The 142,392-nt window shown below is 45.5% G+C and overlaps 4 protein-coding genes and 1 long non-coding RNA gene across 13 annotated transcripts in view; 3 read left to right on the top strand and 2 right to left on the bottom strand.

The window, feature by feature from the left end:
• The window catches only part of Slc35d4 (solute carrier family 35 member D4), a 132,367-nt gene extending 129,231 nt beyond the window's left edge, over window positions 1-3,136 (bottom strand). For 2 of the 6 annotated variants that reach the window (XR_007234701.3, XM_087896255.1), the window contains exon 1: window positions 2,973-3,134. Coding sequence is in view for 5 of the 6 variants with exons in the window: in XM_087896255.1 (XP_087752381.1) it covers window positions 2,973-3,044 (72 nt within the window). In the remaining variant the exon portion in view is untranslated. Of the gene's footprint in view, window positions 1-2,972 lie in introns of all 6 variants that reach the window. The other 4 variants (XM_048447968.3, XM_085676315.2, XM_085676314.2 and 1 more) reach the window with 3 other exon arrangements.
• A 13,730-nt stretch (window positions 3,137-16,866) lies between these two features.
• Window positions 16,867-42,753, top strand: Riok3 (RIO kinase 3). 2 transcript variants are annotated; one of them, XM_048447965.3, is made up of 13 exons: window positions 16,867-17,081; window positions 24,191-24,306; window positions 25,209-25,354; window positions 25,441-25,548; window positions 25,753-25,862; window positions 28,495-28,638; window positions 31,775-31,902; window positions 35,486-35,683; window positions 36,217-36,376; window positions 39,018-39,098; window positions 39,191-39,280; window positions 40,025-40,132; window positions 41,257-42,753. In XM_048447965.3, exons 1-13 carry the CDS (start codon window positions 17,019-17,021, stop codon window positions 41,362-41,364), a joined length of 1,560 nt encoding a protein of 519 aa, XP_048303922.2. In that variant the 5' UTR covers window positions 16,867-17,018; the 3' UTR covers window positions 41,365-42,753. The 2 variants fall into 2 exon arrangements, with proteins under 2 accessions (XP_048303922.2, XP_048303921.2); XM_048447964.3 differs by having other exon boundaries at window positions 25,206-25,354.
• A 13,003-nt stretch (window positions 42,754-55,756) lies between these two features.
• On the top strand, window positions 55,757-83,621 carry Rmc1 (regulator of MON1-CCZ1). Of its 2 annotated transcripts, none has more exons than XM_048447963.3 (20): window positions 55,757-55,938; window positions 56,338-56,414; window positions 58,494-58,578; window positions 61,087-61,143; window positions 63,092-63,178; window positions 71,176-71,322; window positions 71,564-71,667; window positions 73,688-73,777; window positions 73,885-73,990; window positions 74,918-75,029; window positions 77,952-77,996; window positions 78,183-78,236; window positions 79,109-79,237; window positions 79,865-79,971; window positions 81,694-81,813; window positions 82,033-82,110; window positions 82,370-82,474; window positions 82,571-82,639; window positions 82,773-82,944; window positions 83,466-83,621. In XM_048447963.3, exons 1-20 carry the CDS (start codon window positions 55,837-55,839, stop codon window positions 83,543-83,545), a joined length of 1,926 nt encoding a protein of 641 aa, XP_048303920.2. In that variant the 5' UTR covers window positions 55,757-55,836; the 3' UTR covers window positions 83,546-83,621. The 2 variants fall into 2 exon arrangements, with proteins under 2 accessions (XP_048303920.2, XP_048303919.2); XM_048447962.3 differs by having other exon boundaries at window positions 82,719-82,944.
• Npc1 (NPC intracellular cholesterol transporter 1) lies at window positions 83,325-128,534 on the bottom strand. 2 transcript variants are annotated; one of them, XM_087896253.1, is made up of 25 exons: window positions 128,380-128,534; window positions 117,068-117,190; window positions 116,018-116,124; window positions 112,282-112,457; window positions 108,828-108,995; window positions 108,010-108,259; window positions 105,816-105,889; window positions 105,053-105,423; window positions 103,975-104,201; window positions 100,627-100,727; window positions 98,093-98,195; window positions 95,688-95,877; window positions 95,175-95,357; window positions 94,554-94,668; window positions 93,304-93,431; window positions 93,084-93,224; window positions 92,458-92,547; window positions 91,683-91,873; window positions 91,134-91,249; window positions 90,510-90,639; window positions 88,208-88,408; window positions 87,191-87,422; window positions 86,126-86,239; window positions 84,879-85,041; window positions 83,325-84,074 (listed from the first exon to the last, which is right to left on the bottom strand). In XM_087896253.1, the coding sequence occupies exons 1-25, from the start codon at window positions 128,434-128,436 to the stop codon at window positions 83,992-83,994; spliced, it is 3,834 nt and encodes a 1,277-aa protein (XP_087752379.1). In that variant the 5' UTR covers window positions 128,437-128,534; the 3' UTR covers window positions 83,325-83,991. The 2 variants fall into 2 exon arrangements, with proteins under 2 accessions (XP_087752379.1, XP_087752380.1); XM_087896254.1 differs by having other exon boundaries at window positions 105,816-105,886.
• Window positions 128,535-128,674: 140 nt separating this feature from the next.
• On the top strand, window positions 128,675-131,114 carry LOC125409152 (uncharacterized). Its single transcript, XR_007234699.3, has 4 exons — window positions 128,675-128,782; window positions 129,185-129,327; window positions 129,618-129,789; window positions 130,188-131,114. It is a non-coding gene; the product is annotated as an uncharacterized LOC125409152 (long non-coding RNA).
• Window positions 131,115-142,392: the final 11,278 nt, after the last annotated feature.

The raw sequence follows: 142,392 nt of genomic DNA, 5'->3' as shown, positions 1-142,392 counted from the left end.
GAACTTGCCATGTAACCCACCCTGGCCTAGAACTTGCTATGTAACCCAGGATCCCAGTAATCCTTTGGCCCTGGCTTGCTAAGTACTGGAATTACAGGTATACCCTGATTCAATTTGTATTTATATTAATACTTTCTTTTTTAATTCTTTGTTGTGTATAATTTATTGATATAATATACATATGTGTACATGTTCATATGTGTGATTGTGGCTTAGCACATGTGTGGAGGTCAGAGGACAACCCTAGATGTTATTCTGCCTTCCACCTTGCTTGAGATAGGTCTTTTGCTATTCACCATTGCATATGCCAGGCTAACTGGCCCATGAGCTGCTTCCTATCTTGCTATAGGAGTGTAGACACACATCGTCACATCAGGCTTCCCTTGTGCCTGCCTCCTATCTTGTTTCAGGGGTATAGACACACACTATTACTATTACTAGGTGGGCTCTAGGGATCTGAACTCAGGTCCTCACACTAGAAAGGCAAGCACTTTTACCTGAGCATCTCTCCAGTCTTTTTATAAGTCTTTTAATTGGATTTATAGACCTTTATAATGAAAGGATTGTATTTTTGTCTTTGGAGATATCTTTTTCTACTATAAACACTTTAAGTTTATTTATTTATGGTCTAAAGCCATCAAATACTTTAAGAAAGGACTCTGTTAATTCTCCACACTATCTGAAAAAAAAATGCAGCCAAGCCAGGTGCAATGGCACACACCTTCAAGCCCAGTGCTCGGGAGGCAGGTGCAGGAGAAGCTCTGTGAAATCAAGGCCAGCCTGATCTACAAAGCTAGCTCCAGGCCAGTTGAAGACACAGTAAGACCCTGTCTCAAAAGAAAGGAGAGAAGGAGAGGAAAGTAGGGAAGGAGAGCGGGGAGGGGAGAAAGAGGGAGGGATTAAGCAGTAAGAATCAACGGTATTGAGGAAGGTCATAGAAGTACCTTCCCTGGCCTACCCTCCCTGATTAAGTTCCTCCGTGTTTCAGTTACAGATCATTTCCCGCGCTGCGTTCACTTGCACCGTTCAGTGTGCCCCACCCTACCATTCCCTGATGCTTCTATTCTGAAGTAGAGAAAGGATGAGGTGAGGCCTGGGCATGGCCTGAACACCCACAACAACTTTAATTACGATACCAGTATTTACTCAACGTGTTGTGTGCTTAGCTTTAGTTCACAAACTAAGGGAGATCTAAGACGCTGACGCTCCGGTGGAGTGTAGGTCAGTGGCTGAGCATATAGCTAACATGTGAAGCCCTGGATTCTGTCCTTAGTACTACAAAATAAAACAAAGTACTGAACCTCTCATCTCTTTTTTTTTTTTTTTAAGAGGCAAAAGCAGTGGATCTCTGAGTTTGAAGTCAGCCTGGTCTACACAATGAGGTCCAAGACAGCCGGGGCTACACAGACAAACCTTCTCTTGAAAAACAAGAAAGGAAGGAGGGAAGGAGGGAGGGAGGGAGAAAGGAAGGAAGCAAGGAAGGAAGGAAGGAAGAAAGGAAGGAAGGAAAAGGAAAGAAAGAAGTCTATTGGTTGGTAAAAGGCTCAGAGGTTAATAATGCTTACAGATCTTGAAAAAGACCCCTCTTAGATTCCCAGCATCCACATTGGTTGGCTCACAACTACCTTTAACTCCTTCTCTAAGAGTGCCAATGCCTCTGACCTCCTCAGGCATCTATCCTCACACACACACACACACACACACACACACAGAGAGAGAGAGAGAGAGAGAGAGAGAGAGAGAGAGAGAGAGAGAGATGCAATTAAAAATAAAATAAATATTTTTAAAAAGAAGTCTCTGACAAATTGAACGTTAGCTCTAAAATGTCTCTGAGCTAGGTAATCCCCACACTCAGGAGGCAGAAGGAAGATTCCAACCCAGCCTTGATTACACAGCAAGGCCCTGTCTTGGGGGGAAAGGGGTAGGGCTGGTGAGATGGTACTAACCACCAAACCTAATGACCTAAGTACACTCTGAACTGATTTCTGCAAGATGCCCTCTGACCTCTACCGGTGTCCCATGGTAGGTACAACCAACACATACAAACATTGAATAGACAAAGGCTGGAGAGATGGCTTGGCAGTTAAGAACACTGGCTACTCTTCCAGAGGACCTAAACACATAACGGCTCTCACAACCATCTGTAACTCCAGTTCCAGAGAACCATATGCAGTCTCGGCTCTGCACACTACAACACACAGACATACATGCAAGCGAAACAGCCATATGCATAAAATAAAAATAAATCTTTTTTAAAAATTAAAATAATAATAATAAATAATAATAGCTGGGCGTGGCGGTTCCACTACAAATCCCACAGAATTTGGGAGGTAGAGGCAGGAGCATCCACTAAACTTAAGGCAACTTCCCACTCTTATCAAAATAGGAGTTTCTGCCTCTCAAGATTTTAAACCCTTGGATATAGCGGAAATACTTGAAAAGGAGATAAAGACTAGATGAGTCAATCAGTGAGGTAAGGGCTGATAAATTAATCTTTTACACTGCTTCTGGAACTTTGGGTCCTGGGGCAGAAGGCTCTTGGGGGCGGGGCAGAATGTTTCTGATACCGTCAATTCTTCTTTCCCTGAGGGAAGAGCAGCAACTGCTTGCTTTCTGTTTGTTTACGTATATTTGTATTTATTAACTTGAGACAGAGGTTCAAGTAACCCAAGCTGGCCTCAAACTCGCAAGGTAGCTGAGGATGACCTTGAAACCCGCATCCTCCTGCCTCCACCTTCCAAGAGTTGAGAGTGTAGGTGAGTTTTGGGGATGGAGCCCGAGGCTTTGCGCACGCACGACCACATCCTCCTTTTGAAGACAATCCTCCAAGTCGGAAACGAAGTTCCGGGGAAGTGGACTCAGAGTCGGTTTCCTCGCGGTCCCCATCCGGACCAGACAGCCCGGAGCAGCTTCTGTGACGTGGACCGCACGGCTCGCAGCCCACGCGCAGTCGCGGCCGCCCGCACGCTCACCTTGTTCGTGAGGTGAGAAGCCAGGTAGCAGGTGCAAAAGGTGAAGCCGAGCAGGGAGCGCCTCCCGTTCATCTGTCAACTCGCTCGGCTCCCCGGGAGAGGCTGCGCCCACCGGCCGGACCCCACCCAGCCACCTCGGTCTCCGCCGCCCCGCCACGAGGCTCCGCTCCGCCAATCAGCGAGCAGCTCGCCCGGGCGCCGCCTCCTTAAAGGGACCGCTTCTGCTAGGACGCCTCAGCCTCGCCTCCGGCCTGGGGTCCTCCGGTAGGCGAGACCTCTCTAGCTGCCAGTGGTAGAAAATGGTGGAAAAGAAAGTAAGCACGTTACCGAAGACGTCACAGCATTCCTTTATGGTTTGAAGAAAAAATAGCCATAGCTATTACTGAATGACTGGATGAAAATGCTCTGGGCTTTACCGAATTTTTCCGATATTCTACGTTGCTTTCGTTTAATTTTAGCAAAAACACAAACAAATTAGCCACGGTTGAGGTTAATTTTAAAGTGTCTAGAGAGATGGTTCAATGGTTAGGAGTGGATACTGCTCTTGAAGAGGACTGCAGTTCGGTTCCCAGCATCCACCTCAGAGGATCCTGCTGGACTCAACAAGTGCCCAAGAACAAAAGTACATTCTGAAGTACAATATAAACATAACCAAAAATAAAGTAAATCCAGAAATACTCTTAAAAGAAGCTTGAAAACGAAACTTGTCTGTAGATAGTGCCAGAGACCTGTAATCCCAGCAGGTGGGGTAAGGACGCAAGCAAATTCAAAGGTCATCTGGACTGCAAAGGGGATTCAAAGCCAATTGGGGCTATGTGGCTTTGTGCCACAGACAGGAAGGGAGATCGTCTTTTTCAAAGCAGAATTTTAAACATAGCCGGGGTCACCAGAGCAGGAAATTAACGCTGGTGTGGGCGAACAGTAGGAAATGAACACGGAAGACGTTGGTGATTTGCGAGACTAATAAGAGGTGCGGGTGGGCCAGAAAGATGGTTCAGCAAGTGAAGGTGCCTGCTGCCAAGACAGACTACTTCAATTCCAGAAAAAATCAGAAGAAAAGAACGGATATGAAAGAGTGGAGGGGCATCACCGGAGTCCAGGGGAGTGTGAAAATAGGGGTGAATATTATTAAAATGCATTGCATGCATATGAAAATTTCAAAAAAATAAATTAAAATAGACTTTAAGCTTTGTGGGGTTTTTTGTATTTTTGGGAGGGTTGTTTTTTTATTTTCGAGACAGGGTTTCTCTGTACTTTTGTTCATATTGTGTTAGGTTTAATCTCTGTGATGGCTAGTGTTAACTTGATAGTAACTGAAGTAGGAAGAGCCACCTCAAGTGGAAGCCACTTTCTCAGTGGGGCCCTAACTATACTGGTGGAGAAAGGGAGCTGAGGGGGAGTGTCCATTCATTGCTCTCTGTTTCTGTCTGTGCTGATTGGCAGCTGCTCACTCTCCTGTTGCCTTGCCTTCTCCCCCAGGATGGGCTATACCCCTGACCATGAGCCAGAATGAAACTTCCTCCTGTCAGTTGCTTCTGTCATGGAGTCTTTTTATGCTCTCAGGAAAGAAGAGACTCAGACATTAGTTTGGCAATTTCCCTAAAATTACAAGAGAGTTCAAATATGTGATTATTAATATTTTGTTACTTGTTTTTACTTTAAAGTTCATACGTTCAATACCAGAATGTGGACCTGGCTGGTGACCAAACGCAAAACTGCTGGCTAAATATTTATCAACAAATGTTGTGAAAGATTATTGTTGGGTTGAAGAGATGGCTCAGCAGTTAAGAGCACTGACTGCTCCTTCAGAGGTCCTGAGTTCAATTCTCAGCAACCACATGGTGGCTCACAGCCATCTATAGTGGGAGTGGGATCTGATGCCCTTTTCTGGCAATAAAATTGTATATGAATATAGAGCACTCATACATAAAATAAATAAATCTGTTTGTGGGGTTTTTGTTGTTGTTTTGTTTTTGTTTTTTAGTTTTTTGAGACAGGCTTTCTCTGTGAAACAGTTCTGGATGTTCCGAAACTCACTTTATAGACGACGCTGGCCTCAAACTCACATAGGTCTGCCTGCCTCTGCCTCCCAAGTACTGAAATTAAAGGCGTGAGCCACCATCACCTGGAAAATAAATAAATCTTAAAAAAAATTATTGTTGTTCCTAAACACATCCAGAAATTCCAATCAAGGGAAAACAGAAGAAACCCAGAGTATATGACAGTTAAAAAAGTTTCCACCACAGGACGTGGTGGCAAACGCCTTTATTCCCAGCACTTGGGAGGCAGAGGAAGGCAGATCTCTGAGTTTAAGGCCAGCCTGGTCTACGGAACAAGTTTCAGGACAGTCAGAGGTACACAGAGAAACCCTGTCTTGAAAAACCAACAAGAAAAGGAAATGAATGTTTCTATCCTAAGTCACAGAACATGTAACTCATATTAGCTTAAATGACAGCAATATGTTGGTTCAATTAGAGAGTACAAAGTCCTTGTTCTCACAGATAAGCACCGGGGATGTTAAACATGCAGAGCTGTCTCTAAAAAGGAAGAGATGTATAAACTGTTTCCTGCCCAGAAGGCTGGTGTCTTACTTAGGGTTTCTATTGCCGTGAAGAAACACCAAGACCCCGGGAACTCTTATAAAGAAAATGTCTAATTGGGAGGCTGGCTTACAGCTTCAGAGGTTCAGTCTGTAATCATCATGGCAGGGAGCCTGGCATCGAACAGGCACATGTGGTGCTGGAGTAGTAGCTCAGGGTCCTACATCTTGCAAGCAATCAGAAGTTGACTGGGCAGTAGGCAGTATCCTGAGCATAGTAAACCTCAAAGCCCTCCCAACAATGACACACCTCCTCTAACAAGGTCATACTCACTTCAACAAAGCCACTAATAGTGTCACTCCCTATGAGATTAGGAGGGTCAATTATTATCAAACTACCTCAGTTGGAATAGACTTGGTTAATAGCCTAGTGACCTCTCCATTATCTTATGGCCAGGCTACACCTGACCCCCCACAGACGTTTACAAACAGGACCAGAGGTAGTTAATAGCCTAGTGACCTTTGTGCTATCTATCTGTGTGGTAGAAACCACACCAGGTTCTCTCCCAGACCCTCAAGACGACACATGTAGTCTACACAGCCTGACTATATGGAAGAGGTGACGTGTACTTTGAAAGGAGTTTCAATGTAATTATGCCTTAAGCTTTATTGTGCATGCAGGATTGTGTTATACCAGGAAACTTTTTTCCAAACTGTACTTAAATATGTCTAAAATAAAGTGTCCAGTATAAGACTTTAGAAGTCTGAGCCAGCACAAGCTATTGAGTTGAGCTGAACTGGAGTTCCTTCTGGCCTTACATGAATCATTGCCCTGTGGTCCTGGTGTTTGCAGAGACCCAGAGGTTCAATGCATGAACAACTGAAAAATCCACTAGCAAAGAAAGGAAGGAAGGAAGGAAGGAAGGAAGGAAGGAAGGAAGGAAGGAAGGAAGGAAGAAAGAAAGAAAGAAAGAAAGAAAGAAAGAAAGAAAGAAAGAAAGAAAGGAGAAAGAAGGCAGGGAGGCAGGGAGGCAGGGAGGCAGGGAGGCAGGGAAGGAGGAAGAAGGAAAGCCTAGAGTCGCACAAGCTTCAAGTACAGTCTGCTCCAGATATTCAACAATGATGTCACTGGTGACTAGAATGATCACAGACTCACACTTCATTTAAATACTTAGATGTTTGGGATAATGTTTTAGTACTCTGTGTGAAGATGTGTCTGCTCTTCCTCACCTGCCTAAGGCATCTTCTGATTAGTTTTATAAAGAACTGAATAGCCCATAGCTAGGTAGAAGAGACTAGTCAGGGCTTCCAGGGAGAGATAGAAAGCCTGGGAAAGAATCTGAGGCTCAGGAGATTCGCCAACCAGACACAGAGGAAGTAGGACATGTGGTACTGAAGAGAGCTAACGAATCACATGGCAAAATGTAGCTTAATATAAATAGGTTAATTTAAGTGTTAAGAGCTAGCTGGGAACAAGCCTAAGCTAAGGCCAGGCTTTTATAAGTAATAAAAAGTCTCCATAAGAAACCCCTGCAATGCTTTGGATTTGGTTTGGCGCCATCATTATCAACAGTGACCATTCGTCCTCCTACAGGTGATAAGCTCTACAGTAGCCAACTACGTTCGTTAGCTTTTCCATCTTGGCAACAAACCTCTGGGAAGATTGATTTGGGCGCAGTTTCGCCTGACTGAGGGTGTAACAACAGAGCAGGTCTGGGAAACGGTGCCCATGCCCGGGAGTCTGCCCTTCTTCCCTCTTTCTTTCCAGCCCTAATCCTGTGAGTAATGCTGCCTGCTCCTCCTCCTCTCGGCTGATCTTTCCTAGAAATACTTCACAGAATATTTGGGGAATGCTTTCCTTACCCTGCTGACAGTTAAGGTTGCCCTCACATGGACCAGCAAAGGTGGCTCAGCAGGTCTTGTAAAGACATTTCTTCAAAAACCTGGCAACTTAAGTCCAATCCCTGAAACTCATGTAAAGGTGGAAGGAGAGTCCCCTCCCCTTAAACCCTCTCCCAAGGTCCCCATGCTCCCAATTTACTCAGGAGATCTTGTCTTTTTCTTTCTTTCTTTTTTTATTTTTCAGGTATTTTTGTTTTGTTTTGTGTGGGGGTTTTTTTGTTGTTGTTTTGTTGTTGTTGATGTTGTTTTTTGTTTTTTGTTTTTTTCGAGACAAGGTTTCTCTGTCTCTTTGTTGCCTGTCCTGGAACTAGCTCTTGTAGACCAGGCTGGCCTGGAACTCACAAAGATCCACCTGCTTCTGTCTCCCAAGTGCGGGGATTAAAGGCGTGCGTCACCACCGCCCAGCTAGATCTTGTCCTTTTCCACTTTCCATGTAGATTAGATCTATGTATGTCTCTCTTAGGGTCCTCATTGTTGCCTAGGTTCTCTGGGATTGTGATCTGTGGTCTGTTTTTCTTTGCTTTATGTTTAAAAACCACTTATGAGTGAGTACATGTGATAATTGTCATTCTGTATGTCTTTTTTTTTTTTGCTGTGTAGTACTCCTTTGTGTAAATATACCACATTTTCCTTAGCCGTTCTTTGGTCAAAGGGCACTTAGGTTGTTTCCAGGTTCTAGCTATGGCAAACAATGCTGCTATGAACAGAGTTGATCACATGTCCTTGTAGCACGATTGAGCATCCTTTGGGTATATACCCAAAAGTGGTATTACTGGGTCTTGAGGAAGGTTGTTTCCTGATTTTCTGAGAAATTGCCATACTGACATCCAAAGGGGCTGTAACAGCTTGCATTCCCATCAGCAATGCAGGAGTGTTCCCCTTACCCCACATCCTCTCCAGCATAAGTTGTCATCAGTGTTTTTGAACTTGGCCATTCTTACAGGTGTAACATGGAACCTCAGAGTTGTTTTGATTTGCATTTCTCTGATGACTAAGGATGCTGAACATATCCTTAGGTATCGTCCAGCCATTTTAGATTCTTCTGTTGAGAGTTCTCTGTTTGGGTCTGTACTCCATTTTTTTATTGGATTGTGTGTTCTTTTGATGACCAATTTCTTGAGTTCTTTGTATATTTTGGAGATCAGACCTCTGTCTGATGTGGGGTTAGTGAAGATCTTTCCCATTCTGTAGGCTGTCGTTTTGCCTTGTTGACCATGTTCTTTGCTTTACAGAAGCTTTTTCAGTTTTAGGAGGTCCCATTTATTAATTGTTTCTCTCAGTGTCTGTACTGCTGGGGTTATATTTGGGAAGTGGTTCCCTGTGCCAATGCATTCAAATGTACTTCCCACTTTCTCTTCTATAAGGTTCAGTGTGGCTGGCTTTATGTTGAGGTCTTTTAATCCATTTGGGTTTGAGTTTTATGTGTGGTGATAGATATGGGTCTGTTTTCATTTTTCTACATGTTGTTATCCAGTTATGCCAGCACCACTCGTTTAATATGCTTTCTCTTTTCCATTTGATATTTTTTTGCTTCTTTATCAAAGATCAGGTGTTCGAAGATGTGTGGATTAATATCCAAGTCTTCTATTCGGTTCCATTGGTCCTCCTGTATGTTCTTATGCCAATACTAGGCTGTTTTCAGTACTGTAGCTCTGTAGTAGAGTTTGAAGTCAGGGATTGTGATGCCTCCAGACCTCCTCTCTATCTTAAGCTGAAACAAAATGGCAGCGGTTGCCCCTAACAAAGATGATGCCAAGGTCACGAGGTACAAAGCACAGAGGAATCATAGGGATTTTCAACAGATAGAAATAACAAGAGACATAAAGGATGCATAGAACATACATTTAAACAGAATCATATCTGTGTGATCACACCATTCACACATTATTTTATACAGGAAAATTCCTCCATGGCGGGTACAGGCAAGTTCCAAAGAAAATCACACATAGTCTACATTAGATTATAAACTGATTGGCCCATTAGGTCAGGCTACTTATTAGCTCTTATGACATATGTTACCCCATTATCCTTATCTACATTAGCCATAAGGCTTGGTACCTTTTTCAGCTGTCAGCTCACATGTTGCTTCTTCAGTGATCTGGGAAGGAATGGCGGAGGGAGCTTCCTGCTTCCCAGAATACTCCCAGTCTATTTGCTCCACCTCTACTTCCTGTCTGGCTTTCCCACCTACACTTCCTGCTTGGCCAATCAGCATTTATTTAAAATATGATTGACAGAATACAGACAATTCTCACGTACCAAGATAAGACAGGTAGACAGGCCTGGTCATTGTGGGAGGCAGCCAGAGAAGGGAAAAGAAGACAGGTATGAGTTGGCATGGCTGGATAGAAACTTTTCCATCTGCTTGTTTGCTGGCAGAAATTAACCTCCCGTGTTGGGGGTCTACCATTAGGCAGCCATTGTAGGTTGTACATAGGCCATTTTCCATAGCTGGGGAAGGGATGAGAGACAAGATTCAACAGCAAATTTATTTTAGGCATCCCTAAAATAATGTGAGGATCAAGCAGATTGATTCAAACCAGGCTGAGCCCCGTCGGCACAGGGATTGGGGTCCAGGATCACTCTGAGTGGCCCAAAGGACAATAGTCCAAGACTAAGGACAACAGTCAATACAAGAAACTAGATCCCAGTCCTTGGCTGTGGGGAATTACCAGAGATGAATTTCAGCAAAAGCTGACTTGGAGGAGGGGACAGAGATGGAGTGAGTGGACAGGAAGTTGGAAAGTGGTCTGGGTCCAGGATCCCCATGGGCAGGAGGAGACATGGAGAGAGCCTGGTCAAGTCACACACCAATGTTATAATTTATGATGCAGTGCAGGTGACTCTGGAAGGTCCCACTCTGGGTAGGAGAGGCTGCAGAGAGTGGGAAACCAACAGATATGCCATGCAGAGAGAGCCTGGATATAAAATTAGTGGGGATTGGGAGAACATAAAGGTAAGGGAGTTATGGAGAGGAGAGAGAGAGCAAGAAAGAGAGACAGAAAGACACAGTGAGAGAGAGACAGAGAGAAAGAGGAAAGAAGAAGGGGAAGGAAAAGGCAGAGGCTGCCTCTTCAGAAGAAGAAAGGACGGAAAGAGAGATAGAAGAGAGGAGGTAGGAGATCAGCTTGCCTTTGGCAGGAAGTGGGAGACTGGGAGCAGGCAGAGCTTGTTTCTTAAAGGGACAGTGTACCCAGGTGACAGGGCAGGCTGGCATAATTATAATAATAACAGTAGTTATGTGGACCAGGGCAGCTTAGCCACACATATGGGGCTCAGATCACACAGTTGCCATGACAGGCTTCATTAAAATCCAGTCAACAAAGTAGACTTGAGTTTTAATTCACTGGCAGGCAGCACATAGTTCCAGAAAAAGCCACAAGCTGACACTATCCTGGGTCAGGCCAGCCTCTAAGGGCAAACACCTGACATTCCAAACACCCCAACTGTTAGATAAGATTTGATAAGAACACTAGATGTCCTTGAGCCCAGCACACACCTATCCCCCTTTTGCCAAGACACCCCTAGACAAATGGTTCTGAACCCTAAAAATTCCCTCACCCCCAGCTTCTACTATGATAAAACCCTACCCTTCCCATCTGTGCATTTGTACAGTTGGACACAGGGGGTCGAAGCATGAGCTTGAAATAGGGGTTTTGCTTTTGCATAAGAAGGGCCCAGACCCTCCCCCAGCACCCTTCCTCCTCCCCCAGCTTTGGCTGCCAATGGTAGGCCTCAGGAAAGACCCAGCAAGATGTAGGTATAATGGTCTGTCCTGTCCCTTTAGAAGACAAGCCACGTCCACTCCCTCTCCCGTCCACTGCCGAGGTGGGCGGATCTTCCTTCTTTTTCCATCTCCCAAAGAGGTAGCTTCCGCAGTGGCTCCTCTCCCCTAGTCCCCCCACTTTGCTTCTCTCTCTCTCTGCTCTTCTTCCTTCTCCCCTTCCCCTCTTCCCTTTCCCCTCCATAACCCACTAAATAAATACTTTCTCTGCATGGCGTGCCTATCCATCTTGCTCTCTCACCCACCAGGCAACTCCCTGCCTGGGACCTGGCTCCCTTCATGGCCTTCCGTTGTCTGGAGACCTGCTGCCCAGTGCTGCCACTTGGGGACCTGCAGCATTTTACTTAAACTCAGAAGGCTCTCCTGCCCCTTCTCTTGGGGTCAGGATCCAGAACTGGGTATTTTTTCCACAACAACCATGTGTCCCATCTGCCTGAACACCGACCTCTACACACACCAGCAGCTTTAGTGGTGAGTCTTTCCCTTTCAGCCTCCAATCACAGCCTTCACGGCTACGGTTGAGCCCTTTGTTGCTTTCCATAGCTAAAAAACGCAACCAGATGTCCCGGGGTCAGTCCTCCCGCACTAGCACTGCACAGGCTGTGTGGTGCATTTGACTAGGGACCCAATGTCACTGGGATTTTTCTTTCTCCTTTCTTTTTCTTTTCTTTTGGACTACTCATAAGTGGACCCACCGTAAGAGACTGCTAGGAGTCTCCGAGTGGCCTGGACCAGAGCCAGTCAGGCTTTAACACCCCGCCTTTTACAGGCCCTGTGGTGTTCGCTGCCATTTTACACCTCGCCTGTAAAGAGAGGATGCTCTTCTATAGGCCCTGTGGGATTTTTTTTTCTTGTGTGTTTTCATGTCTTCAGCTATGGTATAAACCCTCAAACTACACTCTGCCAGTGTTCCACCGTCTCTGCTTTTCCCTGCCACAGCTGCCGACCAGATTGGTCGGATCCACGAGGCAGCTGTTTTCAATTCCAGCCTTTGCTCCCTACTGTGACTTGTGGCGTGGCAACTCAGTGACAGGACAGATCACACCTCTAGGTCTCTTGTTATTTTGTTTAAAACCCCCACAGCTCAAAAATTGTGGCTTTTCTATACACGAGATCACTGCCATTTTGACTGAGGGCAGGTGACTTCACCACCATATAAACTGAGAGCCAGGTCAGGTGACCAAGTTCTACCATCTTTACTGAGGTATTCCCTGCCTGGTTCCCTGGTGTTAACTCTGTTACATGGATGACCGTACTGCCATCTTAACTGAGATCAGTTGACTTCACCGCCATCTTAACTGAAAGCCAGCCTGGTCAGGTGACCAAGTCCTATCATCTTTACTGAGGTATTCCCTGCCTGGTTTCCCACATGTTGACTCTGTTACCTGTATGTTTTATGCAGTGGCATGCCTTTGGTAGGGCCCACCAAGAGCATCCACTTCGCTCAATTCCTGCTCACTCTATGTCTGCACGCACACTTGTAACTTAAATGCACCTATGTTTACTGTTAAATGTTATAATTGTCTATTCATTGCATCTCATTTCAGACTACAAAAACAATGTCTTATGTTTAAAATTGGTATGTACTTTTAAGACTCTTACAAAAAATACTATATATATATATATATATATAATCCAATCCTTATTTAAAATATATTAAGCTACTATTGTCAGCTCTGACGTTAACCTTCTATTGCAAGCAGTTTTTTCTTCTTTTACAAGTATGAATCTTACCTGTTAAGTTGAGAGCTGATATAGTCAAGCTTGGATCCAGCTTTCCAGACAAATTCTACAGTATAGTTATAACTCATCTATTCCTGGTAAACAGCTCTCAACTGCTCAGAGATCTGGGGAATATGGCATTTAAATATTTACTTATTTAAAAAAATTCATAGCAAAAAGAGACAAGTTGGCTCCTAGCAGCAGCACTCTATTTCCTTCAAAAAAGAGAAAAGACAAATGGGTACAAACAATGTCCATCCCCAATTCGCTTCAGCTGTCAAGTACTGACCACTGGGAAAAACTGCCTTTCATCTGCACTGACGATCTCCAGAAGTGGACAGAATCACTGGAATCGACAGCCTAACTGTCAAGGTAGGCCTGTCTTCCTACAGATTTTTTTAGCCCACAAGATCTTCTGGAGCCTGGCAGGCCTTGCGCTAAACAGCAAAAGGCAGTAAGGCTCTCAGTGACCATGGAGGACCCTGAGGAGTAGCTCTAGGTGCCAACCAAGTAAGTTCTCTGTCTTTTTTTTATCAATAACTCAAGTAAAATTTCATCCTTCTCAAAGATCTCTGATACAATTTGACAGCTGAGAGGTTTTGTCAGTTAAAAGGACAACCTCACCAAACAAATTTCAGCAAAATACAGTTATTCGGGTATGTACCTGCAAGTTATAAAGGTGTGAGGACAAATATAAGTTATCAAAATTCTCTCTCATACTTTCATAGTCTTAAAGATACTTTTTATTATGCAAAAATATCTGTCACAGTCATTCTGATATAAATATGCTGCTGTTTAAAACTTATGTTTTCACAAACCCGAAAAAAGTTCTTGTGAGTTCCAGGAAGCCGAATTTAAGGATCCACCTTAAACAGGTCATATATAACCTTCTCAATTCCCTAGTCCTAAAGCTTTTTTCTCCCTAAACTTAACTTTGTCCTCTGTTCTGCCAATACCTTAAACAGGTGTAAGAGACACCAGACAGTCCCATATCACAAACACTGGACAGGAGCAAAGAGACCAGCTATGCCAGTATGTGACCAGCACCCAGCTTTCTCAGGTCCCCCCCGCCCAAGATGATGCCCACAAATAAGCAGGAAACAGTCTTGGGAATCCGCCACCCCCAATTCCTTTAACCTATTGTGCCTAACCTCCCACCTTTTTAATACAAAAAAGAGATGGGAATGTAATGGTCTGTCCTGTCCCTTTAAGAGACAAGCCACACCCACTCCCTCCCTGTCCACCTCCAAGGCAGGCAGATCTTGCTCCACTTCCAGGCTGCAAGTCTCTTTCCATCTCTCTCCCAAGGAGGTAGCTCCTACAGTGGCTCCTCTCCCCTACCCCCACCCTTTGGTTCTCTTTCTCTCTCTACCTGTCTCTCTCTGCTCTTCTCCCTTCTCCCCTTCCCTTTCCCCTCCATAACCCACTAAATAAAGACCCACTTTCTCTGCCTGGGATCCGGCTGCCTTCGTGGCCTGCTGTGGTCTCAGGACCAGCCACCCTGTGCCACTCAGGGACCTGCAGCGTTTTACTTAAGCCCCTCACTCAGCAAAATGTGCTGAGCCCCCAATCTTGTCCTAATTACTGGGAAGAAACTGCCAGGCATCCTCCATGTAGTAAAGATGCAATCAGAAGTTAGCTGGGGGGCTCTAGATGCACTTTCCTGATAATGGTGGATGGAAGTAACTGCCCCCATCATGGCCTCCAGGTATAGCTGCAGCTGACCAATCAGTTCAAGACAGGTTTCCCCAGCCTGGAGATGCGCCAATCCTGAGGCTGTTACTATGCAGTTAGCAGACCCACAGATGCCTCCTTTGCTCTACTCCCAATATATATATGACCTGCCCCAGTGCAACTTGGGGTACCTACTATTCCACCTGGATGGACGGTGGAGGACCCAAGCTTGCTGTAGCCCACTCCAACAGAAAATCAGCAGGGAGTACATAGAATGGGTCCAAAGCCAAAGAAACATTAGACTGAGAGAAACTGAGGCAGAAAACACAGGACAGATTTGGGGGGCTGCCAACTTACCCTGGCCAGGCTTGAGTTTATTTCAGAGTTTGCTTATATACAAAAGCAGAACAAAGCACAGCACAGTCAGTGTCTGACCACAGGACCATTCCTGTCCCTGAGTGAGCAGCCTCCTATCCAACAAGTGCTTGCTGCTCAGAAGCAGCCTCACTTTCTCTCTTGATGTTCCTGAGGTTTGGCGTCAGCAGTGTTTTTTCTACTAGATAGAGTGTTCTTTTCTCATGGGCAAAATTCTCTTTCCCATGGGGTAATCAGAACTTTCTCACAGCCTCAAGGATTCAGGCAGAGCAGGCAGCTTGAACTCAATGACTTTTTGAAGTCATAATTGACTGCAGATGGAAACTGAGTCACTTGTGGGCCACCACATAAGTTAACTCGTAATTAAAAATGACTCTTTGCTTTTGCATCAGATTGGTCTCTTGGTGGTTTTGGGGATCCAGACTCTGGGCACAACACACACAGATTTGGACTCCTTGGTGGTCTTTGGGAGACTCTGAGATCTGGGCATAATAGCAGTGTTCTTCACTATAGCTCGAGCCATCCTTACTGCTGGCCCTTGGCCATCCACTCACTGAGATCGTTAAGCTCCCTGACCACACCACCTACTAGCCTCACGGGTACAACCTGAATGTTTTCTGAAGACTGTGACTACTGCACATGCTTCCATGCCACTCCAAGAACTATCATCCTGCTGAGTGATTTCAAGATCCACCTGGGTCCCCTACTCAATACCCTGACTCTGTACCCTGGTCTTGTAAGCATCCCAGCTCAACCTTACTTCCACTTCTCCATGGTTTCCTTTCATTTGAGAACACACTGCATTTGCTTCTCTCTAAAAGCTTCAGCGGCCCACTACCAACATCAGCACCCAAAACAAAACCCAAGTCTTGGAAATAAGAGGAATATATAGGCTGGAATATGCAAAACCGCCTGAAAGAAATGTGCCCACTCTCCTGAGACTTGAAATTACACAGATGGCTTAACATATTGAGAAAACATGTCAAGGCAAGTCTAGCAGACCTCGCTAACCCACTGACAGGCTAGCCTTACTCACTGCCATCTACCCACCACACAGCTGTCAGAAATATTTGGTAACCAAGCTGCAAGCAGTACACTCACTTTTAATGTCGTTTTACTGTTTGCTATTTATTTTGTTATAGCTAGTTTTGTGCTCTATTTTATCTTGGCACTTGTGATTTGAACCTGAACAACACCCCAAAGTTCATGAGTTGAAAGTCTAGGTGACCAGCTGGAGGGGCCTTATAATCTCCAAACTGAGTTACTCTATTTCTATGTGCCTGTTTGATTTTCAGTAAAATTGAGGGAAGGATAGACTCTTTTCCTCGAGGTCAGGTTGGGATTAAAACACTGCCCAGTGCTTGGACGTAGTGCCAAATAACGCTTATGCTCATTTTATGAATTTCTCGACAAAATTGAGAACCACAAATTTTATTATGCCGTCTTATTTTGCTCAGTGTTATTCCACATATTTAGCAGTTTTTCTCCCTCCACACCTGCCCCTAAATCTGCAACATCCGCAATCCCTAAGAATTCCTTTTCCCTCTTTAAACCTGCTAGTTCCGACCCCCCGAATCCGTTCCAGTTTCGAATTATCCCGGGAAATAAATGATGAGCAGAGACAGCCTGGCCCGAGCGTTGGGTGGCCACGCTGCCTGGATTACATAGATTCGGTCACTGGGAGGAGGAAGGGACCGGCAGGCGGTGCCCGCACGCGGAGTACCAGCTCCGGGGAAGCCACACCTAGCGCCGCGGTGCCAGGATCGAGTCAACACGAACACTTGCCAGCCGACCTTTGAACCCCGACGAGCCCGAGGTGCAGAGACCGGAAGTAATGCCTTCCTGGGCGAGCGACCAATAAGAAGTGAGAGCCCCAGCGAGGAGGGCGGAAAAGAAGCGGTCCAGTTCCGGAGGCGGCCACCGCCGCCGCCATCTGTCACCTCACCTCCGGCACCGGCCACGGGTTGCTTGTGCCCCGCCCGTCTCCTCGGCGGAGCCCGCTCCTCGTCCTGTCACCTCTCGGTTCCGTTCTCGTCCCCGTCTTCCAGGAATGGATCTGGTCGGAGTGTCTTCACCTGAGCCCGGGCCCGCGGCAGCCTGGGGACCCAGTAAGGTGAGCGGTGGTTGCGGCACCCGCGGGATGCTGGTCTCCGAAGGCAAGCCGTGGGGACCGCCCCGGGTGGTCGGGACTCTGGCTGGGTCTGTGCTTGCCGTCTCCGTTTGTCGCCTGCCGTGAGCAGACCGCCCCGCACCTAGCGCGTCAGCCCTACCCGGAGAAAGCTGGCAGAAAATTGCTTTAGGAAGGTGTTGCCTTCAGACGGCTACGGTTATCCCAGTTCAATAATTTCTTGTTTCTAAAATGGTAAAGATAAAAACGTAGGCGCGCCTTCCCGTTCCACCTACAGAAGGCAGTAATACCGTAAAATGATTATGAATTTCCATGATCTGCCGTAGGTTTGGCTTCCCCGTACCGCTCGAATGTCAAACTTACATTCTTTTCTGTTCACGTCTGATTTTGATCATTAGTTGGGATGATCGTGAGTGTGTCCTTGCTTAGAATGGAAAGACCGCAGTCAATAGCTGAGCAGTAGGCTTCATTTCAGGTTTGTATGCCTCAGCTGTAAGGTCCTGAAGGGGGTCCAGCGTTTTAAACCCCGAGAGAGTAATTAACTCACATAGTAATCTTATTGGAACATACTTTTTACGGAAAAGGAATAATTAATTATTAAGAGGGTTTTTTTTATTTGTTTTTGTTTTTGCTTTTTTTGTGTGTGTGTGACAGGGTTTCTCTGTGTAGCCCTGACTGTCCTGGGACTTGCTCTGTAGACCAGGCTGGCCTTCAACTCACAGAGATTCGCCTGAGTGCTGGGATTGAAGGCAGGCACACGTCACCACCGCCAGGCTCAACTGTTAAGTTTTTAAAAAGTTGATTTTATAAGTGTATAACCCTGTAGGAAGAGTCGAATATTCTATTGGCAAATGTGCTTACATCTTGATGTCATTTTCCCTATTTGTGTGTGAGACTCTGATCTTGTTGATGAGGTCAAGATTAACAGACATAAAAAGACAAAATTAGACAGAGACCACAAAAATACAGGCCAGATTCTTTCAATTTCTCCAGTTAAACACCCACCGAGATTGTAGGAAAAGGTCAATGAAAACATTGTACCCTGAGAAATGTTTCACTTCCTAAATAAATAATACTGGATAAATGATACCCATCACCTTCTTAGCTAAGTGTATATCATCAGAACTATAAAATCCCATTTTCATCATTTCTCAAAAATTATGTTCCTGGAATTTATTGGTAGTTTGTTGGGTATCTCATCACTTAACCCTTTCCTTTTCTAGTCAATGGAGAACTGGAGTGAGAAGTGAGTGCCTAAGGAGGAAGAGACTTGAGAATATTATTGTTTTACCTGTTTGCTTGTTTGGCTGTCCGGAAACTTGCTCTGTAGACCAGGTTGGGCTCCGCCTACCTCTACCTCCCAAATTCTGAAATTAAAGACATAGACCACTGCCACCCAGCTTTGTTTTACATTTTAAAAAATCACAACTGTTAGGTACTTTTTTGTTTTTGTTTTTTTGAGATGGTTTCTCTGTGTAACTTTGGAGTCTGTCCTGTAACTTACTTTGTAAATCAGGCTGGTCTCAAACTCACAGAGATCCTACCTGCCTCTGCCTCCCAAGTGCTGGCATTAAAGGCGTGCACCACCACCACCCGGAGGTAACTCATTCTTATATTTATTTGTCATATATTTTTGTGTTAAAATATATGGGGATACTTCATCCCACAGATGCATAGTTATAGCAAATATAGTTGAAGATGCGCAGTAGAACACAGTAAGGAGAAATAAAATGGAGTTAGCCTTTAAATTTAATAATGATGCACATTTTTATCCTAAATTTGCTACCTTAGAAAATTTTGAAAGGCTTGAATGTGCAAGCACACATTCAATCAGCCCTCAGGATGATGTCATCAGTTCTGATGTAGACCCTGGAAAACTCTATTATAGTTGAGAGAATGAGATTGTAAAAAAACAAAGCCTATCTTAGTAATGTTGAGAAAATTTTGACCTCACAGTTCTTCCGATAGGGTCCCGGTGACCTGCTCTCCCAGGTACCAGTAACAGAATACCACACTGCTATTACAGACAAAAAGTTGTAGGCCTAGCCCAACAGGCGGGTAGTGTGTCAAATGAGAGGCAGAAGTGAGGAAGTAGCTAGCTCTGACAGGAAGTTGCAGAAGTGAGTCCGTGGAACTTCCATGACCACCAGAGAGTCTGAGAAACTCAAAACCAAGAGGAGCATAGGAGACATGGCAAATCTAATGTGGTATCCTGGCTGTTAGTCGCGGTAGGAAACGCTTTGGGGTACTAAGGGGTAGTAATAACAAGTCTAGACTTTATGTGTCAGCGACATATTGCCAGGCATTGTAGTGTGTGCCTGCTCTACCAAGGCTGAGAGCAAGAAATCAGGAGTTCAAAGACAGCCCAGGGTACCTAAAAACAAATTAAATGTCAATATTGGTTTACTAGCTGTGCTTGATGGTACACACCTGTAATCTCGGCACTGTGGAAACTGAGGCAGGAGGAATAAGGGCAGGTGAGACAGGAAGTTTCAAGACAATCATTGGCTGTATACTCTGTCTTCAAAAAAAGTTATATTAGAGGGAGGAGGAGAGGGAGTGGGGGGAGTGGGAGGGTGTTGGGAGGAGGGGCTGAAATGGAAACTTTTATAATTTAATAAAAGAAAAAAAAGTTATATTAATTGTGATGAATGTGACCCACAGGGAGAACCCAGATCACTTGACCCAGACATTTGACTCAAACATGTGTCCTGAATTATGTGGTTAGAAAAGAAGGGTCTTCCTGTGGGTTATGATATTCTTGAAGTCGAGGGCTAAATTCTATAAAGTGGGCTGAGCAACTCGTGGGAGTCACATCATTAGAGCTGAGAGGAAAGGAGGTTGTCCCCTCGGTCTGCAGAGACTGGTGGTGTGCTGTGGTCAAGAACCCTGAAGAGCAGACCTCAGTGGTGGATCTTGACCAGATTCGAGGATGGGTAAAGTCTCAGCGGGAAGGGGCTGTCAGATACATTGTTAGTTAGGTTTATGTGGTTGGAGCCAAAATACCCAAGAGAACTAACTAATTCTCCATCTATCTATCTATTTATGTATTTGGATTTTTGAGGCAGGATTTCTCTGTGAAGCTTTAGAGCCTGTCCTGAAACTCGCTTTGTAGCCCAGATTGGCCTCAAACTGCCTCTGCCTCTCAAGCACTGAAATTAAAGGTGTGTGCCACCACTGCCCAGCTCAAGAGAACAAGTTAAAAGGTGAAAGATTTTTGACTCACGGTTTCAGAGCATTGAAACTGTGGTTACGTGGCTGTGTCATGACTTGGCATGTCATGGAAGTCAGTGCTGTTGTTCCTGTGGTGGCCAAGTGACCCGGAAAGAGAACAGAAAGAACCCTTATGGTCTAATTGTCTCTGGAAGAATCCTCACAGACACCCGAAGGAGAAAATCTAGGCATTTTTTAATCTGATTATATTGACAGTCACAGTTGACCTCAGATGTACCCGGAAATGATTGTGTACCGTTTATCAGATGAATTCAGTGTTATGAGTAAATGTACTGATGAACAGAACTGTACAAATGGCTGACTGCTTTAGGTTTACTGCTACTTTAAACATTTTTTAAAGTTTATTATTGTATGTAGATGTGATGTGTGTGTGTTTGGGGTGGAGTGCATGTATCATGATTTGCATGCGGGGATCAAAAGACAACTTTGTGGAGTTGGTTCTCTCCTTCCAACTTTGCATGGGTTCTGGGGATTGAACTCAGGTTGTCATACTTTCTCTGCCCACTACATCTCACTGGCCCACTACCTCTTAACTACTCAGTAAAGAGTTTGATGTACTGTAGACTCGTCAGAAATTGACAGCAGGCTCTTCGCTATATACCCCTGGTGCCACTTCATAGGAAAAGCCTCCAGTTCATTTTCCAAGCCCTTGTCAGTGGGATGAGCCATTTTCCCTTTCCCAAAGCTGTCCCTCCCAGAGCCAGGAGAATTTTGTGAAGACTTTTACTAGTTTCTTTTAAATATTTAATTTGATACCCGAAGTTGTGACTTAGCAAACCCGAGGAAGTTGCCTCAGTATGACTTCAGAGCCGGAAGTTTATCTGGAGAGGGTGAGGCTCCAAAGAACAAGGTCATTGTGAGTGGGCAGTTCTGGTGCTTTCGTATCTGTGCTCTGTGTTTTGGAGAGTAGAGAAATCAAAGTAACAGAATTGCTGTCTGACATTGTTGCCTCTTCTGAGAAGGTTGTCAGCTAATATTTATATTAATGTCTTTTAGAATCTGGTGGCCGGTGACAGTAGACTCCGAGCCTCAGACATAGGCAGACAAGATGGAGGAAGGGACTTGAGATCAATTTGAGATGCTGAAAGGCACAAGACCCCTGCAGCTCTGGCCTACATTGGTTATCTTTTCATTGTTTCCTGTGGCCTGTCACAAGTTCTGTGCTCTGCCCCTCCAGGGCTCTGCTTCTCTCCTGGCTGCTGGTAAACTGTGGTGGGGATTCTGCAACAGGGAGGTTTCCTTTGCTCAGTTTCTGGGCCTTTCAAATGTAGATGGTATCTCTGGGGTAATCTCTGAGAGCCGAGCCTAGTTGGTCTACATAGATTGGGGCAGTCAAAGTTACAAAATAGAGACCCAGAGACCCAAAGGAAAGAAAATGAAGACATGATGCCTCAAGGAGGTATGGTTGAAGAGAAGGGTTTATTATAGAAATGAGGGAAAGTACAGCCAGAGCGTCTGGAGGGTCCATCTGAACTGGGCTGGGAGAGGAAATAGGTGGGAGGGGAAGAGAAAGGGCCAAGAGATGGAGAAGGCAAGCAGACCAAGAGAGCCCATGGCCAAAATGACAGTTTTATAGGAATCAGAAGCTGGGGCTGAAGAGGTTTAGGGAAGGGGCAAGTGCTGGAAGGAGCCATGGGTACTAAGTGAGACTTGTTCAGGGTGGCATGATTTAAATATGTTATCATATGATATTCTTAGTTATATGATATTCTTAGCTAAGTTACATATAGGGGGTATTGAAATGTTATCTGTTGGATGAGGAATGTCGTTCATGCTAAAGTAATTGCCTGGAATGGTGAGACCTTAAATTCAGTATCCCCACTCCAAAAGAAAAGGGGCAGGAAGTGGCCACTACTCCTGTTAGTCATTGTCCCGTAGTGAGGAGAATCACGACTGGGAGAGTGCAGTCATCTGCTCTTGGAGCCTGGACTGTGGAACTGTCAGACTAAGAATTTAACATGCATTGCTGTTTTGCCTGCATGTATGTCTGTATGAAGGTGTTGAATTCACTGGTACTAGAGTTACAGACAGTTATGAATTTGCCAGAATGTGAGTGATAGGATATGAACCTGGGTCCTCTGGAAGAGTAGCTAGGGCTCTTAACCCCTGAGCCATCTCTCCTGACGCCAGGCAAAGCATTTCTAGGTTAAAGAGCAGAGGACCAATGGAAGCCATGTTCTGCACATTACAGAGAGCTTCAGTCAACCTTCAGGAAGTCTCTGTTCTTTCCTGGTGGTCCTTCCATAAGGAGGGACCAGCTAGCTCTACAGTGGCTGGTGTCAGTGTGTGCAAGGGGCCATGTGCACTTCTCTGTCTCAGGCTGAGTGCAGACCAAACTTGCTCTGGTTCCCTCGGGCATGAAATAGTTGTCATTTGGGCTGGAGAGATGGCTCAGAGGTTAAGAGCACTGACTGCTCTTCCAGAGATCCCGAGTTCAATTCCCAGCAACCACGTGATGGCTCACAACCATCTATAATGAGATCTGGTTCCCTGTTCTGGCATGCAGGCATACATGGAGGCAGAATGTTATATACATAATAATAAATCTCTTTTCAAAAAATCAAAAGAAAAAAAGAAGAAGAAAAAGAAAAAAAATTGTCATTGTTGATCACCCCCAGCCTCCACCCGGGCAGCCTACCCAAGTCAGTTCTGACCTGAACGTGGGTGTTTCTTGCTCAGTTGTCTCAGAGATGGCAGGATATTTGCTGCCTCACAGTGGTTAGATAGTTCTGTGGCTGATAATCCTGAAGTTGACATTTAAGGGATGAATTCACTTTCTTTATACCAAGAAAGATAGTGAAAGCAACACAAAGTTTAACTAAGGAAATGTAACTAGTAGAATCTGTATTTTTGTAAAGACATGGTATGGTAGGAAATGGAACCGAGACAAGGAGTAGATGATGTTTTAGGAAAATAGGAAATAAATCTAGAATCTGTGTTTTAAGAAAGCAGTGAAAGTGGTGTCTTTGAGGGAGAATCCCAAGGAATATTACTCTTTTGTGATCATACTTTGGCAAGCCTGAATCCCAGACCCTGAAGTTAAGAGGAAATATAGTTTTTGTGGCATGTTCTTGGTTTGTTTTAGCGTACTTGAACATCTTAAGGAGGACTGACCCTTTTTAAAATGAGACATGTCCTTATGCTTAGATTGGAATTAGGCATAACTTCTGAGTGGGATTTGAATTGTATTAGTTGATAAGATTAATTATTTTTTTCTTTCTGAGGTAGCCTTGCTTTGTAGCTCCAACCCCACAGCAGTCCCTTTCCTCAGCACTGGGGTTACAGGAGTGCACTGTATGGCTGGTGATGTAGTCTATCTCCATATGAAAATCTACTAGGGAAGCTAAATCATAAGCAGAAAGGTGTTTGAGAAGAACTGCCTGAGCTGAGAACTCCTTGCCTGTTGGGCAATGCAGTGTAATAACCTGGTACTTTCTAACCTTGAGAGCATGCATGCCTTCCAAACAGGCTGGGTGCGTCTGTTTAAGTTTACCATTACCCTCCATGGGATTTGCGTTAGGGGCTGACCATATTGCTCAGTGAGTAAAGGTACCTGCTGCCACCCTGACAGTTTGATTTCAGTCCAGTTCCTGGGACTGACATGGTAGAAGGAGAGAATCAGCTTCCACAAGTTGTCCTTTGACCTCACTTGCATTGTGGTGCTTAGATATGTAAGAGTAAATAAGTGAAAATGTAACTTAAAAAAAAACAGATTTGTGCTGAGAGATGCTTTCTTTTAAGGTGATTTTTGTATCTAATTACTTGTTTGGGTCATTTTAATTAGTTTAATTCTCAAAAGATAACCTCATTTTCGAGTTTTTAAATCATTGTGATGAAGTTTTATCTCTCTTGTTAAATAGTGCCCATGGGCCACCCCTCAAAACACAGTGTCCTGTCCGCTGACCGAGGTGATGAGTGAAGAGCTGGCCAAAGAGCTGCAGCTGGAAGAAGAGGCGGCTGCTTTCCCCGAAGCTGTGTACGTGACACTCGGCGCTTGCTTAACAAAGCTTTAGCCTTTAGCTTCTGACTGGGCACTACCCTTACAAATGAGTAAGAATGCACCCAGAAAGCAGCGCAGAAGAACCTCTACTGAATTTCATTCCGGTCCTCAGTACCCATTGAATAGCCCCTAAAACTTTGGACACTCAAAAAGTACTCAGAAAATGTCAGATCTTAGAGCATTTCAGATCAGGAATACTTAACTGAGTCTATCATTCCAAAATCTGAAAAATTCAAAATCATAAGTACTTTTCATCCCAAGCAATTCAGATGAAGAGATTCTGAGTCTGCATTATCTTAGACAAACCACTCTTTCTTTTTTTTTTCTTTAAATTTTAATGATTTGTTTATTGTGAATACGGTGCTCTGTCTGCATGTATGCCTGAATGCCAGAAGAGGGCACCAGATCTCATTCTACACCATGTGGTTGCTGGGAATTGAACTCAGGACCTCTGGAAGAGCAGTCAGTACTCTTAACCTCTGAGCCATCTCTCAGGCCCCCAAACCACTCTTTCTTTAGGTTTTGTTCTGTTACTGCAACAGTTGAGCTACTGAGGTATAGTTTTCTAGTGTTGTTTGTCTCTTCATTAGTTTTTTCTCTACTTTGATGAGGCCACAGATGAAAAGCATTCTGGGTCTCAGTGTGGATTTCCCACAGACCCTTAGGTTTCTCTCCGGTTTCTCTCACCTAGCTGGAGCTCCCTCAGAGTTGCCGTGAGTCTGAAGCTAGCCAAGTGAGCAGGAGACGGGAAATGGTCTGGTAGATTCTCACCCCTTCTTCAGTGCGATGTTAGCATTGCAAAGACACTCTGTACTCTCACAGTCAGTAGCTGTTTGCACAGCACACCGGGTGAGCTTATGCTTCCTTATTTTCAGTAGTGTTGCCGAAGGACCATTCATTTCTGGAGAAAACATTGACACTTCCAGCGACCTAATGCTGGCTCAGATGCTGCAGATGGAATTTGACAGAGAATATGACGCTCAGCTTAGGCGTGAAGAAAAAAAGTTCAATGGTGACAGCAAAGGTACCTTATTGTGACGTTTCCATTGGGTGGTAGGAGATGCTCATACACACTCCCAAATAAACAGTCAACTATTTTTACCTTTTAAGTTTCCATTTCATTTGAAAACTATCGAAAAGTGCATCCTTTTGAAGACAGTGACAGCTCTGAAGACGAGGTTGACTGGCAGGATACTCGTGATGATCCCTACAGACCAGGTGCTTTTTGTTTCTGGGGTACAGTTGGGGAGGGTAGAGAAGATTTAGTGTCCCGATGAACTTGTTAGATACATGTTTAGATTTGAATTTCATTTGATAATTCACTTTATTAGATTCAAGTGTCTCTCCAGTGCTGAATGTAAAACTTTACTCTTTGCTGTTTTTATATTTTGGGCTTTTCTTTTTTTATATTTTTGCCTTTAGCAAAGCCAATTCCTACTCCAAAAAAGGGTTTTATTGGAAAAGGAAAAGACATCACCACTAAGCATGATGAAGTAGTATGTGGGAGAAAGAACACAGCAAGAATGGAAAATGTAAGTTATAGAAAGTATTATCTCTCAATCAAGAGTTTAAATATATTTTAAAAACAGCATTCTAGTCCAGGTCTGGTGGAGCACACCTTTAATCCCAGCACTTGGGAGACAGAGATGGTGGTCTATATAGTGAGTTGCAGGCCAGCCAGAGATACTTTGTGAGACCCTGTCTTAAAATACAAAAGCAAACAAACCAACAGCATTCTGCATAGAGTACAGCAAATTTCTCAGTTTATTTTATTTGTTTTATATGGGCCTCACGCCATAGTCGGGCTGGCCTCAAACTCATGATCCTCTTGCCACCTCTGTGCTGGGCATCACATCAGATTGCAGAGATGCTTCAGAGGCTAGAATAACTCTGAAAAACTCCGTCACTGAAAGTACAGAGACTATGAGGATAGTTTCAAAACCTAATTGATTTGCAGGATTCTAAAATTTAGAAGTAAAGCTGAGCACAGTGGCATATGCTGTAATCTAGCCTCAGGAAGATAAGGGACTTAAGGTCAGCCTTGGCTACATAGTGATGACAAGGCTAGCCTGGGCTACATTAGTCCCTGTCTTTAAAAAGAGAATGAATGAATGAATTCTTAGTCCTTAGTACATTATTTTTTACAAAATTGTATTTTGTAAATGCTTTTCATCTGTGGTCTAATCAAAGTAGAGAAAAAACTAATGAAGAGACAGTACTAGAATGCAGAGCACAGCAGTGGTGAGGGGACAAGAACTAGAGGAAGACACATATATACTTTGTAGACTTTTTGACTTTGGTACTGGTGCTCAGCTGCAGTGCTTGTGCCTGCTGAGCAAGCCACTGAACTCCACTCCCACCCAGCACCATGCTTTTGGAACTGCCTTTCTAAAGTTAAAAATAATATTTTTTATTTAAAAAAAATGTGTTTCTCAGGGGCTGGGGAGCTGGCACAGTGGTTAAGAGCACTTGATCTTCCAGAGGACCCAAGTTTGATTCCTAGCACCCACATTAGGTGGCTCACAACCACCTATAAACTTCAGCTCCAGGAGATCTGATGCCTCTGACCTCTGTGGACATTCACATGTGCATACGTAACTACTCATAATTAAGAATAAATCTTAAAAGTAAAAAGCTTGAAGGATGGAGAGAGAGAGAGCTCAGCAGTTAAGAGTACTCCTGCAAGGGACTGGATTTATTTTCCAGGACCCACATGGTGGCTCACAACCATCCTTAACTCTAGTTCTAGATGATCTGATGGGCTTTTTTGGCTTCCATGGGCCCCAGGCATGCACGTAGTGCACGTATAAATATGCAGGCAAAACAAGCATACACATACAGTTTTTTAAGTTGTATTTCTGTTTTATTTGTGTCTGTAGTGTGGTATGTGTATATGAGTGAGGGAGAGGGAGGAGGTTTGGGTGCCGTGGAAGCCAGAAGAGGGTGCTAGCTCTAGAGCTGGAGTTACAGATTGTTTTGAAGCTGTTGACATGGGTGCTGACAACTGACTCAGGTCCTCTGGAAGAACAAGGGTTCTTAACTGGGGAGCCGCTTCTCCAGTCCCAAGTAAGTAAATAAATCTTTTTAAAAAGCATTCTCTTGGGCTGGAGAGATGGCTCAGAGGTTAAGAGCATTGCCTACTCTTCCAAAGGTCCTGAGTTCAGTTCCCAGCAACCACATGGTGGCTCACAACCATCTGTAATAGGGTCTGGTGCCCTCTTCTGGCCTGCAGGCATACACACAGACAGAATATTGTATATATAATAAATAAATAAATATTAAAAAAAAAAACAAAAAGCATTCTCTTTCATAAATGCTGTGGTCAGTAAGAAATACGCAGATCTTAGTGTACACGTTTATTAAGGAAATACCTTATTCAGTATGGTTGTGTTGTATCTTGTCTGGAATGTTCTGCGGCCCTGTGGAACAGTGTTCTGTTCAGCAGGACTTTGTGATGACAGAAGGTTGCCTGTCTCTGTCTTTGCTTGTAAGCACTTGGTGCAACTAAGGAATTGAATTTTAATTAACTCAAATTTAAATATCCATTGGGTTGGCTAGCAGCTACCTAAGTGTATTGTGCAGCTCTATAATTATCATTGAGGCGATTGGTATAGTTTGGTGTAGTGACTTAGTCTTCAAAAATAATTATGGAACTATATTTCTTGGCAAGGTCAGTGTAGGCTTTATAATATAACATTGTTCTTTGGCATAAAAACAAGGTACATTTCATGTTGGGGCTGGAGAAATGGCTCAGCGGTTAAGAGCATTGACTGCTCTTCCAGAGGACCTGGGTTCAATTCCCAGTACCCACATGGCAGCTCACAGCTGTCTGAAAATCCAGTTCCAGGGGACCTGACACCTTCATACCAATGCACATAAAATAAAAAAGATAAGTAAATCATTAAAAAAAAAACAAGGTACAAAGCAAATGCTGAGAGTCGTTCACTTTAGCTGTGGTAAGGTGTTTTCTCTGCATAGAGCATGCCTTCCTTTGGTGTTGCTCCTCTTTGTGTCAGGGAGCTATGTCCCCTGTGGTGCCCGTGCTCCTGTTTCTGCATGAAGTCATGTGCTGAGCAGGAAATCTACAAGACTGACTTCACAGTGCTGTTTTCAGCACCATTCCTGTATAAAAATATTGAATTGCTAATTTTCTGTCTTTGTCAGTTTGCACCTGGCTTTCAGGTAGGGGATGGAATTGGAATGGATTTAAAACTATCCAACCACGTTTTCAATGCTTTGAAACAACATGCGTACTCAGAAGAGCGTCGGAGTGCCCGTGTCCATGAGAAGAAGGAACATTCTACCGCTGTAAGCATTTTTAGCACTCTATAACTTTGGGGAAACTCATGTTAGAAACTACTGTTTGTGGGGGAAAAGAACAAAACAAAACTTCACGATCTGCTCCCTTCCCCCCCCCCTCCTGAAATTGGCTTTTCAAATCAATCCTACTCAAGTGACTTTGCTTTTTGGCATTTTTTTACTTAACATAATAGTTAATCAGTTATTCTAAACCCACATGATGAAGTTTCCAGTTTCTAGAAGTTCTGCTGCCAAGTTCTTGCTAATTTTTAATTTATAGATGAGTACTCTGCATATATACCTGAAAGTCGGAAGAAGTCATCAGATCCTATTGTAGATAGTTCTGAGTCACCATGTAGTTGCTGGGAATTGAACCTAGGACCTCTGTAGGATTTGGCATAGGAGGTGAAGCCACAGCCTGGTCTACAGAGCAAGTTTCAGGACAGCCAGGGCTACACAGAGAAACCTGGGCTCAAAACAAAAAAGGTTTTGCCTATTACATGGATACTTGTAACTACTTGGACTTAACAGTCTCTAATGTTTTACATTAATGAAGATAATATATATATTGGAAATAGCAAAATTACTCAACTCTTTAAAACACTAATCTTTTGTATTAATGAAGATAATGTGGACTCTTTTAACGAGTGAATTTACTAAACTCTTGAAACTGTGCGAGGACTGGAGATGGCTCAGTGGGCATAAGGACACAGACAGATTGTGCTTGCAGAGGCTCGGGGTTTGACTCCCAGCGCCCACATCAGCAGCTCACAACTGCTTGCTTGTAACTCCAGCTCCAGGGGATGGCTATAATTAATAATAATAATAACAATAACAAAACAAAAATTTAAATATAATTAAAAATAATACTACCGAGAGAACTATTTAAACCTAGTTGGTAAAATAAAATTTTAATTAAACTAGTGTTTGGGTTTGATGTGTTTTAGCTTCCAGTTTATTTTTTAAGGACAGAATGTGAAAGTAATAGCCAAAGAGCCCTTATTCAAGGCTCAGGAGGTAGGGGACCACATAGGGTATACAGGGCAGGATGTCACAAGTTTGATACTGGATCAGGACTGGAAGAGAGTAGCTTTTGTCTCATAGCCTCAAAATACTCCAGAGGTGTTGTATGAGTTCTACCTTTATAAAAGCTAGAAAAGGGACCTGGGTGGGGTGGTGGCTGGGGAGGAGCGCGCTGATGTAGTAAGAAGGAGACAGCAGGTAAATTGACCCCCTCGCTCCTCTAGCCCCTTCTCATGCTCTGTTTCTGAAGGGGAGCTGTGGGGATAGCCTTCCATTCTGTTTTCTCCTCTGGGACTAATTGTTTATCTCGGGACAAAATTAGAGGTTACCAGAGCTCAGGGGGAACATTCTAATGGGCAGGAGTGTGTCTTGTGGCTTCTGAATTTGGTACCAAACATTCCTGGAGCCACAATGCCACCCAGGACCCATCACTGTCTCTGCAGCTTGTCTACGTTAGCATCCTTCCTGGGAAGAGGGAGAAGAATGGATGAGTACAAACTGTATGGTTCAGGACTCGAGGTTTGGTTTCCTTGAAGAGGCTCCTTTCCCGCAGTGGGGAGACAGCTAGGAAGCCAGGAGCGCTGTCTATGAGAAGGAGGTGAAGCCACTCTGCGGGGAGGTGAACTGGAGGAGGACAGTGTGAAGGCACAACAGATGCGTATTCATCTCCAGACGCTCTCAGAGCAGGCAGTCTTGCCTTCTGTCCACATTCAAACACTCCATCTCATGAGCGCCATGCTCTGCCATCTTGGGTTTTGTCCTTCGTTGGCTCCTTACCTTTGAAAATGGGTTACTATGGCACTGCTGTCAGCACATAACATCCCTTTGGAGTTTTTCCTCAAGAATCTCTGACCCCTGAAATACATGAAGGAGGGAGAGCGAGAAGTCTCTAGAAATGAAACCCTCAATAAAGAAGAAGACTGTCACTCTCCAACCTCCAAACCTCCTAAACCTGATCAGCCTCTAAAGGTGATGGCAGCCCCTCCACCAAAGGAGAATGCACAGGTGAAGCAAAGCTCCAGCCCTCCTGCTCGATCTCAGAGCTCAGACACAGAGCAGCAGTCCCTACAAGTGCTGGAGGGAAAGGAGCTCCAGCTCAGTCCTCTGCGGACAGACCATCGAGGAAAGATAATAAAGTAGATGGGGTGAGTGTCCTAAGAGGCCAACTGGGAGCTCCAGTCGCGGTCCTGGGATGGAGGGAACAGAGTCCACTGAAGGAGTTGGATAGGAAAGAAGGCAAAAAAGATCAAGACTTGAGATCTGCACCTGAGCCAGAGAGACCTGAGGAGAGCCCAGCCTCTAGGTTCAGCTCTGCAAGCAAGTATGCTGCTCTCTCTGGATGGTGATGACGAGACTGAGGGAGACGATCACACTGAGTAGGCCTCCACACGCTGTGCTTTCTTCTAGTCTCCACCCCGGAACACTCAAGGGCAAATCAAACCTCTATCCAGACGAGAAAAATAAAACTCACCATCTCCTGGAGACCTTTCTTAACTTTTTTTAATGAAATGAAATTGTTTCACATGCTGCCTTTTAAAGTACTGAAGTAACTGGAGAATCACCATCGTAGCCTGAGAAATATGGCTACTGCTTTTGAATGGGGAAGTTGTAATGTGTAATGAGGATACCAAGCAGCTACCTGTATGGCTAGTGCCTGGGACTCCATTCAGCAGAAATGTAGTGACATAGTTAGACAGTAGAGAAAGGCACAAGGAAGAATGAGATTTCTACCTTTTAATTCATACCCTGTGATGGCACCTATGAATTCCCAAACATCATCTGAATAAATTTCCCATCGTTGGAAAGGTAATGGAAAAAGAAGAAGAAGAAGAAGAAGAGGAGGAGGAGGAGGAGGAAGAGGAGGAGGAGAGAAGAAGAAGAAAAGAAGAAGAAGAAGAAGAAGACTCTCTGACCTCTAAGGTTGTCTGACAGAAACAGTGACTCTACGGTCCAGACTTGGGACTGTCACCAAACCCAACTCTTTAGCCTCATGGCGCTGGAGCTGAAATCCAGGGGCCCCTGAGGAAAGAACTGTATTGTGATCATGCTCTTTTAAGAACCTGATTTCATGTACCCTTTAAAAAGGGAATCTTTTCACTTACTGTACTTTTATCTCTTACAGGAAAAGGCAGTTGATCCTAAGACACGCTTACTGATGTATAAAATGGTCAACTCTGGATTGCTGGAGACAATCACGGGCTGTATTAGTACTGGAAAAGAATCTGTTGTCTTTCATGCATATGGAGGGAGGTAAATGAACAAACACCGTTCTCCTCAGGACTGATGGATTATATATAATCAAACTTATGCTACATAGCAAGTAGAGTCATTATTGTAGAAAGTTTAGACATTACTTTTTATTTGTTTTGTATTTAAAACAACTCAAGTACCTACTGATCAAGTCTTTGCCTTTCATTTTCCTTGTGGTCGAGCTCGTGTTTAGCACACATAAGGCCCTGGGTTCAATCCCCAGCGTCATAAAAAGGAAGCTGGTATGGGAAGGAATGTGCACTGTTGCACTTCTGATCCAGAGCCTCACTTGGAGACTGACCCTCATTTCATGGGATCTTTGTGGGGTTCAATGAGATCTTATTTCATAATTCCTAGTATTAATCTTAGGAAACATTTATTTCTTCCTTTACAATTTTGAGTGCAGTCTTTCAGAAGTTTGTATGCATTTATTTATTTAGCTTATTTTTCCCCCAGTTAACATACCTTTGACTTTTAGGTATTAGTGGACTATATATTTCTAGACTGCATTATACCTTTAAAGTTGTATTTATTTATGTATATGTGTGTACATACTACTGACTGTAATAGGCCAGGAGGCATGGATTCCTTGGAGCTGGTGTTGAAGTTGGTTGTGAGCTGCTTCCTCTGGAGCTGGAGGCGCAGCAAAGTGCTCTTGACCTCTGAGCCATCTCTCCATCCCCACACCATGCTATTTTAAGTAACATTACGGGAATATATAGGAAAATCCTAGAACTTACGTGTATTTTACAGCTATACCCTTAAGCTAAATTCCTAATGAAATTGCTGTGGAAATGCTGTATACCCTGTTTTTCCCCTTTTTTGTTAAATGGTTAGTAGAAGACTTTACTGAATAAAGAGCTGGATTTGTTCCATTTTAAATCCTGAGCCGGCTAGTGTATCAAGTGATGTTGTTAGATTTCATGTTTTTTCCTTGGATTTTTTTCATATATGAAAATTTTGATTAAAAGTTAAACAGTATATTTTCTTGGGGCTGAAGGGTTGGCTCTGGATAAAGTACTTGCTGTGCAAGTGTGTAGACTGGAGTCTCCTGTGCTCCTGTGGTAGGATGGAGAGGAGACAGGAGAGCCCCGGAGCCTTCTGTGCTCCTGTGGTAGATGGAGAGGAGACAGGAGAGCCCCGGAGTCTTCTGTGCTCCTGTGGTAGATGGAGAGGAGACAGGAGAGCCCCGGAGTCTCCTGTGCCCCTGTGGTAGATGGAGAGGAGACAGGAGAGCCCCGGAGTCTCCTGTGCCCCTGTGGTAGATGGAGAGGAGACAGGAGAGCCCCGGAGTCTCCTGTGCCCCTGTGGTAGATGGAGAGGAGACAGGAGAGCCCCGGAGTCTCCTGTGCCCCTGTGGTAGATGGAGAGGAGACAGGAGAGCCCCGGAACAAGCTAGTTGAAGTATGTAGTACACCGTCTCCAGCTGCTTCTCTGGAGATATTTCTGTATGTGTATTAGTCAGGCTTTTTTAAAGACGCAGAAGTGATAGAATTATACACATACACATATGTATATATTTTAAATTATACACATACACATATGTATATATTTTGAATTGTACACATACATATATGTATATATTTTAAAGAAGGATGATTTATTAGAATTCCTCACAAGCTCTGGTCTGTTAGTGCAACAATGGTTGTTTCCCGATGGAAAGGCCAAGGACCTGGTAGTTGTTCAGTCCAGGAGACTGATGTCTCTGCTGTCTCCATCTGACGCTGGAGTCCCTGGGAATCCTAGAGAGCAGCTGCTCTTCAGTCTGCCTTGGCATCATGAAGAAGTGGGTTCTAATACCAGGGAAGGGAGGCCTCAGCAGCAGGTGGGTGAACTTGCCAGGAGTGAGGGCAAGCAGGCCTCCCTTGTCCTTTTCTGTGGGCTGCCACAAGGAGTGTGGTTCACATTTGGGGTGGGTCTTTCTCCTCAAATGGTCCAATCAAGAAAATCTCCCACAGGTGCTCCCAGCTGCTTGGGTTTTGGTTGATGACAAATATAGTGAAGCTGATAACCAAGATTGGTCACCACTGTGTGTGTCCTCGGCTCTAGAAAGACAGCAATTGTCCTGGGACAGGTTGGGAGGGAGGGAGTCAGCCACAGGCTTAGAGTAAAGACTTCAGCTCTGCCCATAATTGTATTACATAATTTCCGTTTTGTCCTAATCAACAGATGTATACTTTTACCTGGCAGTAAATGTTAGAAGTACAGGAATAGCATGGTCTAAACACAGTAGATGTGGTTAAGAAGGGTCTTAAGCTGGGCAAACGAAGCCAGACAGGATACACATAGGTAGTCCCAGCTTCTTAGGAATTTAGAATGCACTTGAGCAACAGCAAGACCTTATTCTAGAGAGAGGAGGAGCTGGGCATGTTGGTACATACCCTAATCACAGACAGGATTTCAAGGACCAGGTAGAGAAAGGCGAATATCCTCCATAAAGGATATGGCCATGGATTTGACGAGGCACAGGAAGAGAGGAGCTTGCTAAAGGACTCTTGATGGTTGAGGCTGGACGGAGAAGTAACTGTTAGAGTGTAGTATAGAAAGAGGTTGCTGCTTAATTTGATTGCAGTCTCTGGAAGCATTTCTTTTCTCTTCCTGATTGGCATACCTGCAGGCATTTAGAAATAAATGATGCTATAATTCCATCCATTTCCTTCCTTTCCAATTAGCACTGGGGAGTCAAACATCTCGAGTCAGCCCAGCCTCTGCCTCTCTTGCTCCTCCTGAACTCTGGTCACTTGATCTTCATGAAGTGTGTTTTTGAGAGTATCAGTGCTCAGAAGCCTTCATGATTCCTGCTGACTTTGGAGAAATGTCTAAGCTCTTTGCAACTTGCCTGCCTCTTGCCTGTCATCTGCACCTTCATTTCCTCTCTCTAGTCAAGGTTTAATTGCAGTGTTTGAGGTTCCTCAGGCTCCTCAGCTCCTGAGTGTCTGTCAACACTGTTCAAATCCGATTGCTTCCAGCGCCGCTGACCTGCACAGTCTTGTTTGCTTTTCCGGAGCCATTCGCACTGCTTCTCTGTTCTCTGCCCCGATACTCACAAGGGAGGGCCCTTTACTCTTACCCGTCTGCCAAGAGAGAAGGAATTATTTGTAAAAAACTGTTCTAAGTGTTAATTTTGTTGAGTTTTGCTCCCAAAGCATCCAAGGTCATAATAGTTTTAGGAAGAATATTTCCTCATTATTTGTCAAGCTTGATTCTATAGTGATGAAATACAGAACATTATATTGTAGATTGATGAAAAGTATCTGGCAGTTCATTTGAAAGTATGTTTTATTAAAAGAAACAAAAGCAGCTAGGAGCAACAGTATCTGTCTGAAGTTCCAGATCCTAGGAAAGCTTAGGCAAGAAGATCATTTAGATCTAGGAATTCCAGCCATCCTAGGAAACATAGCAAGACCTCCTAAAACCCAATGCTTTATTAAAATAAAACTTGAAGGTTTTTTTTTTAAAAAAAAAAAGACAAAATAGGATGACAGTTTGAAACAAAGTAGGCATACTTGAGTGGAATGGAGTCTGAGACCGTCTTACTGTGCGCCCACCAGGAACTTGTTGACTTTGTTCTTCTTCCTTTCAGCCTGGAGGATGACAAGGAAGATGGTACAGCTATACCAACCGAATGTGCCATCAAGGTATTTAAAACAACCCTTAATGAGTTTAAGAATCGTGACAAATACATTAAAGATGATTTCAGGTTTAAAGATCGCTTCAGTAAACTAAATCCACGTAAGATCATCCGCATGTGGGCAGAGAAAGAAATGCACAATCTTACAAGGTAAAGAAAGCAGCAGTGCTGCAGGTGACCTTGGGATTCCCTTTTGTGTCAGGGCTGCTAGCCAGGCCGAGACCCATGCCGTGTTTTGAGCTGATTTACAGAAATAACAAAGGCCGTGGCTTCCTAGTGCTTCCCAAGGCTTTTGTCAGAAAGCATCTCCATACTTTGAACCAAAATTCATACTTTGTAATGCAAAGCCATTTACCTTCTTCATTGACACTCAAGGCAAACTAAGGCTAAGGTATCATCTGCCCAGATATCCTGTCATTTGTATGAAAGCTCTCTGTTGAATAGTCTTTCTGGACTCCCAGCGCAGGCAGGACACCTGCCACACTTGTGCTAACCTTTACACCATGCCATGCCACCTGCCAACTTTCCTACCAGTGGGCTGTATCTTAGTGGTTTTGTGTTCCCATATCTCCTATGTACAGTGTAGTACCAGCTCAACACAGGCCCTAGTTAGTTGTTTGTTGAATTAATGACATGTTTTCTCCTTCTGATCTTTATATTCTTAATCATTTCTTTCTATACAGAATGCAGAAGGCTGGAATTCCTTGTCCAACAGTTGTACAGCTTAAGAAGCATATTTTAGTTATGTCTTTCATTGGCCATGATCAAGTTCCAGCCCCTAAATTAAAAGAAGTGAAGCTTAGTAGTGAAGAAATGAAGGACGCCTACTATCAGACTCTCCATGTAAGTTGTTCCTTTATAGCTCCTATGCACTGACTTGTAAATGCACTTCTTCCACCCAGGTTAGAGTGTACCTGTAGTCCCAGCTATTCGGGAGGCTGAGGGACTTGAACCCAGCTGTTCAAGGCCAACCTGGGGAGCATAGCACAAGAACCTATCTTAGTAATGATAATCATTTTTAAAAATTATGGAATCATATTTTTGAAGCGTAGGAAGGATAAATAGAATTTCATGAAGGATTGTTGACACTAAAGTTGTCTTTTAGACAGGCATGGTGGTGCACACCTGTGCACTTGAGAAGACAGAGACAGGAGGATGGTCACAAGTTCGAGGCCAGCCTTGTCTACATATTAAGCTTCAATCAAATGGACTCTGTATGAGACACTGTCTAAGTGGGGGACTCTAGAGAGATGATCAAGCCCCTTTTGTAGAAGACAAGGTTCGTTTTCCTGCACCAAAGACAGGTGACTCAACCACTGTAGTTCTAGGTTCCGGAGGATCTGATGCATATACAGTGCATTCAGGAACTCAAAAATACACACAAAGTAAACAGAAATAATCTTTTTAACAAACTAGAGCTGCCTGTAATCCTACAACTTGGGCAGTTACGGCTAAAGGATTGCAAGTTGAAGGCCATTGTTGAATAGTTTAAGAAAACTTTAAGATATTCATGGAGTCAAAGCAAGCTTCATTCTTAGACTATGAAACCGTTTTTCACAGAACTTCTTCAGTCAAGTTTAGCAGATGGAATCCCTCTGTCTGACTCCCTAAGACTTATGGTTCTTTAGCCATAATGAAAGGGCCTACATGATGTTGAGTACCTTTAATCCCAACACTTACTTGAGAGGTGGAGGCAAGTAGATCTCTGAATTTGAGGTCAGCCTGATCTAGAGTTTCAGGACAGCCAGGGTTACGCAGAGAAACCTCATCTTGAAAAACCAAAAACAGAAAAAGAAAAGAAAGGGCCTACAGCTCCTGTTGAGAAGTCAGAGGGAAGCCGATGACATCATGATGATGAAGTGATGAAAAGTGAAGATGTGGGAGTGGTGGTAGCAGGTGCAGGGACTACAGTCTGAGAGCCGTGTCAGGAATCTTGAGTTACTTGTGTTTGGGAACAACTGGATTAAATTTGAAGCCTGCAGCTTAAGAAAATGTCCTCAGTGCTTTCATACCTCCTCTGCTGTGTTTGTGAGTTACACAGTGTTTACACGGAGCAGCTAATGTGAATATAAAATACTATCCAATAATTTATTGAGATGTGGTACAGATATCCTCAGCATTGGTTTCATCACAGTGCTTCTGGTCGCCAATGCAAACAGGGAACTTATGGGCAGGGAGTGGATTTGAAACCAGTATACTTCTGTATAAGCCCAAGACTGAATTTGCACCCTTGGTATCCCTGTAAAAAGTCAGTATTATGGTGTGTGCCTTAACCCAGCCCTGAGGAGAAAGCAGGAGGATCCCAGGGGCTTGCTGGCCAGCTAGTCTAGCTGAATCTGTGAGCTCCAGGTCTCAAGACCTTGTCTCAAGAACAAAGGTGGACAGCAATAGGGGGAGACACTTGACATGGACCTCTGGATTCACATGCATGCACATTTACACCTCACATGTATACATTTATGAACACAAGAGATACAATTAAAGAGGTTAAGCCACTCCACTGCCAAGAGAACAGTGAAAGAAAAGAAACCCTTTTCTGGATGTTTTGGACAGTGCGGGGCTGGGAAAGAGGTGACGTGATGAGCTTTTGTTGTGTAGTTCTCTTAGAGGTAGCAAACCAACCTTGGCAAATGGAGAAGTGAGGGTCATCATTAACCATGAATATACGATGCTGCTTAATTTTAAAGGCTGGAACCCACATGTGCTACACACTTGGGATCCCAGCCCTTGGGAGTCTAAGGCAGAAAGTTCATGAGTTTAAGACCATCCTAGGCTACATACCAAGACACTGGCTCACAAACAAGAACGTCTCTTCCACCATCACTAGCAGGAAATAGTAAATACATTTTCACTTGAAATTGAAATTGTGTATGCTCTGTGGCGGTCTGGTGGGATACTTGTCCTTTTATAGAGGGAAGCGGCTTGCCTTGGTACCATGGTTAGGTAACGGTGCCATTGGAATCTGAGCCTGATTCAGCTGTCACAGCAAGGAAGCAAAATGGCACACATGCATTCTGACAGTGTCCTGCTGTCCCTCATTCCCCTAAACACCGCTAATACAGTAACAGAAGTGCAGCAGCACTGGATTGTAGAGAAAGAGGAGGCAAGTAAGGGTTTGGGTTGCGCCTATGACTCCACTGTAGAATGTGTGTATGCATCTTTGGGTTCAGAGGAGTGTGACCAAAACAAAAATAAATACAAAAGGAAGGAAGAGTTTTGTTTTTTGTTGTTGTTTTATTTTGCAAGATAGGGTTTCTCTGTATAGCCCTAGCTGTCCTGGAACTCCCTCTGTAGACCAGGCTGACCTCAAACTTACAGAGATCTGCCTCCTGAGTGCTGGGATTAGAGGCATCACTGTCACCTAGGAAATAGGTTTTTAACTTGTTTTTCTGGGAAGTATTTGTTGACACATTCATTTTAATTAGTAATTTAATTGATTTAATAGAGGAATATTAGAATTGTGCCTTCATTTTCCTTCTCACAGTTGATGCAGCAATTATATAACGAATGCACCCTTGTGCATGCTGACCTCAGCGAGTACAACATGCTGTGGCATGCTGGAAAGGTAAGGGGCACATTTCAATTAATATGCAGGGACATTTTCTGGTGTAAACTAGTGAGTGTAAATCCATTAGTCTTGTGCTTTGTGTTACCTAGGTCTGGTTAATTGACGTCAGCCAGTCTGTAGAACCAACCCATCCTCATGGCCTGGAGTTCTTATTCCGGGACTGTAGGAATGTTTCACAAGTAAGTGCAAAGCATTGCCTTCTAAAGGATGTAACAAGTTCAAATATTTTTCTCCCAATAAAACTATATTTGTAGAAATTGAAGGAATACCAGCTGTCTTCAGGATAAGGAGATAAAGAAGAATTTTTCAGAATTCACTTATTCACGTGGCCTCCATTTCTAACAGATTAAGTTTTTGGTTTGTCCGCTGCTGTTTAAGGAGTGAGTAGACTTAATGCATGCGTAATGCATGAACCAAAGCTGGAACGTGGCAAGCCTGCATACTTCCTCCCGTTCCTGTTTTTAGGAGGAGGACGGTCTCCTCAGTGGGACAGTGTCTGCTGTCTGCTCACTGTCACTTCAAGGTAGAGCGAAAACACTTTGAAATTCACTCCCTAAACACAGAGTTAGGTCCCATCTGGTTCCCATTTCTAAAGGAAAGGACTTGCTAGCAGCAGACCTAGTGAGAGAGTAACTTTGTACTGTAGCTGACCTGTGCACCTGCTTAAAAATTGTAAGTCATGGCATTTGGTGACTGCATGGCATCTGTCCGCAGTCATTGTACACAGGGCACCACATGTATAACTGAAGAAGAGGAACCAGGAAGTGGAAGTTACTGAAGACAGACAATGTTGTGTAGAGCCTAGTTAACCTTGAGAGGAAAACCTCAGTGGCTGCAAAACAGTGAAGGAGTGTAGTGCAGCTTGTGCATGCTAGCCTGGGAGAACCTTGCTGATGTTCTGACCATTTGCATGTCATTGCTAGTTTTTCCAGAAAGGAGGAGTAAAGGAAGCCCTCAATGAGTGGGAGCTCTTCAATGCTGTTTCTGGCTTGAACATCTTAGCAGACAACGAAGCTGATTTCTTAGCTGAGGTGAGTGGCTGGTGCACAGTTCTTTGCTGCTGCTTCTTGTTGCTGCGGCTGCTGCTAAAGAGCTGCCCAGGGGAGCTCAGGGCTTGCCTGACACTCTTCCCCCAAACTTTGAATCTTCCTTCTCTCTACATGGTTCTTTTCAGACGTGAAATTTACCCCCTCCCCTGACACACACATACACCCTAAACGTATCTTCACAGAGTTCATCAGAGTTTGGCTAAAATGGGTGCTGGCAGGCTGGGTGTGGCACACATCTTTAATCCCAACATTCAGGAGGCAAAGGCAGAAAGATCTCTGAGTTCCAGGGTAACATGGCCTACATAGTATATAGTGTGTTCCATGCCAGGGGTCTAAAAGAAAAATGGGCAACAGCACATTCCCAGCTCACTCTCACTTCTCCTGTTAGAAGAGTGAGGAAGGTGACTGGGGAACAACCTGTGTAATATAAAAAGAGTAATTCAAGGACTGCCTTCCCTTAGCAGAACATACTAAGCTAGAAGTAGCCACGTGTAGATATATGCCTTCATTGTAGTGCCAGAGCCACAGAAGCAAAGAGGCAGAAAGCCTGGTCTATAGAGAGCTCTAGGCCAGTCAGGGATACATAGTGAGATGCTGTGTGTGTGTGTGTGTGTGTGTGTGTGTATTTCACAGTATCTTATTATTCACAGCAATTTACCCACAAAACACAGAGTAGTTAGAGTCTGTTCTGGAATTCCCATGTGTGACTTGAGTTTGGCCAAGCTCTGGAGGAGCCTAAGGCCAGTCAGGAAGTGGCAGAAAGCTGGTATCTCAGTCCGCTGGTGTAGACACTGCTCAATAGAAGCTTTATAGAGTGCCTAGCAAGACTGACTAGAGTTTAGTCCCTGGCTTCGTGAATATACTCAGCACCATCCCTGGTAATATAATCTAGTGAAATGCAAACAGGCATATTTGCACACATCACACAGGCACAGACAGGGTGGCGAGAGGAAGAAGGGAGGTAATAGAGAGACATTCTAATTCAAGATCAGCATCATTAGGAATGGCCAAGGGTTCGAGAGGAAAAACACCACTGGTTGTTTTGGTTAGGTACATACATATAAAGTCAGAACTTAATGACTGGATTCAATGTATTGATTCTGTAGATAGAAGCTTTGGAGAAAATGAATGAAGATCATGTTCAGAAGAATGGAAGGAAAGCAGCCTCGTTTCTGAAAGATGATGGTGGTCCACCTGTGTTGTCTACAGAATAGCACCAGTACCCCTGCTCTCCAACAACAGCAGTTATCGCCAGCTGCCAATAACCAACGAGTGTGGGTGACTTGAAATACCAAAGCAGGAGTGGCCAGTGCTGCTCCTGTGTTTACCACTTGTAACCCAGGTGCCAGATGTGTGGAATTTTTAACTCGGCATTGAAAGAATAAAATGTCACTACCTCTCATCTCACAAAAAGGATAATATTCTTTAACAGGTATAGATGTCTAGTTGAAGGAGTTTGGATTTTACACAACTGATTAATGAAATATCTTGATGAAAAATTTTCAGCGTAGGGAGTTTTTCCAAGCATGGGGGAGCTGTGAGGCGTTGATGGGGGGGTTTGCTGGCTGCACCGTGCTCCGCTCTCCCCCGGCTTTCCGTAAATGCTGTCATTCTAGTTCTCCACTTCTCTTCCCAGCTGTGACGGATTTTAAAGACCCCCAGTAGGAGGTAGAAATGGGGATTTGGCTTCAGAATGGGTGGTGAAAATAGATATAAGCAATGTACCTTTTATTGGTATGCCATGAAAATGTATGGAATTCCACATTTCCATCTCATATCCAGGAAAATGACAGGTTTCTGAAACATAAGTATAGAAGGATTTTTTAACTAACTAAAATTTAACTTTTGGATTTTCTTCATTTAGGTTAAGTGTTTGGGATGTAACTCATCTACATTTTAATGAAAATGCAAAATGTCTGGAAGGACAGAATATAAGAATCATATTTGATACATTTTAAGAAGGCAATGAAGCAAATTTCAGTTTACAGTTTCCTAAAATTGTTCACATATTGATTGCTAGTTGTTTGCAGAGAAATAGAGCAAAGTAATTGGAGGTGTTCAATGAGTGCAAGACAAAGCTGTGTTTAGAACAACTCAAGTGACGAGTTACCCCACTCACCAGGCCGTCTGGCCTGATACGTCCTTACCCTGGCTGGACTCTGGGAGACGTGGGTTGCTCGCTCTTACTCTGTTAGCCTCTTTATTACCCCAGTTCCAGGAGTCAGGCTGGATCCACTACAGCCTAACTGTCTGGTTATAAAGAGTAAAAATGTAATTTCTGTTTGGAAGATTTTAACGTTATTTTAAAATGCCAAATATGTTTTTCTAGGACGATTTCTGTTTCTGTTGTGCTGCTTTAGTTGCGTTTCAGTGGAGCGTGAGTTTAAGTGACTCGTCCCACTCCGAGATGTTTGCTGCTTTGCAACAAAGGTTTAAATGATGATTAATTATTTATTGGCTGTACAGAAATTCCAGAGAATTCACTTGAAACAATCATTTAAAACTTTGTTTTAATTCTTGACATACTCATTTTCAAACCATTGCTTGGAGTGTGCTGTGAACTTGCCTTTCAAGAAATTAAAAATGAAGAGATCATTTTAGAATTGGCTCGTTGTGTGGTTTATTTCTATTCCTTATTTTAATGTCCTGGCACCAAGACAACCTTTCTGTAGCAAAGTAAGCAGTGCTATTTTAAATACACACACATGTTGATAGAGGTTTCTGTCCTGCCCGATCCCGCAGCCGTTCAGTCCCAAAGAAGTACACAGAGATCTGTCTACATTAATTATAATCTGGGGATACTTTTTTTCCCTCTTGTGAGGTCAGAATATTTTTTGCATAGCAAGAAAATGATATAGAAGATACTGGTTTGATAAATAATCCAATAGAGTGTGTATATATAAATAAATAGGAATGTTTTGCCTCACTTATTGATATTGGATATAAATAACTATAAAAAATAAGTTTCCAGCATAAGGATGATTGGAGAGAATTTCTATTTCAGTAAAAAAAATTTCATTACTAGTTTCCTTGACATATATAAATAATTAGATCATATAACTTGAAAGGTAGAGGCAGACAGATCTCTGTGCGTTTGAGGCCAACCTAGTTAACATAATGAGTTCCGTGCTAGCCTAGGATACAGTTAGACCTGTCTCACAAATAAAAACAACCTAAAATATCCCAGCACTGTGAAGATGAGGCAGGAGGACTGCTACAAGTTTGAGACCAGCCAGCCGTAGACTCAGCCTAAGAAAACAAAATAAAATGGATGAATAGGTAGAATGAAGTCAGGCAGCTGATGGGGAGATGCTACATAGGCTGACTCCCATAGGAATATGTAGACTGTAGTGGTTTGAATCAAAACACCCCATAGGCTTATATATGTGGATCCTTGGTACCCAGTTGGTAGATCTGTCTGGGAAGGATTAGGAGGTGTGACCTTGTTGGAGAAGGCATGTCACTAGGGATGGGCTCTCCAAACTGGCCATCAGAAGAAATTGTTGTCTGCACATTGAAGATCCAAGCATTTCTAACACTTTAGAAATATGGAGATGACACTCATCAGATTACATTTATGGTGGCATATATTTTCCTATTGGATTTTGTAGGACCTGCATTAAATTTTAGTGAGATTTGGGGCTAATGAGATGGCCCAGTGGGTAAAGGCAGTTTCTACCAAGCCCAATAAACCTGAGTTTGATCTCTGAAATTCACCTGGTAGAAAGAGAAACACATATATGAGAAACAAACTGGTCAGCTGACTGCTAATCATCCAAAGGGCTGACTGGGATTGGACAATCTACTTCCAAAGTGGCCTCACTCATATATGGGAGGGAAAATTGTACCTATACTGTCTGGTGCTAGAGATTTTGGTAGGGGAGTGTGCTGAGATACATCTGGGACACGTTAACAGGAGAAACCACACCTACTTACTGACTACATTTTGCATGGCATAGAGTGCTCACCAAAAAACAAAGGCAAGCAGGGAAGAGTTTGAATGCTTGGTCCCCAGTCTGAGGACCTGTTTGGGAAGAGTTGGGAAGTGTGGCCCTGTTGGAGGAGCTGTGTCACTGGTGGTGAGCCCACACCAGGCCCCAAGGTATGTCTGCTGCTGTTGGGTCAGGATGTAAAGCTCTTAGCTACTGCTCCAGCACCAGGCCTGCCCGCCATGATGATCACGGACTGATCCTCTAAAACGGTGAGCAAGCTCCCAATTAAATGCTTCCTGTCCTGTGTTGCCTTGGTCAAGCAGTCTCTTCGCAGTAATAGACTAGGAACTAGTAAGACAACCAGTAAGTGCGTGAGGAAAAGGAGACAGAAGACAAGGCAAGGGTGTTGTGGCAATTTGATTCCAGTGACACTCCAAGACTTGACTCAGGCAGGTTTACCTTGACTCAGGGCAGGGCAGGTGACTGGAACTGGCTATAGAGAAGCCACACCGAAAGTAGCAACCACTCCCTCACTCCTTTTGGCACTGATCTGTCTTTCCAGAGAACTTGTTCCTTTCAAAGCCACTGTCCTCATCTGTTCGTGACTACACAGCAACTATGAGACAGTTGTAAACCCACTGCCCTCGTCTGTTCGTGACTACACAGCAATGTTTAGACAGTGTTTTTACTCTATTCACTGCTGCTTCAAGTATCCTGATAGTGCCTGGCCCATTTGAGCAGATGCTCACCTCTACTTTAAATGTATGAAACTTGATTATAACTGTGTGGCTCTGTTTTAGTTAGGGTTTCTATTGCTGTGAAGAGACACCATGACCACACAAGTCTTATAAAGAAAAACATTTAATTGGAGTGGCAGCTTACAGTTTCAGAGGCTCAGTCCATTCTCATTAGGGCAGGAAGCATGGCATATGTAGGCAGGCATGATACTGACTACATCTTGGCTTACAGGCAACAGAAAGTCAACTAAGAAATTAGGTGGTATCCTGAGCACAGAAACCTCAAAGCCCACCACCACAGTGACACAATTCTTCCAACAAGGTCATATGTACTCCCACAAAACCACACCTACTAATAGTGCCCCTCCCTATGAGATTAGCGGAGCCAATGGCATTCTAACCACCACATTCTACTCCCTGGTACCCATAGTCTTGTAACAATATTATAATGTAAAATGCATTTAGTCCAACTCTGAAAGTTTCCATATAACTTCAAAAGTCCCCAACTTCAAAGGTCTGTAACAGCTTTATAATGTTTTAAAGTCTCTTCTGAGATTCATGCAATTTCTTAACTGTAATTTTCTGTAAAAATAAAAAAAGCAGACCAGGTGGTGATGGTATGTGCCTTTAATCCCAGCACTCAGGAGGCAGAGGCAGGTAGACCTCTGTAAGTTCAAGTTCAACCTGATCTACAGAGCGAGTTCCAGGACAACTAGGGCTGTTATACAGAGAAATTCTGTCTCAAAAATAAAAAAAAAAGCAGGTCATATACTTTTACCATATAATGGAACAGGAAATACATTACCATTCCATTACCATTCCAAAATACAGAGAAGGGAATTTTGAAGGGCAGAGGCAGAGTCACCAGCAAGACATGGAGAGGAAACAGTAAGTACAGATGAAAGAGAGGTAAGGCCACATAACAGAATGTAGAGCATAAATGGGTTAATTTGCAAGGGCTAGTTAGTAATAAGCCTGAGCTAAAGCTGAGCATTTATAATTAATATTGAATATCTGAGTTGGTTATTTGGAACTGGTGGGTGGGAAAAAAAAGTCTGCCTACAAATGATATCTAAGATGGGGCAGGAATTTCCACATAAGAATTCTAAACACAAAAAAGCTAAGTCAAGTGTGGTTCTCTGGTAACCGCCTATTCTTGGGTAGGCTCTGTTTGCTGGCTGCAAGCAGAGGCACAGCTCCTTTAAGAGACAGATTCCTGACCTCAGTGCTAGCAGCAAAAACAGGCTTGGCTCTTTTAAGAGGCCTTTTAAAATAGGTTTATGAGCAGCAGGTGCTGCAGTGCTTGGTGGCAGTGTGGACCCAAAAACTCCCCATAATTGGGGCAGAGAACGTGGCTTACACTGGTACCTCTGACATAAAACTAGGCTCTCAAGGAGTGAGGTGGGGTGGAGCCAGCTGCCAAAACAATGGCAGAGGTCCTAGCCATGAGGCTCAGCAGTTTAAAGTCCCATGAGGTCAAAAAACAATTACAGAAATGCTGTAAAGACAGATTCAAATGAAAAAAAAAAAACTCTAAATGGGTTACAGTGTATTAAAAAATGTACAAAGGCTTGGGAGATAAAAGAAAAAGGGTATAGACAATCATAAAAAAAGAAATAATAAAATCAAGTCCTTAAAACAGGAGTAAAATAATATTAAAAAGTCACATAAAGATGGGAAATACACAGAGAGTCTGGATCCTGTATGTTACTGTGTTGTCTGTGAATTTTTTTGGCTGCTAAGAGATACTGGATTATAAAAGCTGCTCGAGTAAACCAACCTATATATTTTAAAAATATTTTGATTCCAAAATTTAAGTCAAAAGGTGTGTTCCTTTGGGGGAGAGGTTATGCTTTTATTTCTACAGGAAATAAGAAGCAGTGAACTCATTCCAAGTTAACAAAAATCATGTTTGATCTGGGAATATCCTCTGAAATCCTGGCTATAGACATTTAAAAAAATAAACCTAGAAGAGCTAAAAGACATGTCATGTATATTTTACTTACTCAAACATAAAACAAAAATTACCTTTAACTGACTTGTGCAACCACATATTCCATACTTGTAATGTATGTTACCTTTAAAAGTTTATGTGTTTTCAGAACAAGGGGACCAAACACTAAGGAAAATTAATGACCCAGGTGATCTGGCATCTTAAAATACCTCAGTTACAGTCTCCTCAAAATTCTGCCTCCAAAACAGCTTCACAACTGCTGGTTGAGATGGTCCAACCTCACAGACCACTTCAGTTGGGGCTTCATTTTTATCCCAATTTTCTCAAGGTTCTGCCAAAGATACCAGTGCCCCCAGATGACAGGAAATAGTCTAGAGAATGGCATCCACATTCCCAAAACACTATTTGAAGATGTTTGTTATCATTAAAGGGGCATTGATTACAAGTTGTTATTGGTAATGATCAGGGGGAAAAAAAGGCTGAACAAAGGAGATTAGACTCAGGGATCTTATTCTGAAAAGAAAAAGGGGGTTATAGAAATGATAGGATAGAAAAATAGATTGTTTAATCTAATTAAAAACCAACTATTAATCTCAAAATATTTTACATTGGTATGGATTGTGGTTTATTGATACAAATTTAAAGTTATTTTTGCTATACAATATGTATGTTTGTACTCTTGCTTAGGGTATTGTGCGTATGCAACTTATTTAAAATATAACGTATAAGGTATAATTAAGAAATACAGATTAATAGCCATCTATAAACCCAAATTTATAGTTATGTTAGGTATGTCTTCATTGTCATACACAGATATATTTAGATAGATAAATCTATAGATCTCCAAACACTTCAAAGACCTACACAATGTGGCATTTAATATGTTTAATAACCTAAGGCTTTTCATGACAGCGAAACACAGCTGTTCCTGACAGCACCTATTTAGTTCAAAAGAAGATGATGAACATTGAAGAAAATCCACATGGAGTTTGCTTTTTTATGGCAAAAGCTAGTCATTTGGGCAAAGAAACTGCCCTTGCCTCAATCGCTGTCAGTATTCTGTCCAAATTGGACCAGCAGGATGCAAAAGAAAGCAGCTGCCAAACCATGCCAAGACAAGGTAAGACAGTCCTTCAAAGTTCCCTGCTTCTCAGAAATGTCTATAGGCCAAAGTTGGAAGCCCCAATGTTACAGAAGAACCTAGGGTGAGAATCGAGGCAGCCAATTGTCCCTGTCATTATGTAACATTTCAACTATCTAGGGTCTTTGATGGAGTTGAAGACTAGATAGCCATAATTAAAGTTTTCCTTAGTTACAATAAAAGGTAAATTATATATAAAATGTTGGATAAATAATAGAGTATTTTCTCTAATTTTGCAAAATATAAATGGACTGGATATTATAACTGTAATTCTTACTTATATATAATTTTACTATATTAAAGTTAAAAATCTTTTTTTAGACAAAAAGGGGGAAATGTGGAATGTTAAGTTGTGAGTTTAGTCCCCACCCCCTTGCACCATCCTAGCCTCCAGGCCTGAGAGTTATATTGGTCTGGACTCCAAATCCCAGCATGCCAGGTCCTGACCCCTTCACTCCCACAGGGTATTTAAGTGAGCTCCCAAAGGAGAAACACATGGTCTCTTCTTCCCCCACCCCCATCATGGTGGCATTTACAGCCTCCTGGTTCCCCCTCAGGGTCACCCGAGAGCACAGGAATCCCATTAAACTTGGATATTTCTTAATTTAGCTTATTGTGATTTGGCTTGATTGGGATTTTTGCTTTGACAGAGAGCTCATGTTAGGAAAAAGTCCTAACATGGAATATTTCTTTACTCTGTGTAAATTATGTTGTGATTTGTTTAATAAAGAAGCTGGACAGGATAAGGTTAGGCAGGAAAACCAGATAAGAACACTGGGAAGAAGAAGGGTAGATTGAGAGTAGTAACCAGCAAGACACAGAAGAAACAGGAGGTGCAAGATGAAAGAGGTCCACCACATAGCAGAATGTAGATGATTATAAGTGGGTTAATTTAAATTGTAAGAGCTAGTTAGCAGCCTGGCAGTGGTGGCATTTAAGAGGCAGAGGTGGGTCTCAGTGAGTTCAAGACCAACCTAGTCTACAAAGCAAGTCCAAGGACAGTCAGGACTGTTAAGCATCTATTCTTAACTCTAAAACCAGAATCATGTGGCCAAAGCAACAAGTTCTGCTGCCTACTGGGGCTGGAACATAGCCCCCTTATTCAATTACATCTTCATCAGCTTTCTGTCCTTCACTGCCCAAGCTTGCTGTCCTGAATCTTTCTCTGTTGATCAAGCTGGTTTCAAAGTCAGAGATTCACCAGCCTCTGCCTTTCCCAGTGCTAGGATTAAAGGCGTGCCCCCACCACATCTGGATTTAAGGTTTTCTTAATTCTTTTTCACAAATTGGAAATTTTAGCTGGGTGGAATCTTACTCTGAGGTTAGTACTCCCTGCATCCCATTTCCTAAAATCTGTTTATCTCCTTGATTTAGCTCCATTCCACTTCCTGGTGCTCTTTGTTTCTTTTAAATGACTTATTTATTTTTATTTAAGTTGCACTGGTGTTTTGACAAAAATACACTCTGTATGGGAGTGTTGGATCCCCTGGGACAGGAGTTACGTGCGCGCGCGCGCGCGCACACACACACACACACACACACACACACACACACACACACACACAGTTATAAGCCACCATGTGGGTACTGGGAATTGAATCCAGATCCTCTGGAAGAATAGCCAGTGCTCTTAACCACTGAACTATCTCTCCAGCCCCTCCTGGCTCTTTTTCTCCTCAAAATTTACATTTTATAATTTATTCTGCTCCTCTTGCTCTTTTTCATTATAGATTTTCATAAGCATGAACACTAATATCCACATGGCAGGGCCTACACTAGGTTTCATAAGCATGAACACTAATATTCATATGGCAGAGTCTACACTAGGTTGTTTTAAATTTCCTCTGCCAATGGAATTAATCCAAATCTCTTCACTTTATCCTCAGGCAGACTCTTTGGACAAGGGCAAAAGGCAGCCACTTTCTTCACCAAATATCACAAGAACAATCTCTAGGCAACACACTAAAATTCTCCTCTGAGACTTCTTGAGTGAGCCCCTGACAGTTCAAGTAGCTCCTAGTACTTTGTCTTCCACACGCCTACTATTGTGGTCCATTAAGCAGTGGTTAAAGCATTTCACTACTTCCATAGTCCAAAGTGACAACATCCAAATTCCTCCACACAAAAGCATGGTCAGGCTATACTCCAGTACTGGTACCAACTTCTGTCTTAGTTAGGGTTTCTATTGATGTGAAGAGATACTTGACCATGTCAACTCTTATAAAGAAAACATTTAATTGGGGTGGCAGCTTACAATTTCTGAGGTTCAGTCCATTATCATCATGAGCATAGCTGTGCAGGCAGATATGGTACTGGCTACATCTTGGCTTGTAGGCAACAGGAAGTCAACAGAGACACTGTGTAATATCTGAGACAAGCCACTCCCACTCCCCCCCTAACTGAGGCAAGTTGATCTTCAGCTTCCAGCCTGAGCCCCTTCCTTTTCCAGTTCCCTCTCTGCCTCCCCACTCCAAGAGGCAGCTTCTGTCTCTCCCTACTTCTTCCCTTTCCCCTTTCTGTTTCTCTCTCTCTCTCTCTCTCTCTCTCTCTCTCTCTCTCTCTCTCTGCCTCTCTGCCCCTCCTCCATAACCCACTAAATAAATACCCAACCTCACTCAACATGGTGTGCCTATCCATGTCTCTGTCTCTCGCCCACCACCAGCTGCCACCACCTGTGGCATGGTCTTGTGGCATGCCTGACTGTCTGTCTCTCCTCGTGGTACTGGCTGCCCCATCGAGGTCTCTCACCTACCACGCCGCTCCCTACCTGGGATTCACGGCCTACTGCAGCTACTCCGGGAACTGGAACTGTGCAATCCCTGCCTGGGACTGGCTGCTCTCGGACCTGCTGCCCGCTGCCGCTGCTTAGAGACCTGCAGCGTTTCTGCAGCTGCAGCCACTCGGGGACCCATAGCATTTTTATTTTTACCATTACACACTGCCATGCTTTTACATGGCCTGAACGTGTGTCTATGTTTTGCTTCATCTGTATAAAACACCTGATTGGTTTAACAAATAGCTGAATGGCCAATAGCTAGGCAGGAGAGGATAGGCAGGATTCCTAAAGAGAGAGAACTTGGAGGAAGGAAGCAGAGAGGTGGAATTTCACCAGTGAGACGTGGAGCACTGGACTCACAGTACTGAAGAGAGGTAAGAGCCATGTGGCAAAATGTTGATTAATAGAAAAGGGTTATTTATATTATAAGAGGTAGTGGGTCAAGTCTAAGCTAAGGCGAAACTTTCATAATTAATAAGATGTCACCATGTCATTATTTGGGAGTTGGTGGCCCAAAAGAAAGTCTGGCTCAGGGTGGCATCCTGAGCATAGGAAACTGCAAAACCCACCCCTACAGTGACACACTACCTCCAATAAGGCCACACCCACTTTAACAAGATCACACTTCCTAATAGTGCTACTCCCTCTGAGATTATGGGGCTAATTACCTTCAAAACACCATAGGTACAAGGCTAAAAGCAGATGCCCCAGGGTAGACATGAAAGGGAATCCTGTTTTAGTCTTGATAATTGTATCAGAAACTCAATAGCAGGTCATGAACCTTGAGGTGAGTTTGTCATAAACAACCACAAAATGGTTGCCTGGGCCATATAATTTTCTTTTTTCTTTTTCTTTTTTTAAATATTTATTTATTGCATATACAGTGTATATATACATGCTTACAGGTCAAAAGAGGGCATCAGATCTCATTACAGATGGTTGTGAGCCACCATGTGGTTGCTGGGAACTGAACTCAGGACCTCTGGAAGAACAGTCAGTACTCTTAACCACTGAACCATCTCTCCAGCCCACCAGATAATTTTCATGGACCTTTCTGTCTCCTTTCTCCTCACAGCTATAGGAGAACTCCAAGTTCATCCTCTCAGAGGTCTTGTTGGGTCAATGAATTAATATCCTTTTTATAAGGATTTTAAAAATTATTTTTATATGTGTCTGCCACAATTAGTGCAGATGCTCACAGAAGCCAGGGGTGTCTGATCCTCTGGAGCTGGATTTACAGGCAGCTGTTAGCCCCCCCACCCCCAACCATGCATGCTGGGAACTGAACTTGTGTCTTCTGAAAGAGCAACAAGTGCTCTTAACTTCTAGCTACTGCTCTGATCCATATAAATTAATTTACCATACAGTAGATGAATAAGAAGAAAGCATACATGTGGTAATATTTTGTTTGTGATCTGCCTCGGGGAGGCAGAGGCAGAGGGATTTCTGTGAGTTCAAGGCCACCCTGGAGTACGTGAGATCGATCCTGTCTAAAAGAGAAGCAGAGCCAGGCAGTGGTGGCTCACACATTTAACCCCAGTACTTGGGAGTCACGTGTCTTTAATTCCCAACACTAGGACGGTGAAGACAGGAGTGATATGGCTGGGTGGAGAGAGGACTATAAGGCAGGAGGAGGCCTGGTCAAGGATCCACCAGCTGGTCCTGACTAGAGTTCCTCACTGGGAAGGGAACTCCTCCAGACTGCTGGCAGCAATGCTGGGTTGTACCTCACACACACACTCGAAAATTAACTTCTCATATAATATAGTATTCTTGATAATTTTCTAACTAAAAGGAATTTGAAAAGTTCAAAGAGGGACACAGCAGTCATCCAAACAGCAGCTAAGTAGTGAGAATCACTCTCGGACTAAGGACAACAGTCTTTTGGTTCTCTGACACACGGTCTGACAAAGACTAGGCAACAAAACCCAAAACAAGAAAACAGCAACAGGAAACTGGGTGTGCTTTTAGGTTCTAGGAAGTGTCAGGAGCGCCCTCTAGCACCCGTGGACTAGCACAAGCACCCGCTTATCGCATAGGCCAGAGTTTCCGAGCTCAGGAAAACACAGGCCAGGAGTCAGAGGAAGAAGTAAACATCCAGCCTGGTGACTGCTCACTCACTCTTCCTGGGGTGTCAGGGCAGGAAGAGACTGATCCGTGCTTGGGCTGCGCTCAGTCTGTCTCCCTCCTAATGTGAGCTCACCCATTTCCAGGCAGGAATCTCTCCTACAGTCCCCATGTCCCCATAGAAAGTCTGGTCTCAACCTTGGTTTTCTTATTGTTGTATTATTGTTTTGGATTTGTATTTTGTTTTCTTTTCACCTGTTCCAGTCCTGTGTGTTCGGGTTAGCCCTTCAACTTCTTATCTTTCCCATTCTGCACAGCCTCAACCCTTGCTGATAACTTCTAAACCAGCACATTCTCGGTGGAGCAAAGGGGCAGCTAGTGTCCAGCCCTCACCCAGGAGCTTGGTCCCTCAACTTCTGGCTGCCTCGGGAGCACTCCAAGGCCTTCGTGAGCAGTAAAAGGACTCCACAATGAGTGCAAGCTAAGATTTTGGTTTTCTTCTTCCATCTTCCAATATTTCAGCTTTCAGATGTACAAAAGTTGTTGAGTAATCTTCTAATTTCTGCTCTTGGGAGGTGAGTGGTTGGTAGAGTGGCTGCCTAGCAAGCAAACCCTCTTCTGTTCTCTAAGGTCACCTACACTCACGTGGACATACCCACCAACATACACACACACAGACACACACCCCAACATACACACCAACACACAGACACATACACACAGACACACACCCCAACATACACACCAATACACACACAGACACACACACAGAGACACACACACACCAACACAAAGGAAAAGAAGGTATTGGCTAAGTAGCAAAGGATGTAGCATAGACAAAACCTCCGGAAAACAGAAATACATGTCGGCCCAGGAGGGGGCGCCACACAAAGGCAAGGCTCCTCAATTCTACTGAGGTTGGTACTTTGTGGTGATCTATAGTTCAAAAGATTACCGGGAACCTGTAAACTCCAGGTTTACTCCTCAAAATGCCTGTTTGTTCACTTTTGCATGAACCATGTCCAGCTTCATTTTCTTTTTTTTTATTCTACTTTCCCATTTCTTTTATTTTAAATTTTTTTATTTATTTTACATACCAACCACAGTTGCCCCTCCCCTCCTCTGCTTTCCCCCAGCTTCATTTTCTTAACAATTTTTAATTTACTTTTTAATTTATTAATTTTTTTTAATCTAGGAAGAATAAGAGCTCCTGTGCTCCGGGCGCAGGACAAACAATCAGGTGGTCTTTATTGTTGATGGGAACATTTGCCATGGAGCTGAGGAGATGGCTTAGGTGGTAGGGGGCCTGAGATATAAGTTTGATGGAGCTGAGTTCAGATCCCCAGCACCTTTGGAAAGGTTTAGTAAATCCTGCTGGGTAAGCAGATCCCTGGAGCTCATTGGTCAGTCATTCCAGCCAGTGAGTTTTGAGTTCATGAGTGACCCTGTCTCAAAAACTTGAGTTACAGAAAGATACCCAGTGCTGACCTCTGACCTTCACACAGATATGCATCTACACATACTCAACACACCACACATACATATTTAAAAATAAATAAAAATTATGTTTGCCATAGAAAGAGACAATACCTGGATGGGTAAAAGACTTGATTGTGGATCTTCTGGATTCTCACAGCCTGTGGTGGTTGGAGCAGCTCCTGAACCCACAACACTGTGAAGCTGACTGTGAACAGGGTAGGGTCTTCCCATGGCAGTGTTGGCTGCTGCAGCAGGTGCAGCAAAGAACTGGGGCTAAGGGCTTAAACATCTATCTTCTCACGGTCTTTGAGGCAGGTAGCCCAAAGTCAGGGTCAGCAGGGCTGTTTCGTTTCTTCTGTTTTCTTTTTTCTTTAAAAAGATGTATTTGTTTGTTTATTTGTTTGTTTTGTATAGTGTTCTGCCTGCATGTACATCTGCAGGCCAGAAGAGGGCACCAGATCTCATTAAAGGTGGTGTGAGCCACCCTGTGGGTGCTGGGAATTGAACTCAGGATCTCTGGAAGAACAGCCAGTGCTCTTAACTGCTGAGCTATCTCTCCAGCCCTCATTTCTTTTATAAAATTTTATTACATTTTTCCAGGTGTGATGGATGGTGCACACCTTTAATCCCAGCACTTGGGAGGCAGAGGCAGGTGGATCTCTGTGAGTTTGAGGCCAGCCTGGTCTAATTAACATAGATAGTTCCAAGTCAGTCAGGACTACCTAGAAAAATTCTGTCTTAAAAAAAAATTACTTTCGTTTATGTATGTGGGTACTCACTTGCTACAGTGCATTGTGGAGGTCAGAGGGCAACTTGCAGGGTCCTTCTATTCTCCATCCATGTAAGTCTCAGGGATCAAACTCAGGTCATCATACTGGGTGGTAAAGGCCTTTACTTACAGAGTCATCTCGCTGGACCAGGACTGTTTCTTCTAGGCCTCTCTGGCTCGTAGATGGCCGACCACCCGGCAGACTGGGAATTTAATGCCCTCATCTCTCTTTTCTTCTTTAAATAAAAGTCATATTGGTTTAAGGCAACATCTGATGACTTCATTTTGCCTTAATTACATCTTTGAAGCTCCAAATGCAGGTACATTCTGAGATATTGGGGGTTAAAAGTTCAACATGTAAACTTGGTGTGGGGAGGGCAGAATTTAGTCCCCAGTATCCTGGCCGAGGATTGATTGTTCAAAAAATCAGTTCTCGGGGCTGGGCACAGATCTCCCTGAGTGGTTGCCTGGGGCGAATGAGGTCCTGAGGGGAGCACAGAAATCAGTCTTGGCTCATAGATCTCTGATGCATGATTATAGCCAGCCTCCTGCCTCATCTCTCCGACTAAACTGACAGGCAGAAGCCTTGCGTAAAGGCGACAAGTCACTATTGACTGGCAGTCTCCCAGCAGCCAGCAGGCTTCCGGGTCACGTGACTACAATTCCCCACCCATAGGGGGCGTGGCTATGATGGTGGGACCTTCCAGGACCCAGTGAAGCGCCGAAGGCCGTGAGTCACGTGAGACGGGGGCGGGGCCTAGGGCAGCGGCCTGAGCGACGGCGGGGACCTCGGACTTCAGCGGGGCTGCCGGGCTCCCGCGGGTCCCAGCCATGGGCGGCGAGGACTACTACCTGGAGCTGTGCGAGCGGCCGGTGCAGTTCGAGAAGGCGAACCCGGTCAACTGCGTGTTCTTCGACGAGGCCAACAAGCAGGTGAGCGGCGCCCGCAGCGAGGCCCCGCGTCCGGACGCTTTCCGGCACTGGACCTGCAGTGCGCACAAGGACTTAGGTCTGAGTGCCCAGTGTTTCGCGCACAAGGACTTAGGTCTGAGTGCCCGGTGTTTCGTGCGGGAGCAGAGACGGGTGTGCAATTGCACGGGCGGTGCCAGAGTGCGAGCTGGCTTTCAGATGGTCAACCTCAGGGTCTGGCCTGCTTGTGCACGGTGCTCTGTTTGCTCTCTTTCTTAAATTCGTCTGAGCACCTACCTAGGAATTTACCAGGTTAATTTGTTTAGACGAATCAAGGGTGTGGTATGGTAGACCTGATCCTTGGAAGGTTGACTCTAGGTCTTTACAAAGCTCTGACCATTAACGTTGCCCCTTCTTCCTCAGGTTTTTGCTGTTCGATCGGGTGGAGCTACCGGAGTGGTCGTTAAAGGCCCAGATGATAGGAATCCCATCTCTTTTAGGTAATAAATTCTGCCCTTTTCAGAATAATATCCACATGTAAACACTGGGGCTTTTCTGATTAAGAAAGTCGAATTGTTTTCTTTGGCCTCATCTAAGCAGCCTGGGATGGAATCCTGTGTCTAGGAGAAAGCAGTGGGCACCTGCGGGTACAGTTTGACTGTCAGAGTGACTGGGACTCAAAATTTCCCAGGACACCTACTTCCTGGTGCTTGAAGGCCCAGTATTCATGCACTCATTTCTGCTGTGCTGGACCTGGGAACTCAGCTCCTCATTTACCCCAGGTCTTCCTCGGGCTTTTGCTGGATGGAGGAAAATCAGGGCTCGCCCTGAAGTTAAAGTGACAGACCCACTGGCCCACTTTACGTGAGTGAGTGAGATCGCTAACAGCAGCCCCTGTCACCTTCACAAGTGATCTTAATTCTGACTGCAGCAGCAGAGAGAAAGTATTGTGTAGGGTCTCAGTTCAGTTGTGGAACAGGCCTGTGATCCCAGCCTTCTGGGAAGCTAGAGAGGTAGCTTGCAGGTTATTGGCCAGTCTGAGTGGCATAGCAAGACCCTGTTTCAAAAAAACTCAGAAATGCACATCACTTTTACCAGGAGTCAACTGTATGAAGTAGAGAACAGTTATTGGTCCTCATTCGGCACCCACCAGCAGTGGCAAACAAGTGAAGACTGAATTAGCCTGCTCCTCTCCGGAACTCAGAGTTAGTGCAGGAGAAAAGAGATTCAGCCAGTGTTTGATGCGAGTAGCTCTGTGCTGGGGCTCTGTTCAGAATGTGGGAGGACTCAAAAGATGCAGTTTTGACCTTGAGACGGGGTTGAGCAAGGCTTAAAATATGAAGGGAGTGGTTTCTGGTTGGATATTAGACCTAAATAACACCATGAGCAAAGAAATAGTGTTTTGGGGACTCTAGGTCAGGGTATCTGTCGGGAAGCGGACATGGGGAAGATGTGCCCACTGGCAGAGACTGCCTTAACATTATGCATTCCCTATGGGGATTAGGACTTTTTCTTGATGTTGAAAATCACTCAGGTCAGGTGTGGTGAGGGTACTCAGCATTTGGAAATAGCTTATTTCCCTGTCGAAAGCAGAGACAGCAATAAGTCTAAGAGATAGTGTTAGTTCAGCTGTGTGCAGCCCAAAGCCATGGGGCTCTGAGGTGCAGACACAGGCCCGGGAAGTTAGGGGGTGAAATGCACCAGTGACACATGGAAACAGAGGGGACTGCCTGCCATAGGTGACATGTCAGGGTTCCCAGGAGCTCGAAGTGTTGATAGCATGCAACATTGAACTTGTGTGTGTGTGTGTGTGTGTGTGTGTGTGTGTATCTTTTCTTAACTCCTTGTGTTTTGAGACAAGGTCTCATTGGCATATTAGCATAAGTGACCCTTAGGGACCTGCTGGTCTTTGTGTCCCCAGCACTGTAATTACAGTGCCACAGTGTTGAATTTTTACATGGATTCACACTCGAGATCACACTTAGGTCTCTGTGAGCCAACTGAACCCAAACACTTTTTTAAAAAATCCACATTATTGAATTGTAATTGACTCACAGTACGTTGCACAGTTACTGTATACTGAGATATTTACACACCCTGGAAACCATCACTCTAATCCTGAGAATGAGTGCATCTCTAGACCTCAGGTGTCCAGCAGTTCTTAGGTGATGTGTGTGTGACTCCAACCACTTGGCTGTGTCCTCTGTCCACTTCTCTAGCAAGTTGTTGATGCCAGTAGATTTTTTTTTATTTTTTTAAAATATTTATTTTATTATTATGTATACAACATTCTGTCTGTATGTATTCCTGCTGGCCAGAAGAGGGCACCAGACCTCATTACAGATGGTTGTGAGCCACCATGTGGTTGCTGGGAATTGAACTCAGGACCTTTGGAAGAGCAGGCAATGCTTTTAACCACTGAGCCATCTCGCCAGCCCCGATGCCAGTAGATTTTGTCCACAGCTTCAGAGTTGCAATTCTAACATCAGGCTTCCCGCAGAGTCACGTGGCTTTTTGTCATGGAAGCAAGAGCTAGGATTCAGGGTACGTTCCTTCTAACGTGTGTTTTCTTGTTTCAGAATGGACGACAGAGGAGAAGTGAAGTGCATTAAGTTTTCTTTAGAAAATAAGATCCTGGCTGTCCAGAGGACTTCCAAGGCAGTGGTAAGGCTGCGTACACACCAGCAAGAACAGTAGACACGCGCTTGGGAGAGGCAGGGCTGCCGTGTTCTAGTGGTTTCCTCACCCTGAGGGATCCAGTGATGCGGAGCTGTTGAGAGTGGTTGCAGCTAGGTGGATGAATGAGCTTAGCATCAGCCTGACTTTAAAACAGTGTGCGTTCATAATATAAGATGCTGTCTGTCGTGACATTGTCACACTTGTGTATCATGTCCCATGCTCATGTTCTGCCCCCATTACCCTCTCCTGTCTCCTCTTCTGATCCTCTCCTCTTTCCATGTAGTCCCTTTTCTACTTTGATTTATTATTTTTACGTGTATGGATGTTTTGCCTGTATGTGTGTCTGTGCAGCATGTGTGTGCAGTGCCTGAGGAGTTCAGAAGAAAGCATAGGATCTCCTGGACCTGGAGCTCCAGGTAGGTGCTGGGAATTGAACCTGGCTCCTGGAGCAGCCAGTGAGTGCTCTTAACCTCGCCAGCCTGTATTTTTTTTTTTTTAAAGTAATTTGGGTTGTCCTGCATATTTGTGTTGCTTGCTAACTGGTAACATGGATTATGTGAGGTATATTTTTGACTACTTGGTGAATTAATCTTATTCAAGTCACTTCATCTGCTGGTGTTTCTCATGTCTGCTGCTGGACTGGGTAGGAATAGGTAGATAAACATAGTTGGAGCAGCTTGCTGGCACTTCATCTCTTAGGAATCATTGCCATTGCCCATCTTGGGAAGGGATGCAGTGGCTCTTCAGCCTAGCACAAAGGAGGCCTGCGTCTGCTCCCAGCACCCACTCACCAGCTAACCAGTGTTGTCCATTCGGTTCACTGCTGTCATCTGGAGAAGCTTCAGGAGGAGAAGCAGGCTGTGCTTGCTGTGCTTTAGTATTGTATTTGCAGGAAGCCCGAGGAAAGTCAGTACATTTCTCTGATGTCACCCACTTGAGACATTTATTTCTTCTTTCTTCCCTTTCTCCTCTCTCCCTCCCTTCTTCCTTTCCTCCGCTCCCTCTTTCCTTTGCCATCTCCTCCTTCTCCCTTTCATCCTCTTTCTCTTCCCTTTCCGTTTCTCTCCAACAAGTCCTCTTTTTATGACCTGGGCTAGCCTGGAACTTACTACATAGCCCAAGTTGGTATTGAGCTTAGTGCAATCCTCCAGCCTCAGCTTCTTGAGTGCTGAAATCCTAGGTGTAAGCTGCTGTACCTTACTTGAGGAATGAATTTTAAAAGGCTGTTCATGAGTTCCAGCTGAGCATTTGGATGGACTCTTTAGTTGACTGATGTCTTAGGGTTTCAGTAGCTGTGTAGAGACACCATGACCACGGCAGCTCTTAAAGGAAAACATTTCATTGGGCAGCTTACAGCTGCAGAGGTTCAGTCCATTGTCGTCATGGTGGGTGGCACACAGGCAGATATGGTGCTGGAGAAGGAGCTGAGAGTTCTACATCTTAAATCTGTAGGCAGCAGAAGCAACTGTGTCACATTGAGTGTAGCTTTAACAAAGGAGACCTCAAAGCCCACTCCACAGTGATGTGCTTCCTCCAGCAAGGTCACATCTACTCCAATAAAGCCACACCTCCTAATAGTGCCACTTCCTCTGGGGGGCCATTTTCTTTCAAACCCCCCCAACTGGTAACCTGGTGTTGGTGACAGTTAACCATAATTGGTCTCTCTGTCTTTTGTCTGTGGGTGTTTGTATAGTTATTTTCATTTATTTATGTATTTACTTATTTATTTATTTTGAGATAGGATTTTGCTTTGTAGCCCTGGTTGTCCTGGAACTCACTTTGTAGACCAGACTGGCCTTAAACACACAGAGATCTGCCTGTCCCTGCGTCCCGAGTGCTGGGATTAAAGGAATGCGTTACTACTGCCTGCCTGACTTGAGCTATTTTCTAATCATTTTAAAAATCTGTTTGTCAGAGCTGGGCGGTGGTGGCACATACCTTTAATCCCAGCACTTGGGAGGCAGAGGTAGGCAGATCTCTGTGAGTTTGAGGCTAACCTGGTTTACAGAGGGAATTCCAAGACAGGTTCCAAAGCAATTCAGTGAAACCCTGTCTTGAAAAACCAAGACATGGGCTGGAGAGATGGGTCAGAGGTTAAGAGCATTGCCTGCTCATCCAAAGGTCCTGAGTTCAATTCCCAGCAACCACATGGTGGCTCACAACCATCTGTAATGGGGTCTGGTGCCCTCTTCTGGCCTGCAGGCATACACACAAACAGAATATGGTATATTTAATAAACAAACAAACAAACAAACATATTTTTAAAAAAAGATAGAGAAAAACCAAGACAACAAAAAAATCTGTTTATCCGGCAGAGTGGCTCACATCTTAAAATTCCTCCCATGGCTCAGAAGGCAAAGGCAGGCAGATCTCTGTGAGGAATTCCAGGACAACCAGGAGACCTTGTATCAAAACAAATGCATTTGTCCATCTTATCGTGCGGTAGGCTGTTCCTTCTGAAATTTTCTCTTTGTTTTTTTCCCTGTCTTTCAGGACTTTTGTAATTTTATTCCCGATAACTCTCAGCTGGAATACACACAAGAGTGCAAGGTACGAAGAGGGTGAGGTGGAGGGTGGGGTGGGGGCGTGGCCTCATTCTCACTGCAGCTTCTGACGTTGGTTGGGTGATGGAGGCACAGCTGGGAATCCCGGTCTGGAGAGATGTCTAGGTTAGTGATGAGCTGCAGAGGTTGGCTGTGGGTTCAGCTATGATGTTGGACAGTTTCCCTTGTTTTGAAATTCTGGCTCGTTAGCTATAAAGTGGAGGAGTGCGTGAGCGAAGAGGTTCCTCTCGGTGCTGTCTGGGGCTTCCTCACTGCGCTTGTTGCCTTTTGTCTCCGGCCTGGGAGCCACCACTGCCTTCTAGTGATGTTCTCTGCACGTCCTTCCACTGTCTGTGGGTATAGTTCCTAGTCTCTTGGGATAGATTAGTGCGGTTTAGTAAATGAGCTCAAAGCAGCTCCTGGGGCAGCTGGGAGATTGACCAGAGCTGACAGTGGATGGGAGTTTTATTTGGCATCTTTTTGTTCTTGGTAAGTAGCACTCAAGAAGGGATCATATCAATGAGAGGAGCCTCCACCACTTAGCCAGGCTCCTCCCAGCCCTTCAGGTGCTGTCAGTAGGAAACAGCTCCTTGTCTGAGCCCGCTGTGCCCATCTGCTGTTGGGCCACCCAGCCTTGGCTCAGGCTGCTGGGACTTGTCTTGGCCTGTGCTCACTGCATAACTTCAGGCCCTTGTACATTGTAATGACTGGGAGAATGCCAACAGTTTGAAAGGCGTAAGTTGGATTTTGGGGTATTATCTTTTTATAAAACTCAGGCTTTCTCCTCTGTTCAGCAGAGTAGAAGGAATTAAGATGCAGAATCTTGGGTTAGGACAAAGATCTGAAAAGATCTGTGTTTAAAAGAGCATTTGAATCCCAGCATGTGGTAGGGTGAAGCAGCATCCTGAGTTCCTGGCGACCCAAGCTTCATAGATCAAGGCCAGCTTCTGTTATCATAGTGAGATCTTTTTTTTACCCCTCCCCCCCAAAGTTTTGTTACTGAGTAGTCATTCTGAGAAACTCATTCATAAGAGATAGTGGCAGCCGAGTCCTCGGCTTCGTAAGAGTTGCACAGCCTTTCTTATTACAAATTAGAAGCTTTAGTCTTTAAAACACCACACTATAAATTTTATTTGTGTGTGGTATAAGCATGTAATGTGTGTAGGTATACATGCTCTCACCAGTCAGTGAAAGATGCACGGTGTCCTGTGTTGTGGGATATTTTGTTTGTGCTTGGCTGCTCCTGAGACTCAGTAAAGTTTATCTTGAATCAGAGGGTGGAGCTAACTACTAACTAATCAGAATTAGCCATAGAGGTTTTGGAGGACCCAGGACATATAGAGGGACACAGGAAGTAATAGGGAGGGCCTTAGAGAGATCCAAGGGCCCCTTTGCTTTGAAAGATTTGTGGGTGCTTTTGGATCAAGGAGAGAGAGGAGTTCACTGATCGCTTTTCGCTTTTCCACTGTTTCTCTGATCAGTCAGGTTTTTACCTGGGTTTTTTTTTTTGGTTTTTGTTTTTGTTTTTTTTTTTTAAATAAATCACTTAACCCTGCCTTGTACTCTACATTTTAGGCCCTTAGGGCAGATCTCTTACTGAATCTGGCTGGTGGCCAGCAAGCCCAAGAGATATACTGTCTCTGTTCCCTCTCCAGTGCTAGGGTTATGGCCATTCCTGGTGATTTATGTGAGTGCTGGGGATTTGAACTCAAGCCCTCAAGTTGTGCGGCAGGTTCTCTTACCCACTGAGGCATCTCCTAGCCCCTTTTATTAATTTTTATTTGTTTATTTTTTGGGGGATAGTGTCTCATATAGCTCAGCTTGGCCTCCAACTTGAAATGAAGCCAGGGATTTCCTTGAATTCCCGGTTCTCCTGCCTCAGCCTCCCAGGTGCTGGGATTATAGGCATGTGCAACCAAAGCCAGCTAAAAACATTTGTTCTGTAATTCTTCCAGACCAAGAATGCCAACATACTAGGATTCTGCTGGACCAGTTCTACAGAAATCGTCTTCATAACAGATCAAGGCATTGAATTTTACCAGGTATTGTGTGGGTTGTTTAGTTTTCTAGAGAAAGCAAGGGCAGTTCAGCAGCCTGTGTTGTGCACCAGGGTTCACAGAAAGTAAAAGTTCATAGTCCCTAAAAATGACGTCAGCAGCAGTTTGCACATGTTTTCACTTTTCTTCTCTACACATTGTTATTATTATTATCTTTGGAACTTGTTGCTTCCTGGCTGCTCAGCCCCAAAATAATTACACAGAAACTGTATTATTTAAATCACTGCTTGGCCCATTAGCACTAGCTTCTTATTGGCTAACTCTTACATCTTAATTTAACCTATTTCTAGTAATCTGTGTATCACCACAAGGTCATGGCCTACCAGCAAAGTTTCAGCATGTCTGTCTCGGGCAGTGGCTCTGTGGCTTCTCCTGACTCTGCCCTTCTTTCTCTCAGCATTCAGCTTAGTTTTCCCCGTCTACCTCTATTCCCTGCACAGGCCCAAGACAGTTTCTTTATTAACCGATGGTATTCACAGCATACAGAGGGGAATCCCACATCACTTCCCTTTTTCTGTTTAAATAAAAAGGAAGGCTTTAACTTTAACATAGTAAAGTTACTTATAACAAAACAGGTATCAAGCAATAATTAGTTACAATATTTATATATACTTTATCTTTTGTTATAACTAAGGAAAACTATAACTATAAATTCATCAACTCCATCAAAGACTCTAGAAGGATATAATATTACCAGAGTAAACAGGAAGTGCATTGTAAGCAACTTCCAAAACTCTAGAATTGACAGAGACATCTTGCTGCCTGGACAGTCACCCAAAGTTGTTCTGTATTGTTGGGGCATCCATCTTCAGCCTACAGGCTCATAGTATTCAGCAGACTTTTCCACAAAGCAGGAAATTTCAGAGACCGTTCCGCCTATATTGTCAGCTTGTCAGTCACTTTCTTCTGTGTCCTGCAGAATGTCTAGCAGATTCTTTTTGTTCTTTTATGAAGCAGGAACCCTGAAGGATTGTCTCATCTTTAGGCAAGTTTAGCAGTCATTTCTCTGAGGGTTCTACATGTCCAGTTCATCAAGCAGTCCAGGCAAGAGCAGTTTCTTGCACAAATGACTAACCAACTCCATAAGGAGCCTCTTTGATGCCCATCTTCCTCTTGAAATAATTGGTGCTGCCAGGAGCAGATGTGTCTCATTGTCATGAGAAGTCCTAAGTTCTTTTTTTTTTTAAATTTATTTATTATGTATACAATATTCTGTCTGTGTGTATGCCTGCAGGCCAGAAGAGGGCACCAGATCTCATTACAGATGGCTGTGAGCCATTATGTGGTTACTGGGAATTGAACTCAAGACCTTTGGGAGAGCAGGCAATGCTCTTAACCTCTGAGCCATCTCTCCAGCCCAAGTCCTAAGTTCTTAAACATTTTAAATGCCATATTCTGTAGTCTTTGACAGGTTAGAAGAATGCCTATCCATCTGAAATACATCTCTATCCATCTAGAAAACCTTTTTGTCTTTTTGTTTGTTTTTTTGTTGTTTTGTATTGTTTTGGTTTTTAGAGACAAGCTTTTGCTATAGCTAGCAAGCCTGTCCTGGAACTATCTCTTGTAGACCAGGCTGGCCTTGAACTCACAGGGATCTTCTTATCTCTGCCTCCCGAGTGATGGGCTTAAAGGCATGTGCCACCACGGCCTGGTTCATCTAGAAAATCTAACTAACATGACTACAAGCTTGGCTATTCTAGATTACTATCTATTAACCTATATTTCTTAATTATACATTTTATTTTTAAATGAACTGTATAAACATAATACCTTAATCAAGAGTGGAAATATACATATAGCAAAATTGATCTTAAGTTTGTTTCAATAGCTGGGCAGTGGTGACACATGCTTTTAATTCCAGCATTCGGGAGGCAGAGGCAGGTGGATCTCTGTGAGTTTGAGGCCAGCCTGGTCTACAAGAGCTAGTTCCAGGACAGGTTCTAAAACTACAGAGAAACTCTGTCTCGAAAAACCAAAAAAAATTTTAAAAAGTTTGTATCAATAAACCAAGATTCATACCAAAGCAAATCTCTATAGCATATCCCCCTTTAAATGTAAACAAACATTTATAAACAATATTTGGGAATATGGGTGTAGTTCTTCTCCAAACTGCTTCCTGCTTTTTGTTGGGCGAAGTAATTTTTGGGGGTGTTCACAGTGACCTTTCGGGAGGTGTTGGTCCATTAAACCACATTAGCCTGGGATGAATCCACAGGTTCTCAACCTCTGTGGAAACAAAAGAAGAACCTCTTTTCCAAAGCAACATATTCTTAGACCCAAATTCTGAAATCAAGATACCTCTAAAATATTTATGCTGGTTTAGTTTAGCAGTCCCCAGAATCAAATGTCCCTTTGCAGTCAAAAAATTCAAAGAAAACACAATAATATACCTAATCCATACTCTCTGTTTATAGTCCATCTTTTTTGTTTTTATTCTATTACTTTTTAATATTTATTTTATTGTCTCTAAAGACTTTCTTTCTTTCTTTCTTTCTTTTTCTTTTAAGATACAAACTTACTATAAAGCTTAGGTTATCCCTGACTTTGAGATCCTTCTTCCTCAGCCTCCCAAGTATTGTAGTATAATTTTTATCTGTAAACACATATTAGACTGGCACATCAGGTATTTAGGTCCATCACAAATAGCATACAGATTGCAGTTTTTCTTCTCCCTGAGACAGGGTTTTTCCATGTAGCCCTGACTATCTTGTAAATTATTCTGTAGACCAGGCTGGCCTTCAGACTTTGTTTTATTTTTAACTCTCTACACTCTTTTTTTGCTTCTTTCTCTCAAGTCTACGTACATTTATCCAACACTGTGACCCATTTAGAGGTCTATAGCTATCTGAATCTGTCTTTATTGTGTATCTGTAATCCTTTTCTGACCAGGATGGCTTCTTAAAATGCTAAGCCCTTCTTAAAACCTAAGCTGTAGCATTGCTAGGGGAAATAGGGCACTGCCTGCTTGCCCCGCCCCGTCCAGCACTGCAGAGCTGTTCCCTGCCTCTGAGAGCCATGTTCACGGCCTCCTTTTTAGGCACTCAGTGGGTGTATGTTGCCATTAAGCCGTTGTAGCACTCTGCTCACAAAACCCATTTAAATGCTCCATAGCTGGACCTTGTCAGATTCATACTGTCAGCACAGCCCAGGAAGCCACAGCCATTTCAAAACAGCACAGATTTTTTTTTTGTTACCACTGAATCAGGAAAACCTCTCTTAAAGGATCCATGCCTCTGCTTGCTTCTAGCAAATAGGGCCCACTCAAGAAAATGCTGCTACCAAACCATGCTTAACTGTGTTCTTTTGTGTCTAGGATTCCTTTTTAAGCTTTCTTAGGTTTTATGTGGATTTAGTTAGCCTCGTGGGTGCCAATTTATTGTAAAGGAGACCACTTGTTGGTTCTCAGCTGCTCAGCCCCAAAATAATCACACAGAAACTATATTATTTAAACCACTGCCTGGCCCGTTAACTCTAGCTTCTTATTGGCTAACTCTTACATCTTAATTTAACCCATCTCCATTAATCTGTGCATCACCACGAGGTCATGGCATGCCAGCAAAGTTTCAGCATGTCTGTTTCTGGCAGCGACTTCAGGGCTTCTCCTGACTCTGTCCTTCTTTCTCCCAGCATTCAGCTTAGTTATTCTCGCCTACCTCTATTCTGCCCTGTGCAGGCCCAAGACAGTTTCTTTATTAACCAATGGTATTCACAGCATGAAGAGGGGAATCCCACATCCAAGGACTCTTGTATATCAGTTTCTGCAGCCTAGTTTTTCTTGCATATTTGTATGCTTTTGCTGTTGTTCCCACACTTTGTTCTGAGAACAGTTCTGCTCTGTGGGTGATCTGCTTTTGTCTTGCATTTCCTATTCCAGGATGTCTAGTTCAAGTTCAGTGTTTTATAGTGATAGTTAGAAAGTTCAGTGAGCTTGCTCACACCTTCATAGATAAAGCAGTACTTGGAATTACATAGATGCGAACAGATAACATGACATTTGTTGTAGAAGTTTGCACTTTCAGTAGCAGTGTGGGAATCCCTTTTGTGCTATGTTGCTGGGCCTGGATTCATTGGTTTATAGACAGTTCCCATCTGGGAGAGAGAAAGAGTCTCACTGCTTACTAGGACAGGGTTCTCAGCCCTTGGATTGTGATCATTTGTGTTTCCTTTCCTGGGACCACGTCAGCTTTCTTTGGCTTCAGAGAAAGTGTTTATTTGAGTATCGTTAAACATTGTCAGTTACCTTATGAAGCATCCCCAGAACTGAAGCTCTTCACACAGAGACAGCTTCCTTTCTCCTTCCCCGAGCCTACAGCCACTATCACTGCACTTGTGTGACTGTGTTGTTATTCATGTAATAGTGGTTAATACAGTGACAGTTTGTTGCTGGCTCATTTTAGTTTGCATGGCTGTCAGGGTTCCTTCATGTTGTCACTTGTGGCAGGATTTCCATCTTAAGACTGGGATATAATCACTGGACTGTGTGTTTTTTTTTTGTCCACTCATCTCATGATGGGTATTTGACTACTTCTTTTTGTTTTTCTGAATCATGGGTGTGCGGATACATTTCACAATTTGGTTTTCTTGTTTTAGATGCATATAGTCAGAGTGGGATTGCTGACTTTGGCCAGCTGCTGGTCTCTCCTATCACCACGCTGTAACCCCTGTAGAAGTGCACAAGGCTCTAGTTTTCCACATCCTTGCCAACATTTGTTATTGTGGTTCTGAGGATCAAACCCAGGACCTTATGCATGCTAGGCAAGCTGACTGGGAACTCCTGATAATCGTCCTGTCCCAATTACTGTATTAGAACTGTCACCGTGCCCTAGCAGTCTGTTTTTTTGCTTTGCTAATGTCTGTTTTAATGGACATGAGACGCTCTCACTGTGGATTTGACTTCTGTTTCTCTGATGGTTATTAATGTGGAACACCCCTCCTCACAGCTGCTAGAGCTCACACCTAGGGCCTGGTACGTGGAAAGGCTTCTGCCCCAGGCTGGAGCATGTTTTTATGAGCAATACTATTGTATAATGTCTTGGAAGAAATCACTCTTGAGCTGTCTGTCTGATTTTCAATGGATTATTTACTTTTGAGGTGCCGAATTGTAGTTATTTGTATATTTTGGAACATCAGATGTATGATTGGCAGTGTTTTCCCCCATTTGTGGTGGCCTTTTCTCACTGCTGACAGCAGTCTTGGAATTGCTCTCTCTTCATCCTTTAACATGTTCTATGGCCTGTAGAGGCTGCCTCGATGATCTCTTAGCTAGGGATAATGTAGAAGGTATGAGGATCTTTTTTCTTTTTTCTCGAGACAGGGTGCCCTCTGTGTGATAGTTCTGCTGTGCTGGATGGAACTTACTTTGTAGACCAGGCTGGGCTTGATCGCACAGAGATCCATCTGCCTCTGCCTCCTGAGTGCTGAGATTAAAGGCATACACCATCACCACCCAGCTTCAGGCTGTAATCTTACCAATATAATGAAAGGAGTGTAAATCAGAATTGATGGAGAAAATATGCCTAGTCTAAGTGACATGTGAGATGCTCATGCCATGGCCTTTGCTCTAAGGCAACCAACATGAAGAGCACTTGTTAGTAACCTGAAAGCTATCAAGGCTACAACCAGGATTCAAAGAAAAAGTCCACCCACAGTGTAGCGAAACTGAACTTAAGGGTTTTCTATCTGAGAGGTAAAGACTTACATAACAATATGAGGGTAATTTTGTTTTATTATTCTGCAGCGCTAAATCCCTTGTTCTAATTGTCTCTAATTCTCTGTTTCAGTTCTTTCTTGCTTCTTTGTTCACCTAGCTTAAATACACTTTTTTTTTTTTGTTATTTGTTTTGTTTTTTGAGACAGGGTTTCTCTGTGTACCTTTGGAGCCTGTCCTAAAACTCGCTGTGTGTACCAAGCTGGCCCCAAACTCACAGGAATCCACTTGCCTCTGCCTCCTGAGTGCTGGGATTAAAGATGAGCGTTACCATCACCCAGCTTTTTTTTCTTTATTTATTCTTATTGAGCTCTACATTTTTCTCTGCTCCTCTCCTGCCTCTCCCTTTCTCCTTCAACCCTCTCCCATGGTCCCCATGCTCTCAGTTTACTCAGGAGATCTTATCTTTTTCTGCTTCCCATGTAGATTATATCTATGTAAGTCTCTCTTAGCGTCCTCATTGTTGTCTTAGTTCTCTGGGATTGTGCTTTGTAGGCTGGCTTTCTTTGCTTTATATTTAAAAACCACCTATGAGTGAGTACATGTGATAATTGTCTTTCTGGGTCTGGGTTACCTCACTCAAAATAATGTTTTCTAGCTCCATCCATTTGCCTGCAAAATTCAAGACATTGTTATATTATTTCTGCTGTGTAGTACTCCATTGTATAAATGTACCACATTTTCCTTATCCATTCTTCAGTCAAGGGGCATATACGTTTTTTCCAGGTTCAAGCTATGACAAACAAAGCTGCTATGAACATAGTTGAGCACATGTCCTTGTGGCACGATTGAGCATCCTTTGGATATATACCCAAAAGTGGTATTGCTGGGTCTCGAGGAAGGTTGTTTCCTAATTTTCTGAGAAATCGCCACACTGACATCCAAAGGGGTTGTCCCAGATGGCATTCCACCAGCAATGCAGAAGTGTTCCCTTTACCCCGCAACCTCTCCAGCATAAGTTGTCATCAGTGTTTTTGATCTTGTCCATTTCTTACAGGCATAAGGGCCTTTGGAAGAGCAGGCAATGCTCTTAACCACTGAGCAATCTCTCCAGCCCTTTAATTTCTCTCTTTATTTCTTCCTTGACCCATTGTAGCACCAGTGCCAGCATATTAAAAAGCCTCTTCTGACTTTCATGGGCACCAAATATACACATAGTCCAAATAGACGCATGTAGGCGAAACATTTGTTACACATAAAATGATTCTGAAAGCAGTCTGTTGTCTCTAGTGAGAAAGTGTTCACTGTTGGTCTTCGGGTCCTAACACAGGTTAGGTCTGATGAGGTGGGTCAGCACTGCCACACAGGCCTGACGGTCTGACTCTGATCTCTGGAGCCCTGTGTAAGGAGCAAACTGTCTCCCGAAGTTGTCTTCCGACCTTCATGTGCACAGTATGACATACCCATGTCGACACACACACATAATAACAAAAAAGAAATAGAACTCTAGCATGCTCCTTCTGGTTTTTAGTGTGTACTGTCATGCCACAGTGCATGTGTGGGGGTCGGAGGGCAACTCTGGAGTTTATTTCCTGCCACCTTTTCGTGGGTTCTGGGATCAGATTTAGGTCATGCGGCAGGTGCCTTTGCCTTCTGAGCTAGTTCTTTGACCCTTTACACTCTTAATTTGTGAGGCTTGACTCAGGAGACTCACAGGTCTTTGGCATGTTACTGGGTGAGCGTTACTATCTTGAGTCTGCTCAGTGTTTTGACTGTCAGAAAATGGAGCAAACATTTAGATGTGCCTAGACTCTAAAGTGCTGCACTTGCAAGCAGTCTTTGTAACAGTGAGGTTTCAAAGTGGTCTGCCTGGGACCCAGTGCCAGGTAGAGTGCAGATGGAGCCTGGTGGCTCATGGGAAGGCGACTGACTCAATGCCTGGGGTCCAAACATTGCTTCACTTTGACTGCTTAATGAAAGCTCTTTGGTGCATGGTGCCACAGCATATGGAGGCCCAGCCATGGTTATAATTGATGTCCCACCATTCCCAGCCTCTGTCAGCCCGATTTCTCATCTGTTATGTTGTCTGTCTCTCAGGGTGTAGTAAAGAGCCTTGGAAAGCACTTGGTACCTGGTGCTTTATCTATCTATTTCCATAAATAGGAATGACAGTTACCTGTGTAACCCGTTGACTGGACTTCCTTGTTTTGGTGTTTGGTGGGGTTGAGATTGAACTGGAGCCTCATGCTTGCTAGTCAAGCTCTCTACCACTTGGGTCCATCCCGAGCCCGCAGTAGCAGTCTCTTAATGTTTTGTTTCTTGACCTTGGTCCCAGGTGTTGCCTGAGAAACGAAGTCTCAAACTCCTGAAGAGCCTCAATGTGAACCTCAATGTGAACTGGTACATGTACTGTCCCGAAAGTGCTGTGATCCTGCTGTCTACCACAGTCCTTGAGAATGTTCTGCAGCCTTTTTATTTCAGGGTAAGAGCGAGCCCCAGGCCCCTCCCTAACCCAGCTCTAAAGCAGTGATGAGTCAAGCCCCTGAAAGGAGCCCCATCCTCAACATGACCACCAGAGGCACACTTCCCTGTCCAGCCAGTTCCAAGAATGGTTGGTTCTGTGAAGAAGAATTAGAAGATAGTGTGTACCTTCATTGATTTAATGTAGAGCAACTAAAACATAGAAGGAGTGTGTAAACTTTCCTAAACTTTCCCCAAAACAGGCTGGCACCATGTCGAAGCTTCCCAAGTTTGAGATTGAATTACCAGCTGCACCGAAGTCAACCAAACTTAGCCTTTCAGAGAGAGACATTGCGATGGCGACCATGTATGTCTGTCTTCCAAGGGTTCCTTTTGTAATTGCCGCTAGTGACCTAAGTAATGAAAGAATCCTTAAAACAGATAACAAGAACACACACCGTTAATCCCAACACTTGGAAGGCAGAGGCGGGTAGATCTCTGTGAGCTCGAGGACAGCCTGGTCTATAAGAGTTAGTTCCAGGACAGGCACCAAAGCAATATAGAAACCTTGTCTTGAAAAAGAAAACAAAACAAAAAAACAACAAAAACAAAAAACAAAAAAAAAAAGATAGCAAGAACCCTTTTTCGGTTTTTTACTTGAATTTAGCAAATACAGAAAAATCTAAGGTCTTTTGACACTTTTTAAAAAAGGTTTATTTTTAAGTGTATGCTTTACCTGTATGTGTGCGTTTGCACCATATGTGTGCAGTGCGCACAGGGCATCAAGTTCCCTGGAAGTGGAGTTATAGATGGTTGTTCGCCGCCCTGTGGGTGTCGGGAATTGAACCTGGGTCCTCTGGAGAAATAGCAAGTGCTCTTAACTGCTGAAACATCTTTCTAATTGTATCATTTTCTTTTGATTATATTAGTTTGTGATCTCAGGGTGATTTTTTTTTTTACCTGTCTTGTCTGACACATGAGAACATTGAAACAATTTCAGTGAAACATTCAAACAATGAAATAGGTTTGCCTTAGAATTTTAAAAAGTGTAACAAGGATTTTTAAGCTAATATATAAATGTTCATATATATACATTTATATATGTATGCCTATATATACGTATATATGTGTATATATATACAGACATACACATATAAATGTATATATGAACACACACACACACACATATATATATATACAGACATACATACAGAGTCTTATATATATATTCCTTTTTTTTTCTTTTTGGTTTTTCAAGACAGGGTTTCTCTGCATAGCCCTAACTGTCCTAGAACTTACTTTGTAGAGCAGGTTGACCTTGAACTCACTGAAATTCACCTGTCTGCTAGGATTAAAGGTGTGTGCCACCACTGCCAGGCCATTAAAATACATAATTTTTAAAACTCTAACAAACATGGAGTGGAATTATTTATGTAGGGAATTATATAATCACTTGGAAATATAGGTATTTCAAATTTTATGTTTCATACTCTAAACATTAAGCCAAAATGAAATCAGTACAAAGAAACATTTTCTGCCTTGTATCTCCAGGGGCTGCATCTTCAAGGATTGCCACGGGTTTGCTCCAGGGGCTGGGGATGTGACTTAGTAACTAAGACTTGGCTGCCCAAGACTCTGAGATTGTTCCCAGGTCCAAAAACAAATTCCAAATCATTTCTAGTTCGGCTCTGTGTTTCCCAACTTAACTTTTTAAAAATTACTATTATTTTAATAGAATCCACTTGCTCTTTTTCCTTCTGAGGGCAGAGAAGTGAGCACAGTCCTGGCTGCAATGGCCTGGGACCTGTCCTGCCCCATTTGTTCCTCTTTTCTTGTCACCGGGGCAGGCCCAGCACTGAATTTATTGCTGGGATAGAAGTGCACATTTTAAAGCTGCTCACGGGAGCGTCCACGAGGTGACGTCTACTGTGACGAGTGAGTGTCCTGTCTGTTATGGGATGAGCCCTGCCACTGTGGAAGAGAACACTGAGCTGGAAGTGAAATAAGCGTTGTTTTGTCGTGACTGCCGGCCTGCTTCTCTTTCCTGGCTGGAACTCAGTGCTTGCCTTCATGGCTTTCTTTCAGAAGACCGTAATCAAACTGTATGTGGAGGAATTTTATTACCCCCTTAAGACAGGGGCTTATATAGCCTAGGCTGTGCTGGAACTTGTTATGTAGTCAAGGTGACCTTGAACTCCTGATCCTCCTGAGTGTCAGAATTAGGAGCTAAGCCACCATACCCAGTTTATGTCATGTTAGGGTTCAAACTCAAGAGTTTTGTGCAGCTAGGCAAGCCTTACTCTACAAACCCAGCTACATACCCAGCTCTGGGGACGAGGGACTTTTAAATGGCCGGTTATGACTCATGTACCTCTGTCTCTGCTTAGATATGGACAGCTCTACGTCCTCTTCCTGCGGCACCATTCTCGGACCTCCAACAGTACGGGAGCGGAGGTGGTGCTGTATCACCTCCCTCGGTATGTCTGCTGCCGCACATTCTTGTTCCTCTTTGATTTTAAAACGGAACTGAGGCTTGCTGACCTCGTGCCACAATCTCGGTGCCAGTCTCGGTGTTGTCTTTCAGAGAGGGCGCATGTAAGAAGATGCACATTCTGAAGTTAAATAGGACGGGAAAGTTTGCTCTAAATGTCGTGGACAACCTGGTAGTGGTCCACCACCAGGACACAGAGGTAGGACTTGTGCAGCAAGCTGCTACTGTCTGTGCCGGCACTCATTTTTGAGACAGGGTTTCTCTGTCCTGAAACTCACTCTGTAGACCAGGCTGACCTCGAAATCAGAGATCCGCCTGTGCACTGCAGCCGCCTCCACCACCACCGCCGCCAACTTGTGCCAGGACTCTTAATAGGCTCTGTGAGAACTGGCAAACCCAAACACGGGTGGGGAGAGTGCGTAAGCGCAAAGAGTTAAACAGCGATTCCCTGACAGTTTATCAAAAACTGTTGGAGTTTGGGGACACAACTCGCTTGGTTTAGCGCTTGCCCAGTGTGTTCCCTCCCCAGATACACACCAGCTGTCATGGTGCACACTTGTTACCCGGCGGGAGGCAGAGGCGATAGGGACAGAAGTTCAGTCTTCCTTAGCAATAGCGAGCTGGAGGGCAGGCAGCCTGTCTCAGAGAGAACCAAAGACGTTAGAAACATTGAGAAAAGTTTTGATTTGATCTTTGGAGCTCTTACCTGACTGAGCTAGCTGGGCTGGGACTCTGCTTCAGATCCCCAATGTCACGAGTCTGTGGCCTTTGTCACGTGGTGAGTGTTGGTAACAGGATTTGACGATGAAGTCTGCATCCGTCTGCGACAGGTCTCCAAATGTCTAACTGAACACCTGGCGGCAGGCAGGCCTGGGGGGTCATGCTGCTCTATCTCTGTCTCTGAAGCTATTTCCAGTCCAAGTGAAAACGACCTGCCTGTATCTCTACAACCTTACATGGAAGCAGGCCGTGGGTGCAGAAGTATTGTGGAAGTGGCGAGAGTGGAAAAGGGATTTGTGAGGGTCAGGTCCCTCTGTGTGAGAGCGCTGGGCTGTGGGGTGGGTGTGAGCAGAGGCTCCAGGCTTCCACACTGGCAACATGCAATGCATTTCTCCCTGCTCTGTAGACATCAGTGATATTTGACATCAAGTTACGGGGAGAGTTCGATGGCAGTGTTACTTTCCACCACCCTGTACTTCCAGCCCGGTCAATCCAACCTTACCAAATCCCTGTGGCAGGTAAGAACAATTCCGTGGGCTGGCAGTGCTGTCTTTTCCCTTGGGTCCATGTTCTTTCTGGAATTGTCAGGGTTCATGTTCAGAATGGGAGGAGGAAAATGGACTCCCAGAGGGTTAACTCAGGACCTTATCCTTGCTGGGCAGATGCTCTACCACTGAGCTATGTCTCCAGCTGCTGGGGATTGAACTCAGGACCTTATCCTTGCTGGGCAGATGCTCTGCCACTGAGCTACGTCTCCAGCCAGTTTGTTCTATTTTATAAAATCTAAACTCTCCTGCTGCTTCTCTAAGCTCTCATTGTTTCTCGAGAAGCAATTTATATAATAAATGATTTTTCCTTTGGAGAAAATACTTTTCCTTCCTTGGGTCTCACAGTGGAGAGTTGAGATTACCAGTAGACAAAACCAAAGCCTTTATCTCCTCCTCGTCTTCTTCTTCTTCTTCCTCTTCCTCCTCTTCCTCCTCCTCTTCTGTTCTTCCTCCTCCTCCTCTTCTTCTCTTCTTCCTCCTCCTCCTCCTCCTCTTCCCCCCCTCCTTCTTCCTTCCTCCTCCTCCTCCTCCGCCTCCTTCTCCTCTTCTTCTTCTTTTTCTTCGAGGCAAGGTTTCTTTGTGCAACCCTGGCTATCCTGGAACTCATTCTTGTAGGCCAGGGTGGCCTCAAACCAGAGATCTGCCTGCCTCTGCCTCCGAGTACTGGGATTAAAGGTGTGCGCCACCACACCTGGCTGCTGTGTATCCTTTTAATGTTGATAAGCCCTTAACAGTTTTCTGTTTTCCCTGGCTCTGTAATCCTGGAATTAAATTCAGCTGATTGTGGCTGTTATTTTAATGGGGACACATACCCCTTTGTTTTTAACATTCTGGGTTGTAGTTATTAAGATTTGCCTTTTATTTTGATTTATGTCCATCTGTGTGAATCTGCATATATGTATGAGCATGTGTGTATGGGTGCTGCCAGAAGTCAAAAGAGGGTGTTGGATTTCCAACAGCCCATGAAAATGTCCCCAGGAAGTAGTGTGTAAAGATCCCTCACTGTGGTTGATTTTAGGTTTATTTTTTAAAATGTTTTATGGATTGAGTGTGTGTAGCACATCCATGTCTGGTGCCTGATGAGGATGCTGGATCCCCTGACACTGGAGTTACAGTTGCCTACTACCACGTGGGTGCTGGGAGCCAAACCCAGGTCCTTCATTGGAGCAGCAAACACTCTTGCCCACTCAGCCACCCGACCAAACCTGCATGCTGGGTTATAGTAGATGCAGCCAGTGCCCACAGGGGTGGTTCCTGAGTGTATTCTAGATCATTCCTCCTTCTGAGATCGGGGAGGAAGTCAAGAGAGTAGCAGGTTAGGAGCGGAGAGGACCCACTCAGAAAAGTGTTTCCTTAGTTCTAAAGGAGACTGCAGTGAGTTAGCTGATGGAATCCGCAGTCACCAATAGTTTGGCTCTCTGGTGTTTGCTTAGGAGGCACACATGTCAGCTGACCTGTGACAGTTGCTCAGCCTGTGGTCTCCTTGTGTGCTTTGTAGAGACCACTGAGAACCACACTCTAGGTGGTAGGTCATCAAACACTCAGCGTTTGGGCAGCGGCCCATCATGCTGGCTCAGTAAAAGGCACAGAGGCACTGTGAGCACCAGGTGTCTGATGGCCTTAACGCCCTCCTGCTTGCTTTCTGGCATCTGGCTCCCCTAGATAAGAACATGACCAGTAAGGAAGAGATGATGGCAAATGATTGATTGGGGAAAACCCTCGGCTCTGATCTAGTAGTAGAGGATCAATAAAGAGGCTAATTGCTTGATAAGAGTGCTGATTGAAGGGGGTCAGATTAGTCTGGGAGCCGACTGACAGTAAGAGGTCAAGAGAGCATGTGTGAGGTGTGGCCTCTCTTTGTGTTTCCTGCTGGATCATGAGCCCCGCTGGTACAGACACTGGAACTGATTTTGAGAGAGATGTTGGGTTTGTCTTGCTGAACAGGTGGCTTTTGTTTGACTGTTAATCACCTGGGGTCTCAAAGACTGAGATGCCCAGGCCCTGCACTGAGGCATGGCATGGGCACTGGAGTTTTCCTCTTCTGCCTGGCATGCAGGTGCTTTCCTGTGCACAGCCCTCATCTGAGTGGGTGGTGTGTTCAGTGACCGTCTTACTGAGGCAGCTCACTAATGCCGTCTTTTGAGTCTATCTGGGTAATTGGCACAGAACTGGGAGCCCTGCTCATTTCTCCAGGGTGACTGGGATGGGTCCCTGTCGTCAGGACGGGAGGACTTCTTAGCTGAGTCCTCTTGAGCCTAGACCTGCCCAGTGCAGTGTGGCGGAGGTCATTGTCCACGTGACTAAACCACAGCCATCTTCCTTTGCACCATCAGCGAATCTGGGTATCCCAGGTCAATTTCTTAGAGTTTTAATGTACACTTATTAGTGGTGATGTGTCATTTCCAGTTAGATCAAACCTGGGGCTGGAGGCACGCATGACTCAGTGATTAAGAATGCTTGCTGCATTTGCAGAGGACCTGGGTGTGTTTCCCAGCACCTGTGTGGTGGTAGACAACTGTCTGTAACTCCGGTTTCGGGGATCCAGCATCCTCTTTTGGCCTCGTCAGGCACCAGACATGTATGAGCTGCAAACATACGCACTTGGGTAAAACACTCAACCCATAAAACGTTTAAAAAATAAACTTTAAAATCAACCATGGTGAGGAAATCTTTGACACACTTCCTGTTTCTGAGGACATTTTCATGTCTGTAAATGACACTGTCCTTCTTCCCAGGTATGTCATTAGTGAGACAGGACAGTCTCCTCCTCCTCCCCACCTAACTACAGTTAGTAATGTCTGTTTGGGCAGTACGAAGTATTTTTTTCAAGTCTGATGTAGTTCCTGCAGGATTTCCTGGCTGCCTGGTCACACTTGTATTCTCAATTTGTAGGTCCTGCTGCTGTGACCAGCCAGTCTCCAGTTCCCTGTAAACTCTGTATCCTCACAAAGGTGGTGTTGCTGTGCACAAAGGGACTGTGTTCCCACCCACTGCACACAGCCCTGGGAGCTGTTCCTGGGGAGGCAGGCCTTTTGTGGCCTCCATTGTGGGGGCTGGGCAAGTGCTAAATGAAACAGGCAGGGCTTTCATTTTCTTCGACTTGGAATTTCCTTTAACGTATAGATTCTTCATCATGGATCGTCTTTCAACCAGACATCATTATCAGTGCAAGCCAAGGTAGGTCTGCATAGGAAAGTGTGTGCTGACTTTGGATTTGTCACCACCATTGTTGCTTCGTAAGAATCTTCGAAATGACCCCTCCCTTCAGTCTTGAGAATGGGATTGCATCTCACCTTATACTCGCATCTGTAGGTTCATTCTTTTTTCCATGAGCATGTGAGATTCTTACAAGTAAAGTGACTAAGAATGGCCAGTCCCCATTACATTCCTGTGGCCATTTCAGAAAACTGCCTTGGTGAGTGGTCCATGTTCTCATCCCTAACTCCACCTCCCCATGTACTTCTGTCTAAGATGCTTCACCCCTTATTTTGTCTTGCTGGTGAGGCCTCCTTCAGCCTGTTGTCTCTAACTGTGGCTTTGCATTTGAGAACTCTGTAGTCACTTTGAGAATTTTCCAGCTTCATCCTCTGGGGGGAGTAACGAGTTCACTTCTTTTACATACATTGGCAATAGTGCCAGATCTCGGAAGCTGAGAAATTGGTCCCTCTGATTATTTTTGATGTGACATACCTTTCTCCCATGGAGAAACCAGCTTGCCTGTTAGTACATGCATAGGCTAATGAGTGGATAGCAATCATCCATGAGTCAGTACAGAGGAGGAACTAAGTACGCCGTCTACAGCTGATGGGCACGTTGGAGGGAGTGGAGTGCTGTCCTTGTCTCCATGGAGATAACACTGGTGCGACTCTAAATGCAGTTTTTCTGAGATAGCATGACTGTCAGTTCTTCCAATTAGCCACCTTCCTGAGTGTCCTGAATGTTGGTTAGGAAGACAGGGATACTGTGTTTGAAGAGGTCTAGGGTGCTCTTTGTTGGCTCTGGCTCTGGCTTGCACTATGTTGCTGAGCTTGCTGCCTCTTAACCCCTAGGTTACCTCTGGAACCTCCAGGTGAAACTTCAGCCCATAGTCAATCTCTTGCCAGATAAAGGGAGGTTGATGGACTTTCTTCTCCAGAGGAAGGAGTGCAAGATGGTCATCCTATCTGTCTGTTCACAGAGTAAGTGGACTGGTCCTTCCCACAAGGTCTGTGCTCACACCACCATCCTTGCATCTGCCTCCTGAGTGCTGGGACTGAAGATGTGTACCATCACTGCCCAGCCTACCACCACCTTTAAAAAAAAAATTATTATACCCGTGTGTATATGTATATGGGCACGTGCCATGGGTGCCAGAGAACCACTTACGGGAGTCTGCTCTCCTTCTAGCGTTGGGGTCCGAGATTGAACTCAGGCAGTCAGGCCTGGTGGTGGGTGCTTATTGCCTGCTGAGCCATCTCGCCAGGGTGCCCCTACCCCTATCTTTCATCTTTTGCACTTAGGGCTGTATACCTGAAGGGTGGATTACTTAACCCTTTGGAAATACTGGGAAACACACAAATGATTAGTAGGCAAGTGGCTTCAGACGAGATCTAAAACTACACACCCAGTGCCCTCTAGTGACACCTGCCTTGCTTCTTCTCGTCCCTGAAAGGGACTCTGACTGACTGCAAGGTGTTGGTCCTCTGAAACATTTCTTTGAAGGTCCTTTAAGACAGGGTTTGCATTGGTCACCTTTGAGAGTCCTTGTCACCGTCATACTGGGATTCTGATTACATTGGGTCTGACGTGTGTGTTGTCCTTTCCAGTGCTGGCCGAGTCAGACAGAGCCACGCTGCCAGTGATAGCCACTGTTTTTGATAAACTCAACCATGAGTATAAAAAGTACTTGGATGCTGAGCAGAGCTACACCATGGTAAGTTAAACTGTGAAGGAGTCCTGCCACACAATGTAGGTTATGTAATGTAATGTCAGAAGCTTGGTGATGGCAGCACAGGGTGGCAGTCATAGGCCCAGAGTCCCCGCATGCTCCTAGCTTGAGGCTTCGATCAATACCTCACTCTTTCTGTGTTTTCAAATCTGTTTGAGCTTACATGTGTTTATGTTCTTGGTGTTCTTCTATTTTGTAGAAAGAAAATCAGCCTTGGCTTTGGCCAGAGTCTGCACTTGGTAAATTAGAGATGTGGTTTCCCCTGTTGGCTACTTTCTTCTCTTCACCTTAGCGAGTATTTACAAATACAAGGTTATCTAGAAGGAAGTGTGGGAGAGGTATGAGGAGTGTCCAGTGTCTCCCCCATTTTGATGGGTTTGTTTCGTGACCAGATTTTAACAAGGACTGTGAGTACAGGTTTGAAAATGTCCATTGGAGCCTGGATCATTGTTGGGGTCACACCTGAAGGCCATGACTGCCCCTCCCCCAGAGTCCACCAGTAGCTAGTAGTTCAGCAGGGAGGGTAAGGGCCTTGTGAGCCCCTCCCAGATCCATGATTGATTGCTGATAGGTCCAGTGCAGTGCAATGCGGCTGTTGTGGGATGCTGGCAATAGCTGTGTCAAGCTCTATAGATAGCAGTTTGCAGCCCTTTCCCTGTCTTCTGACTCTTATATCCTGCTTCCTCTTTTGTGATGTTCTCTGAGCCTAAAAAACTGATGAGTATTTGATAGTCAGCTGTCTTCAACATCTTGAGCAGCCTCATCTCTGCACTCACTGGGGACCACAAGGTTTATCTTAAGATTAGCAAAAAAGAATATCCTAGAATACTGCTGCCATCAGTATCAGAGGCATTGGTTAAGTTCCTAGCACTGTGTGTTCCAGTTAGTAGACATAACACGTTCAGTGAAAGGTTGGGGGAATTTGTGTGGCTATACAGCACTGAGTACTTCTGGTTTCTGAAGCAAGAAGGACATTTGGGATAATAGGAGAAATCAGTTCAAGGATGTTATTACCCACAGAGGACACTGCTTTGGTTGAGGATAGTGGGTCTGATAGACTGCCTCAGCCATCTCTGTCCCTGTCCTGTGTCAGCCCTGTCTGGTTGTTTCCCACTGATGCTGTCCTGGGCTGCAGAGTCAGTGGGTTTGGGCCCAGCGGCAGACCCTGGGCTTCCACACTGATCATGAGGTGTGAAGAACAAGCCATCTGCACTGAAGTTGAGCATGCTCACTAGGGACACACAGCTGGAGCAGCTCTGCTCAGTCCTGGGAAAGCCCTGGCTCACCACTGAATCCCCATTACACTGGGTTGTGACTGTGACCTAGACGGTGCTGGAAATGTGGAGATGGGTGAGGCCCTGGATCCATTTCAAATACTACATAGACCGAGTGCAAGAGCCATTCCTTTACTGTCTGGTAGAGCTTTGTAAACGATGGTGCAGCTGGCCAAGAGGAAAAAAGAAGTCAGGTTGGTTCCAAGTCTTCAGAGGTTAGAAAATATATGACTGTGGCTTGGTTATTTAATTCTGATTGTGCACGAACCCTGGAGTGTTTGCCAGGGGACTAGCTCTGCTTTGAAGAGTTGTGTCTGGTCTTGCTCATGTTCGTTTTGGGTAAGGAATTCAGCCTTGGGTTGACTGTAATGGGTATGGGTACTGTTACTGTTTCTGTGGAAGGTGACTAAGGTCACAGCTTGTCTCACTTTAGGCAGTAGAAGCAGGGCAAAGCCGGAGCAACCCACCTCTCAAAAGGCCGGTGCGGACCCAGGCAGTGGTGGACCAGTCTGATGTGTACACACACGTGCTGTCGCCGTTTGTGGAAAACAAGGTGTGTTGGGCTCCGGGCTCCTGTGGGGCAGCAACAGGACTCACACTGTGATTAAACCAGCAGTACTGCCCCGGGAGAGGGCCTAGGGCTGTTCAGTGTAGACGGTTCACAAGAGCTAATGCAACTCCAGCGAAGCAGAACACTGGACCACCTTACTGGGCATCAGTGGGCTGCCTGCAGCTCCTTTTACAACTGAGAAGACCCCTTCTTCCTCCGTAGGAGATGCCGCACAAGTTCGTGATAGCTGTGCTGATGGAATATATTCGTTCTCTGAACCAGTTCCAGATCCCAGTGCAGGTACCTTCAGAAGGGTATTTGCTATCCTACATTAGGAGAATCAGGTCAGAACACCGCCGGTCTCAGAAGAGATGGCTTTTTCATGTGCAGAATTCTGGATGATTTTTAACACAGCAGTTGTTTTTAGTGGGGATGGAAATGTTGGTTGAGAACACTCTTACAGCTAAACTATGGCCTGGGAGGGAGTTCAGACTGTTGCAGCCTCAGGCAGCCATGGTGGGCAACTTGGTAATGTCTTTTACCTTTCTTGTGTTCCTAGCATTACTTACACGAACTTGTCATCAAGACACTTGTCCAGCACAACCTCTTTTACATGCTCCACCAGTTCCTGCAGTACCATGTGCTCAGCGACTCCAAGCCTTTGGTCTGTACCACTGGTTTTTCTCTTTGGTAGTCAGAAAGCTCTCTACAGCCTCCCAGTGGCCTTTCAACTGAAGGTAGTTGGATCCCTGTCTTTCAGGCCTGCCTGCTGCTGTCCCTCGAAAGCTTCTATCCTCCCGCCCACCAGCTGTCACTGGACATGCTGAAGGTAACTGTTGTGCCACAGCTTTAGATGCCACCAGCATGCTTCCTGTGGCTGCCCTGACCTCCGTCTTCCTCACTTGCAGAGACTGTCAACAGCAAACGATGAGATAGTAGAAGTTCTTTTATCCAAACACCAGGTGTTGGCTGCGCTAAGGTTCATCCGAGGCATTGGTGGCCATGACAACATTTCTGCACGCAAATTTTTAGATGCCGCAAAGCAGACTGATGATGTCATGCTCTTCTATACCATATTCCGCTTCTTTGAACAGCGAAACCAGCGTTTGCGGGGGAACCCTAGCTTCACACCAGGTGGGAGAGGCCCGGGGTGACCACAAACAACAGGAGCAAACTTCTGGGTGGGAACTTGGGATGTTTCCAGCAGCCCAGCTCACCCTTAGCCTGGGTCTCTATTGAGTAGATTCAGAATGCTGATGGATCTCAGCAGAGGACTGTTGGGGGCTGAGGCACTCAGGACGGAATTCAGGCATCTCAGACATATTGTATATATGATCTTGGAGTATCCCTCAAGACAAAAATAGTGATAAAGTAGGACACGAGGAAGAACAAACTTAGTTACTGTGTGTGTGTAATGCAGACAGGGTGAGTGACAGGTCAGAGCCGCCCAGCAGTCTAACACAGGGCAGTTGGTTGAAGGTAGGAGCTCTGCAAAAAGATTAATGATCTCAAAATTTAGGAGGATGAGGTATTTTATTAAAGAAAAATAAGTTAAAACCCAGTATATCAGTATATAACCCAGGAGCATTTTGTCTGCATTTCCTTCCCATGCCACACATCGCTAGCTGGTAACTGAAGCTACATTCTCCCTACAGGAGAACACTGTGAGGAACACGTCGCCTTTTTCAAGCAGGTTTTTGGAGAACAAGCTCTAATGAGGCCTACGACATTCTGAAGTCCCTTGACAGTTTTTAATATAAAAATGTATAAAGTTAATTTATTGCATTAATAAAGCTCTTTATACTACAAAATGTTGTAATAAAGTACCTACAACATTCTCAAATGTTGCTAAAAATAAGCTATACAATGTGTGTGGTGGCTAACTCCTGAAAAACGGAGACAGCACATGGACTGGCTTGTCAGAAGTGGTAACTGGTCGCACCCACCGTCCTTCCTCCTGCCCGAGACAAGGTGTCTTTGCTGTAGGGCTGACGACGTCACCTTCAGACTCCATACTACGTGAGCTCCTGAGGTTAAAAGGTGGGTAGGCTGCACCTGCCACACCTGTGACGCAGCCCATCGCCTGTGAACAGCCAGCACCCAGCACGGCCTGCACAGTGAGGCTGTCCTGCAGTAGACTTGACCTATCCATAGGTGAAGTCACCAAAGCCTGCTACAAGGCTAAAAATTGAGGAGCCGTTCTCGCTCTGTCCCTTTGTATCGATCTTGAGTGGTCTGTCTTTTAGCTTTAGTTACCGACGGTCCTATGTGAGACAAAAGAAAAGAAGTATAAACCATCTAGGTATGGTTCGGTTAGTTTTTCTATTTTGTGTGCAGGTGTTCTGCCTGTATGTGTGCCTGTGCACAACATGTATGCAGGGCCCAGAGGCTAGAGGAGGGTGTCAGTTTCTCTTAGACTGGAGTTAGACAGTTGTGAGCTGCCATGTGGGTGCTGCTAGGGATCAAACCTGGGTCCTCTGGAAGAGTGCCCAGTGCTCTTAACAACTGCGCCATCTCTCCAGCCTCCAAATTTTTCTACCTTAATGCTTCAACTTCCTAACAACGCTGAAAGGCAAATCACTCCTGTTCTCTTCAAGCAGAGGTCATATGGATGAGGCGGAATCACCAGGAGCAGCAATAGCATTTGGCTCTGGTCAGTCAGCAGTAAAACAAAGGCCACCCTGTACTGCTGGGAGGGCTGGCTGCTTCCTCGTTCATCTCACAGCAGCAGCAGTGCACCCAAGCCTGCTGACAGTCAAGACTTGACTTCAGAGCAAACAGGGCAGTTAATCTGGCTAACCATAAAGTACTGGGAAGAAGTCATTTTTTCCTTGGATAATTTTGTATGCATTATGAATTATCAAGTGGCCATCAGTGCAAATTCAAATACAAAGGAATGTTCAAGATTAAAAATTTCTTTTAGAGTCAGGGTCTTCCAGCCTAGGCTGGCCTTAAACTAACTGTGGATGACCTTGAACTCTGGATCTCACCTTCCACCTCCCAAGGGCTGGGACTGCGGGGTTGTGACACCAAGCCCAGTAAATACGATTTTCTTTTAGCACGCTTACCTACGTAGCTGAGTAAGACGGGAAGAAATATCAGCCCGTGAGTGGCTCCGAGTAAGACCATGGCTAAGTACATCCTGAAGTAAAATATCTCAAAAATCTGAGATTTGGCAAAGGCCAACACCACAATTCCTCCAAATTTTGTAAGTGTGATTCCACTGAATACCTGAAGAGGTAAAAATGACTTGTTAGCCTATATAAACAAGCACATATTTTCACACAAGCCTGCCTTAGCTGTGGGCAGCTGCAGAACTACTGAGACACTGCTGTGAGCCTGGAGGAAAGAACTGTTTTGTCTGTGCGTATCCGAGAATGTCTGGGTGCAAACGTGTGGAGGCTGAAGACTGACTTTGAGTGCCTTGCTCAGTGGATCCTAATCTCACTGGAATTGGAGCTGCTGGCCAGTGAACTCCAGGGATCCATCCCTTTCTATCCATCAGAGCTGGTGTTACAAACGGGTACCTCTGTGTCCACCTTCTTATGTGAGTGCTGGGATTCAAACTCAGGTCCTCATGCTTGTGTGGCAAGCGCCTCACTGGCTGAACCATCTCCTAGTCATGGAGAAAGGTAAAAGCAATGTGTTTTCCAGGAAAACTGTATTCCGTTCTTCAATTATAATGGCCTTGGCTTTTTGATTCCAATCAAGCAGTATCTGATCTTAAGACAGAAACTAAAAAGTTAAAAGGTTACAGTGTGGGGGTGGGCAAGCAACATGCATGTGCGCTCAGGACAACACTGTGTAGTCATTTCTCATTCTTTCTTGTGGGTTTTGCAGAACAAGCACAACAGACCTGCTGAGACACCTTGCTGGCCTGGGAAATAGTTTAAGTATCTGACATCACAAAGCAAATGCTTAAATTTTCGTTTTACTGATATTCTCTATGGCAGCAGAGTGACTGATGGGGGGTGGGGATGAAGAGCTGCAGCAGGGACCTCCAGGAATCAACTCGGACAGCTCTGCAGGCTCTGGAGCTCAGGAGAGCCTCGCTGTGGCCACAGTGCTAGCTGCCAGCTCTCCCAAGTCTGACTTTCCAGCTGCCTAAAAGACCGCACAAACAAGGACAGTTGTGAGGAGTCAGTCTGCTCAAGGGGTGGCTAGCTATTTAGTCAGCTGTGGAAATCTGTCATTGCTGGGAGCTGCCATTTAAGGAATGGATCCAAATTCTGTTTGTCTCTCTTCCAAGAGGCAGCCAGTCTCTGAGAGGCACCCCCCAGCATGCCCCACCCATCCCGGGGCCTAGTATACTCACAGAACTACCCATGTGGGCCAGCGCCTCTTCGGCTCGGCTCACTCGGCTTCCTTTGGTACTCATGGTGAATGCTCTTGTTATATGGCTGCAGAACTCCACGGAAATGCCACAGCTCTGAAACAAAGCATTTCTGTGAGAACTGATCTCTTTCAGCTGGAAGTCTGAAACCACAGCAGGATACTCAAGTGCTCTAGGCGCTGCCTGGCGCTCCACTTTTCTGGAGTGACTTGGTTTTGTCTAGGGATTTCTGGGAACTTCTCATGGTTACCTGTCCTTCTCCACTAAGCCAGCACACTGCCACGCCTTCGCTGGGCCTGTTACCACTCTGACGGTGTTCCTATCTGAATGTTTACCTCTCGTTAACACTTTTTCAAGCTCATATCTTCTTCAATACTTTATTTTGTTGTTTTTTAACACAGCATTTCCCCACATAGCCCTAGCTGTCCTGAAACCTGCTCTGTAGACCCACCTGCCTCTGCCTCCCGAGTGCATACATCACCATGCCTGGCTACATCCTCAGTACTTTCTAACTACCTGGCAACTGTATGGGAAGCCCTACAGAATAACCTGGTAAGTAAGACTTGGGTGTCTTAATGTCATTCTACAGGTTGCTTGCTTGTTTGTTTGCTTTTGAGACAGGATCTCAATTTGTAGTCCAGACTGGTCTGGAACTCACTGTCCTCTTGAATGCTGGGATGATAAACATGTGCCATCATACCAGGTCATGGGGCCACATTTCACATCAGCACCACGAACTACACTGCTCACACTACAGCTGCAAACGAAAGGGGAGAAGACTGCGGCCATGAACTCGTGAGCCTCCTGCCTCAGCCACCCGAGTTGGGACTGCCCAACTCAGACACTGAGTGAGCTTCTGCTCCCAGATGGTTTCCGTGCTCCCTGGGCCCTGCCTGACTCAAGTGCTCATCCTGACTCTCCCTGTGCACTAAGAGCAAAAGCAGCCATGATATTTCAGCCCCCTTCAGAATGTATATGAAATCCAAGGAGCAGTTCATGCAGGAGTCACGGGAGCTAGGGACAAAGCGAGAGTACAGCTGGACTTACCATCACCAAGTTGACCAAGGAAACAGCATTTAGACTGATACCCCACAGCCACATGACACCGAACATGTTGACCAGGATCATAGCTATGGTGACACACATGATGACTGCTGACCACAACTCACAGCCCAGAATCACCAAGGTCACCAGGAATATGGAACCCAGAGACACGCTGAGGTTAAAGATGGTATCATCAATAATGGTCAGGTACTGCTCATAGAAGACGTAGAACACACTAGGAAGAACAGTATTTGGTTAGAGCTTGCTCAATCTCTGGGGTCTTCCTCTTTACCCCACCACCCTGCAAAGCAGGAAGACTGCTGAAAGGTGACAACCACCTGAGATTGGTATTGATGCACCCAGAGCTGCCCAACTGTCTTTGACAGCCACTGGCATCCAAAGCAAGATCCAATGTGACCCAAATGTGTGTTTACGTAGTTCTCACTTGTAAGACCAACTCCTGCTGCTTTACAAACACTTCCAAAGAATTCTACTGGCTGCTAGGAAAAGAAACAGCACCCAGGGCTGCTCTGGGAACCAACCTGGGCTGTGACAGAGTTAGTTCAGCTCTGCCTCAGAATTAGGACACACTCTGAATGGCCACACAAAGAAGCTGCCATTCTTCAACTGAGATCACGCTTATGCTCTGAGAAAAACATTTGTCTGTTCTGTCTTCCTTATTTCTCAAGGAAAAGGCAGCAGCAGCAATAAGGAAATAAAAAACTAACCCAGCAAATGAAAAGTCTGTATCAAAGCACTGTCCCAGGTCTTGGGCAGGGATCCCTGCCAGCTGCTGACTGAATGACTGGCATGTCCCTTGTGCTAGGCCTGCTCTCCTGTGTTACTTCGCCATGTGTCTCTGGGCTGTGTCTGCAGTCCCCAGTCCCCCACGGTTCCGGCCCTGCTCACCTCCAGTCCCCCTCACACTCCACTCCTGGCTAAGGGTAAAGCAGGTGTCAGAAGGAGAGCAAGGAATCTGCGGCCCACCCACCTCACCCCATATAGCCCTCCCTGTTTTACCTGTACGGGAACACACGGTAGTTACTCCCCTTAGAATTCATGGTTTCTGTGATGTTTCTGGCTACAAGCTGGGCTTTTTTCATGGCATCAATGTAGTCAGCAGAGGTCTTAAGTACAGTGTGGTAAGTCATGAAGTAAGTGGCCCCAACATAAGCGTCATCTCCGATGATGTTAACAGCAGAACTATAGGCAGCATGTCCCCTGAGGAAGAGCAGGGGGTCAGCACAGCTACAGCCCCCTTAGGAGAGCAGGGGTGTCAGCACGGCGATGGCTTAGAGTGGAAGAGTAGAATATGAGCACTCCAGGTGAGGCGAAGGCCCCTGACCTGGCTCTGAGGTCAAATGGATGAAGGAAAACTCCTGTCAAGGGCCTACAGAAGGCTTTACCTTATCTTACTATTGTGGTTTGTCTGGTACACAGCCGCTATTGTTTCGCTATCTGGTTCCATTCAAAATCAAACATGACGCAGAGCTGACCTAGTACTGCCGTGTAACAAGTAGAAAGGGCAAGGACCTGGACTTGAATCCTCCCTGGTAGAGTCCCCTCGCCTTAGCCCCAACCACCCCTCTGTGAATGGGCATACCGGCACATGCCCACAGGCTTACCAAAAAATACCCTCCTCTGTGAGTGGGCATACTGGCACATGCCAACAGGCTTACCAGAAAAAACACATGGGCTGGGCATTAGCCCCAACAACCCCTCTGTGAACGGGTATACCAGCACATGCCCATGGGCTGGGAGTGTCAATGGGTCAAGGCCAGTGAGGTGCTTGGCATGACACTGCACAGTGGATACTTGTGGTGATATTTTGTTTATGATCTAACAAATAGAGCTTGCCTGAGGATCAGAGCACAGAACTAGCCACAGTAGTTAGCCATAGTGGCCAGGCAGTTGTGGCACATGCCTTTAATCCCAGCACTCGGGAGACAGAGGCAGATGGATCTCTGTTACTTCAAGACCACCCTGGGCTATATGGAACTGATTCAGTCTAAAAGAGAAACAGAGCTCACACAAAAGCGCTCCCAATAGTTGGGATCCCACACCTTTAATCCCAGCACGAGGGAGGTGGAGACAGGAGTGATACGGCTGAGCAGAGAGAGGACTATAAGGCGGGAGGAGACAGGAGCTCAGAGCAGGCAGTCTGAGGACAGGATCGCCCTTCGGTCTGAGCATTGGGAGAGGGAAGAACTCTGGCCACTCTGCTTCTTCAGCTTTCACCCCGATACCTGACTCTGGGTGTTTATGATTAAGAATAATTAGAATTCATGCTAAAGATACTCCCTTTAGCTAATACTTTCTAATTGAATTCCAAAGAATTTCCATGCTTTCATGAAAAAAATTTCAGAATATCCTTAATCACAAGCAAAGCAAATTCTAAGATCTATTCTTTTTTTACTTTTTAGAGATAGTCTTTATCAGAACTAGCGGAAATCTCAAAACAGACATGACACACACAAGTAAGAAGACTCTCAGATGTGATTCTTACAAAACCAAGCACATCCATGTGAGTTATATCACACACGTGATGGTCAACTTTCACCGACAAAAGCTTCCAAATCAGTCCCTTCATCTTTAATATTTCTGGGCCAGGCATGGGCCCACATCTTCCTGTCCATGTGGGCAATGGGCAGTGTGTTAGTGTGACTGTAATTGGCCCCTGTAAGCTCATAGGCAGTGGCACTATTTGGTGTGGCATTGTTGGAGGAAGTGTCACTGTGGGGATGGGCTTTGAGGTCTCTTATGCTCAAGCTACTGTCCAGTGTCTGAGTTCACTTCCTGTTGCCTGGGGATCAAAGATGTAGAAATCTCAGCTCCTTCTGTAGCATCATGTCTGCCTGGACACTGCCCTGCCGCACCATGATGATACTGGACTAAACAAACCTCTACAACTGTAAACCACCCCAATTAAATGTTTTTCTTTATAAGAGCTGTTGTGGTCATGGTGTCTCTTCACAGCAACTGAGACCCTGAGACAGGTGGTCTGGCTGGCTTAAACTGTGCCAACACTACCAAAGCACAGATATTGTACCTTAAGCACAATGGAGCGGCCCTGGGCCTCTCACTCTCCAGTGTGTTCACCTTTGCCTCTGTCCACATGCCCAGGGTCAGGACAGGAACCACAGCATAGAGGGTTAAATCTGCTGAACACCAGGAGGTTTCTTTAACCGAGGGCTCTACTCTTACAGGACATTAATCAGGCCAGAGAAGAGACCTTTCCCATGAGTCTACCCCACCCCTCCAGCTCTGTGTCTTATTTACAGTTAAACAGGATGCTTATCTGACATGGTTCCACGGTACTTACCCTTTGCCACATTTGGGGTTGGGGTTATCGGAAAGGAACATGGGCAGGAATTTCATGAACTCTTTCCCCTGAGGCCTCTGTTTGCCCTCTGGAGTCAGAGGTCTGCATCGGACACAGGTTGGGTCAATCACTGGCAAAGAGGAGAGCCAATCGTTAGAAAAAAAGGGCCTCATGATTTTTAAAAAAAACAACAGCAACAACAACCACTTGAGACGAAGTACAGTGTTTTTCCGCATCTTTCCCTCCTTTAAAAGCTTCAGCTCCATGGAATTTCATAGTTGAGTAATGTCAGCCAAGTCATTTCATCTCAGGCAAACCACACAGAAACCTCCCACTAAAGTAGGTGCCCTGTTCTGAGGAGCACCAAAGAGCACAGGACTCTCTCATGCTTTCATGAAGAAAATAAATGTGGTTTGGACAAGCTGAAGGGTCGGACTGGGGAACCAAGTGTCCTTGTTTGGGTACGTGCATGCACAGCTGAGGACGGGGTAGTGACAGTGGGAAGGAAGTGCAGCCCACACTGACAAGCAGGCACCAACTAGGGCAAAATGAAATGGGTAAATGATGCCACCACTTCTGAAATTAAAGAAAGAAAGAAAGATGTGGAAAAGGAGATGAAGGTACCAGAAGCGTTGCAAAACTGGTGAGTGGCATTGTAGAGTCTACAGCAGGAGGACTGTGGTGCGACCCAGTCAAAGTAGTCGTCAATCCAGGACGAGGGGGCAAAGCCTACGTGGGTGCTGGAGAGAAGACAAAATCAATGACCGGCTTGGGATTCCTGGGAACTCCCGTTCCTTCTCCCCACCTGACACTGCTATACTGGTGTGACTGATATGTGGCCAATAAGCCTGCTTTGCTTACATGAAACTCGGTCTAACAGACTTTGAGATACAACAACAAAAAGCAACTTTCCCAAGAAAATCTGTTTTTAGTGCAAAATTTCAGGCTTGAGTAGATTCTGGCCAAGAGTTCCTCCTTCTGCCTGTTTCTGCTCTGAGGACCCAAACTGGGCTGGGCATGGTGGTGCACATCTGGTCTGTAACCCTACTGCCCAGGAGGCTGAGACGGGGCAAGCTCCAACTTCAAGACCAGCGTGGGCTACACAGGAGACCCTATCTCAAATACAGTAAAGAGGAAAGGAAGTCTAAAGGAGCAGGCGGTCCCGATACTGACTAGGTGTCCAGCTCAGCTGCGTTAAATATCTGCTGTACCAGGGAGTCACTGTCACAGCCCATGCCTCCGCACACCATGTTCTGCCCCTTGCGGGTGGTGTAGTCATGGCCTTCCTCCAGGACAAAGTACACAGGTGGGCCCGAATGCAGGTACTGACCGAGGGATTTGAAATAATCAATCACATAGGAATCCTGAAAGGAAGACCAAAGAAGGGAAAAGTATGGTTTGATGGGAACTGAAGGAGACGATGATGGCTAACAAAAAAAGAGGATGCTGGGAGCCCAAGCAGTCAACCTTGACTCAGGGTTCTCGTTCCCAGTCCCAGTGTGCACCTGCTGCTAAGCCCCAACCAGACCTCGGGAGACTGGCTGCTTCACCGTAAGGCTGTGCACCATGAAGAGCAGTGTGAGTGCACAGCGCCAGCGGCTACCGCAGCACAGCCCCGTAGTTCACCATCACCCCTTGCAGGATTTGCATTAGAAAGCAAGCATTGGGGGCTGGAGAGATGGCTCAGCGGTTAAGAGGATTGCCTGCTCTTCCAAAGGTCCTGAGTTCAATTCCCAGCAACCACATGGTGGCTCACAACCATCTCTAATGAGGTCTGGTGCCCTCTTCTGGCTTTCAGGCATACACACACAGAAAGATTATTGTATATATAATAAATAAATAAATAAATAAATATTTAAAAAAAAAAAAGAAAGAAAGCATTAACACCTGTACACATGCTCTGAAAACTCCATCAGCAGCTAAAAGTTAATGAAGAGAAGCACCTTACATTTGGCATTGAAAGAGACTGATCCAATCCAATTTCCACTTTGTTCACGACTGCAATACTGAATGACAGAACACCCACAAATACGGCTATCTGGAAAGAAAAGTAAATGGCAAGATACCGATTGCTAATATAATAATAAATTGAAGAATAGTAATAAAATCTTACAGACCAAAGAAAGACATGATTTTACTTTTGGTAGTATTAGAGGCTGATCCCATGCCCTGTGTAAGGCTAGGCAAGTACTCTACCACTGGACTACATTCCTAGTCCAAAGCCAGACTTTGCTAGAATATAAGACAGAAATCCCAAGGATACCCTGGAGGTGGTGGAACAAGTCTTTAATCCCAGCACTCGGGAGGCAAAGACAGGCAGATCTCTGTGAGTTCGAGGCCAGCCAGGTCTACAGAGTGAGTTCCAGGATGGCCAAGGCAGTTATACAGAGAAACCCTGTCTTGAAAAACCAAAAGAACCAAAAAGCCCTAGAAAGGGCCTGCTGCTATACGTTTTGTCTTTGTATTTTGCAGTGTATTAACAGTGGGTGGGACTGCCCTCCCAAGCCTCTCAGAAGGCATGTGACACACCTGAGTAGGTAGAGAAGACAGAGAGAAACCACAAAAAGTCCGTACCACAATTGGTCGCAGCCAGTCCTTCAGCAGAAGGGGGGCAAAGGAGTTTTTGAAGAAGCGAAACAAGTAGCTCTCAGAGGCCTGGACACCTCGTCCATCGTCAGCACCTCGCACACAGCACAGGATGTCCAGTCGGTTGTTCTGAGGGTACAGAGAGGACAAGGCTATGCCAAGACTGACTTCACCTAGACTCTGGAGTCCCACATATCCTGGATCTTACCTCTTGCCTCTTAATATCTAACCCCAGGAGGCTCACAAAGCAGGTAATCTGAAGGAGGAAGTCAATGAAGACCGCCAAGCCCGCGAACAGAGAGAAGGTGTGGACAGCCGGCACGGAGGACAGCGCCCCTGCAGGGAGAAGGAAGCGCTGTGACACCAGTGGCCTCAGGGTCTCAGGATCTGCTGCCCTGTACATCTGCCATTTCCTCCTGACCCACTCTACACTGATCATTTTAGGATCAAAACTATTTTTAATAGGTTGTCAGTGTTTAGTGGAATAAAGTTTAAACAAAAATCTAGATTCACCATATTATTTTGGGGCTAAAAAAAAAAAATCAAACATTATGATGCTGGGCTGACCACATGATCATAGAAACAGATATCGGCCTCTTTAGATGGTATAAATGCAGTCCTGGGGATGCCACAGCAAGTGGCGGAGTTTGCTAAAGTCACACTGATGCCGAGGCACCGACTCAGCTGTTGTCATTGACACATGCACTGGTTTTCTTAGGAAAGCGGAATGCTATGTCCCCGCTGCACCTCTGCCTGTCAAAGGCACAATAAAGACCACAGGTTTCAAAAGCATTTGCTCTGTAGAAATGAAGAGTGGCAAGGTGGCAGCATATCTCCACTGAAAGCTTGCCACCTAAGCCCAGCCTACAATGGCGTGTGGAAGAGCTGGCAGTCATGTGGGCACTGTGCTGGTGACCTCGGACAGTGTGAAGACTGTCTTCTTGGCACAGACTTCCAGCCTCGTTCAGCCTCTGTAAGGACCAAATCACTTTCTCTTTCCCACTCTGGACGTGCAGGGCGGGCAGCAGCTGCTCGGTGCTGCTCTGTACCAAACAAGGCTTGAGGAATTTACTCTAGCTCATTCTGGTTCCTCGGACAAGAAGCTCTGCTCATTAATAAGCCTGTTGCCCGGGGAGTTTGTGTTCAGTGAGGAGCCGGTCTGAAGTCAATGTGCATGGCACTGCTGAGGGTGGTGGCCATGTAGGGGTGTCATTTCAAACGCTAGCACTTGCTATAGCACAAGAACACGAGGTGGCAGGAGAGCTCAAGCCTCCGTCATCTTGGATCCCAGCATCAATAATCTTCTGGGACGCACAGGACAGAGGACACCGCCAACAGCCAGGACACTGCGGTCCAGCAAGCGATACTCAACTATGAAACAGCTCACAAAAGGGAGCAACAAACGGGGCACAATCAGACCACAAGCCACAGGCCTGGTACAATCTGCAGTGAAATTACCAAAGAAAAACGCCGAGGTCTCAGAAAAGGAAGAAAGGAACATAGTAGGGGCCACTTCCCCAAGGATTCTGCCCAGCTGCTGATCCAATGCCTCTTCCTGAAGACGCTCATCTCTCTTAAAGGAAAAAAAATGCACTATTAAAATTTTTCTATAACAGGAATGCCAGCTCATTCCTGTCTTGCATTAACTCGAGGGGAAAGAAGCGATGGCTGGATTAGGAGCTGCAGCAACTAAGCCTATGAATGCTGAGCGACCTGCGCTCATGGCTTCATGGCTGCAGGAGGGTGGATCACTAAATGACACTTGTATGTCACTGAGTCTCCACTCAGAACAAGCAAGGACCCCAGGCAACAGACCACAGTCTACAATGGCTGACTGTGTGGACACATCTGTCATGTGTCTACAGCATGTTGGAACCAATTCAATAAAATCTATACTTGAAATGATTTCCTTACTGTGTCGGTTCTTAATGCACACATATGAAAATGGTGTTTAATACCAAATTCTTATTTTGTATCTATTCCATACATTAAAGTAAGGGCTCAACTTCTTGGTCCCACACTGTGCAGAACAAATCAGAGGCACCAGGAGGTGCTGAGGAAAAGGATGTGAAGATTTACCTGGTAGGTCTGCACGAGAATGAAGATGTTGTCCACCCCGACAGCCAGCACCAAGAATGGGATGACTTCGATGACAATGAGGGTCAGTGGCATCCCCATGTAACTGAAGATGCCCAGGGAACAGGCCACCGAGCTCAGCACTATCAGGATCCCCGCGATGCCCAGTGAAATCTTAGAATCCACCTGATATCAGGCAAAGGCACAGATCATGAGAGCTTTGTCCGACCTAATAAGTTAAATGTACAGTCCACAGTGCGAGGATATAGGGGAACCTCCAGGTTCCCTAGCAACAAATGTCATACACTCACGGACAAAACGGGAAAAATAGTTTATGTGACATAAACCTCAGGTTTACAGTGAGGAAAGTAGATGCAGAAAACAGAAAATTATGAACAATTAGCATGAGGTTCACTGAAACAACACATCAGAGGCGGCTTCGGAAAGAAGGGATTAATAACAGGAAAACACGGCACATCCCAGTCCGGATCGCCCTCCCTGTGCCCCCGTACTCACCTGAAGCCTGCCACAACGCTGGATGTGTCCCAAGGCAAGCGAAATGTACAGAAACATGATGGCGTAGCTGATGGCAATAGTGAACACATCACTCTTACTTTCCCGATTCAGTTCATCTTCAATGCTTCGTTCGGCAATGAAAGAAATGGTCAGATTGGGATTCTTGTAGTTTTTCACAAAATTAATAAACCTAAAGAGTAGACAAGTTTTTATATTTTTAATAGAAAGTTATATGATAGTTGAGTAAGAACAGTCTCCTCAACACAAATGCCATCCTGCATCACCTCTGCCCAGGAGCCTTTTGTGGTGGTGCAGGGTGCCAGACACAAGATCCTGGCACTCTCGGGTCATGGTTCTACCTTTAAGTGTAACCCCAGTCCTGAAATGATCTACTGTTTAGAACATGTTTAAAATTGCCCTTTTTTTTTCTTCTTCAGAGATATGTCTCACTATGTGCCCAAGCTGGTCTAATATTTCTAAGTGATCCCTCTACCTCAGCCAGAGCACCAGGATCACTGGCACACACCACCACAGGAGGCTTAAATGGAGCATGTGTTAGTTAATATATATATATTCATAGGACAAAGTTTTAAAAGCAGATGTATAAGTTCAGGACAAACTGTCAGATTCCATCTAATTTCTCTATAGGAAATCAAAAGCTGCAAGGCCCCGAGCAGCCATAACAGACTGAGAGGAACAAAGCAGGACTCGTATTTTCTAGTTCCAAACTTACCACAGCGATCAAGAAAGTGTGGCACTGGCACAAGACAGACATACAGACAAACGCACACACATAAGGGCTGTACTGTGCCTGGTAAGGATGCTATGGCCACTCGACAGCGGAGAGAAACCCTTTCAGCAAACCGTTAAAGACAAATGCAAAGAATGAAGCTGGACCCCGACCTTGTACCATACACAACACTGACAGGCTATGAGTGGGAGATAGGGCTACTGAGGGCTAGCTTGACCTCCACAGTAAGACCTGGTCTCAGAACCAAGGGCTGGTTATGTAGCTCCACGGCATAGGGGCCTGGGTCTGAAAGATTTAAACGGATCAAGCAGAGGAAAGTTTCAGAAGAAAACACAGGACTAAATCTGTCATGGTGTCAGGCCGTGGCTGCGGGGACACCAAAGCAAGGCGACGAAAGGAAAGGTCTGAACTCCACAATGAAGGACGTTTGTGCTTCAAAAGTTCCAAGGGGGAGAACCACAAAAATGGAGAAAATATCTTGAAATCACATGTCTGATAAGGGACTGGCTTCTTCCTAGAATACATAACAGATTTTTATAACTCTAAATAATAGAAGCACAGAAAATTCAATTAAAATGGGCAAAAGGTATGGAAAATAACTTCATGAAAAAATGCTTGAGACTTTTTAATAAAGAAAATGCAAATCACAGGGCTGGCTCCAATGGTGGGACACCCACTGAGCATGCACAAAACCCTAGGTTCTGCCCCTGGCACCACACAAAACAGGGCACGGTGGTGCATGCCTGTGATCCTAGCACTTGGGATGTGGAAGTAAGGGGATCAGAAGTTCAAGACCATCCTCCGCTACACAGAAGGTTCAAGGCCGGCCTCGGTCTCACGGCACTGTCTAGAACACAATAAAGAAATCAGAAAGTGTTACTCAGTGCCACTCGTCATAACGGCCGGCATGAAAAGGTCAGATAAAGCAGCAGGCACAGATGGGTGTCACCACATAGGGGAAACTGCCAATCAGGTCTCCAAATAGTCAAAGCAGAGTTACTATAAGACCCAGTGATTCGATTCCTATGGCTATATACTCAATTCCAAAGGAATTAAGGCATGTCTGATCAAAGTATGTATATAGATATGCACAGAGCCATTCTTTAGAATAGCCAAAAGACAGATGCAACCCAAATGCGTGTCAGTGATAAATATATAAATAAAATGTGGTATGGTTATACGGTGGAGTATTTGGTTGAAATGAGAAACAAAGCATTAATACATTTCACTAGACAACCTTGAACACATTATGGCAGGCTTAGGAAGTCAGATATGAAAGTCCACATATATAGCCATATTCATACAGCATTCATAGCAGAAAAGTCTATGAGGACAAAAGGCAGACTTGTGAGGCTGCGAAGATGGGGAGAGCAGGACAGCTGAAGGGAACAGTGTTCATCCTAGCAGAGCTTTATGCTGGCTGAGGCCTAAGAGGAATCGACAGAAAGAGTGGATGCACAAAGGTCTATGAATTCATCTGTATTCTACATACAGATAGCTGTTTAAATCATCTGCTTCTAGGAAGATCTCTTCAAAGATTTCTTAGCATGGCTACCGCCAAGTGAAAATGGTCCTGTAACTCAGATCTGCTGCAATTCAGAGCGTGAGATCCAAGTGAGTGCACAGCCCGTGTCCAGCCTCATGAATGACTCACTCTTTCTCCCAGGCCTGGGCCCTCTGGAGCTTCTCTGTGTCGTTATAGTAATTGCTGACAGGGAAGGTGATCACAAGAGCAGTGGCATTATTGTAGTTCTGGTCTAGAAAGCAAAAATAGGACATAAAAGAGCTGAGTACTAACATGCAAAGTCGAGAAACACGAGTTGTCACAGTTCCCTGCTGATTCTGTCCCCACTAGGGCTCCCTCTGAGCAGTGGACACAGAACGGGTCTATGTATGCAGTCAACAAATACAAAGCGTTCTGACAGTTGTCATACAGGGAGAATGACCTTTCATTAAAAAAATTAACCATCAATTCTTGTTTACTTTCCCCTTTTATAATTTTTTGGTTTTTTATTAATTATGCATATGAGTTTTACTTTGATATTTGCACACATGTATATAATGTATTTTGAGCACGTCTGCCCAGTGACCTCGTTTGCACTCCCCACTCCTGACTCTACGCCTTGCTCTTCTAGTCCCTCTTGGATTTTCAGGTCCTCTTTGAGAGGAGGTCTCTGCATGTAGCCCGGACTCACCTGGAACTCGCACTGTAGGCCAGGCTGGCCTTGAAGCCACAGAGATCCATCCACCCGCCTAAGCCTCCTGAGCGCTAGGATCACACCTGGCAGTGGTGGCCCCTACTGTCACGGTGTGCACTGTGAAATCGAGCCAAGCGGCAGGACGGTCGCTGAAGTCCCTCTCCTAACTTTTCACTCTATTCCCCGTCCTCCTGGAGCCTGGGAGCAGCCAGCTGTGGGCGGTTTCAGGGGCACACAAGCAAACTCGCGTGTGTATTCTCCCCTTCCTTCTTGTGTCTTGGAACCCTCTGTGCCACACATCTCAGAACTCTGGAGGCTGAGGAAGGTAAGTCTGTGGCAGGCAGGGCCACCAGGCCAACTTCTAGGCCAGTCTGAACTACACAGTAAGGTCCTGTCTCCAAACACAAAACAAAACCCGCAAAACAAAAAATGTGTCTTAAGTGATTGCTCCATTTCAGTATCTAAAAATACAAAGTGCTTTCTTATTTCCAGCACAGTCTAACCAGGTCCCCACTGCTAGATATCTTTGCAGTTTTTAAAATTACAAACAAAATGACTACAAAAGCTGTCTACAAATATTTGAATACACAAAGTTCCTATTTGTAGAATCAACCTTTCCGGCCATTTTGATAAGTTCTTTCAAACTTCCCTATAAAGTTTTGATCATGTATCTAAATCTAACAAAATCCTGGGTCCCACCTGTACACACACCAGGAACAAAGGACAGAAGAAGTCGTCCCTGCCTGGGGTTTACAGTCTAATAACTAACCAACAGGGTCTTCTCAGTTCTCTGGCTTTTGCCAGTTTGTTACGTACAAAGACTGAAGTGATCTTACTTCACAAATAGAGGTGAACTTGAGTATTTCCTCCACATAATTAAATTCATTTGAGGGCTGCAGAGATGCCTGGCTGTTGTGAGGCCTGAGTTTGAATCCTAATACTCCTGTAAGAAGGTGGGAATGCTGAAAAATGAATTTTCCTCTTGTCTTAAAATAACAAATTGTATGCTCTCTTTCATACGTGACTTTAAAATTCTTTTTTTTTTCCCCCCCGAGACAGGGTTTCTACGTGAAACAGCCCTGGCTGTCTTGTCACAGAGAACTGCCTCCTGAGTGCTGGGTTAAAGGCGTGTGCCATCACTGCCAGGCTGACTTTAAAATTCTTACAGTCAAATTCAGTCTTTCCTTCTGCAGCTTTTGACTTTTTTTTAAATCCCTCCTAGGTTTCTTCTAGTTCTTTAACAGTTTGACTTTTCACACACCCATCTTTAATCCCCTGGAGTTTATTCAGATGGAAGGAATAAGAAACCAAATCAGTTGGTGTGGTGGTGGTGTACACCTTTAATTCCAGCACTTGGGAGGCAGAGGCAGGTGGATCTCTGGGAGTTCGAGACCAGCCTGGTCTACAGAGTGAGTTTCAGGACAGTCAGGCTACAAAGAAAAACCCTGTCTCAAAAAAAAAAAAAAAAAAAAGAGACCAACCCCCCCCAGTTATGACATCATCCTTTTCCCACCACATAAGAAAGGGCTTTTTTAATGGCATGAGGCAGAACACATCTCAAATACAGATCATAACTTCTCTCTTCCCTTCCGAGGGGAAGAAATGCTATCTGGCCTCTTTAGCAACTGGAGAAGACCTGTTTGGCCGGCAGCCTCAGGCTGCAGATGTGGGGGGTGTCACTGTCCCAGAAGTGCCCTCAGAAGCAGCTGTGGCAAACAACTGCTAAGTCACTGTCCTGACTGGTTTAGAAGAACGATCCTCTCTTTTTGTTTTCTTGTTATGTTGAGACAAGATCGCACTATGTAGCCTAGACTAGTCCCTGACTATGATCCCCCTGCTGCTACTTCCTGAATGCTGAGGTTTTTTTTTAAGGTGGGTGCCATCAAATCTGGCTTCAAACCCAAAGCTAAAGGAGATATTTTTTGGATTCCAAGGGTGAGAAATTAAGACTGCCGATTTCTGAACTGTAAACATTTCCGCAGCTTCTTACCATCATAGCCGCCCAGCACAAGCCAGGGGAACACGGGTCCTCCAAACGTACCCAGGCAAGGATCATGGAGCATACTTGTGTCATTCAGAGAAGAGGGAGCCCTGCCAAAAGTTCAGAAAAGCTCACAATTAGAGCCCCAGATACATCAGCCTCAACACTCCGATCACAGTGTCTGTGCTCCAAGAACGACACCTGGCACCAGCGGCGACAACCCCAGAGAGACCAGCGACGCTGTGTGGGACAGAGGGATAAAGAGTATCGGCAGCCCACAAGACTTAGCTCTCTGAGCACGAAGTAGGTGAACGAGATGCTGTAAACAAAGCCTCTTAAACTGTTCTTTGTGAGCCCTTGTGGGGTCACACAGATAAATGTGGGGGTACAAAAGAGCCCAACTGTCAACAATGAAAGTTTCTGAATGTTCAACAATCAAGTTATTAAAAAAACTTATTTAAAAAGTTATTTTAAAAAATCCAAGGTATTTCTGGAAGTGTCCTCTCATGCTATAATGTGTGGCTTCAATGCAGCCCTGGTTCTGAACACGTGCAGTGTGTTACATGCATCACACCACATGCTAACAAATGCAGCCTGGTTCAAGAGTGCTGTATGTTACAGACTGCAATGTGTTACTACTGTGCACACAGTTTTCTGTTGTTCTCTGGAAAACAAAGCCTTCTAATATTTCCCCGATCATTCCCCAGCACGTGTCCAATTATAATAGTATATATTTCAACTATATTTTGTTAGAGTGGTTTCATTTTCAAAACTAATGACTAAGTTTCATAAAACTTGTTAAAAGACTCATGGCTTGGGATTAAGTCAGTTATTTCCAACAATTTCTAAAACTGTCCAAACATACTCTGCCCTTTTATACTATGTATTTATGAGAAGAAATGCTCTAGCATTGTTCATTGTAAAATCAAAGTACTGATCAACTATGAAAGGCTTTGAAGATGGCGTAGCCAATGTCCAACCAAGACTGTATTCTTTATGTCAAAGTAAATAAGCACACCCACTTCATTAGTATGTAAATTTGCTTTCATCTTTAATGTAAATTTACGAAAGAAATGCTTCAAAACAAATCTATCATCAGTAAATGTTTGACCCGTACTCACTTACAACCACTATACCGAAGAATCCATAAAATTTCTCGGGTGAGAAGGGGTCATGAATGGAATGAAATATGAATGGAGCACACAGCAGGTAGTGGGGAGGTGGTGACTCAGCAGCAGAAGCCTTGCCTAGGAGCACAGGGCATGCAAAGCCCCGGGGTTCCCAGGAGAGGAGTTAGGGCTGCAAAGAACCGGGCAGTGAGGCAGACGAGGCACCTTGCTGAGTGGTTTAGATTTTCATCCCAGAGTCTCCGGGGTTCAGAGTTCTAGGAGATGCGCAGCACAAGCTAAGTACAAAGTGGAAGAGTGGGTTGGACACAGCAAGCAGGCCGGCCAATCAGGAGCCTGTGCACACCTCCCAAGACAGTCAGCAGCCCAAACTCAGCTGGGCACTTGGGAAGTCCTCAAATAACACTGCCCTTCAGAACTGCCAAGGTGAGCCCTGGAGGTGACATTATTGGGAGCAGTCCTTTGCCAAGCCTGACTACAAAGGGGAAGAAGAGGCCATGCAGAGGTTAAAATGCACAAGAGAACCATCACTTAAGGGAGGTACACCCTGGGGACAGGCCTGAGATAGACCATGCCTGTGTGCAGCTCAGGAGCACCGTCACAGGCAGGCTCTGAGCCCAAGCCTCAGCTCTGATGAGACACCTGGGCAACTCTCGCCCACACTTTTGTTTTTTTGATTTGTACCACAGGAAAATAGTTTTTCCTCCAAATATAGAAATTACATAATATTGAATGCTTTTCAGCCAACCACAGCTCCCTCCCACCATCCCAGTTTAGGGCTTATGAACACATGCACATTCATGTCTCATGCAAACAACCTGTTTTTAGTGGCAGTATCACTGAAGAGTGAGCACAGCCAGCAGCCAAACCGTCACATACCAGTCACAGACACAATTTCAGGTTACAAGAGTTCTCAGTCAGAGAGCTCTACTGTGGACAAAGTTGAGCAACACAGCCATCAGAGACCAAGTCATTTCTGTTTCCATGGTGAACAATAATAAGCCAGGTCAAGAACACTCAGGGATGGTAGGCCCACTAGGAGTCACGCCACTCTCCCTGACAAGTCAGCTCCCGCACAGGTCACTTAAGCTGAATGACTAATCCCTGACTACTGAAGGATAATGCTCTTGTGCCCTGTAAAGATTTGCCACTTTTATTGATTTAATAAAACACTGACTGGCCAGTAGCCAGGCAGGGAGTATCGGCAGGGTGGCCAGACTAAGAAAATTCTGGGAAGAGGAAAGGCTCAGTCTGCAGTTGCTACAGACACAGGGGAAGCAAGATGAAAATGCTGCACTGAGAAAAGGTACCAAGCCATGCGACTAATACAGATAAGAATTATGGGTTAATTTAAGTTGTAAGAGCTAGTTAATAATAAGCCCGAGCTAATAGGTCAATCAGTTTATAATTAATATAAGCCTCTGTGTGTTTTTTGGGGACTGAATGGCTGTGGGACCAGGCAGGACAGAAACCTCCGTCTACACCTGACACACAGCCTCCAGAAGGAAACCTCCAATGGGAACCGCATGCCAATCCCCCCTCACTCTTTGAAGGAAGGCTTCATGCATTAAAACTAACTAAGTGCAATGACAGAAGGTTCTATCTGAAGAACAAGAAAAGCACAATGGGCTCCTAACTCTCAGGGGGAAGGATGAACCTGCACGCTGCTACTGTGCCAAGTTAGGCTGAGAGGTACCTGCTCTTCCCAGGTACGCTGTCCACTTCAGGGCCTCCATGCTCGCTGCTCATGCGACTTGGAGCGCTTTCCTCTCACACCTATCTGCAGGTCCCCTTTCTTCCCCTTTGTGCAGTTCTACATGCGAAGGCAGCACGGAATCCAACCCCTTCCTGCTCTGTATTAGTGCTCCCCTCAGGCCTCACCCCTACCTGACACGACACACACAGTCCCATACCAGACAGCTGCTTCTCTCAAGGGCAGGCCCAACACACGACTGGGTCCCCTGGAATAGTACTGCTCAACGGCATCACAGTGGTCTCAGTTTGTGTAAAGTATTAATGTCTGTACTAAATTAAGAATGACGTTTTCAGAATGTGCCCCCACTGTGAAGCAAAACACAACAATCTGTTTATCGTTGGTCTCCCTCTGCTAGAACGTGAGCGCCTCAAGGCACAGCTTGCTCTGTCCACTGGGTCTCGAGTCCTGTGGACAGAGTGAGCCACAGAAGTTCTCAAAGAGTGACAGGGTGCTCGAACGGCTGCCGCCACTCACCGTGTACAGTACAGGAAGTGTGTGTGGTAGTCCGCATAGACAAAGAAGTCATCGCCTACTTGGTGGTCCAGCACCGAATGGCTGTTCTGGAAGTAATTTAACACACTCATAATGGTGCAGTTCTTGTTGTATGGCGAGAGGGGGGCCACACAGACGTCTTGAAGTGTCACGGTCTTATTGTCATAAGATGCAGTAATGCTCTCAATGGCAATCTGTAGGTCAAGCACCTGAAACCCAGAAACACGTCAGGCTTCCTATATCGTCATCGTCACAAACCACACTGCCCTGAGAACTCAGACGAGAAGGATGCTCTGAGAAAATCCTCCCAAGGATGGGGGAAGGTTGTACCACAGCAAGGGAGAGCCGATGGCTCCTCTACACAGGAATTAGGATGGAGAGCGCCTGTTAGCCATGTCTGGGAAGAAGACATCACCATAGCAGAACCCAACACAGGACATGAAATCATCCTGCACTCTTCTTCCAGCATCCGCCAAGGCACCGGTCCTGAAGCAAATTCTTGGTCTTCTGACATTTGTCCCTTGCCAAAATATACCACTTCCTGCCTTGCTCTGCCTTGTGGCCATTTATGTATATGTGCACATTTTCTAATAGAAGATATTATTTGAGAAGACAATTTCAATTAAGGAATCGTCTAGACCAGATTGGCCTATGGGCATATCAGCAGGAGACTGCCTTTAATTGCTAAGCATGTAGGCTGGCCTAGCCCACTACGGGCAGCACCATTCCCTAGGCAGGTGGTCCTGATCTCTGTAAGAAATCTAGCTGAGCATGGGCCTGCCTGACAAACAGCAAGCAGCATCCTCCACGGTTCCCACGGCATTTCTTTGGCTGTGAAGTGAGTTCCCTGACTGGAACAGCTGTGTGGGACAGCAAGCAGGCTGCCTTCAAATTCCTGCTTTGCATTCCTGCTTGACTTCCTTTAGGGATGAACTGTGTGATCTGTAAGCTATATAACCCCTTTCTTCCCTATGCAGCTTTGGCTCAGGGTATCAATCACAGCAACAGGACAGGCACTGCAGCGCCCCTGGATAAATGGTGACTGCAAATGGCAGGTTACCTGGTGCAGAATCTCTTTGTTCAGCGGAGGCCCAAAGGGCACATCGGATCCTGAAGGGTACGGCTCATAGATATGGACACTGGTGTTGGGGGCCCGGATAATAAGCTGCTCCGTGCGAAAGAAAGGTCCAAAGTGCTTATCAAAGTACTCCTTCTCCATGCGGGCCCGACTGTGAGGGGCTGACCAGAGCTCCACAGGATTGGTGGTGACCCGGACAAACACCAGCCCAGAAGAGCATGCAGCGATGAAGACCAATGAGAAGAAAATAACGCAGGTGGGATTTCGGACACAGAAAGCTCCCCACTTTGTGAACATGCGCCTCAGATAGCCATCGAATGCTGCGCCAAGCGGGTCACAGCACGAGGCCTCCCCTGGAAGAGTGAGATTTCAGAAAGGAGGAAGGAGGTCACTAGTGAAGCTATCCCAAAGGTGGGGACAGGAAAACGGTCCCACAGCTGCCCCGTGCTCAGTCCCCATCGCCTCTGCCTGCCTCTCTCTCTCAGTGAAGTCGCCCTTCCTGGGTGCTCAGGATGGACCCTCCAGTGACTTTGCTGCACTCAACTCTGCCCTCAGGGCATCTGTGGCTCTTTCCTTAGTCCATAATTGCATCATTGCTAGTATTACCTGGTTCTGAGGTGCCACACTGAGGGCTACGTCTGCCTTCACTAGGCTGCTGTGTCCTCAGCAATAGCACACTGCTTCACATAAGAGCAAGGCTCTCAGGCCAATATAATCCCATTCCTTGACCTATACACAGACTTACCGGAGTCACTGGTGTTCACAGAGAAGGCTATATTGCTGTCGATGGGAGTGTACTCAGACACAAAATACCGCCTTCTGGAACAGAAGCATGGAGGTGGTATTAGTAGATTTCCTCCCAGGTCCCTTGCTCCCTGTCAGCATTCTCAGTCTAGGTTTGGTGTGGGAAGTCCTTCTGTCTATGTGTTGCTTTTATTGGTTACTGAATAAAGAAGCTGCTTTCTGCCAATGGCTTAACAGAATATAGCTAGGTTGGAAGAGATATATAGAGAGAGAGTTGGCGGAGTCAGGGAGTCGCCAAGGAGCTGTCAGCAGGAACCTTGCTGGTAGGCCACAAGCCTCATGGTAAAACATAATAGAAATGGGTTAATTTAAGAGATAAGAGTGAGCTAGAAATATGCATGAGCTAACAGGCCAAGCAGTGATTTAATTAATACAGTTGCTGTGTGGTTATTTCGAGTCTGGGCTGCTGGGAACGAACAAGCATGGGCTCACCAGCCTCAGAGAAGATTGAGGAAGGTAATAAAATGACAAAGGACTTTCAGACGGAGCCCACAGGTGTCGCTTTTAGGTCCTCTAGAACATATGACCAGGAACAATAAGCACCCCTAGCATCCAGACCACGGCTCCTCAATACCATTCCCTAACAAAAGGGACCAGAAACTCCTTGGTGAGAAGGATGATTCCAGGCCTAGGGCAGGGAAAGTATCCAGTAAGCCTGGGGGTGGAGCATGTCAAATGAACATAGGAGCTAATGGGAGGAAACTCCAATGCCCAGATATTAGATACAGTCTACAGAACGAATAAATCTAAAGGTACAGCACTGAGTGAGTGAGCGAAGAAACGGTTCAATTAGTAAATGACGAGGGAGAGAGAGTAACCTATAATCACCATGGGGCAAACGCCATCGATTCAAAGGGCCCACCAGTGGACTGCGAGCGCTGGTTTGAGGAGAAACAGTGTTAGCAATCTTTGAGAAGCTCCTCCTCCTAAGAAAGGCACAGTAGAAAGCAGTAACTACATAATCCAGGCAAACCTCTGTGGCAATGAAATCCACGAACACCAGACTCCCTGCCAAGGTGCACCCAGAAACATGACCACATCTGTAATGTTCTTATCCACACACAACCTCAATGCAATGCCAAGCAAGCACCGCATGCTGGCAATAGAAAGACAAGACCAATACCTATCACGAGTGTCTTGGAATGGAGAAAATTAATAAAATTAAAAAAAATGAATGTACTGAGGGGCCCTTGAAGCAAACAGCGGGCATGACCTCAGCAACACTGGTGGAAGTCTGTGGTTTAGCTGAGAACATTATCATAACGTCAATTTTGGATTCTGAACAGTGCCTATGAATTCTGTAAGCTGTAATGTTACAGGAAGCTCAGAATACACTCACAAAAACTTTGCTATTACTTCAGCATTTAGGTGAGTTTTAAATTATTTTACAATAAAACTACTAAAAATATATTGTCTCAGAGCTGGGCGGTGGTGGTGGACACCTTTAATCCCAGGACTTGGGAGGCAGAGGCAGGCAGATCTCTGTGAGTTTGAGGCCAGCCTAGCCTACAAGGCTCCAAAGCTACAGAGAAACCCTGTCTCGAAACAAACAAACAAACAAAAAAACTGTTGTCTCAGGTTAAGTGGATAGTTTAGTCTGCAAAGTACCTGCCATGGCGGCACACACTGGTAATCCCAGCACTGGGTAGCAGAGACAGGTGGATCCCTGGGGCTTGCTGGCCAGCCAGCTTCCATAACTGGTAAGTTCTAGGCCATGACAGACCTTGATCCAAAAAACAAAGTAGAGGGCAACTGAGCAAAACTGACCCTAACACACACACACGTGCACATGTGACAACACACAAATATACCGCCTTAAAGCAAGATGCAAACAGATGTAGTACTTCATGCAACTAGAGTAGAGTCCAACCAGATGTGGCTTACATAGACCACTTGTGGGACTGTGCCTTAAATCACACATCACTCTGAATAAATCAGTAAAACTAACTTCAAATGTTTAAATATCTAAACAAAACCAAACTATTTACTAGCTTCAGGGGATAAGCCAACCAGGGGATGGTATCCATGTATGCATTTACTTCCTGCCTGGATTAATTAATGTCAACTGTGAGCTAAAGGTACCACATGGGAAATTTTGAAGAAAATTGAAGAAAAAAGCAAACCAACCAGCTTACCTGTGGCACCACACTGCCAAAAGTCCTCCAAAAAATACCAACAGAAATGCCATGTAGGTGATCCACATGATGACATACATGGCATCCAAGCCCAAGATCTTCCAGGGTACGGCAGGCGGTGGAGGCTGGGGCTTGGGGCCACAGACAATGGAGCAGTCCTGGCAGCTACATGGCCCTGTGACCTCATCTACAGACTCGTTGCAGCCTTTGGTGACATTTCTCATGGGCTCCATCTTCAGGATTGGTAGGTCTACAAGAAGAAATCATGCTGAATTAGGGTCTCATGAGACTACGTTCTCAGTTTTGTGTTTGATTATATTAACCCAGTGGGAAGCACACAGGAACAGGGTGGCACAGCTGGAGACTAAGAATGGAAGAACCACACTGTTATCATTAGGTAGGCTTTGGGGGTGGGATGCAGGCCAAGCTGGTTCTTCTGCTGCTGGCTTCGGAGTGCTGCCCCTGGTTTTGTGTTGAGCCTGAGGACTCCTAGGCAAGCGCTCCCAGCTAATCTATATCCCTTAGGATACACTGTGACGTTAACAACCCTGTGCACAGCATGTGCCCTGATCTCTCATACACCAGTCATGTAAGGCGGGTCCTCTGAGCAGCTGGGCTAATAACACAGCAAATACTTCTTAGCCTTTAGAAAACATACACCCATGCACACACATGCTGGTTCATTCTTTTAGTTACAGTATCAATCCCTAAAAGCATCTCCTTTTCTTACCCAGCCCTCCTAAGTTAACCAGGCAGATTGACTCCTGGGTTTTAAAGCAAAACTGTAACTACAGCAAGCTTGAGAGCTGCCACCCTACCTGAAAAGATGGGGGTGATGGTGAATGGCGCCTGCCCATTGTCTTTATTGAACATGTACTCGATCCAGTTGGTGGCATTGCAGGTACTGGCATCCCTTCCACACAGGAGCCCTAAGGCCTTTTCGTTACTTGACGGGGCCTCCACATCACGGCAGGCATTGTACATTGCTAGAAGAATCCCAAAGGAAAAGATGGAGAAATTATGTTTGCTCTGACTCTCCACCCAAGATCTAACTGAAGACCTCTGGAACTAAGACGCACTGTGACCACACAACAGTGCTGAGAACCCGGGACACTGTGAGGCAGGAGGGAAGGAGATTGTCTCTAAACTGACCCATTAAAACTGGCAGCGTGGCAGGCCTGACTCCAAGTGAAGTGAAGAACCAGGAGAGGGAAATGGCATTCCAAAACTGCTCTCCCAGCAGCTTCGAGAAATCCCACTCCCGTTATAGAGGAGCTACCTAAGAGTCAGGGGATGGAGTCCCACCCCGTTATAGAGGGGCTCCCTAAGAGTCGGGGGATGAAGTCCCACCCCCATTATAGAGGGGCGTCCTAAGAGTCAGGGGATGGAGTCCCACCCCCATTATAGAGGGGCTCCCAAAGAGTTGGGGAACGGAGTCCCACCCCGTTATAGAGGGGCTCCCTAAGAGTCTGGGGACAAAGTCCCACTCCTATTATAGAGGGGCTCCCTACGAGTCGGGGGACAAAGTTCCACTCCCGTTATAGAGGGGCTCCCTAAGAGTCGGGGGAGGAAACCTGGCAGCAAAGAAAATTTTCGATTGTAAGGGCTGGCGAATTTTGTTTGGAGCTCTCAATCCTCTTGCCTCATCCACCAGGAGTGGTTCTCAATCCTGCAGCCCAAGACCCTTTTGGGGGAGGTGTCACATATCAGATATTTACACTATGATTCATAACTAACAGAATTACAGTTAACAAGTAGCAATGTTAAGTTTATGGTTGGGGATTCCCACAACATGAGGAACTGTATGAAAGGGTTGCTGCATCAGGGAGGTTGAGAGCACTGGCCTAGAGTGTGGGATTGCAGGCATTGCCACATCCACCTTTGTTTTAAGATATTTCTTTGTGAAGCTTAACAGTTTTTGAAGCTACAGCTAAGTTGAGGGCAGCAAGGATGCCAATAGGAACAAGACATAATGCTATACATCTAAGAGAAAGAAAACGACACAATGTGGACCACTGTTCTGTGTGCTGTTCTTACAACAACACAAACAAGTTAAGCCTAGGGCACAGTTTTAAAAACCAACAAAATCACAAAACCACTGTGAGCCAGGCTTTCATTCAAGATGGAGGCAGAGGATCAGGAGTTCAAGGCCAACCTTTGTGAGTGTCTCAAAAACTCCCAAATAACAAATTCAGCCTCACAAGAAGCTGCCAAACTATCTTCAAACACACTTGTATTATTTGAGATCCCCACTCAGGATGGACGGAGCTCCCACTGCTGCGCACCCTCCCCAGCATCTCCTGCAGTCATGCTGATGTGAACTTCCCTGGTAACACACCCTTGGGCACCTTCTCGTAGATTTTCACACATTCTTTGGTGAAATATCTGTTCAGAATTTTTGGTAATTTTTTAATTCACACTGTTTACGTTTACTTTTCTATAGAGTTTTTTTTTTTTTTTTAAAAAGATGTATTTATTATGTATACGGTATTGCCTGCATGCACGCCTGCAGGCCAGAAGAGGGAATCAGATCCCATTACAGGTGGTTGTGAGCCCATAATGTCATTGCTGGGAATTGAACTCAGGACCTCTGGAAGAGCAGTCAGTGCTCTTAACCTCTGAGCCATCTCCCTGGCCCCTTGTAAAGAGTTCTTTGTATGCTCGAGGCAACAGCTCTCCACCAGTTCTGCCTTCTGCAAACCTTTTCTCCCAGTCTATGCCTTATCTTTCTTTCTCTGATGTTTGTCCTTTACTGCATCAATGATGCTCTTTTCTGGGTCTCTGTTCACACACATTTCTTGTCACGGTTTCTCCCTCCCTCCCTGCCTCCGTGTGTGTGTGTGTGTGTGTGTGTGTGTGTGTGTCTGCATTCTCTTTCTTGCTCTCTCTCTCTCTCTCTTGATGTGGGATTCCCCTCTGTATGCCTTATTACCACTGGTTAATAAAGAAGCTGCTTTGGCCTATGGCAGGACAGAATAGAGCTAGGCAGGAGAATTAAACTGAATGCAGGGAGAAAGAAGGCAGGGTCAGAGAGACGCCATGTAGTTGCCCATGTAGAAAGATGCTGGAAACTTAACGGTAGGTCACAGTCTCATGGTTTCTGTAGGGTCTCCCTGCTCACACATGTTCACGGTTTCTGTAGCGAGGGCTTTGGCATGCAGACTCTCTGAGGTAAAGGTGTGTTTATCTTCAGCTTCACTGGGAATTATGAAATTGTTTTTCTAATGGTTTCAAGCATTTGCAGCAGCAGTGAGAGACAGGCTACTGGCATCCCTCTTGCTTCATGTCCTCACAAAGCGCTGGAACAGACACACTTGACTTGTGCCACTCTGATAAGGCATGAAGGGTGACACTGTTTCACCTGGATTTCAGGGGTGGCTCTGGACACTACCCACTTGTGATTTCTACATTTATTCTTTTGTCTAGAAATATTTTCTTAAAGTCATAAAAAATCCTATGTTTATTTGTACAAGCTTTTAAATACTTTTAATTTATACAACTTTTCATACGTACTGAAATATAGGTGAATATATCAGTTTTACTGCCCCATTTACCAACAACCCATCCCTTCTCTTAATGATTTATAATGATACAGTTATTATGTGCCAATTCTACACACACAGTTCTGTTTCTGGCCAGAATCCTCTCTAGTTGGGCTATTACTTCACATCTTTTGGAAGAGTTCATTCTACCATTTTTAATACTTTTGTGAACGGGACCTTTTCCCTATTAAGCAATTTAAAAATTCTGTTTTTTTTTTTTTTTTTGGTGTTTTGAGACTTAGTGTATGTAGTCCAGGTTGACCTCCGTTTCATGACCTTGCCTCAGCCCTTTAAGTGTTAAGAGTGCAGGTGGTATGTGGTACGACCACACCTAGCTGGGTTGATTTTTGAACTTGGCTGATCTTATTGGTCCTAGTATATTTAAACAATATTTATTAAATTCGGAAATAGAATTACATATCATTATGACATTTTCAAACAAAACCATCTGACATGGGTACTGGGAACTGAATTACAGTCCTCTGAAAGAGCAGAATATACTCTTAACTGCTGAGCTATCCTCCTCCAATCCCCATATTAGAAGAATTTTAAACAAATAATTTAAAGAGATTGTTTTAATGGTTGTAGCTCAAGTCCCAGCATATAGCAAAACAATGACCAATGCACTAAAAACTCACTTTCCCCGCTGCCTGTATGACGACAACAAGTGCATAGCCCAGCCAGCGCCTGACACCAGCTTTTGAAAAGGAACACTAGTTACTTTACCTACCATTCGCAAAGCTCTGTCCAACATAGTACTCCAGCTCCTTTACATTTGTTTTATTCTCCTGGGTCTCAGGATCAATGTAACTTTCAGTGGCTGTCACGTTCAGAAACTGGCTCTGGTGAGGGCTACATGTTAGCTCACAGAACAGGGTCATTAGGTTATAAAAACACGACGGACATCTAAAGAAAAAGCAGATTATGTTTTATGACTTCAGATAGAATAGCAAAAATGAAAGGTAAAATATTTATAGAATATTTAAAATTTATTTTAAAGAGACAAATAAGCGCCATGAAAACAAACAGACCCCCTTCCCCAGACCCAGACTCTTTATAGCACTGCTGCTGCCTGCATGTGTGTCTGTGTGAGCTGCATGTGTGTCTGTGTGAGCTGCATGTGTGTCTGTGTGAGCTGCATGTGTGTCTGTGTGAGCTGCATGTGTGTCTGTGTGAGGATCTCAGAACCCCTGGAACTGGAGACACAGACAGTTGTGGGCTGCTATGTGGGTGCTGGGAATTGAACCTGGGTCCTCTGGAAGAGCAGCCAGTGCTCTTAACCACCAAGCCATCTCTCCAATCCCTAAACTCACATATGCTTGGAACCTTATAGTAACAAAGAAATAGCTTTTAAAATTGCCCTCCTATTACATTTAGCTTATTCAGAAGTAATTTCAAAAAAAGGGGAGGGGAGAGGCTTTTCTGAATACTGTGCTTTGTAATTTAGAGAGGCCTATCTTTATACCAAAGATATCACATTTCTGATCAAGAGAATGAGGGGTAGATGGGTGTGTGTGTGTCTGGGTGTGTGTGAGTGTGTGTGTGTGTGTGTGTGTGTGCAGACGACCACTATAGGATTTATCTTTCTTCACTTAAGCTCCAGATCATCCTAGGCTCTCCTGACACAGGAGACACAGGCGCTCCCTTCCCCACTGCAGCCAAGTTCTGAAGATTAAAGAGCCAGAGTCAGAAGCTGGCATAGGAAAAGGAAAACTCAGAGAAGCATCATGGCAGTGTCTACGGTGCACCTGCAGTGACGCTCGGGTTTCTATGAAGGACAGCTTACTGCGGTCCTTCGGGTTCAAAGTTCAAAAGGAGTCACCTCACTGTTCTGTGGAGTTCTAGAAACAGGGGCAGCTGAGACTACCACCTCGTCTGACACAGTCCCACTGACCAAGTATGACAGAGAGGAGGCATGAGGAAGATGGGCTTGGTCCTCGGGAGCCTCTGACCAGAGGGAACACATGTGCAGTGGCTCTTTTTCAGAGCGTGGCTGTCACTAGGGTGACGCAGATGTGCATGACTCTTTCAGACCGTGGCTGTCAGTGGAATTGTCTGAATGAGTGCTATATGCTCTTAACTTCTCCAGACTCTAATTAGACTTAAAAACAAATATTTACAGAAGCAGTGAGAGTCACAGGGCACCACTGCATCACTCTAGTCACAGGGCACCAGCGCAGCACTCTGGTCACAGCACCACTGCAGCACTCTGGTCACAGCACCACTGCAGCACTCTGGTCACAGCACCACTGCAGCACTCTGGTCACAGCACCACTGCAGCACTCTGGTCACAGCACCACTGCAGCACTCTGGTCACAGCACCAGCGCAGCACTCTGGTCACAGGGCACCACTGCAGCACTCTAGTCACAGGGCACCACTGCAGCACTCTGGCAGGAATGGCTCCTGCGATGCGTACTCATATCCAATATAAGTCTCCTTCATTTAATCTCCATGATCGTCGATTTTAAGAGCTGCACACAACTCCACGGTTGTTTCTCTTGTTACTGCAATGCGAGCTGGACCCTCTGATCACATGGGCGACCTGACTCTAGCAGATGCTCTCAGCCGTGTCCATCACTAAAGTGGATACTAAAATAAATGGGCTTTGATAAGTGGCAAGGGCTCTGATCTGGCGCCACCAACGTCCAGAGCCTAGAGCGGCCTGAGCAGACTCCTCATTTTTGACCTATTGCACATTCTGTGATACCGGGAGAACAATTTAGCAATGGTTTTCGACTCTGTACTGCCCACTTCTCCTAAGCAGCAGTGTCCTGAGCTGAAGCAGGGCAGGGTCCTCATCTTCATCCTAGCCACCTTCACTGGCTGCTGAAGTCTAGATAATTTAAAGAGACCGCCATCTGTCTAGACAACAGCTAGACAGGCTTACAGAACACCCACTACACAGCCCTTCCGGACCCCAATAACACCAGGACAAGCTCACCACTGACATAGCCCAGGTTTACCGAGGAGCTAATGCAAGCACAGCCGTTTCAGCGGAGAAACGCAACAATGACAGGCGAGGGCCAATGCTGCCAAGCTTGAGGACCTGCATTTGCTCCTCAGGACCCACAGAATGGAAGAAGAGCCCCGACCCCAGCAAGCTGTCCTCTGCTCCTGTGCACCACGGACACATGATAAATAACCGCCTTCAAAGCTCAGAAAAGAATGACGCGCAAAGCAGAGCGGCAATGAGTGAGAAACCACAGAGGTGAAGGCCCAGGGTCCTGAGGAGGACACCATGTAAAAGCTCCGCTCTTCTACGTGCTGATATCCAGTTATGCCAGCGCCATTTGCTAAATATGCTTTCTTTTCTCCATTTGATATTTTTTGCTTCTTTGTCAAAAATCAGGCATTTACAGGTATGTGGATTAATATCTGGGTCTTCGATTCGGTTCCATTGGTCCTCCTGTCTGCTCTTATGACAATACCAGGCTGTTTTCAGTACTGTAGCTCTGTAGTAGAGTTTGAAGTCAGGGATTGTGATGCCTCCAGAAGTTATTTGATTGTACAGGATTGTTGTGGCTATCCTGGTTTTTTGCTTTTCCATATGAAGTTGAGTTCCGTTCTTTCAAGGTCTGTGAAGAATTTTGCTAGGATTTTGATGGGCATTACATTGAATCTGTAGATTGCTTTCTGAGAAAATTAGGAAACAACCTTCCTCAAGACCCAGTAATACCACTTTTGGGTATATATACAAAGGATACTCAATCGTGCCACAAGGACATGTGCTCAACTATGTTCATAGCAACATTGTTTGTCATAGTCAGAACCTGGAAACAAACTAAATGTTCCTCAACTGAAGAATGGATAAGGAAAATGTGGTACATTTACATAATGGAGTACTGCACAGCAGGAAAAAATAATGACATCTTGAATATTGCAGGAAAATGAATGGAGCTAGAAAACATTTTGAGCGAGGTAACCCAGACCCAGAAAGACAATTATCACATGTACACACTCATAGGTGGTTTTTAAACATAAAGCAAAGAAAACCAGCCCACAAATCACAATCCCAGAGAACTTAGACAACAATGAGGACCCTAAGAGAGACTTAAATAGATCTAATCCACATGGGAAGTAGAAAGAGACAAGATCTCCTGAGTAACTGGGAACATGGGGACTTTGGCGGAGGGCTGAAGGGGAGGGGAGAAACAGAGAGGGTAGCAGAGAAAAATGTAGAGCTCAATAAAAATCAGTAATAGATAATAATGCCAACAAAAAGCTCCACTCTCAAAGGCTACAGGTCCCTGTGCAGTTCCTCTTGGGGCCAGAACAGCTCACAGGAAACCGAGTCTTAACTCTGAATGCAACTAGGAGAACTGTGTGTACTGTATGACTTTCTTTCCTTCCGGCAGCCATGAGCGCCTTCTCCGAGTACAACAGAGCAAATGTCTGGTCGGTAAAAGCAGGCCAGAGTGGTACTGTGTCTAGAAGCCCATCGGCTGTTTGCCGATGGTCAGCCTACCTGGACAGAAACTGAAGGGGCAGCTGCAGGTTGCTCTTCAGTGTCCGAAGTTGCTGAAAGTCACAGCAGAGACTGACATTGTCAAAGAAGAATCCTGGACAGAGTTCCTGTGGGAGAGAGCCTCAGTCAGTGCGGCGGTGCGGGCAATGCGCCCCCACTCATGCTGGTCACACAGTCAGTGCGGCAGTGCGGGCAATGTGCCCCCACTCATGCTGGTCACACAGTCAGTGCGGCGGTGCGGGCAATGTGCCCCCACTCATGCTGGTCACACAGTCAGTGCGGCAGTGCGGGCAATGTGCCCCCACTCATGCTGGTCACACAGTTCTGGCAAAACCCTCTTAAAAGGCCAGGAAGTGGGGATTCACAAGCTGTTGGAGACAGTTGTATTTATTTTTCCTTCCTTTACTGCGTTGCTTTACAAGTTAACCCATTCCAGTTCAGTCACAGTGCGACACCCACTCGCTACTCCACAGACAGTCAAAACTTAGACTAAGTCTGAAGAAAGAACAAAGTGGGTAGAAGACCTAGTGCCACACGGGATTATTTATGACTTCAAAGCCAGTCTTTTCAGTTTGATTTTTTTCCCCCAGTATTTTTTATAATAGGCCTAAGAATCACATTAATGAGCAGAGTCCTAGGAGGCAGTCAGAATTTACAGGACTGCAGAGAAACAGAAAATAGCTAAAATGGGGGAAGAGAATTCCCAGCCTCTTAGTGCCGGAGTCCAGGTAGGTCTTGAAATCTAGGAACAAAACCAACCAACCAACCAAACACGCTAACTTTTAACACACTTTGCAGAAGCAGCTAAAAAGCAGCATCTAAGGTCCTAAGGTCAGCTTTAAACAGCAATTCACTATTGGGAAACTCCAGGAGATTTACAAAGTCAGGACCTGGAAGATTAAGTTGGCTCTGCGTTCTGGGGTACCGGCTGGAGTCTAGGATAAGATTTAAGCCTCAGGGCTGGAGTGACAGAAGTTAAGAGTGATTACTGATCCTATGGAGAACTCAGTTCATGTGGGTCGCCTGACCCCACAACAGCAGCACCCTTACCTGCACCAAGTCATACCCGTCCTTCGGTAAGGGTTTTGGTGGGCCAGAATATTTGCAGTTGTACCTCTTATCTCCAAATGCAACCCCACATTCTCCATACCAAACACAGGACTGTGAAAACACCTACAGAAAGTCAATATGGAAAAAAACAGATTTTAGCAAGAAACAGTGCTCATCCAGCAAACCAGTCGATGATACCTAAAAGTGAAGGAACAACAACAAAGGTTCTTATTAAACATGACAAGCAATACTAAGAAAGCTGAAACAAGTCATGCGTGTGGGGCGAAACCAGCGATCCCGGCACTTGTGAGGCTGGGACAGAGAAAGCATGAGCTCAGGGCCAGTCTGGGCTGCACAGGAAAGACCCAGCCAACGCTGTCTCACAAATCAAGACAAATCAGGCAGGCCATAGGGTGAGACGGACCCACCTGAAACCCAGCTCCATACTGTCTGACCCCTACTGCAGGTCTCTGTGTGTGCAAGCATATGCACACGCACACATACTTTAAAAAAGCAACCAGGCTCAATACCCCAAATGGCTCTGTCAAGTCAGCGATGCAGGCATGGAAAGTATTTACTAGATACAGACTTCCCGCGTATCTGGATGAGGCTCTACTTCCAGGAACTTCACGGTACAAGCAGAAGCGCAGGGTGACATGGGGACAGGGTGCTCGGCAAGTTAGTGATCACAAGGCACTGGTCTTGGGGCATTTGCACACACGAAAAATTAGATAAACCACCAAAAGACTATTTCCACATATACCTAGGTTAGCTGACGTTGGTACAAGTCCCTGGAGAACAAACCACCAGTACCACTGGTCCCACCTAAAGTGGTGCAGGACGCACACTGTCTCTGAGGGCTAAGGGAAACGAACGCAAGGACTGCATGTGCTAACTTCAAGGGCTATCACCTAGGCAACATTAACTCATTAAAATTCCTTATGAAAAGATGTGTCAAGAGCCACTCATATTCTCCATGTGACAGTCACACGGCTATCTGGAACTTGAGACAAGGAAGGGCTCCAGTGAGTCACCACCCTGTCCATGTGTGCTGCCCAGATGAAGCCCAGACTGCATCACAGCTGACCCAGCAGAGACGACCGAGCATGCCAGGGACTTGTAACTGTCCACAGGGAAAACATGACAGCCAGGAGCAAGCTGGATCCTGAGAAAGGTGGTGGAAAGCCTTGAACACACTGGACAACAGGACCAATCGACGCCCATGTGTTCCATGGTTCCCAGGCAAGATGCAGATCCCGGAACAGAAACTATGAGGGTAGGAGAAATAGAGGCAGAACAGTCCCATCAACCAGACCAGGGTACAATTGTTTAGACAGTAAAATTAAAACTACAGTGTACTGGAACCTCAGCTACCACAGAGAAGGGCTGAAACAGGAAGAAGGAGAAACAGAGGTTGAAGGCATCTCGGGCCATCTGGAGCCCCTGCCTTCACAGAAAGGGAGTAGCTTAGGAGTGAGTGTTTGCTCAACATGGGGAAAGACACCCCAATCCCCACATGGGACATGAGGGAGTGTGTGTATGTGGGGTACGACACCCTGTCACTTTTAGACAAGGGACAGTAGCTCAGGAGCTTCTTCCCCAGGCTGCTTGTGTCTATGGCACAATCTCCCTCTCTGAACTCACAAAGTCCTAGGTTTAGACCACAGGGAGGGAAATTATCCAAATGGGGAAGTGTCAAGATTTCTCTCTCTCTCTCTCTCTCTCTCTCTATCTATCTATTAGCAAACCAATCTCAGTTCTACCTTCCTCCTCTCCTCCCACTCTCCCCACCCTCCCCCCATCTGCTCCTCAGGCGCGGTCTCCCCAGAAAGTCAACTAAGTCTGTCCATCACCTCGTTGAGGCTGGACCAAGCCCCCCTCCCCGATGCTGAGCAAGCCCACAGAGAATGGGCTCCACAAAGTCAGCTCATGCATTATGGTTAGATCCTGGTCCCACTGCCAGTGGCTCCACATATTGCCCAACCCCCACCATTGTCACCTGCCTTCAGGGGACCAAGTTCAGTCCTATGCAGGTTCCCCAGCTCTAAGTTCAGTGTTTCTGTGGGCTTACTGACCCCTTTGCTCATATTATTGCTCCCCCCTCCTCTCTTCGGCTGGACTCCAGGAGCCTGGGCCAGTGCTTAGTTGTGGATCTCTGCATCTGCTTCCTTCCGTGTCTGGTTGAGGGTTCTGTGATGTCAATTAAGGTAGTCCTCAATCTAATTACAGGGAAAGGCCAGTTCAGAACCCTCTCCACTATTGCTTAGATTCTTAGCTGGGGTCATCCTTGTGTATTTCTGGGAATTTCCCCAGTGTCAGGTTCCTTATTAACCCCATGATGGTTTTTTCTATCAAGATATCTCTTTCCTTGTTCTCCCTCTCTGTAGAGCAAGTGTCAAGATTTTAAACCAAACTCAGCAACTCGAGCCGAGAACTGAAGCTCTGGCCTTCCACAGATAGGTGGTTACCAAAGTAACTCAAGTCCAAAAGGACAAAAGCTGGTTATGGAGGTGGGGGACACAAGGGAGCCATCTCTCGTTCCTCAGAACTAGATGCCAAGCCCGTCTCACAGCAGAATTCCAGGGAAAATTCCGGAGGCCAGATAGAGTTTACTTGGGCAAAACTGATCAGGGAATTCAGCAGGGCTGACACCAAAGCAGGTTCTGAGTTGAACATTCAAACAATGTAATCAGATGGCATTTCCTAGAACAAAGGATGAGACACAGAAAGCAAGGCTGTCAAAGGGCCACAGTTAACTAATCCCAGATCAACAAGCATCCACCCCAAATCCATGGTCAACAGGACAATCAAAATGGCCCAGTGTGGTTTCACAAAGACCATCCTTTTCATGCTCGGTCCCTGACTTCAAAGCCAAGTATCCCTGCCCCTGGGAAGGAAAGGGGAAGGCAGGAGGGAAGTCGGGCACTCTGGATCCCAAGAAGTCAATACGTCAAGTCAATAGGCAGGCTGAGCCCACTACACCTGAAGTAGTCACTTAACCACTTCAATAGAACAAAACTATTTAAGGTTTCCTGGCCATGCTCAGGCTAACATCTCACAGAATCATCTTGCCCACAGCAGCAGCCCCAGGCAGAGGGGCCCAAGTTGTCCATCAGCTCAGGGTCCTCCCAGCTGTGATGGGCGGCACCAGTGCGCTGTGTTTCATGTATTCCACAGATGCCTACAGACATAATTTGTGCAAGATCACACAAGTAGTGGCTTGGCCGGGATAGAAACTGAGGCCTTTTGGAGTCAGGCACAGACTCCTCATAAAAGGTAATTAACTCCACAATTAAGGCTCTTCTCTAGAGTCACCCGCCTACTCCCACCTCTGTATAAGGGCAGAGCCGACCATCTCCCCAGGCGGCACTGAAGAGCGAGACCCTCTTCACAATTACAGCAAGCAGAGCCTGTCTCCTGCATCACTCCTCCCCTGGCCTCTTTCTTGTCAACACCTTTGCCTTCTTGGTATCCGCACCTGCCTATGAACAACATTCTAATTTCACAGACCTCCCTGCTTTGATGGCTCCACACCCGCCTAGCTGCCTGCCAGTCTCTGGGGCTTGAAGAAACCAATCTTTTTCCATGCGTCTATACCCAGGCCTCTTGCAACAGTTTAACCTTTGAAACTGCCTCCATAGCTAATCATTATCCGCTCTGATGGGACTCCCTTGCTCAATCACCCTCTCCCGCTGCCTGTGAAAAGGGCTCCAGACACCTTGTCTCGGCTCTTCCCTTTCTTCTGTCCTATCCTAAGGAGACCTGTCTGCCTCCACACTGCTCCCTGTCCTCCTCACTACCTGCTAAGGTCATTCTCCAATCTTCAGCTCCAGTGTGGTACCCGTCGATGCGCCTAGGCCTACAGTCCCATGAGGACACAGCACATTTCCCACGCCTACCCCACAGGCACTTGCTAAGTCTCTGTCTGTGACTCATCTGTACTGGAACACAGATGAGCAGGCAAAGTGCCTCATCTAAGGTCTGGACACCTACCTGTGGCCTAGGTGCTTCAGGAGGCTGGGCTCTCCTTCCGCTGCACCAAGGGACCACAGGTTTAAAGAGACAAGGCTAGGCCGTGCTCATCTCTGCAACCCATGGAGAATCTAACTGGTGCCTTAGTGGCGGGATTTGCAGTCTCAACCTCACCACAGTACAGAAGGCAGCCAGGGCTTGTGTGACAAAGAGGGCTGATGTGTCACAACATCTCCCCAGACTGTACAGCAGCACACGCTAATGCCACCACGCCCTGGGCAAGCGAAACTCAACGTGGTCACACGCTTCCCTTTTAGACAAAAAACCTGACTTCCAAACACAATGCTGCCTGTTCTCTGACACAGAAGCCTGATTTTGAGATGAGGGCTGTGACGTTTGTCCCTGAATTCGGCACTTGGGAGGCTGAGGTAGCAGGATGCTACTGGAGGCTAACCCAGGCTATAAGCGAGACTTGGTCACAAAACCAAACTGAACAAAACACACCCTGGTTTTAAATTCAGAAACATCCTCTTTTTTTCCCCCTTCCCCTGAGACAGGATTTCTCTGTGTATCCTTGACTGTCCTGGAACTCGCTCTGTAGACTAAGCTGGCCTCGAACTCACAGAAATCTGCCTGCTTCTGCCTCCTGAGTGCTGGGATTAAAGACGCGCGCCACCACCTCCCTGCTCAGAAACATCTTCTTATGGAAAGAAGTATTATGCGCGGTATTAAAATGAAACTCACCATGTTTGAGGTCTACCATCACCAAAAAGTGAGTCTAACCAAAACATGAGCCCTGTTCTAGGGATGGGCAGTAGCAAAGGCTGCACACGGTGACACACTGAGGTCACTGAACTTTTGAAAGCAAAATAAACACAAAGCAAAAACCCGGTCTCAGCTGTTCTTCCCCAGATGAAACGAAAGCCGGGTGTCACAGCCGGCAGGGCCTCAGTTCTGTCACCATCCTGAGGTCACACGGATTGGGGATCACAAGCTGAGTGTCACACCATATCCAAGTCTCTGACAGTGCATCCGGCTGACTCGCGGACTGGGGATGTTCCACAGTGTGTGCTGCTGCCACAGCAGAATACCTGAGACTAAGTGATAAGCAGAAATCTATTTGTCTCACAGAGCTGGAGGCTAGAAGGCCAAGGTGGAGGGGCTGCATCTACTCACTCATTTTGACAAAGGTGTATTGAGCTACTCAACGCTTGCAGGGTGTGTATGTGTGTGTTCCAGTACACGAACTCTGCGGGCATGTTCAAGCCAGGAGTCAGACGTGGCATGTGCTCACACTGGCCACTCTTGGAGAGGTGCTCCTAACTGAAAGGACAACATTACTTAACTAGTACGTTCTGTCCATCCCTAAAATATTTTTTAAAGACTGCACATTTTTCTTTAATTGCAAATCAATAAATACCTATCACAAATATCCAGGTTTTGCAGATACACTGAATTACAACTGAAGGCCTTCCTTGGATCGACCCTACTGTTTCTCACACTGAACCAGTGCTAACTCGTCACCCGGGTCCCCCTTCCACAGAGGGTTTTTTTTTTCTTTTTTTTTTTTGCTCCCCTCAATTATTTTTATCTAGATCCTTAGGGTCAAACTCCACACCACAGAGAAAATAAGCCTCATTGTCTCTTCCACAGGCTTTTGTTACCCATCCTGTCTACCCTCTCTAATGACCTTTGCTTAGATGCCTTTCTCAAGACTCACTTCCTCATTAAGCTGAACTCTGACCCCTTTCACCCTGGTCTAGTGCCTGTGTTCTCAAAGTAGGTGAGCTGTCTTAATAGCTCAGCAGGGCCTGGCACTGAAGAAGAACCAGTCCTCCAAGTGAGGCGGCAGATGTCTTGTGCCGTGGTGACATGTTCTGGTCACGTCTTGAGAGCGCCCTTGTAGATCCACTAGGGCCAGGCACTAACAAAGTCCGCCTCTGAGGACCAAACATTTAATATGTAGGCTTCTGATACTTCAGGTTTCTGTGGCAAATACTCAACTCTGCCTGTAGACATTCAAATGCAGCCATAGCACAATGTAAACGAAAGGACACATCCCAATAAAACTTTATTTACAAGCGCTCTGGCTAGGCCACAGTTTGCTGGTTGTTGCTCTAAGATCAAGCAAAATTTATGAGATCTGCAAGAATATTTTCTTGCATTTATTTTGATGCCTTGTAAGACCATGAAATCCTCAACAGCTGGACCCAGGTATAAGTCTTCCTTTGAAACACCCTGCACACTGCATCCCAACCTTCAACAACTCAGAAACTAGCAAGACTTAGTGAGTTGAGAGAATCTCACTGGGTTTCCTCTCTTACAAGACGAGAACTCATGATTATCTGGCTTCAGCCCAGATTTAGTGGTGACAAGGCTAGAGTCTCTACTTTCAAAAGACAGGGAAGATGTGGTTTAATTACTAGAAATATTACCGAGTCAGAAACTTGCCGTCAACAGGGCTAGTGCAGAGAGATTTAAGAAAAACCAACCCTTCTGCTATCTCCCAACAACTACAGTCTGCTGTCCGTGAGCACATAGAGGAGACCGCTACCCACACTACACAGAAAGAAACCCTTACCACCACCAAGAGAGCTGTGCACTCCTGGAGATCGCTCGTGAATCCTGCTAAGGGCCAAACTCACAAGCCCAGGCGGAGCGCAGTGGCACGCCAGGCACAAAGCCATGTGGTTTCTCACTTGCCTCACTCACTTCTCAAACACTCCACCACACAGAATACAAAAATTTTACAGGCAAAGGAACTAAGGCTCAGAAATGATATTCCAAGCCACAGAGTTCATAAGTGACATAATTCTGAAAAACAAGACCAATGTTCTCCAGCCCATTTTCTGAATCTTCCCACATCCCGACCCAAGTGCCTGCACAGTTCAAACTCCAGCCCTGTCTGGGCACTGACTCCTCCTCAGAAAATGCTGCAGCAGACAGGTTGCCCCACCTGCTGCTGCGATGGTCCACAAATATTCTTTTTCACAACCTAGTCATCTGTAGAAACAATGACGACCATTCCCATCTCTAGGTGGCTGTCAAGTGATAACTCCTTCCTCAGTGTGACTGACAGTCCTCAGCTCCCTGTCAGCACCCAACCATGATGCTACAGTTGGGATTACCACACGTGCTACCACCATGGATGGGTAAAGGCAATAGAGGAACCAGCTCCAACATGGGAACAGGCCAGGTGGCTGCTGGTTAGCCCCATTGCCCACTGCCTCTGTAGGGAGTATGGACACAATAACAATAAAATAGGATGGGGTGGAGGGAACCCTGCCCAGAAGTACAGTGCCTTTGGAATTCAGAAGACATATTAAACAAACATGGCAGGTCTTGGGGGTGGAGGCTTATTTTGATCTGACTTCTAGGGTAGAAACCTCTGGTTCTGTTTCAAAGCCAGCGTGGCACGCACACACACACAGAGCAAGGGTAATTTTGTGCATACCAAGACGTGCCTGTGTATGGGGTTTAAGTCAAATATTTCTAGAGCTTTTCATTTAGTTTGCAGTATAAGTAACTCACCCAAGGCCACACTACTAGTTACTGTTAGACGCGTATGAGCTTCAGCTCATACAGGGTCAGAAGAACCCCAAAGCCATAGCAAGTGAGCGCTGGTGTGTATCTGTAGAGGGCCATGGTCAGCTGACTAGCCACTCCCTGGCAATGACCAAGCCACACCGAAGACAGGAGCAGGTACTGAATGAGAAGCTTTACTGGTCAAACAGGACTGTTGGGCACCCACTCACTTCAGCTTGCTAAATACCAGGAATCAGGGAGCAACACTTGAGCCTGAGCAGACTGCAGAAATCAGTGCAAGCTTCTGGGCCAGCCTTTACTAGTCACGTGACCTTGAGACAAACATGAACTTAATGCTCCTGTTGATAAAACAAGAAAAATCTGGGGCTGCTCTTCCAGAAGTCCCGAGTCAATACCCAAGAACACACTGCAGCTCACAACTGTGCAAAACTACAGAAGTCCTGAGTCAATTCCCAGGCACGCACTGTGGCTCACAACTGCATATAACTGATCGTTTCATGGGATCCAATGCTCTCTTCTTGTGTGCAGATAATACACCTATATATGTAAAATACAAAAATAAATAAACCTTAAAAACATGAAAATACGCTTTTATTGAAGGGGTTCTGTGAGGACAAAATGGCTAGCTCTGTGCTCACAATGACACAGTGTGTATCTCTCATCTGTAATCCAGAATCGTTCCCACTGCCTGCTAGGAAGAGTGGCTGCTCCTCACCTAGCGGAACTAACAGCTCCTAGGAGACCGAGCAAGAGCATTTCCAGCCGGAGGCCAGCCTTGCTTACACAGCAAGCACGACTCAAAAAGAAAAAGATCCCGGCTATTTTAATAACTTTATAAAGATAGTATACCATAATTTACCCCTTCATTACAATCAAGGTCATCACCAGAAATCAACTGCAAATACATTATATATGGGTGTATGTATATATATATATATATAATTTATTGTTATTTTATTTTCATTGGTGTTTTGCACAATGTATGATGTCTGTGTGAAGGTGTCACAAGCCCTGGAAGTGGAGTTACAGACAGGTGTGAGCTGCCATGTGGGTGCTGGGAATTGAACCTAGGTCCTCTGGAAGGGCAGCCAGCACTCCCAACTGCTGAGCCCTCTCTCCAGCTTTGATCACAACTAATATAGTTCTTGCCCTCAAGAGGCCTGCGTTTGGCATTTCAGTAACAAAACAAGTAACTTTTACAAATACCCTAGAAAGTAGACACAGTTAATATGACTTTATAGGGGAGGGAATTGGAGTTCCAGTGGGGAGAGATGGAGTCAAGGACCCCTCCCACCGCCCGCCCCCTCAAAGACTTTGTTAACAGAAAAAGCCACTGCAGCAGTTTAAGCAAAAATCAAGAGCTTCCATGGGAAGGCATCCTGGCTGGGGAACAGCACAGGGGCCTAGGGAGGCTGGCACAGACTTTGTGTGGTCTGTCTGGGGAGCAGACGCCCTCTGCAGAGCTCCAGGTGACAGAGAAAGGGGCACCTGAGACAGCCTAGATCAGACTTGCCAGGAGGTGACGCGCCATGCTTCAAACAGTGAGTCTTTAACAGGGACATGAGGAGACTTAGCCAGGAGAGGGTGCCTGTGCCTCCCTCAACAGAGGGACTCTTTGTTCTGACTAATATAATAAATTTGGAGAAATACAAGGTTCTATTCAGCAAGCCCTTTACCCACTTGCAAACAAAGAAACAAAACCTTCCTTTTGCAGTTGGTAATTTGTTATCAAATCTCAGTCCGTCAATCTGACTGAAGCTGGAGAAGATCACTCATACCCACTCCAATTTCACAAAGTTATTAATCCCTTTCTCCAGGCCAAAAGATTAACCCACCCCAGATCACCTCAACACATTCCAAGTTCTTCAAGGGGGAAAAGGTCAGCCAGAAGAGGCTCGTTTATCTCCCCAACTCTACTTGTACCTGGATGAACACAGGTGGGCTGCTGTTTGTATGAGGCAGGGTCTTGATATTTACCTGACTGGTTCAGAACCTGTTAGGTAGAACGGGTTGGCCTCTAATTTAGAGATCTGCCTGACTCTTCCTCCCTAGGGCTCAGATTAAAGGCCTGCACAGCATGACTATCAGCAAACAGCATTATAAACAAGTTGTCTAGGCAGGTGCTTGCAACTTTAGCACGTAGGGGGCTGAAGCAGGCTCACAGTGAATTCAAGGTACACCTGGGCAACAGAGGGTCAAAAGCTGGGCCCTTAGAAACTGACACGCAAAAAATTCAAAACAAACAGGAAAAAAGCAGAACACTCAACTTGGAGATGTTATTCCATCATCTGTAAATTTAAAGAGAAAAACCAAAAATCTGTCCAAATGCATTTTAGATTTTCCAAAGGACAGCTGTGTCTAATCCCCAAGCAACTTGATTGGTGTTCAGACTGAAACCTGATGAGCTGCAGCCAACCACCAGCACAAGTTCCAAAACCAGATACCCCACCCCCATCTCTTCAGCTGCCCTGGGAGCCTTTCGATAGCAGGGAGCTGCTTTTTAAAACAATGGGAGTGTTCCTAGTTCAGAGGACTTTGGAAAGACTTTCAGCATTTTGCAAGAGAATCAACTTTAGTCTACTCAAATGCTCTAGAAGAGGCGCTCACTGCTTATCAACCTTGAGGTAAGTTTAAACCACTTTATAACGTGGAGTCTGCTGATTAGGTCCTGACCTAAAACTCTGGGGAAAAGAAACTGCTCACGTTTTTCTCAAGGCACCACACTAGGCAGGAAAACAGCTTCTCCACACACTGACTTCATCTCAATAATGATAAGGTTTTTATCATTTCAAAAAATCAAGGCTGAGTCAAACACCTAAAACCAGAGATGGTAAGGGTTGGTCTGTCCCAAACAGCCCCCCTGCTTTCCCTAACTTTGGGTTCAGTATGGTATCAGCCTGTGTACACTTCCTGGCTCCTGGCCCTCCCTAGATCAGCATCCCTACATCCTTGAGCACTGCACAGAGATGTAAAGTCCAAAGGATAGGTTTCCTAGACCGGGTAACTGAATCACCACCATGTCATAATTCAGAAGTCCAGTAGAGGGGAGTTAGTGGGCACAGCGCACAGAATTTCCATCGACTTAGTCATCCTGATGTGGTTTAATTAGTACCCCTCCGTAGACATCACCAAACACACACCCACTGTTTCCAATGAGAAAACTAGACACACAAACAGTAGTGACACACCCATGCCCAAATTGGCCACAGCAAGGAAAAGCCAGATGAGGGAAGTCACTACACTGTTCCAGGTGTCGTCCTGTCCCTAGCTAATTGTGGGCCTACTGCGTCTGTGGGCCTCAGTTTCCTGAAACTTTATAACGTACGTGATAAGAGGCAAACCACACTCTTTACATCAGGCTGATTCACTTCAAGTACTCAATTTGGTGTCTGAGTTCTGTTCTCCGCCTCCACCGTCTGGAGACAAGGAGTGATAATGCAATAAGAGCTATGTAAACTTCAGAGTCGATGTGCATGTAGAATTTGTTTTGTCTAAAATGGATAAAAACAAGCAAAGTCCCTCTTTTCTGCACCCATTGTCCCTCCAATCTCACTTCCTAAATCAGGTGACCACAGCTGGGATGAGCTCAAAGCTGGCCAAATAGCGTCCCCCGCTGTCACCTCTCCCAGACCACAGGGCAGCGTGAGGGTAGACCGACACAGGAGAAAGCGACCTCCGCGGCTGCACCCGCAGACCAACTTCCCCACGCCTGCGCCCGGGGTCTCCAGAGCCGTCGCACGGCCCAGCCCGCCCGCTCGCCCGCCCACCCGCCCGGGGCTCTGGAAGCCGCTCACCTGCGCAGGGCACAGAAGCAGCAGGAGGAGGCCGAGGGCCGGGAGGCGCGTGCTCATGCTGTCACCGCGCGGGGCTACGGACCTCTGTGGGGCTCGCTATGTCCACGAACCGAGCTCCAGAGCACTGGCTGGGCGGTTTCAGGACAAGCGCCTGATCAAGGGGGGGGGGGCAGACGCAGGCGGCGGGCTGCGCGCGCAAGTCAGGAAGGACGGAGGCGGTGTCGGCTGCCGCCACTCCGAACCCCCCAGGAGGCGGGGTTAAGCGTTCAGGGGCGGGGCTTAGAGCACAGAGCGGGGTGGAGCCTTGGTTGAGTCACGCTGCCAGCCACCTCTGCCGGACCCTCTATGCTCCGTCCTCGGTGGATCTGCACAGCCCTGCTGCCTGGGGACTCTTAGAGCGCAGGTCTCAGTACCCATCGCCAAAGTCACGCTGGCTCGCGCCCTCCCCGGGAACTAGTCCAGCTCTTTTGTGCTGCGCCATCCCTGCGCGCCCCTCGGGCTGGAATCTCTCACACCTGGGAAGCTGCACTTTTAAAATCCATCCTGGGATGGTGCGCTGGATTTAATCCAACCACCTGACTTTGATGTTTTAATTTACTGCTCCTTCTTTTTTCCTCCTGGGTTGGAGAGGTTGGGCGAGGGTTTAGCACGTACTACTTTGAGGGAATTTTCCTAATTAAGAAGCCGTTCCTCGGATCACTGAAACTTTTCAAACTTATTTATAAATTTATAAGATACTGATTTATTCTCGGTTTTTCGAGATAGGGTTTCTCTATATAACAGTCTTCAACCTCTGTTTCTTTAGGCCCGGATAAGTACTCTGATCAACTCTTCTAGTCCCAGTTACCCAAAAGGATCCCTTGCTGTCGCATCTTCTAGCCAACTGGGGCTCTTCAGAGCGGTGGCCTGACCCTGTTGGGATCTGATTACTCAGTTAACTCAGACCAGGTTTGAGAGCGCACTAAATCGCACCACCTACCGGCCAAGGCGCGTCTAGCAGTGAACCCATGGTGATGGTGGAAATATAAAATACACGAAAATTTAAAGACAAGAATATTTTTAAAAAATCACCTATAATTCCACCATGATGGTCGGTCTATGTTACACTGTGCTTTATTTTATCTTATGAGTTTTTTTCTTGGTGAAAATTATTTCAACATGGTTGAGACCCAAACAGAGGCTTTTTGTTTGCATAATACCACCACTTTCCCTTCCCTAAACCTTCTTACATTCCCCAGCTTGTCTAGACTCCATGAAGTCTGCCTCTTCCTGGACTCTCTGCTTCCCCGTGGCACTGCAGTACAATAGCATGGAAGCTGCTGCTGATTTTCCTCATGAAGAGAGAAAGAGGAAGGGGTGACCAGAATTCCCAGAAAGCAACTGCAAGGCTTCCGCAAGGCTGATTGACTGGTGAGCACTTCTGTGTTTGTGCAGAGCCAGAATAATGCAGGTCCAGGGTCAAGTTATTTCAGTCCCCCTACACACCATCCAACTCGTGTTTGACCTTACTCCTCATGACTGTTAGGTAAATCTCTTTGAAATGTACGAGAGCCCTATCTTCCACCCATCCAAAGGCTAAGAGTATTAAGAGCTAACATCTGAGGCAGCTATACAGAGGCTTCCTGACTTTGCTGTGATTTGTCTATCTTTAAAATGTGCCTTTATTATTCCTTGCTCTGTTTTGTTCATGAAACTGCTACCACATGGGCACAGTGTATTTGGGGCACCTGAACCTGTATTCCTGGACCATGGTCACTGTGTGTGTGTGTGTGTGTGTGACCCAAGCCAAAATTCTGTTTCCTTGGCAGATGAAAGAAGGCCTGAAATGTCTATGCTAATAGCTTGTGATCCCATTGGAGTTCCTATTGGCACTTGCAATAGGAAAGAATGACACAATACTCAAATTTGTGTAATCTTCTGAAGAAAACAGAAGTTATCTCCTGTGCTGGAGGGTTGAACCCAGAGCTTTGGACATGCCAAGCAAATGCTCTACCACTGGACTGCATTCCCAGAGCCAAAGCAATGGTCTGCTCTGTCCCCTTAAGAGACAAGCCATACCTACTACCTCCCCTGTCTGCTGAGACAGGCTGATCTTCAGCTTCCAGCCTGAGCCCCTTCTTTTCCATCTCCCTCTCAAAGAGGCAGCTTCTGTTTCCCCCTTCTCCCCACTTCTCCCCTTCCCTTCCATAACTCACTAAATAAATATCCAACCTCACTCCGCACGGTGTGCCTATCCATCTTGGTCTCTTACCCGCCACACAACTTCCTGCCTGGGACCCGGCTGCCATCACGGCCTGCCGTGGTCTCAGGACCTGCTGCCCGCTGCAGCCACTCGGGGACCTGCAGCATTTTTACTTTTACCATTACAGAGACAGGCTCTCAGTAAGTTGTCTGGCTTGCCCTCAAATTTATAATACTCCTGCCTCAGCCTCCTACTAGATGGGATTGCAGGCATATGGCAACATGCCTTGTAGATTTTTTTTATTTTTTAATCAAAGAAAATATGCATTTAAATTTTTATTGTTGTTAAGCTGCTTTCCAAAGAAGTTTCAGGCTAACCGTCTGTCAGCAACACATGGAAATTACTGATTCCCTGCTCCTTCACCAAGACCTCCATTCTGATCAGTGAAATATAGAATCTGTAATTTATTTTATTTCTTGTTTTTTTAAATGTCCATGTGATTTAATTTGTATTCTTTTAATTATAAGAATAAACTCTACCTATTTGTAAGTGACTTTTCTGTATACTTTTATTAGATATATTTATTTTTCATATATTTTGTAAAACCTTGTATACAGAAACATATATAGAAATAAATATATGCATGTGTGTTCTTGTATTTCTGCACATATGTTGTGTATGAAGGCTAGAGGTTTTCCTCAGATGTAATTCGTCTTATGTGGGGTTTTTTGTTTGTTTGTTTGGTTGGGGTTTTTTTGCTTTTTTGTTTGTTTAGTTTTGTTTTTTGAGACAGGGTTTCTCTGTGAAACTGTCCTAGCTTTCCTGGAACTAGCTCTTGTAGACCAGGCTGGCATCAAACTCACAGAGATTCGCCTGTCTCTGCCTCCCGAGTGCTGGGAGTAAAGGCGTGTGCCACCATTGACCGACAATCTTGTATGTTTTTAAAAAAGACTTATTAATTTTTATTTTCTGTATATGAGTGTTTTGCTTGCATGTATATCTGTGCCCATGTGAGTACCTGGTGCCCATGGAGGTCATAAGAAGACACTAGATCCCCTAGAACTGGAGTTACAGACACCTGCAAGCCACTATGTGGGTGCTGGGACCCAAACTTTGGTCCCTGGAAGAGCAGCAAGTGCTCTTACCCACTGGCTGAGCTATCCCCTGTCCCAGAGATTCCTTTATGATGTGAGCCATAAGTACTATTCAGCAGAAGTGCCGCTGACAGACCACTAGACAGATTCACAGGAGTGAACTGTAATGAACAACCTGATTTGCAGAGCCTCGGGAACACTTGTCATTGGGACAGTCGCGGTCAATTCTGTAGACATCTTGTGAAATCATGATGTTTCTCCCTTCTACAATGGGACTCCCCCGCCCCTCCAAAACATCCTAGCAGTGTATACATCATTCTTTAAACCTGACTTTTCTTGTACAGCAACTGGATGACTTCTTCCACACTATGGGGCCCTGGTGTGAGAGCATTCACTCTGTCAACCCTTTGTTGTCATGGTCAAATCTCCATAAAGCCAGTCCCTCACAATTATGCTTATTGACAGGGCTCATTGTCAAGAAAGGAGCCCTGACCAGGAGGCACTGAGCAGAGAAGACAGTGTGTCTGCTCTTACTGATAAATCGGTCTGGATGGCCCTGAATTCTCTAGCAGCAGACTGAGGAAGGGGTAATCTACTGGCCTTTGCTCTACCCTAGCAAGCTATTAATATTCTGTACTTACCTTCACCTTTCATTTGACACAAGGTCTTAGTCTAGGAAGTTAACTGTTTGTACCCTTACCCCTAAAATATACAGAGGAAAAGCTTGAGTCACTACACCAGCCCCAGAGAAGGAAATTCTTTCTCACCTGGGTGCCAGCGGATACAGCACCAGGATGCTTATCCCAGAGGGGCAAGTTCCATCCTAATCCTCCTGGTATTTGCTGGGGAGCTTCACAGCCATACCCCTTCTGAGACATAAGGTGCTTACCTTGTCAGTCTTTTGTCCATCCTGTTAGCCCTAAAAAAATGCATCTTGATACTATTGCTATCACCTATAGAATTGCGAACTATCTCTGTATGTGTATATAAACTAAAAACCTTGTTGGATGAGTAGAACAGTGAAGAGGAACACTGAGGAACATTGAAAGGGAAAAATCAAGAAAGCATTAGAGAGAGCATAGAAGAATAAATGGGACGTGATAAACAGATTTAGTGAGCTAATTTATTTTATTTACCCTCAGACAATTTTTGCCTGCTAATAGCAATCCCACTGAATCCTGAGAAGTTTAGTGGGGCTTAACCCTAACAATAACCTCAATGATTTTTTAAAATGTATATGCTTCTGGGTCTGTATGTGGATATGTGCACATGAATACAGGTTCCTGTAGAGGCTGGAAGGAGCTGTGACCGCTGTAGCTGGAGATACAGGGGTTGTGAACTGCCCAAATAGGTGCTGGCAGCTAAACTTCAACCCTCTGCAAGAGCAGCAAGTGCTCTCCAGACTCTGCCTTGTTTCCCACCTGGGGCTGAGAGCCTGGGGCTCACCAGTTAGGCTGGGCTAGGTGGCTGCCTGTCTTTCCCTCCCCACTACTGGGGTTATAAGCATATGCCACCACTGTTAATGTCTTTACATTTGCTCTGGAAACTGAACTCACATCTGCATGCTTACAAGGCAAGCACTTTGCTGGCTGAGTTATCTCCAGTCCCCTGCAAAAGGTTGTTATTAAGAAAATTATTTTATGATATGTGTTGCTGACACCTTCCTCTCCTGGGCTACTTATTTGTCTAAGCCACACCTCCTAATAGTGCCACTCCTTATGAGCTTATGGGGGTCAATTACATTCAAACTACTACACTCTTTTGCCGGAAGCAAAGACCTGTATTTTGAGATCTGCGTTTTGTTTACAGTCATCTTAATCTCACAAGTTAAGAAAAATATTTACCTCTATCGCCTCTGTAGGGTCTAGGAAGGGCGTCTTATCTCCTAGCAGAGACCTGCAGGAACCAGGCTCCGGAATCAGTTAGCATTTTCCTTTGTTAGTCAACAATCACAGACCCTCAGTATTTACTTATCAGCTGGGGATGTCTCCAGACCTGAATTCCAGCAGACCTTAGTTTCCTGACACCCTTCCCTCCCCTCTGACACCTTTCCTTTCTCCCCTTTGCCCGTTTGCTATATAACAGCTTCTGAGGAAATAAACTGGACGGCTTGGTCAGAAATCCTGTCTTCCGTCATTTCTTGTGTCTCCTGCCCCTCCATTCCTCTCCTCTAGGTTTACCAGGGATCCCCATTGGCATCCTGCTGGCTGGGATACTCTTTACCTCAGTCTGGGATCCCAGCACGTGAGGTTTCTTACATTCAGGGTGGATTTTCCATTATTAGTTAAATCTCTGGAAACACCCTCACAGACAGAGCCACAAGTGTGTCTCCATGTGTTTCAAGTCCCGTCAGGCTGACAGTGAAGACCAACTACCACTGTCCACCAAGGATGGGGGTTTTTACACTCCAGAAGCTCCATGAATCCTGGTCCCCAAACCATCAGAACCCATTACCACCCGAGATGCAACCCCAGCGGTCACTATGCATTGCCTTTGCTTTTCTTGAACTTCATGTAAATTCAATTGTAGTTCTTTTATGTAATGTCTTTCACTCCACATTTTGTTTAAGGCTATGTGTGAGGTAACTTTACTGGAAGTAAGAAGGATACATATCAGAACTGATGTAGGGGGAGTATTCAGATTGAGGTAGAGTTGAGAGCCAGTGGCTGGCTGTTTTGCTTTTCTGACCTTCAGGTTGAACCACACTTTCTCTCTCTGAGTTTTTATTAATTGTTCTACACACAGAGGAATGTGTTATGTGAGTGGTGGAAGGTACACCCCTGTCCATTGTTGGATTATCAGACTTTAGCATCCTTAAGGAAATAAACAAAATTTTGCCCTGTCTGGTTTCTGAGTCAGTCATAGCTACTGACACTGAAGTCATGTGTTGTAGCTGTAAGCTGTTCTAAGTGAGATGTCAGTAAAATTCAGCTTGCTTAAGTAGGAGCTTGAAAAAGTCTTGACGAACACGCGGCTAGAGAGCTAGCTCAGCAGTTAAGAACACTTGTTGCTCTTGCAGAGCATCCTGGTTCAATTCCCAGTACCCACATGGATAACTCCAGTTCCAGGGGCTCCAACAACCTCTTCTGGTCTCCGCATGCACCAGGCATGCTTGTGGCACATACACATACGTGGACAAAACACTCGTACATATATAACATTTTATTTTAAATCTATAAAGTCTAATTGCAGAAACCCAAAGAATTGAGACTATATGTTGAATGTAAACATGTCCAGAATGCTCATGGTATGCGGTTGAATGTAGACATGTTCAGAATGCTCATGCATGTGGGCATCGTGGAGCATGTTTGTAGTCACAGCAACAAGAGGAGCAGGAGCCCCAGGAGTTAAGGCTACCCAAGGCTGAGGCCAGCTTCTGCTGGGGTTATAAGGAAAAGAGGCCTATTTAGTCACTGTTTGGAGACTCCAAGTCCCAGATTGACAGTCCTGTCTGCTTAGGTCATGGTGAGAGCTTTCTGGTTATATGAAAATATGGCAGGTAGCATCACATAGAGTTGCACACAAGTGCATTACAGTGTGTCCTGAGGAAGAGATCAAGAGAGGAAGAAAAACTGGAAGGAGGTAGCCCCACCTTTTTTTCTACTGAAAACTAATCTACTCCTAGGAGGTCCAACCCACACATGAGACCAACACTTAAGTGTCCATGAGGGTGCTCATGAGCCTGTCACCTCGTAATATGTTCTAGCCCCTTAGGCATCCTACAGACTCAACCCTGATGTGTTGAGGGATTAAGCATCAATGTGAATTTTGGTGGCAGCAGACCACATTCAAAACATAGAACATCATACCTGTTTTCTGTTTTTTTTTTTCGGTTTTGTGTGTGTGTGTGTGTGTATTTAATAACGTGTTGAGGCACAAGTGACGTAATGGAATGAACTGATATGTGACCATGACATGAGAGAGCCTAGCCTGGCAAGAAACTTCTCTCACAACATCAGTTTTCTCAATTGTAAGACAGTGACTGTTATTCCTTTGGTCTCTGGTCCCTTTAAGGGACAAGCCACGCCCGCTCCCAGCGACCTCTGACCTCTTGTTGCCATCTTGAATCTCTTACTGTCCTCTCTTTGACGTGTGCACACATGTCTCTCTGTCTCTTTGTCCCTCTCCTTCCTTTCTCTTCTCTCTCTCTCTCCTTTAAGTACCTTTAAGTAATAAATGCTCAGCTTTATGTCTATTTACTGTGTCTTGTAAGCATTTTACCCGCTGCCTGCTCACCCGCCTGCTTGGGTGGCTCTCCCGGCCACATGGCAGGACCAACCTGCTCGGGATTAGCCACCGCCCATAAACCGCCATGTGTCTGCCGCTCGCCACTGGGAATCTGCACCGATCTGGCAGCCGTCTCTGCAGGGCTTGCGGCTTCTCTGTGAGCCCGCCGGAGGCACGCCAGGATTTTTGGAATTAAAGTGATGATGTAACTGTGTGACAGGACGGAGAGATGTTCTAAAGAAAGACTCTTGTGTCCCTCTCTTTGGTTACTAAACTATTAAAACAATGGTCCCCAGTTTTATACTTTAAAAAATGCTGGAGTGCCCCAGGCAGCCCCAGGCAGCAGCTGTAGGCAGGCAGCAGACTCTAGTCCCAAGGCAGAGTTGACTATGGGGGCCATGTGAGCAGGCTGCGAGCTAACAGAGCAGTGGGAGCGTGTCCCGGGAGAGCAGCTTGTGAGCTGTCCGGGGAGAGTGGCTAACTGTGGGCAGGCAGACACATGACAGGCAGACAGAGACTGGATAGACATCACATATAGAGCGAGATTGAAATATTTATTTAGGGGGTTATGGAGGAGAAAGGGGAAGGGGGAAGAGAGAGAAAGGGAGAGGGAGAGAAAGAAAGAGAGAGAGATGGGGAGATCCGCGCAACCCCCAAGAGAACAGTAAGAGTGTGTCCAAGATGGCGGGGAGTCGCCGGGAGTGGGCGTGGCTTGCCCCTTAAAGGACCGAAAGAATAACACCCAGGGAACTGGAATTTCCTCAGAACCTCATGCTGGGGGAAGGGAAAGGCTGCAGTTCTGATACCAGCCAGAGGAGAAACTTGTCTCCAGGAAGTGATTCCACACAACTGACTAATTGTTAGTGGTGGTCATACCTGAGCCTAGACTGTTTAGTTATATAATCTTCTGGCCTCTGTTTGAACCTAACCCTCATGTTGGTACTCCCCAAATGTACTGGGGGGAGCATTCCTCTTCCTGATGTGGCCATACCAAACAACCATGCTTTCTTCTTTTTACACTAGCATGGTTTCTTTGTTTGGTTTATTGAGGATGGGTGGTGAGTTGGACTTGTCTGGGCTGCCAGAGCCCCGGCTCTAACCTCAAAACTCTAGCCAGTTTCAACAACACCTATTTTATAGGCTTGACTCTGGGGGTAAATGAGATCATCTATAGCAAGTGCTTACCACCAAAGTACCAGTACCGTTCAGGCGGAAGCTCCACCCCACCCTGGCATCCAAATATCCAAAGAGTCTGGAAAGTTCTGGCGGAAGCTCTACTCCCAGGCCCCCTCCCTATCTCTCCCCAAACCCTGCTGCATCTCAGAAAGCCCACCAAATGATGACCCCTCCTCCAGAGATACTCAAGACAATCCCACAGGGTATTTAAACCATCCCCCCCAGAAAATAGACACATGGTTTTCTGGTTTTCCTTTAGTGTCTCCTCTCTGAGGGGGCTGGAAAGTCACCAAGGAGCAATGTTTCCATCAAGTCTTGGCTTTTTAAAATTCAGTTTGATTTGGTCTGATTTGGATTGTTGCATCGGTGAAGAGGCTTATGGGGTGCAGAAAATTTTTTTCTGGAGGTCCCACTGTGGTGGTGTTTTTACCCCACTGGCCTGGGACCACATGGTGGGAAAACCATGCTAAGATGGGCTTTCGGTTGGGTAAGTTGTCCTTTCCAAGTTATTACCTTAGAGGCTCAGGACCTCTGTAGCCATGCCAGGCCCCAGATCTGTTACTGGGACAAGTTGGGAACTTAGGTCCCAGTCTCTCACATCTATCCCAGCCCCCAGGTCTGGCCTGGACTTCAAATCCCAGAAGGCCACTCCCCAGGGTACTTAAGTGATCCCCCAAAAGAAGAATGCGTGGTCTCCCTTTCTTCCTGGTGGGGGGGTCGCATTTCTGCAGCTTCCTGGTTTCCCTCTCGTGGCCACCTGAGAACACAGCTCTTTTAATTTGGCTTGTTTGGGAATTTTTGCGTCGTCAGGGAGCGATTATTAAGAAATATTCCTAACATTTGGAGGTTCCCGCCGAGCTAGGGAAGGCCCTTTCCACGTGGCAGGCCACACGTGTTGAAAGGCCCCTAGTCTACAGTTTGGGCTCTCTACGCCATGCTTAAAACCGGCTTCTGGGCTACAGCGGCTGTGTCTTGGTGAGTCCCTTTTCTTGTCTATGCTATAAGGTTTTGGGGGACCCATTCGTACTTATTTTTGTCGTTTTCGGATTCCCAATGAAGTTGTGAGCTCATGCTGAAAATTTGTCGCGATCACTGCTGAGTGGGCCTTCTGGCCTTACTTGGAGGTCTGCAAGTAAATGACACTCAGGATTGCAGTTCTCTGCTTTGTCCAAACTAAGTTTATTGTATAGGCACTTCAAGATCTTACAATCGTTCTGACACAGTCAATAAGCAAGTATCACTATCACAAACAAAAATGCATTATCACACAAGCACATATTCACTTCCACTTCAATCCTATCACACCGAGGTGGCATTCCTCGGCCAGTATATATTTCTAAATCTTAGGCAAGGCATTACTATATTCTATCTAATAAGACATTGGGGTATACAACCTGATGGCGGTTCGTGGCTCTCGACGTAGATCTCTGGATCAGCAAGTCTTGATCCGCTGGCAAGAGCTTGTTCTCTGGCTCTTGGAAGATCTCTGGTCTGGTGTCTCGTTGATTGATTGATTCTCGATGCCGTAGAGGTTCTCTGGTGCCTCTTCGACAGAGTCTCTAGTAGATCATCTTGAGAATGTCTTCTGGTCGTTTTTGCCTCATATTCATACCACTCTTAAGCATTACCTCATTGCTATTTGCGTCACACTCTGGATTAGCACTCCTGTCTGCCTATCTACATTATTACATTACCCTTATCATCACTGCACACATTTCTGCTAGTGTCGTTTCTCCTGGACTTGTCCTAGACTTGTCCTTACAGACTCATAACAAAATTCATATCAGGTTGCGGTCAATCCCATGGGATCAGGCTTGGCTGAGGAAGAGATCTGTGTGTTTTGGGATACCAGGCATCCAATCTTCACGGCCCCTCTGGACCTAAGAGCCATCTTGGTGGACGCACTAAGGTGGACTTAGGTCATATAGGTGGGCACTTACAGTTCAAAGCCATGTCTGTTGTTGCCCTTATAAGCCTCTTACAAAAATCTTTTAAATTGAGGCTGCCTGATACAAATGAACAAAACTTACATATATATTTTTGTTCTTTTAAAAAGAATATGATGATGGGATGTCCTGGGTGGCTCGCGGAGTCTGACAAGGATGGTCGTGAGTCCCTGCAGTGCCATGCGGCCGGGGGGGGGGGGGGGGGGGGGGGGGGGAGTGTCAGGCGGGCGGTTACGGCGGATAAAAGGCTCATAGGACATAGTATTATTTAAAGAAGAGGGAGACATTTATTGCTTAAAGAAGAGAAAAACAGAGAGAGAATAAAGACACACGTACACACAAGACGAGACAAACACACACACGCACACACCCATACACACGCACCAGAGAGAGAGAGAGAGAGAGAGAGAGAGAGAGAGAGAGAGAGAGAAGATGGCTGCGGGGGAGGTCCAAAAGGGGCTGGGGTGGGCGTGGTTAGTTCTTAAAGTGGCAGCAGAAGACTAACATATATATTTTTTTGTCCATGGTTTTTTTTTTGTTTTTTTTTTTGTTGTTGGTCTCTGTGCTCTTGCCCCCCCCCCAGCCAGTCTCTCACAGCACCGCTGCCCAAGGCACTGGCCCCTCCCCCACTCCCTCAAGCCCACACTCCCAACCCCTCCTGTGGAGCAACGTTCTTTCCCCTCCCTTTCCCAATTCCGAGGTTCAAGGTCAACTTCCACCTTCCCCTCCCCCTCCTACCTCAGCGCTCTACTCCTGGACCCCCTCTGCACAATGGGCTAGTCCCTCCCCTGTTTCCTTTTCTCTTCCAGATCTCTCTCAGGTAGAAAAGCAGCTAGGTTCCTTTTTCTACTAATCATTCTGCTCCCTCAGTCAGTACCAGATATTAGAAAAAAAAAAAGTTGAGGATGGTCCCCAAACTCCTATATTTGGTGAAAATGGCCTTTAAAGCTCTTAACGCTCAAAATTCAGCTGAGTCTTCCCGACAGACAAAGCTACAACAATCTACAGGTCCAGGCCTTAGCAGCTGCCCTAAGGTCACAGGAAGGGGGACAAGGGAAGCCAACCACAGGGCTCTATCAAGTGTGGCCTAAATGATCACATGGCACAATATTGTACTACTCCTGCTCCGAGGTTGTGCCCTATCCGCTAGTAACCTGGACACTGGAAATCACGATGCCCCTGTGTGGGCTTGTCCTCTATGCCAAGCCACGGAGGTCCAGCCTTATCACCATCGGCAAGTGAAACTGTGCCAGCCTTCAAACGCCTCAGCCTTGCAGAGGATTGACGCTGCCCATACCCTCTCCTAGCCTAGGGTCATGCTACTAATGGCACATAAGGCCATTGTTTTTATTCTCGCTCTGGCCTTAAGTTTCCCTTACCAATTTCAGCTATGGGGGTAGATGGGACCTGTTCCCCCCTACTTTAAACTCTGCCACTGCCCTGCATTCTTGTAGGACAATTTTTCTCCCATTCTTTCTTAGTGATACCTGCTTGCCCAGCACACTTACTGGGTGGAGATATCCTTAGCCACTTCCCCAAAGCTTTGTTCCGCTTCTTGGAGACCCTTTTAACCCTACCCATCTCCAAGATTCTATTTTGCAGGTTCACTCCTCCTGCCAGATGTGTGCCCAGGCCAACCCACAAGGAGCTCTCCATATACACCAGCTTCGTGGACACCAACCGGGGACCAGTGGACCCTAATACCCCTAAACCTGCCCCGCTCTCCCCAGGGGACAGAGTACACTTCAAACAGTTAACTCCTAGGTCTCTCGAGCTTCGATGGACAGGACCTCACACGGTAATCCTCATCACCCCCTCGGCTGCCAAGCTCTTGGGACACCCATGCTGGTACCATCTCTCCAGGCTCAAGCAGGCGCCTACTCAAGACACTTGGTCTGTCCAGCAGACAGGACTTTCCACCCTCCGGTTTTCCAGGATGCCATAACGAAGGGCCTACCTGCTCCTCATTCTGGCACACTCATCTTTAGCAATAACAATTTTTTTTTCCCTAGACACTTGCCTTCTCATCTCCCCCAAGGAACGATGCCTGCCTTCTTTGGGATGACAGTTCATGGGTTGCCTTTCCAGCCACACCTCTCGCTAAACGTGGACACCTGGCTCTCCCCTTCCCCATGCCGCCCTGTGCCCGCAGGAAGTAGCCCGATTTGATTCTACGCCCTTTTTCCAAAGAGAGCCTAAATGTTTGTCATAATTACCATTCCAATTTTCTGTCACCCCTATATCCAAAGGGTCTGGAATGTCAAGTTGGGAACTCAGGTCCCAGTCCCTCACATCTGTCCCAGCCCCCAGGCCTGGTCTGGACTTCAAATCCCAGCAGGCCAGGGTACTTAAGTGATCCCCCCCCCAAAAGAAGAACACGTGGTCTCCCTTTCTTCTTCCCTTCCTCCCGGGGGTCGTGTTTCTGCAGCTTCCCGGTTTCCCTCTCCGGGGCCACCTGAGAACGCAGATCTCCCATTAAACCTGAATATTTTTTAATTTGGCTTGTTTTGATTTGGCTTGATTGGGAATTTTGCGTTGGCAGGGAGCTAATATTAAGAAGTATTCCTAACAGCTGTCTTGTCCCACGTGACTCCTTTGTTAGAAGCTGTTCTGTTCAAGGGACTATCCCCCCCTTTTTGACCCAAAGCCTACCACAGCGGACACATTGCACTAGGCTTTGGGTCCCAGTATAGATTTGCTAAATGGGCACCTGAAATTTGAAGCCAGATTCCAAAATGCCCTTGGGCTGCCTTTTACAAAATCTTTTTAAATTGGGGCTATCTGACATTATATGTCCTGAAAGCCTAGTGTCTCTGTACACTAACCCCTGGCCTCAATATGTCCTTGGCAACGGGATGTGATGGCCGCCAGAGGGAACTTTTGAATTTTCCATCCTTCGCGGCCACGCAGGGGACAAGTGGACAGAACTCCCATCTGCCCGCGGTTTCTGGGTACTGCGTTCCCACCCTTCCCTCAGCAGCCAGTGTCTCCCAGCACCAGTCTTCTTTGCTAGGGTCACAGTGCCTCTAAATTCCCACCTATCTGGAAATTAGGACCCTAAAAATTTCTGCCCTGACCTTGCTGCTGGAGACACTGGCCCCTCCCCCCACCTCTCCTAACCCTGCTTACCCAACCCTACCGGGCCACGTGCTCCATTCAATCGCTACCATTCTTCTCACGGCCCCTCTCACTCCCCCTCCCCCTCCCCCTCTCTGGAACAAAGGTTGAGGCCAACTTCCTCCTCCTTGTCCACCTTCCTCTCCTCCCCTTCCTCCCACCCCTCCCTTCCATGCCAGAAACCACCTCCTGGTCACCCTCTACACTTTGCACTCCCCCCTCCCCTCCCACCACACACACACTTCTCTGTTTGTCTGCAGCTCAGCATCCT

Source organism: Myodes glareolus, chromosome 13 (assembly GCF_982192425.1).
Source record: "Myodes glareolus chromosome 13, mMyoGla1.1, whole genome shotgun sequence".
Taxonomy (NCBI): domain Eukaryota; kingdom Metazoa; phylum Chordata; class Mammalia; order Rodentia; family Cricetidae; genus Myodes; species Myodes glareolus.
This window is presented reverse-complemented; position numbering and strand designations above follow the sequence as displayed.

Coding starts and splice junctions, on each gene's coding strand:
- Npc1 (XM_087896253.1), bottom strand. CDS start 128,436: ATGAGCACGCGCCTCCCGGCCCTCGGCCTCCTCCTGCTGCTTCTGTGC. Junction 112,458..116,017: donor CCCCTTCAGTTTCTGTCCAG/GTAGGCTGACCA, acceptor CTTTTTCTTTAG/ATGTCCGTCGTGTTTTTATA. Junction 92,548..93,083: donor ACTGGCTGCGACCAATTGTG/GTACGGACTTTT, acceptor TTTTCTTTCCAG/ATAGCCGTATTTGTGGGTGT.
- Riok3 (XM_048447964.3), top strand. CDS start 17,019: ATGGATCTGGTCGGAGTGTCTTCACCTGAGCCCGGGCCCGCGGCAGCC. Junction 24,307..25,205: donor GCTGCTTTCCCCGAAGCTGT/GTACGTGACACT, acceptor CCTTATTTTCAG/TAGTGTTGCCGAAGGACCAT. Junction 25,355..25,440: donor GTTCAATGGTGACAGCAAAG/GTACCTTATTGT, acceptor TTACCTTTTAAG/TTTCCATTTCATTTGAAAAC.
- Rmc1 (XM_048447962.3), top strand. CDS start 55,837: ATGGGCGGCGAGGACTACTACCTGGAGCTGTGCGAGCGGCCGGTGCAG. Junction 63,179..71,175: donor AAGGCATTGAATTTTACCAG/GTATTGTGTGGG, acceptor CCTTGGTCCCAG/GTGTTGCCTGAGAAACGAAG. Junction 79,238..79,864: donor CCTATCTGTCTGTTCACAGA/GTAAGTGGACTG, acceptor TGTCCTTTCCAG/TGCTGGCCGAGTCAGACAGA.